General features: G+C 38.8%; 2 protein-coding genes across 8 annotated transcripts; both read right to left on the bottom strand.

The window, feature by feature from the left end:
• Positions 1-3,032: 3,032 nt before the first annotated feature.
• macf1b (microtubule actin crosslinking factor 1b) lies at positions 3,033-12,337 on the bottom strand. The gene is made up of 35 exons (XM_055228082.1): positions 12,066-12,337; positions 11,457-11,623; positions 11,220-11,379; positions 11,047-11,131; positions 10,695-10,939; positions 10,288-10,407; positions 10,106-10,210; positions 9,811-10,029; positions 9,419-9,622; positions 9,106-9,337; positions 8,802-9,028; positions 8,587-8,709; positions 8,410-8,511; positions 8,207-8,308; positions 7,969-8,133; positions 7,735-7,890; positions 7,448-7,639; positions 7,144-7,272; positions 6,894-7,064; positions 6,666-6,821; positions 6,378-6,584; positions 6,184-6,303; positions 5,885-6,054; positions 5,641-5,800; positions 5,351-5,545; positions 5,130-5,255; positions 4,829-4,972; positions 4,558-4,746; positions 4,365-4,482; positions 4,131-4,297; positions 3,891-4,053; positions 3,662-3,816; positions 3,483-3,557; positions 3,289-3,406; positions 3,033-3,217 (listed from the first exon to the last, which is right to left on the bottom strand). Exons 1-35 carry the CDS (start codon positions 12,255-12,257, stop codon positions 3,033-3,035), a joined length of 5,544 nt encoding a protein of 1,847 aa, XP_055084057.1. The 5' UTR covers positions 12,258-12,337.
• A 10,486-nt stretch (positions 12,338-22,823) lies between these two features.
• Positions 22,824-97,223, bottom strand: LOC117384408 (plectin-like). 7 transcript variants are annotated; one of them, XM_055227830.1, is made up of 33 exons: positions 97,001-97,223; positions 51,343-51,404; positions 48,451-48,540; positions 47,472-47,549; positions 47,242-47,346; positions 46,254-46,420; positions 44,144-44,259; positions 43,971-44,074; positions 43,349-43,468; positions 42,729-42,824; positions 42,529-42,656; positions 41,959-42,052; positions 40,805-40,959; positions 40,405-40,711; positions 40,249-40,326; positions 40,012-40,173; positions 39,823-39,927; positions 39,428-39,523; positions 39,228-39,353; positions 38,996-39,148; positions 38,678-38,832; positions 38,454-38,580; positions 37,706-37,889; positions 37,035-37,192; positions 36,595-36,773; positions 36,371-36,509; positions 35,921-36,277; positions 35,765-35,848; positions 35,572-35,679; positions 35,372-35,470; positions 30,722-34,075; positions 23,046-29,853; positions 22,824-22,904 (listed from the first exon to the last, which is right to left on the bottom strand). In XM_055227830.1, exons 1-32 carry the CDS (start codon positions 97,044-97,046, stop codon positions 23,716-23,718), a joined length of 13,470 nt encoding a protein of 4,489 aa, XP_055083805.1. In that variant the 5' UTR covers positions 97,047-97,223; the 3' UTR covers positions 22,824-22,904; positions 23,046-23,715. The 7 variants fall into 7 exon arrangements, with proteins under 7 accessions (XP_055083805.1, XP_055083801.1, XP_055083802.1 ...); XM_055227826.1 differs by lacking the exon at positions 97,001-97,223 and adding an exon at positions 68,139-76,735; XM_055227827.1 differs by lacking the exon at positions 97,001-97,223 and adding an exon at positions 68,139-76,735 and having other exon boundaries at positions 47,254-47,346.
• Positions 97,224-102,385: the final 5,162 nt, after the last annotated feature.

Raw genomic sequence — 102,385 nt, 5'->3', positions numbered from 1 at the left:
ATGAAGTTCAATTAATTACAAAGCAGTCCTCTTCATGTGTTATTTCCCGCTTTGCATTTGTGATTATTGATTTAAACTTAACATTTGTAAAGGTTTGTGTTGACACAGTTATCTAATGTTAAAAACCTATCGTGGTAGCAAAAAATATCTTGCAACATAATGAAAACATTGGCTTATCAAGCTTATAAAGAATAAAGAAATAGGAACGATGGATAGGCCTACCTTGGAATGAAACTCTCTGTCCACACTCACAACTGTCTCACAGCTCTAAACTCTGCCCTGTGGGATGATCTTGCACTCCTAAACTGCTTTGTACTTCACTGCACAGAATGTGTGGATAGCTGACATGTGACTACTGAGGGCTGAGCCAGGGGTCCAGCCTGGGAACCAAAATCCACTGCAGTAGAAGTAGGCGGGGATAGCCAACAAGGACAGAGGTGGTTTGGAAAGAACACAGTGAGAGGTAAAGAAATGATAATATGACCATGGGGAAACTTTATTGAAACATGAGTTGGAACAAAGCAGCCAATGAGAAGCAGCCTCATGGGTTGCTTTCCTGTGCTCAGTGGATGTCAGTGAAGGTCACTCAGGCCTTTGTTCTACTCAGATTCCAGTTCCAGTCTCTGACTTTATACTTTGGCCTTAATCTGCATTTTATTATGCCTATGCAGACCAATATACACAAATTTTGATGTTCTTGTATTTTTAAAAAATGCATTTATTATAACTGTGTTGAGTAATCCAACACAAAAGCTCGAAAAAGAAATGGATAAGTCAGTCTTCATCACACTTGTCAAAATCACAATAGACAGTCAATTTACAGTACAGTCTCCGAAGAGAACCATTTCATGTTTCATGTTATTTTAAAGCAACACTGTCTACGTTTCTGGTGATAGCATATCACTTGCATGATTCCATGGAAATTAAGTCAGTAAACCTACTTTGCAACATTGTCTGTGGAGAAGTGGAGGTTATATGCCATGCTGTGGAATATTATAGGCAAAGGAACAATATTTCCATGGGGACAAGCAGGTGGAGCCTCTTCCAGGTAAATCAGGTTTGAGGAAATACAAGCACAGTAAGAACACATGTTTTGCAATAAAAACACTCCAAATAATAATAAAAAAGTTATGAGGTTGGACCATAGCTTAATGTTTGGATATAACATTGGAATCAGCAGTTATGTTTTGATTGTTGTGCAATAACTAAACAATATAGGATGCAGTGGTCATGTAATGTAAATATGTTACATCAGCAGCAGGCGAAAAAACGTATACACTATAATCATATGTACTTAAAAATGTTTAATTGAGGTGTATATAAACATATTAGTGACATTCAAGTACAATCTCCCTACACAGATATCACGATGAAGGCTGGGGACAGAAACATTTACAGTACACAAAATTTAGAGTGCATAGCAATAGTAAAATCTGAATGGAGGATTTTATAGTTTAAATTAATTGTTGACCTATACAAATGTGTAATGTAAAACTTTTAAAAACAGCACCACTGCATAGAGCAAATGCTTTAAAATATAAGCAAATGTTTATTATACCAAATTATGTAACTCTGGTACAAAATGTCTATGTAATCCCTCAGTCGTCCAGGTATGAGCCATACCAAAAGAAAAAATTAATTCTGTCATCCAAGCAGCTTCTTTAGTTTGAAGCCGCTTTGATGAGCAGCTAAACATTTTCACTTTAAAACCTTTGTCCAGTTGACAGAATTAAATTTTTCTTTTGCTCTGGTACAAAATGACATCCACCCACAACATTTAAAGTTTATATGCATTTACCAGTTCACAATAAGTACAAAAAAGCCTGTGCTGGCTGAGAATTAACAGTAATTGTTCTTTCTGGTATACATTACAAAATTGGAACCATGCATATTATGAAAGGGGTTTACAGTGGAAGAGCCTGACCTAGTAACCTGATCTAATACCTTTAAAATATGTAATTGTCCATGTCTTCTGACTCAGATCTCACTACTCCAGTAGTGAACACAAAAGTGCTTTTTCATAAACATAAAAATTGAAATACAGTGTACATATTAGCTCATACTATTGAATTCACAGTAATGTTCCATAGAAATGCTTACATCAAACTGCAAAATCAATCCTGAGAAAAGAATCTCTACAATTTGACAATGACACAACTGTACGTGCATTGTCCATAAAACAATCTCCAGTGTTTTAATCAATATAAAAGTATATATGTAAGGAGCAACTCATAACATGGTATCACAAAACGTGTGTGGCCCCGCCAACATCGTTATGATGCTTGAAATTCACAAAACAGTTTTGGTACACTTCTTTTTGGAAACTGGTAGGCCCTCAAGAATTAATCCACACAATTACTGTCCAACTTTTCTCATACTTTATCTGACAATGCCAAAAATACGGCATTAGTGATATGTTTGAATAGAAGTACCTCAAAAGGATTTAGTGCCATGCACAATGTAGCATGCAGTCTTTCTGAATTCCAACTTCACTATCCATTTCAACGCTACTGCATCAAGGAACAAAGTCTTTCTTCAAGTTTTGTTTGTTTTCAAAACTGATCAACTAGCACTGGAAACAATGTCAGTGTTCCATAAGTAAATCCCCTTTGGCATGACCTCTGACCTTTAACCTTAGGAGCAGTGAGGAGCTGATAAGCAGCATGAAGCATTTCAAATACCTTACATCTCCTTTATTACTATCTTCAGGGCCCAAAATGTCTCTTGAGTTCACAACTGCAGCATCAAATGTTTGGAGGTAATCCAGTCGACATTTTTTCAGCTTCTTCTAAACATTTAAAAACACATTGGGTTAACTTAGTGACTCCTGCAAATTGATTACAAACTTCATCTAACATACAGACCTGATGGGGAGAGACATGTGTCTTCTGATGGGACAAACTGCAGATCAGAATCTAGAGCAGCAATGGAACTTCGAGGACGGATACAGCGGTCTCCTGAGAAACTTCGCCTGAGAAGTGCCTTCTAAAAACAAAAACACATAAAATGTAGAGATATAAATACTGTATTATTTATTCAGAATATCCATGCTGCAGATTTTCAAAACTCGCCTTGCGCGATGTTGGGCTGGTGGGGGCAGAGGCGCTGCTGTACAGGCTAAGGCTTGAGTTGGACCTGCTGACAGCTAAACCTTTGGCCATGCTGCCTGTCGGAGACAAGTATTTCTCTTTGATCTTTAGGTTAGTCCGGCCTTTCACTGAGAAAATAGACACATTATGTAAACAGGACTGTAATAACATGACAAGGGCATGGAAGAAGTGCACCTACCTCTGCAAGGATCATTCTTGACCAAAAACTCATCTAATGCAGTCCAGCCTCCTCCCACTCTAACCATCAAAGTGCTTCGCAAAATTCTGACCATGCGTAACTGTTGGGAATCTCCGAACTGCAGCACAAATGCCATTTTGTGTTACAAGAATATTTTTTTCTGAATATGAAAAAACTGTAAGTGTTAAACTGACCCTGTATCTGTTGGCACTTATCTGTTCCACATGGAATCTCTTAGGGCAATTACACTGAGACACCTGGCGACTGACCTTATAAAAAGATAATTCAAATATGTTAAAATACATACTTAGACTTAAAAATAATATTCATAACACTCAAGTAGTCAGGTTTGTGTTGAAGAAATTGTTAGTACCTCTTCATTTATTTGATCTGCGTCCAGTGTTTTTCTGTAGGGGTCTCGGCTGGGATGGAGCGCACTCACAAACTCATAGTAGTCAATGAAGCCATCACTGTTCATGTCAAAGATATTTGCTACTGCATTCATTTCTAAGGGATTTGTAGGGAATTCTAGAAGAGAAGTTCAAGCAAGTTAGACTCACTGAATCATTTCAGAAGACTAAAAGGGAGAAGCGATATCTTACTTGATGCAAGAACGTAATCAACAAACTCCTTCCTTGTAATGCGGCCATCCTGATCTCTATCAATGCTACGAAATACATCAAGGATTCGAGACTTCAGATGACTTATCCACTGAATATACCGCTTTCTCCAGATATTAAAATCAAAGTTGGCAAACTCCTCCATCTGTAGAAATATGGTATAAAACAGAGCTTTACATCTGAATCACTTTAAAAATCTGAAGATTGTAAGAGGCCCATTACCTCTTTGAGCATTTGCTGATGTTGTTCTAGACGGTTTTGTCTGGCCACAGACAGCAGCCATAATTTTTGCCACTGGCTGACCAGTTGACAGAGCTGTGGAGTCTGTGGGTCAAGGTGATCTAAGGGGATGGGTGCAGCAGGCTGGGGCTTTAATGTGCTCCTTCTTTCTGCAAAAAGCAAAACATTTGATTATATTCCACAAAATCTGCTTTTCATATCAGGGCTGTAACCTACTTGTGAGAGGCCTCTTGCTTGGTGAAACTGATACTTGTTTAGAGATGATCTTGAGTTTGCAGCACTTAGTGGCCAGTTCAACCTCAGGGAACTTTTTATTCAGTTCTTCCATCAATACCTATGAAATGTGACCATCAACATTATTGTATTATGGTTTACTATAATTTTTCATTTGCACAATAAAATGACTTACCGAGTGCTGGCCAATGAGTTCTTGGTTCTGCTCTGTGGTTTCAGCCAGTGGCTCTTGCTCTCGGAGGTTTAAGGCTTCTTCTGCAGATGAGATCCAGTCCAAAAGTCTCTGGATTTCCTGCCTCTCAGCTTCCAGGGCTAATAAAATAGCGTGGATTTTTTGACCCTGCTGCTGAGCCCAAGTGTGAACCTAAGATTATGAGGAATAGAAAAACAGCTTTTTGATAATTGCAAAATATTTTTGATAAATCAATCAAATGAATCTATACTACCTCCACATATCTGGTGTTGGTGACACTGATCCATGATTTCAGTGTGATTATGGAGTCTGGATGACAAGACGCCAGTATTTCTTCACCCAAACTCTGTATATTTTGTAGCTGCACTGCTAGATTTTCAAAGGCACTCATTGACTCCTAATAAGTGCCAGAGAAAGGATTTATGAAGCTTTGGTGGATGGTATGGAATATTATTCTGGTAAACATCCTTGAGTATGTATAGATTCAATGTGCTAGGCCAGGGGCATTGAGTTTTAAAGAATAACCAAACACAAAACAATTACATTAAACTGACCTTGTGCTGCTCATAGACGGACTGCAAAGCTTCCTCCTCTTCAGGCAGAGAGCCATATTTGAGAGCTCTCTCTGCCTCTGTAAGATGCTCCATGAAAGAGTGGACAAGGCTATCAAACTTTCCAGCCTAGAGAAAGAAAACATTTGAAAAGAATACTATAAGCAGGTTAAAATTATTCAATACAAAAATCTCAATAGGTATCACTAGATGATTACACAGACCTGTTTAAGCGCTGCCTCCAGTCTGTCCTGTTTGCTGACTGACTGTTTGCACACAGCATCCCAGCGGCTCTCCAGCTCGTCCATCTGCTCCTGAAGCCAGTGAGCATCAGCTGTACTGCTCCTCGTCAGGTCACGCACTGAACGCTTTAGGGTCTTTATGCAACCGGCTCGCTTCCCTAACTCCTTTTGGAAAACCTGTTACAGAATCAACATATCACATTATAAACTATACTAAATTTATCTAAATTTATCCTTTGCAAGAATTACATAAACAGACAAGTCAAGTGCACCTTGTGTTTATCAATCAGGTTATTGACAATCTCCTTATCACCACCAACTGGAGCATCTTCAGATAACTGTGGCTCTGTTCTGTACAGCCAGTCATTTAGGGCATGGAGAGCATCGGTGAATCGGCCAGAAAATAGAAGCGCTTCTTCCAACTTGTGCTGCCTGAAACACGCAAGATAAAATAGTTGTGAGAATCATATAGTTTTGTTAAGTCTTTAAAAGTGCAGGGTCAAACAGACATAGTACCTCTCCAGAGATTTGCCGTTGATAGTGTCCCATGTGTCCTTGAGTTCAGCGAGTAGGTTCTCTAGGTGTTGTCTATCATGTTTGCTCTGAGATCTTTCATGAAGACTGCGACCATTTTTTAATGTAGCTTCATACATTGGTCTTTTTGTCCTTAGTAGTTTCTGAAATTCCTGTTATTAAAAAAATATGTATTTACTTGTATATATTTACTTGAGATTTGTAACTGTAGTATTTACTTAAGATTTTTTTGTATAAACTATTACGTTTTTAAGAATAAACAGTACACATTGTTACTGCACCTTCTGTTCAGTCAGCTGTTGTTTGATATCATCATGCGTTCCAGCAATCTCTTTGTGTGTGTCTAAAGTTTGCTCTACATCGGACATCCACTCTATTAGCAATCGCCAAGATTCAATAAACTGAAAAAGAGATATGAGTAAATCAGTTGTATATTACAATAATCAAAGCTTCTAAAAAAAACCCAACTGTTTACCTGCTTTGCACTTTTCTTGGCCTCTTCAAGTATCCTACTTCTTTCTACCAATCGTTGATGTAATTTCTTATAGCGATCATGGACAGTCATGATCAGGTTATGAATGACATCACAGTCCTCCTTTCTGCTCATTTCAGTCAGTCTGCTGCCTATCTTCTCCACAGTAGTTTTCTTTTCACAGTAAACATTTACCTCTTTTACCAAGTCCTGCACACATACAACATACATAATATATACAAATACAATTTGGAATTATTTTGAAAAAGCAAAAAGTCTTAAAAAACATACTTTGTGTTTCTCCAACTGAGTACCAATTGAGTCCAGGACAAAGCTGGGAGGTGAGAGATGCCCAAAAGTGTCCTCACACTTGGTCATTTTGTTGAGGAGCTCTTGAACGTTACTGTGGAAATCCTTTGCCAGACTCAAACCTTCAGTCAGACTAGCCTGAAGGAACAACATCACATTTATATTCATTTCTTGAAGTTATCTTAACTTTTATACTTATGGATAAGTCACCTTTTTCTCCTGAACCTTGTGGTAAACCAATGCCCATTTCTGTTCAAGTATTGACAGGATGTGCTCTATACTTGATCCCCGGACGACATCGCTGCTCTCCAGCATCCTGTGAATGGCATTCTTCACATCAGTGTAGGTGTGTAGCTTTGAGTCCATCTCTGTGCATAACTCCTATAACAGAAATTAATGTTAAAAGTACACAAATTAAATGTTAATAATAAATGCTAAAATATGTTTATGCATATTGTACCAAGTGTGCATTGAGTCTTTCTGCTGCTGAGTCTGGCATTCCCCACATTGCTTTACAAGAAGAAAGCTTGACATCTGTATTCTCCAGCCATTGCAAAAGATCTTGAATCTCCATTGTAACATCTTGTACCTGAGATAAAATAAACATACTGGTGACTTTGCAGGGCTATAAAGTGTATGACCACTAGAGGGAGCCAACCAGCTAATAATATTATAGGACAAGATGAGGGCTTGACTTTGTGATCCTAGAAACTAGTCCATTTCTCTTTTTTTAGACATACTATAGGCAAATATATTTATATCACCTGACTTAGCCTGTTCTCGAGCTCCAGCTGCCGGCGTTCTGTCTCACAGCGCACAAACTCCCAGCTCTCATTGAGTTGTTCCAGTTGAGACTGTAGACCATGTACCCCAGAGCCTGTTTCTGACAGTGCTCTGCCAGCCAGGTTCAGGGATTCCACAGTGCGGACATGGGACATTACATCATTGCGCAAGACCTTTAAAAGAAAAGTGTTAATTAAGTGTTAATTAATTTAATAATTTAATAATAACTGAACAATCTATTTGTTGCCGTTTTATTTTTATTACCAACCTTATGTTTGGCCAGCTCTATCTCACAGGCCTGAAGGTCAATGGTGATGGGCCGACCACTGTGTAACTGTTCAGCTGTTCGGGACAACCAAGTGCGCAGCTCATCCAGGGTGTTTTGGAACTGGCCCAGACCCAATAGGGCAGACTCTAACAGATGCTGTGAAATGTAAAATATAATTTGTCTCCAGTATTCTGACAAAAAGTAATTACAATCAACCTGAGTTGTATTTATCACCTGTCTGCTGACGGTTTCGGACTCAATGGTGTCCCATCTTTGTCTGAAATCACACAGTGGAGACACTGAGCCTTGACGCTCTGATCCTGGAGACAATCGGCACACAAACCGATGGTTCAAGCTTTCTATCTCGATTTTCTTCTGGTAAAGCTCACGTTTAAATGCCTGAAAGGAGAATACATTCAATTCAGATAAATTCTTACATCACTGTGATAAATAACAATATAACATCTCTAACCTTCAAATCACACAACTGGTCTTTGACTGATTCTAGGTCAGTTCCAACCATAAATTCTTCAGTGGACCTCAACTCAGCTGACTTCAACCACTCAAAAAGACCCTGTTATAAAAGAAAATTCACAAATAATCTATGATTTTAAAATGACATCAAAACAAAATAGTTTCACAAAGTGTATGTGTTATACTACATATAACACAGACCTGCATAGTGTCTTGATATTGGAGAGATAATTGTAATGACTCTTCCAGTTTTTTATGACATTCAGTCCAGAGTTTACTCAGGTTGTTCCAGTTACTATATAGCTGTGAAATAGCAAAAATGTAATAGTTAATAAAATGTTAACACGATACCAATGTAAACTTAATTATGCAACTTACCTCATCAAGACTCCTGGTGACATCTGGTCTGTCTGTGTCTCCACACGCGGACATTAAATCCACCCCCACAGCACCAAGAGTGTCTAGATCTCCCTGTATACTATCAATGTCCTCCCTGAGAGTCTAGCCGTGAAAGGGTTATAAAATATGAGCACATTTTGATGATAAAAGTAATTCACGAGGATGTCTTGTCTTGTTATTGCATTTAGACAAACCTGCATAGTTTCGAGGCTTTGGCGAATAGTTTCAGAGTCAGTTTGACTTGCATTCAGATCCATAACTGCCTGTTGAGCTTCACTGAGAGCCACAGTGACATCACTGATATCTCTCCAGAACTTCACAGCGAGGTCTAACACTTTGAGCAGCCATGTTTCCTTTTCCTTTGCCTGAGCATTTGTTTCATCCCATAGATGAGACAAGCCAGAAACCTGATCCTGTATGGCTAGGAAGTTCAGCAGGAAGATTAATAACCATGATGGATTTGTTATCAAAATCTAACATATTCAAAATCTTGTCTACCTGTGCCAATGGATGCATCACCAGCGGCCTGTGTATTGCTCAAAAGCTCACTAGCCTGATTCCTGACAGTGCTAAGGCTTAGCTCCAGTTTTGTCAGCTCAGCGAGAGTGTGATTATTGTCCTGAAGCTGTTCTTGGATTCTTGGGGTGAGAGCCTGAAGTGAAGTGGGGATCTGAATGCGGTTTTTCAATCGGTCAAGATTCTCTCTGATCAAGGTCATTCTCTCATTCAACTACAAAATCAATGCCTGTGGTTAACAATAGTATACTTAAAAGGAGCAGTCATTACCAGATCATTGATTCTCCTCTCTTACTTGTGTGAATCGAGGCAAGGACTCCTCCAGTAGATTAGACGTCTCCCGTACTTTATCTCTTATGGCTCTGTGCCGATCCTCAGCCTCTGTGGCCCTCTGACGGTACTCATTGCCTTGGCAAGGATTGAGTTCTGACAAGCGTTTTGCCAAAGCACAAAGACGGGAAATTAAAGGCTTGTGTTCTGCAATAGACTCCCTCAGATCCTGTTTAGAAAAAAATAATTCTAAATGGATAAAGGTTGTTGGATAAGTAAATGTACTAACAAATTAAATACCACATCACGTTTTAGTGTCAGGAAGTAGGAGTTAATTTGCTGGCAGATTGTATAGTGTAAATGGACTACTTTGTTGGGTTGGACAAAAGGGGATTAAAACTGGTCCTTCTACTTTACCTGTAAAAGGTCCTGTTGTTCTCGAAATGCCTTGTAGCTAATGGTACTGAGTGAGAGCTGGCCAGAAAGAGTCTCAGTTTCCTCTAACCAGGGTGAAACCTCAGAAATGCCTTCTGAGAACTGAAAAAGTAATGAGTGAGCATGCTCGAGCTGCAGGACCACATGGGAATTAGTGGCAGAAGTGCTGTTACACTGCTCCTGTAAGGCCTCCAATGGTGTCTGTACCAAAGAATAAATGATGTAAGTTGTGTTATTAATTGTAAAATCTAAATAATAATGTAATATGGATGCCTACCACAAGGTCTGTATTATCTCCATCACTGTATGTCATCAGGATTTCCGCAATCTTCACCATTTTTTCAATGTTAAATCTATGTTGTAGAATCTCTACTGCTAAAACCTGTCAATAAAACAGTAAATCCAATGCATTATTGTCATGTATTACAAATTACAAAATTATTATTAAGTCATTCAGACCTTTTGTTCATGGAGTTGCTCTGATATCGTTGTTGGGATTAAATCAATGTTTTTCAGTTTCTCCAGACTCAGAGATGTTTCTTTGAACCAGGCCACCTCCTTCACCACCGCCTGTTCAAGCTAACATAAACACAGCAGCACATGTTCATGCACAATTAGCATCAAGTGTGCCCTCTGCTCAAGACAATTGCCAAAGACAAATCCAGACTGAAATATGACAAGACAAGTGCAAACTCCAAACAAGTGCTCAAATTGCTTATTTCTTTAATGTTGTCTTTTGGATACATGGGGATATTAATGTAATGATCATTGATATCATTAAATAAGAGCTGGTTAAGTATATAGAAGAATGTTATAGATGTATTTAAGATCATGTTGTAATGCTTTAATATGTCATCTAGTCTGACCCTTTGTCTTTCTGCAGCACACAGGACCGCGTCCCCAGCATGCGCCTGTGCTCCTGCTGCACCCAGCAGCTCTCTCTCTATGCGGCCCAGCCACAGGTGCAGGTCCTCCTGGCTGGAGGTGCAGCGGCTGGAGGCTTCCAGCGCCTGCTCCAGCCTTTGCAACACATCCAGACTACTCAAACTGAGCACGGAGCAACGGATCCGGAGGGCATCCAACTTCTCATGCACCTGCGCTGCTTCATCCTCTGTGAAAACCGTCCACATGTCAGAGGGTAACTTTTATATAATGTAGGCCAGCCTACTTAAAGACTAGACTGGTTAGACTCAACTACACAATAAATTTGTATCCCACCTGAAACTACTTCTATCAAGCTCTGCCCTGACTCCTGTATTTCTCCAAGTCCAGATGTTTTAACTTGAATTTCCTCTGCAAGAGCCTGATTGTAACAGAGATTACGCATTTGACTACAGCATTTAACCACAGATTTGTAGTCTTAGTTTACAAACATATTATATTTTTGTGACCTTGGCACGATTTGTAGCCTCTGCAAGATGCAACATCAATCTTTCAGCATTACGCAGTTCAGCCAGAGCCTGCTCCACAGAAATGAACCACTGTTGCAGACTGTCCACCCCCTCCTGGAACAACTGTGCCTTTGGTAGAATGAGCTCCAAGTTTGCCCTCCTATCAGGGACAAAATGTTATCGTCTTCAAATATCACGATAATTTCATGTGCCCAGGTCTGCCGCAACTGAGCTTACCTTTGTTCAGCCTCTTGTAGTAATGACTTCCATTTTTCCTCAAGTGAACAGAGCCTAGTGTATGCATCCTCACCCTCTTCTCCTGGGTGAGCCTCCACCAGCCGGGGACCCTCCAGCATCATACTGTCCATACTACGACGGCGGTCTGATAAAAGCCGCTGCAAGAGCTGGGGAAACACCAAAATGCTACTTAAAATATGTGGTAAAAACACATGAAGTTTCTAGTAGCATTTCATTGAGATTCATTTCCATAATATGCTAATAATTATTTTGTCTTGGCCTTTGTACACATAAAGGAAGTCCATTCTCACATGTCAGACTTGCATTGTTAAGAGCAAAGCTGGTTTCACCTCATCCAACAAACAATAGAGACACAGGTGAAAGACATCCCTGTTTGCTCCAACCCTCTGGGAATAGTGACAAAGAGGCTTATTGTGAGCATGGACACCACCCTTTTACCAGTGAATATGGAGTTTAGGGGATGAAAGAAGCAATTGAGCAGGTTCCATGAGTCAGCCCATCTTAAAGGTTTTGCCCTCTCATTTATATCTCCTAGCATTTTAAGGTGCATTTTGGGAGAAATAGAGTATGTAATTGCTGATACCACACCTTTTGTTCCTGGAGCTGTGCCTTCACCACTTTGACCTCTGAAGACGGAGGCTTTTGATTGGCTGTGAGCTCCTCTATTTCACACACCCATTTAAATAATGTTTCCAGGTTTTGGAGGAATGTACTGGAATCTGTAGCTGCATCCTTCAGAGCCAAGGCTGGTCTTGTTCCCTTTAGAATATAACATATCATAACAAAATGAACATGACAGTGAGCTTACTCAGATCATACAACTAATAAATTGTACATACTTTCCATTTATCCACAATTGAATCTTGGTCTGAACTTGACTGTCCATTGCTTTGAAGCTGCAAAGATAGGTGGTTAATTTTTAGCAATAGAAAATACTTACTGATGGTGGCAATGATTCACAGAAAGCAGTATGATAGGATGAAAAAAGAGTTCAGAACATGACAGAAAAAGTAGTGAAGCTAAATTAACAGATTTATCAACCTCAGCAAGTTCTTTTGCAGCCCCATTTAAGACCCTAACAGTTCTAGTGACTATGGGGTCACCTCCTTTAGTTCCAGGTGGATACTCGGTTACTTCCACAATCTCTGTTATTATAGTCTCTGTAACCTCTGTCACTTCTGTTACTTCTCTAGGAGCCACACTCTTCCATGGCCAGGGACTGCCCTCTCGTGAATCTCTTCTTTGAAAGCTTGCCCTCCTCTCAGCTGTACTCTTGTCCATTTGAGCCAGTGGGGACCTAGCATACTCCGGTGGCACTGATCTCCTTGTAAGTGTCCCATTTCTTGATGTTTTTATGGGTGAAGGTGAGCTGTGCCATGCATTCTCCAATGTACTGCTGCTCCTGATTGTAGAGGCCGGGGAACTATGCAGTACTTTATCTGAATTTGGGGTATGACAATCTTGCTGCCTTTTCTCTTCCATTTCCTCTGCTTCCCTCTCCTTGTCCACCTCAACACATTTAATTGCTTCATTCTTGACTTGGTTATTGATTTCTTCTTGTTTAGTGTCTCCATTTTGCTCTGCAGGAGGCCACTCTTTCCGCCGTTGGTAACACTCCTTCAAGAAGTTTTCATTGGACCGCACTTGCTTGGACTTTTGACCCAAGCAGTTGGGCCGACTGATGAGGTTACCCATAGTCCTTCAGCCAAGAGCCAAGCAGGGCAACAGGTGAGGTAAGGCCCTTTGTGAGGCCATGCATGCAGGAGATTCTTCAGCTACCTAAAATCAGACAAGGCTGGGGTTATAAAGTGCAGTACTCATCCATCTTACAGACAACAAAACATCTAGGCCAACATACAAAATATTGACCCAATTTTTAAGCTGCATTTCTGTGCCAACTCTGCCAGATACTTGGCGTGTAAAACCAAAGAACACAACCAAAGCAAACATTTTTTCGCAAATCTGGCGCCCGTTTCTTTGTGCTTCAGTAGACCACATGCAAATACTGGCCCCTCAATCTCACAACACCAGCTTAGAAATTCTGGGCTTGGAAATTAAAGTGACAGGCTTGGTGAGGATCCCACTGTTAGGACTGGCATAGAGGACCAGGGCATGCTGCCAGCATTTCTTCTCACTCACACTGGCCTTATGCTGGCTGACCGTTAAATATCTATTAAAATGTAAAATGTACTGGCATAATCTGGTCCATTCATTAATTAAAGCTCTATTACAGACAGTGTTTGAATATTGATGATTTTTTTTATTTTATGTTATTCTATAATTAGATCAAGATAATATTGCTGTATTTATAGCATCTCTTATAATTATCTATGTCCATGAGAGCTTAGGAAGGTCTACCAGGAGATCTCTATTGAGTAAGAGAACTTCCTTTCACAATCTTAAGGTCACTTAAGGTCATGCCTAGGAACTAAAGATCTGTAGGGGGCTAATATAGGTCAACAACAGGGGAATTGGGTTATTGGGTCGTATAACTATGGGAGACTTGCTTGGGATGAAGAAGAACATTTGAATTTGTGACTTTTAGTGTTACTTTGCAGACAGCAAAAAAATACAGATTTGCTAAGTATGCAACTTTTATCAGGTACATACAAATAAAACATACAGCCTAGAATAATGTGTGCTCATTGTGCTCCTGCCAGAATTACTTGAATGGAATTTAGGTGTGCACAATAACACAAAAAATACATTATTTTCTACATACATCCATTTCATCTAGAAAGATCCCATCAAAACTAGAAAGAAAATTATTACAAAATAATGAATCAAGTGAACTTACTTTTCTTAATAAAATAATTTTACATAGGTCGGCATGGCTATTTTATGCTTTAATTATGTCTGTTACAATTAGCAGTGCATTCATTGTAGTGGATTACTGTAACATGGAAACATATATTTGTGAGGCTGTGCAACCCAAATGTAAATAATAACTAATACACTTTTCTCACAGGGTGTCCTCATACATTAGACCACAGGAAGTAATTACCTTCATGACTCCTACTGCTGAGCATATGATGTAGTCAAGACTTCCGCTGGGAGTACACAGTGAGATTAGAGAGTAGTGCCCTAGACAAAGCCCCTGCCTCCAGATCAATGATTACTTAGTTAGGTCAGATCCGTGCCCAGCCAGTGGTCTCTGGAGGTGGGCCTGAGTGTCTGTGGCTGCTGTGTCCACATGGGTTAACATTTCGAGGGTGAGGGCGTGCCGTGCCTGGTTACTGCCCTGCATGTGTGGTCGCTGACAAAAAAAACATGTCTACTCTTCACTGTGATGTCAACACAGATGCTGATATGCAAACAAGGGTCATTAGCGAACACTTTCAAGCCAATTAAATTTGCAAACAGGCTGCGTACTGTAGAATACAACTCTCCAAAATGGGTCAGGTCCAACATACATTTTTAATAGAATACAGGTTATTTATATGTGTTTATTTAAATAATTCACTTCAATGTTTAACTCCTTCGTGACCTACATTCAGCTTGTTTGGGAATCTGGGGAAGCATGCTACAACGGATGCAACCCTTTGTGTACTAAGAAGGAAAAAAAGCACACTATCTTACTCATATTGTCGATGACCTAACCATCCCATCACTTAACCTACTTTAGAATGGCCTGTAATTCAGAGAACCCCTTCACTGCTCTCAACTCTGATTTATGATGTGAGGGCAGTCCATTAACTGATGAATTTGATCATATTATTGAAAATGATACATTAACTCACTAGTAATAAACATTTGGTAAATATACGCTTTATACACAACACACATATAACACACATTTGGTTGTTCTATCTTCAATAAAATTATTCTCAACTTAATAGTCATTTTCTAGAAGGGTCTAAGGATCATAATATAAATACCCAAAGGTTTGAATGAACACAACAGAAAAGCTGCACCTTGCACTTTCTAGGAGCACCTCACTGATGATAGTGGTCCCTTAATTAAACATGGTAGCTGTGCATTCACACATGAGACTTGTAAAATGTTTACTGTACTGTGCACAAGGTCACCTATTTTAAACATTTTATCTTCAACACCTCAAAATGAAAAAGAAAAAAAAAATCTCAAAAATCCACCTATTTTAAATAATTATATTTTTTCACAAGTAAGAATAGATAATTTAAAAAAGCTACTCCATTGATTGTTCCTCCAAATTTCAAATAAAACTGAATTATGGGTTATTGTCCATTTTGGCAGTGTGGAACTAAATGTGAACAAAACTTACCCCAAACCGGCCCTGATCTCGACCTCATGAGTAGAGGAATCCTTCCAAATCCCATTCAAACAGGCAGAGAAAGACAAAAATCCAGCTTTGTTTGAGCATCCTTTCAACTGCCTCTTAGTCCCAACATCCCAAAATTGTAGGTTCTGTCCACATACTCACACCCTCAGAGCACATACTCCATCTCGTCCAGTCATTCCCACATGTTCACATCGCAAACACACTTTTCTAAACACAACTGCACATGCCCCGATAACTCATGCTTTTCCGTTGCCCACAGTCACAGGCAAACAATGTCCTCCGCCTCCCCTCACAGAACACCCCTCCCCTCTCTCCACTTCTCTTCCCTCCCACCAGCTCTCTCTCGCTCACTCTCTCTGCTCCTCTCCCTTTCTTCTTTGTTGTGTGATAGAGGAATTCCTTCCCTTGTTAACACTACCGATGGGATAGTGTGCCCGAAAAGAGACAATGTATTCCAACGGCTCAGATAAACTCCCACAGCTCTGTAGCCAAAATCAGTTTGTTCTTTTCTTCACATGGAGGTCAGGTTTTTGCCCATACACAAACAAGGCGGTGCCATCTTTCAGCACCAATGCAACCACTGCTCAGGTTGCCCCGCCACCAATCGGCTATAAAGTGCCCCCTGTACCAGCTCTAGGGGCTTTCTCTCTAACTCTCACCCCCTTCTTATTCAACAAAGCCACTCCTTTAAGTCTAACTGTGAATCTGAAAACTCGCTTGAAAAATGGTCCGGGATAGGGGGTAAAAAAAGGGGAGTTTTCAATAGACCCCTGGGTTCTTCTCGAAACATTCACATGTTAAGTGACAGCTGCCTGAGTCGGCTCCCCTCCTTTTCGGGAGTGGAGGAGAGAGAAAGAGGTGCACACTACAAAAGAAGGGACCCACTCCCACCCCATACTAAGCCAGTCTCCCGCACATTCAGACCCCAACCCCCTTTACAGCTCATCTCGTTTCCCCATTCAGAGTCAGAGAAGAAGCAGCAACAAAGACGACTAATTACTGTAAAACATCTCAGATTACCTTTCAACTCACTTCCAGCTATTTCAGCAACAACATTAAACATAAAAAAAAAATATTAAAACACTATAATATCAGTTAAAAATCTGCACTTTTTGTTTAGTAATTTCACTGCACATTGCAATTCACCATGCAGAGCTCTAAGTCAGCATGTTTGAAACATTTTTTCTCATTGTGTTACGGCGTTAATATTGGAAAAATAAACACTGCATATGTCTGCTATGAAGCTATTAGAATTATTGATCATGCTATCTTTTATACAGAAAATCAATAACAACTTCTCTTATATGAAGTCCTTACTATATCTCATGTGAGATAGATTTAGCTTGTACCTGTCTAAATAATGCATATATATAGTGCAAATAGTGCTCAGGGGAATAAATTTTGACATAATTCCAAAGCTAAAATATATTTTAACAGACAATATATTACAAATACCACTATACAGCAGAACTTCTTTTGTGTTACCACATTAATATTAAAAGAATAAACACTGCGTATGTCTGCTATGAAGTTATTAGAATTATTGATCATGCTATCTTTTATACAGAAAATCAATAACAACTTCTCTTGCATGAATTGCGTACTATCTCTTATGTGAGGTAGATTTAGCTTGAACCCGTCTAAATAGTGCATATGTATATATATATATATATATATATATATATATATATATATATATATATATATATATATATATATATATATATATATATATATATATATGTATGGTTGGTAGTGGGACAAAAGCTTTGAACCACCGAACTACCAAACTAGGATTATTTGTAACCCTTGTTTGCATATTATTTAAACCAGATTTGGTGCTCTCTCATCGTTTAGAGCACGGTTGTGACTGTCCTTTACCAAGAAGACACCTGACACCTGATCTCTCCTGTCTTTCCTCTTGTCCCTTCAGTGCTAATTAAAAGCCCCTTCTCCTTGTTGTAGAGATGTTGCATACAGAACACAGATGACTGAAAGAGGACAACAAAAGATGGCAACACACAATACTTCTGGTAAATATATACACACTATAAGTTTGAATTGAAGGAAAGTCATATAAAACAAATTTAAGACACCACTTGCATGTCTGGTAGTAAACATACTTATGTTAAACATCTGTAATTGAATAAATTCAAGACGGCTCAGTTTATAGTCTATACTGTGGAAAATTCCAGGCAAAGCAATTACATCTCCATGGAGACAAGCAGGTGGTTGACTTTCCACCAGAAAAGTTACATATTATAACTTTAAATAAAATATTAATTTTTTTTCCCTCATATTCTTGACATATTTGGCCAAGTGGATCGGTTTCAAGACACGTGCCAAGTTGTAACTATTCATGGGTTTCAACTTTTCAACATTTTGAGGACTTTTCTTCATTCATAAAATAGGAAGTTTTGGGTTACATTTTTAATTACCATGGCAACAGTCCTAGATTTTTATCATTTTAAAACCTATGAATATGCAACAGTACAGCATTACAAATACCTAGCCCATAGTGTATAGTGTAAATCCATAGGGTGGTGGTTAGCAGGACCAGAACAAGATTGTATTATCCTGTTTCCACTCCGATTCCAACCCCTGTGCCATCATCAAATTAAATCAGGCCTCAATGATGTCTCCCCAGAACATGGTAATTAGACCACTTGATGAGAATTAGAAAAGAAGGGGCTCCTCAGAAGGGTCAAAGCCAGAAGCACCATTCAACATGTGCACTGTCATTTATCACAAAAAGGAGGTAGCTTCCAGTGAAAGCACTGTGCTGTCCTGCTGGGTTGCCCAGATTCTGCTGAGCTGCTCGGATACTGGAAATTACAATCAAGGGTCTGTCTAGGGCTTAACTCCATGGAAATAGGGAAGAGTACGGCCACATCATCCGTCTCATTTTTGATGCAGCTGCTCAATGCAAAAGAAGGATTTACAGCTGTAGGTCAGGCTTTTATATGGAGGAAATAGGCACAGAAAACAAAAGGTGGGGCCATTTATCACCACAACCCTAAATTAGTGTGAGCATGAAAAAGTCTGGAGGAATGTATTATTTCAAGCTGAAGAAAATCAATTTGACATGCTGGGGAAAACAATGCATCGGATGTACATGTATTGCATAGACCTTCTGAAAGACACAGATTAGATAAGAAAATCTGGTACTATAGAATTTACTAACCTGTGTGTGTGTTTTACAAAACAGCATTTTCACAACTTTGCACAGTGCTTAATATAGTTTTACTATATCCAGCACTGTGCTGTGAGTAAGAAAACATCAGGTCCTGACAGTAGGCATGTTTGCTGGATGTCAGACACATAGTGGGCAGGAAAATAGTCTTTGGACTTTGACGTTGCTCCAATGAACTGATGAGGCCCGTTTGTATGTTCTGTGTACAAGACTTATTTGAGATGCAGCATCTGCCGCTACCAGCCCCAGAAAACCAGGAACAAGAGATGTAAGACACCGGCTGTCTTTATACACATGTGGGGGTTGGGGCTGCAAAGGAAGTAATGTATCGGAAGTTATGACCTCAATGAAGGGAAAGGACAATTATGACAAGTGAAAAGAAAAGCATGACAAGAATATGTTTGAGGAAGTGAGGAGGTCTCCCATTAGGAATAGGCTGCATGCTAGTTTATAAAAGGTAATTGATAAGCTCTTTCATTAGTTAAACAGAAATATTAACTGTTATCCACACTTAATTTACCTTTGAAGTCCCATTAAGACTAATATAGCATATGTACAGGAATTTCCTACAAAAGAAACATTTCAGTACCCACATACACATTCAAATAGCAGGTAACGCCTTATTTCAACCATGTTTTACCAAAGTGAGTCAGACCAGTGGCTTTTGTCATGGTAATGGTGTTAGTCTGCCACACTCCTGGTTATGGTCTAAGCCTGTGGGACTCGTTAGGAGTTAGGAGCTCAAATGAGGACATCTCTAACCGGCCCCTGTTAAAGGACCCCATGCAATCCACTGGAGAGAGACACACCTGTCACTTTACACAATATATGCACTAGTTAGCACATCTGTGTTTTCCCATGAATACTGAGGCCCTGGCCAATGATGTTGTGGGCATATAATTTGAATGATAATAGCATGAAAAATTGAATACAATATTTAAGTAGTCTATAAAATTGCTTCCAAAAACAAACCAAAAAAACATAACAACAACAAAACTCATTCATATTAATTATATAATTTAATAAAAATAATAGATTTGTTGTCAACTCCTTTGTCACAGACAATGGTGAATGCATCTGGTAGGCAGAATGCAAGGACAGAGCAACTGTAAATGCTTGGACTTAGATTTGAACCCACTGGTTGATGGAAAAAAAAGTAAATAACACTTAACCCATTACACCATTGTCACCCGCTGTGTTTACTTTTTGGTTATTTCTCTAGCCCTTTTGCTTCTTCCTTCCATCTGATTCTAATGTCTTTTCACTGTGTTCGCTCATCTGTGCAGTGGGCCTCTCCAGCAGCAACCCCTTCAGTGAGCTGGCGGTCCCGGGCCAGGCACAAAGAACCCCTCGTTCCCTCTGTAGCCTAACAGAGTCAGCCTGCATGAGTGGAGCAGGACCACCCCAGATCCTAAGTTAGTATGTTCGGTCATGACAAGCTCTTTTTTCATGCAGTGTTCAATGAACCTTTACCGGCTGGCATGACTCATTGGTTTAGTTGACTGTTGTGATGTGAAGTTGGTCTTTTACTGGCAATATCAATACAAGTGGTTATCAATGTGGAGTGGGGACTACAGACAGTATAGTGGCTTCTTGTATTGCTCAAGAGTTGAGGGTCATTATTGGTCAAATAAAGTTAATACCAGTGCTTACTGGGGTGGAAATAACATCAAAATAGTGGCAAGCTAATTGACAAGCACAATTATGATGAAGAAATTCAAACAATCAAATTAAATAATGAGCAACTGGATGGGATGCATGGAAGCAGGGGTAACAGAAGGCAGACAGACACTGACCCTGGGGTCTGAAGCAGGAAGCCTCATCTCCATGTTCTTCAGCCATTGTCTCAGGGCTCTGATTTGACCTCTGAACTCAGACTGCCACTGACTCAGCTCCTCCATGTCAGCACTAAGTTGCATAATATAGGATAATGTTAGCCAACTGCCAGATCTTTGGAAGAAAAACATGGTTTATTGGTTGCTAATCCCTATAACAGAAGCAATTTAACATCACAATAGACTCAAGATCTAGAATTGTCTAATAAAAAGTACAGACATGTTGATAGTGTATATAATAATTTTGCCCACAAAAAAAAATAAATAATAAAATGTAAGTCTCTAGTCTTTAATAATTAAGATTATACCATATGTTTTAACTTGCTGTCCTTATGGTTAGGGATGCAACAATACTCAATCTAATATCCAACTGTTCAATATGACTCATAATAAGATGCCACATGTATGGCTCAGTACTCTGAAGGGGTTAACTGGTTATTGCAGATGCAGGATGAAAACAGCCTTTTTAACTTCCAAAGAAGCTTAACTTTTTTAAATTTACTTTTTAAATATTTTAAATATTTATAAACTGTTTTTGTTGTTCAGTTCAAATTGAACTGTGAGAAACTGTATTGTTGAATCCCTAGTGACAACCTAGTGTGCATGGTTTTAATTATGTAAAAACAATTACCTATATCTATGGTCCTTTGATGGAAATGCCTGCAGTTCAAATTGTACCCCTTCATCCTGCATGTGACAGAGAATAAATACTTTATGCTGCACTTCTCATCATTTCAATCTTTGAGTGTATTAGATTATTATCAATTAATTGGTGATTGGGCTATGGCCAATTACTCAGTTTCTTACCTTCCTTCCTCCAATTGATGGGAGAGTAAAGTAGGGGTCATACTCCAAAGAGCTGATAGAAGAGTTCTGGGAGGTATTGGCAGGTTCTTCTGATGAATCCAGTGGCTATGTTTTACACATAAAGGAAATTGTGATTTTTTTCTACAGATAATTCTCAGATTGATTAGTCTTTACTTATTTACTTATTTTAGACAAACTGGTAACTGAATATTTGTACCATAGATATATTGCTTTTTCTGAAATCAGTAAAACACTGTTTGCCTTGTTTTCTAAACACATCTTTGTATTGAAATAATTCCACAAGTGTTTACAAGATGATGCCATGGACAGGGTCAAGAAACTGTGTTCTGATAAAAATAGGAAACATGCCCTTTCATTTTAGTCAAACAGTGCCCTCAAGTGTCAGGTAAGTGTATAAATGCTAAATTCATATACTTCAGATCTTGGTGAGAACCATAATCAGTTGTTTGAGCTTTTGGTATACAGTTAACATATACTCAAAGAATCCTCAAATATATACCAAAATCCAAGCTTTTGTTCAGCAGGTGATATGAACTCTTGTGTACAAGACTGTATTGTATAGTTTGGATTGTGTTTTTTTCTGTGAATTTGCATTATTTATAAATGACAAGAAAATTCTTTAAAGTATATTTATTTACAAGAGCATTGTTTTAAACTATAATTTCTCAAATATGTATTGTTATTAAAATATTCATAAGAAGCAAACAGATGTATAGTGTAATGCATAAAATGATTAAAACAAAGAGACAAAAAGAAAGTGTTTGAAACACTGCTGATGCAATGTAAAAGCTTACAAATGTTTTCTGAGGACAGCAAAATGACTTGTTTAATATTACACATTCAAACAATGTAGTGAAATAGAGTAAAGTTGTTCTAAGTAACACTTTGGTATTTGCTTTTTTACAACAATATTATCAGCAAGAACAAATACACCCAGTGGACTTTCTACATCCTTGAATTGGAATTTCTTAAAATTAGAAGTAAATCAACAAAACACAATTATTGGCACAGAGGTCCAAGTGATTCTGGGGTTTCCAAGATGATGTCATAATGCTTTATGGATGAATGGACATTCAGTGGCAAATCTAAAAAAAAAAATAAAATAAATAAATAAATAAAATAAAGGACAACAAAACAATGAACACAAATTAAAATTTAAAACTCAAGAACAAGAAAAAATAGATAATGAAATGAAAAGCCAAAGTTAAAATCTGTTCTGTTCTACTTGCCTGGAACAGGACATTGTGATGATGGGGACTATAAGACCTTGCCAGCTGAGTGTCCATCTTCAGGAAATGCATTTTAAAAGTCTGCAAAACACAAGGACAAACAACTTTCACTCAATTAAGTCAACAAAACCTAAATACCTGAAAACTGAGAGGAATAAGTCAACTGTATATGAAAATGGCACTAATCAGTTAAATGAAAAAAAATATATATAAATAACTTACAGAAACTTAAATTACAGGAGGCACATCTGTGTGATGAAGCTGCATGAGGACTGACATCATCTTGGGATTGATCAGGAACACTTGGGCAAAATTGTGAAGCTTCACTAGTGACTAACCATGTTGTGTCAAAATACTATTTACATGTCCACTGATTATAAACATATTAACATAAAAGCAATGTCAACTTTTGAAAGGCAATATGTGTGTTTTTGTTGTAGTGACTGGCTTTATGTGCCAAGAGTAATAGAGCAATAGTTTTTACCAAGAAAATGTTAACATAAGAAATATCATGAACCCATATTCTATACAAACATTCAATGTAAAATTTGCATCAGTAAAATATCAAAACTTAGTTTATATATAGAATATAAAGTTGTTTTAATGTCATAAAAATGTCAAAGAAAGTAATACTATAAATTTCTGTTGAACATCAGCCTGCAAGGCAACCTTTAACAGGTATAGTATGTTATGTCCAAAAATATAAACTATGTTTAAAATTGTACTATTCTAAACTCTACATGCAAAAAAGAAAAACAAAAAACAAAACAATAAATAAATAACTGCTAAGTATCTGTAACTTTTTCTTAGAGTTAGTTAGACTTCAGTTCTACTGTTCTTTTCTATTAGTGGGTTTATGTTTGCTTGTACAAAATTATGCAGAGCTTATGGCTCAGAATCTACGGCCATAGCTGGTTGATGATGATGTATAAGAGGAGGAGGAGAAGTTCATGGTGAAGCCGGCGTCAATACTGCCTCTCCTTGATCCGGTTCTGGAACCAGTCCTTGAGCCAGACCGAGAGCCATAGGCTGAGCCAGTTCCACTCAAATTATAGGGACTATACACTCCTTTGGTGGACTCTGATGATGCTTCAAGAAGCCTCAGCCCAGATCCTTCCTCAACCATGCTTTTGTCCATTGCGTCTTTAAAGGAGATTTTAAGTTTGGTTTTGGGACATGTCAGATATTTTGAATAAGTACCAACATCTCTGAGTTTCTGGGCAGTGCGTGCATCAATAGTTCCCTTCCTAATAGACTCATCCAGTGGCACTCTTCCCTCAACCTCAGGCTCAATGAGTCCACCTGTGAGATACTGGACCTCAAGGAACCGCTGCCCAGCTTCATAATATAACCAGCCCTTTTTCAGAGCTTGGGAGGCCGACATTTTAGACTTTGTTCTAGGATCTTCAAAGCCATTAAATGCTTTTTGGGCAAGGTTAAGACGATCAACCATAATTTTATCCACTAGACCCTTCTCTGTGGCATCACTGACTGAGAATCTTTCTCCACTTGAGGGGTCAATTATTCCTCCTGTGCAAGCTTGGGCTTCTAAAAGTCTTTGACCTGTAATGTTGTCTACAAGGTTTCTGTGCATGGCCTCAGTTATAGAAATCTTTTCCAGAGTGTCTACATCCAGTATGCCAGCGATGGGACAAGTGACTTCACTTGGGTCATTCCATATGACTGCAGGTGCTTTAATAGTTGGTATGGGGCTCATGGGATACGAGGAGGTCGAGCCACTGGTGGATCCGATTGAAGATGTCCGTGAGCGGAACCCTCCCATATTTCCAGAAAGCATATCTGCAAACTCTGTGATGGACACGTTTCCAGACCTGTAGCTTTCAAGTGAGCGTTGGTCAATCAGACCACGGCCAATAGCATCATCAACATCATACTGTCGCCCAGATCTTCGGTCAATGATTAGAGTTTTGACAGTACCATCTGAAGAGGTCATTGTGATCTCTTCCCATTCACACTCCTGCTCTGCAAGCTCCAAATAGGTTTGATGGTCAATCAGTCCCCGCCTATACGCCTCATAGACCGTCATTTCTTTACCGGTTTCAGGGTCAACAATGACAACACGGCGCTTACGAACAGAAGATTTAGAAGATGTTTTTCTTTCACGATGTTTATCTTTCAGCAGCAGAAGCACCAGACCAGAGTCAGGGTCTTTAATGCACCTCTCCATGAGCTGCAAATATGTTAGATTTTCCTCAGTGTTGGGGTCAAAAAAACCTTTGGTGTCATCAGATGGATCTGTCAAAATCTCATTCATTTCTTCATCAAAGAAGCCACGATTGTAGGCAACTTCAACTGGCAGGCGATGACTTTCCTCTGGGTCAATGATTCCTCCTGTAGCAATCTGGGCTTCGAGTAGACGAATGCCATGATCTTTCAATATGAGGCCCTTTTTCATGGCTTGGAAGAGAGATATTGTCTTGCCTGAATATGGATCTCTATATCCTGTGACAGCCCGCTCAGCTGAAAGAAGTTTGTCTTTGAACTCTGGCCCCACAATTCCCATCTTTACAGCTTCATTAACCGTAAGCTTGAGGTTTTTGATGGGATCAATGACATATCCAGTGGCTGCTTGTGCTTCAAGGAGCTCAAATGCTGTGCCTGGTCTAATCATATTTTTCTTCATAGCTTGATAAATGGAGAAACGTTCTTTTGAAGATTCCAGAAATACACCAGCAATACAGCCTGTTCCTTCAAGGTATCGTGATAGCCTATTACTAACTTCTTCCACTGACACTGCACCTTGATTCAGTTGTGTGACAGTTTCTTGGTCAATGATCTGTGACCGTAAAAGCTCCTCAATTGTGATCTGTTTCCTTAGACCCTTAAACATCAACCTCTTGTCTCCCAAAGAAAGAAGACGCAGCCCTCCTTCTAGCTTGCATCTCTTCAGTAACTCTGCATATGAAACTTTCTCTTCTGTTACAGGGTCAATAAAGCCTTTAACATCATCATTTAGTTTCTCATTGGTTTCTTTGTTAATGTAACCTCTTTGCATTGCAACATCTGTCGGGAGGTGGAACTGGAACTCAGGGTCAATAATACCTCCAGTGGCAGTTTGTGCTTCTAACATTTTAAGAGCATAATCTTGGGCAACAAGGTCTTTTTTCATGGCCTGGAAAAGGGAGATAACCTTTCCACTATAGGGATCTTTGTATCCTGTGACTGCTCTTTCTGCTGACAAGAGTTTGTCGTGGATTTCTGGTCCAACCACACCTTTACGGACAGCTTCATCAACAGTAAGGGTTTCATTCTTTATTGGGTCTACAATAAAACCGGTAGCTGCCTGTGCCTCTAGCAGACTAAGGGCTATTTCTGGTGTCAAGAAATCTCTCTTCATTGCTTGGTAGATGCTCATTCTGCATGTGTCAGTTGCGACCCCTGCAACACAACCAGTGCCATAGAGATACTGTTTTACACTGGTCAACTCCATTATGTCACGAATATCTCTTTTTCCTTGTATAAGGAGATTATATGTCTCTAAATCTATGATTTGGGCATTGTACAATTCTTCAATTGTTATCCTTCTTCTTATTGTTGTGCATGATAATGGAGCATCATTTCTGATTATTTCTCTCTGCTCCATGATCTCAATAATGATGATAATCATTCGTTCTTTTGTGATTTTACCAGAGCGGTATTCATCCATGAGTCTCTGTCTTTCTTGTTCAGGAAGCAGATTTGAATTCATAATATCCCAGAGGTTCATTGGTTTGTCAGAGAAACCCTCAATTGGAATGTCAATTTGAGTGTTGCTCAGGTCACTCTGTGTTTGTTCCTCAGTGTAGAGGTAGGTCTTTTCAACAACTGTTGGAGACTGTGGCTTTGAGAGTGGCAGCATGTACAAGCCTGTATCTGGATCTTTTTGGCACTTGTCTTTAAGCTGTTTGTAGGTGACACTTTCATCATTTTCAGGGTTTGAGAAAACTTTGTTTTCATCATATGGTTCAGACAGAATTTTGGCAGTTTGTTGATCAAACATAGTTTTCTGATATGCCACATCAGTGGGGACTCGGTGGCTGTTAACTGGATCAATAATGCCTCCACAAACCATCTGGGCTTCAAGCATTGGCAAAGCTTGCTCCTTTAGTATCAAGTCCTTTTGCATTGCTTCAAAGAGGGATATTTTCTTTCCGGTGAATGGGTCTTTGTAACCTGTGACAGCTTTCTCTGCAGACAGGAGCTTCTCGTGTAACTCAGGTCCAACAATGCCCGACTTAACTGCTTCATCCACTGACATGCACAGATTTCTTAATGGATCCACAATGAACCCAGTGGCTGCCTGGGCCTCTAGAAGAGCTAGCCCTGTATTGTGTCTGAGGAGCTTTTTCTTCATTGCTTGGTAGATGCTCATCTTTTCTTTTGAAGGCTCATTGTAAATACCAGCAATGCAATCTGAGCCCTGGAGATATTTACTGACATTGGGATTCCTACTGACTTCTGCAGGTGTTGTTTTGCCTTGTTGAAGGAGATCGAATGTGGGTTTGTCAATGATTTTAGAGTCATAGAGAGAGCTTGCTGGTACATTTGCTCTGAGTCCCTTGAAAGCAGATTGCTCTTGTTTCTTTGCTTCTTTTTCAGTGATAATAGTAATAATAATCTTGATTAGCTTTTCAATAGTGATCTTTCCAGACATAAACTGTTTAAGGAGGTCATTTCTCTCCTGCTCTGTGAAATATTCAGAATGAATTATTTCCCAGATTGTGACTTTCCTGCCCTTAAATGGACCACAGTCCAGCTCTGTAGTGGCCTGGGTCATTGCTTCTTTGGTCTGAGCCTCTGTGTAAGCTGTCTCTTCTTTACACTTGATTGCTTCATCAGACAGAGGCAGAAGCTGGAGACCTGTTTTCTTGTCAGTGATGCATTTCTCAAAGAGCTGTGCGTAGGTGACATTTTCTTTTGTATTAGGATTGAAGAAGCACTTGGCCTCATTGATGGGAGTAGTTAAGATTTGCTTTGTTTCATCATCAAAATAGTTCCGCTGGCAGGCTACATCATGAGGGATGCGGTGGCTCTTTACTGGATCAATGATACCCCCAGTCGTCAATTGGGCATCAAGCAGCCTTATACCTTGTTCTTTTGGGATCAGATCTTTCTTCATTGCTTGGAATAGAGACACAGTTTTTCCTGAGTATGGGTCTCTATAACCAGTCACAGCCCTCTCAGCAGACAGCAGCTTTTCGTGCAGCTCTGGGCCAACAACACCTGCTTTCACAGCTTCATCGACTGTATGCTTCTGGTTGGTAATGGGGTCAGTAATGTATCCTGTTCCTGCCTGAGCTTCAAGCATACTTAGAGCTAGCCCTGGTCTCATCATGTCCTTCTTCATAGCTTGATAGAAAGACATAGGCTGTTTGGATGATTCTATGTATACACCTGCAATTCCATTTGTACCTTTCAATGCTTTTTTTACAGGCTCCATTTCAGACACTTCTTTAACTGTTAAAGCCCCTTTGTGCAATTTATTATACAAGTCCTTATCAATAACTTTGGATTCTACTAAATCTGCGGCAGGGACAGGGCCTCTAATACCATCAAGTGTGATTTCACTTTTCTTCTCTTTCTCTTCTGCAACAGTAATTACAATCTTAATTATCTTTTCGATTGTAATTTTGCCTGTCCTGTATTGACGTAGAAGGTCTTTCTTCTGGTCTTCGGTGAAGTACTCGGAGTTGATGATTTCCCAAATAGTTACTGTTTTTCCCGTGAACCTACCAAATGGGACCGACACAGTTGTTTTGTTGAAAACATCTTTAGTCTCTTCTTCTGTGTACATGCTTGAGCAATATGCAGCTTGGTCTGTGATGGGTAGGAGCAGGAGCCCTGTGTCTGGGTCAGTTTTGCATCTTGTCATTAGTTCAGTATACGTCAAAGGTTCTTGAGTGCTTGGGTCAAAGTACCCCTTGTTGTCATCTGAGGGTTTCTCCATGATCCTGTTCATTTCTGCATCATACTGACCTTGTTTACAAGCCAACTGAGTGGGAACTCTATGACTGTGAATAGGATCAATAAGGCCCCCGGTTGCTAGTTGAGCTTCAAGAATTCTGATTGCATGATCATGTTCAATGAGACCCTTCTTCATTGCTTCAAAAGTAGATATTTTTCCTCCAGTGTAAGGATCTTTGTAGCCAGCAACTGCTCTCTCAGCTAACACCATTTTGTTGTGCAATTCTGGCCCAATCAAGCCCTCTTTAACCGCTTCATTGACAGAGAATTTCTTGTTGTTAATGGGGTCTATCATAAAGCCTGTAGCAGCCTGGGCCTCAAGAAGAATCATAGCTGTCCCTAGTGTAATCTTTTTTTCTTTGGAGGCTTGATAGATAGACATTTTCTGATTAGTTGGGCTTAATATACCAGCAATGCAGTTTCTTCCTTTAAGAATTTGTTTCAGGTTATCGCTCTCTCCTAGCTCGTGCACAGTGGTTTTGCCATCTTTCAATCTGTCAAACTCTTTCTTAGGTAGAAGGCCAATATCATGCAATCGAATTGCAGGAACTTTTTCACGAATGCCATCAAAAGACAAAGGATCAACAGCATCTGTTATATCTGAAGCATTTTGACCATTGAGGACTTTTCTTGTAGTTTCAACTACTGTTATGGTCTCAATGTTTGTTTGTTCCTTTTGTGCATGCTCCATCTGCTGCAGTTTCTCTCGCAGTTTCTGGTTTTCTTCAGCAAGTTTTCTTTCTTGCTCCAGTCTCATTCTCTCCAGTTCCTGCATTTCTTTTTGTTTGTTCAGCATTTCCAGCTCAGCTTCCTTTTGCTTGGTGAGGGCAGCATCCATGTTGGCCTGAAGTTTCTTCTTCTCCTCCTCCATTTGCTTCTTCTGACGCTCCTGTTCATCTTTAAGAGCTTGGGCCTTTCTGACTTCTTCCTCAAACTGACTCTCGAGTCTCTTTTTCTCATCTTCAATTTGCTTTTCCTTCTTCAAGAGCATCTCCTTTTCTGTTAGGAATGTCTGCTGCAGCATGGTCTTTTCATGCTCTATTTGTTTCTGTTGTGCATCAGCCATCTAAAAAAAGACAAAGAAAAATAAAGTAAATATCAAAATGCAATGGTATGTCAAATGGTATGTTTACCTACACATAATACAGGTGCATCTCAATTTACTAGACTACATTTTTATATTTACCATCACATTTAGATTTAATACACAGAGTGCAATATTTCACATATTTATTTTTCTTGTGATGGTCCTCTTTAAGTAACATCACAATTAAAATAAATGCTTCTTTTGTAAAAAATGTTTGTGTTTACCTTGAATTTTGATAACTGAAATACGATTCATCAATACTGTAAGCATGCACCTGCTTGTTTAACTAGGACCATAATATACAATGCACTTTGCTTATGCATATTCAAATAAATTACACAGTTTTATGCTGATAAACATGATGTTCTGCTTACCAGTATATGCTGGATATTTAGTTAGGTATTTATATATTTATAATAGTAAATTGTATTAATTGAGTAGATTAGTAAAATTGAATTTAGTGTTTTATCAATAATATAAATATCATTACCAAAACTCTAACTTAATTTGTATTTTGTCATGTAAAAGTACAATACTGCACTTAATAAAAATGTGTGTATGTCTTTTTTTTTTTTTTTTTTTCTTTCTTCAATCTACAGCAAAGTTATAATGTTCCTGAAATGGAGAAAAAGCATGTCATGTCATTCCAGGGAATAGGACACATTCCAGATGCAATATGTATGAGCACAGTGCAATGTAAAAACAGAAATAATATTTAAACCATATATATGGATTCGGAGTTAGTGAAGGAAATGGATAGAGAATTTATAAAAGAGGAATTGGTTAGTTTGTAGAGATTATTCTCAATGACATAAGCTGCATGGTTATGTCATTATTAACACAATACCTCTTTTGATTTATTTTGAAGTTCCTCTGCCTCCTTTTTGAGTCTAGCCTTCTCCTTCTCTAGGTCTGCGATTGCTTTGCGTAAATCCTCAGCTTCTCTGCTTGAGTTTAGTCTTTCATTTTCCAATTTTTCCACAACTGTATTTTTTTCTCTTGTAGTTATTTCTGTGTCATGGAGACGGGAAGCAATTGTGTCTGCTTGTTTCTTGAACTTTTTGGCTTCCTCTTCAGCTCTTGCCTGGGCTTCACTGAGCTGAGAAACTTGCAGTTTAAGTTTTTCTGCTTCAGCTAATATCTCCAACTGTCTTCTCCTCTCAGCTTCAAGAGATTTCTGGTACTCCTCAGTCTCATCATTTAGGCGCTGCTGCATAAGCTGTTTATCCTCGAGTAGTTTTTGAGCTTGTTCCTGTGCAAGATCCTTTTGTCTTTGCAGCATTTCGGCTTCAGCCTTAAGTCTAGAAGCTTCCTGAATTGCCAGCATTTTCTCTTTTAACATTTTGTCTGCCAGGGCTCGTTGCTGATTAAGATCTTCCTCTGCAATTTGTCTTAGGCGAGCAGTCTCTTGTGCTTCTATGCTAAGTCTAGCAGCATCTTCAGCCAGCTTCTTCATATTTTCAGCCTCTTCTGCAAGCAACTTTTGAGTGTTGTCTTTGTCTTTCTTAATGAGACGCTGATTCTCCTCTTCAATCCTGAGTTTCAGTTTCATTAGCTCCTCCATTTGAACTTTGACTTTGAAAAGCTCCTCCTCCACCTGAGACCTCTGCTTAACAGCATCATCCACCTCATCCTTTAAACGCTGAAGTTCGTCATCAAGGAGAGATTTCTGTTTATCGGTTTCATCCAGTTTAAGTTTCACCTTTGTAAGCTCTTGCTCAACTTGGAACTTTTGCTTTAATGTTTGTTCAGCCAGTTTCTTGTGCTTGGCCATCTCTGCATCAGCTTGTTGCTTTTGCTTTAGCGCTGAGGCTTCTGCTTGTGCCCATTTAGCAGCTTCAAACTCCGCCTCTTTCCTCAGTTTCTCTGCATTCTCCTGTGCTTTGGCCTGGTTTGCAGCTTCTTGTTCAGCAGCAGCTTTCTGCCTCTCTGCCTCCTCAGCTTGCTGGCGAAACAGGGCTGCCTCCCTTTCTGCCTTTTCTTTAGCTTCCGCAGCTTCTTTTGCTAGAACTCTTGCTTTTTCATATTCCTCCTTCAGTTTTTTCTGCATGGCACCATCTTCTTTCTGCTGAGCGAGAACAGTCTGGACTTGGTGCTCGGCTGCGGTACATTTAAGTGCTGCCTGCTGTGCTGCAACAAGCTGCCTTTCAGCTTCTTGGTCAGCTTCATCTTTCTGCTTTCTGGCTTCTTCAGCTTTCTTCCTGAGCCGTTCCAGTTCTTCCAAGGCTGCCTTTCTCTGCCTGGCTGCCTCCTCCTCTGCAGCTGCAATTTTCTTCACTCTTTCCTCAGCTTCTCTTCTACGCATTTCTTCCTCTAAAGCAAGCTTTCTCAGTTTTTCTGCCTCCTCTTCAGCCCTGAGTTTGCTCTGTTGAGTTTCGTCAGCAATGTTTTTTAGTTTGTTAAGTTCGAGTTCTAGATCAAGTTTGCCAGAGGAAGCTTTTTCAAAGTTGAGCTTGAGAATTCTAATTTCTTCTTCAACAATTCGCTTTTGTTTGAGGGTATCATCCACAAGTGTCTTTTGCCGTTCCATTTCAGCATCTGACGACTTTTTGAGAAGGACGATCTTTTCTTCAATCTCCTGCTTGTGCAGATTAGCCTGATCTTCCAGAGCTTTCCTCTGGTATGCCTCGTCTTCAGCTTGGCGACGTAGTCTTTCATTTTCTGCTTCCTTTTCTTTTAGGGCGATTTCAGCTTCTGTTTTGAGGCGGGTGGCTTCACTAATTGTGGCCAACTTTTCTTTGAGGATCCTCTCTGCTTCAGACCTTTGACGAGCTGCTTCCTCTTCAGCTATCTGTCTTTGCTGCTTGGCTTCTTCAGCGATAGCTCTGAGCCGACTTGCCTCATCTGCTAGATCTCTCATCTTGGCAGCTTTGTCCTCCAGAAGCTGTTTGCTCCTCTCTGTATTGGACATGCTCTCCTGTTCTGCTTTGAACTTCATCTGAATAAGTACATCCATTTCACTCCTCACTTTAGCTAACTCATCTTCTAGTTGTTTTCTTTGTTGCTCGGCCCGGATTACTTCATTCTTTAAACGGTATAGTTCATCTTCCAGAAGGGACCTTTGTTGCTCAGCGTTGTCATAGTCTGCCCTGAGACGGATCAGCTCCTGTTCGGCATTGAGTTTCTGTTGAGCAGTGCTATCAGCAAACTTTCTCTGCCTCTCCAGCTCCTTCTCTGCCATATCCTTTTGCTTTAGAGCAGACTCTTCGGCTTTAGCTCTCTTCTTAGCCTCACGTTCAGCATCCTCCTTCTGTTTCTCAGCATCTTCCTGTGCAATGGTCTTTTTGTGGGCTTCTTCCTCAGCTTGAAGCCTTAGTCGCAGAGCCTCGTTTGCTTTTTGACGCCATTTCTCAAGCTCCCTTTCAGCCTCTTCTCTGGCATTTTCTGCATCAGCCTGTTGTTTTTGAAGACGTGCTGCTTCCTGTTGTAGTTGAAGTACCGCGCCATGCTCTTGTTTCAGGGATTCTTCCAACTTGGATGTTTTCTCCACAAAGGACAGGTGTTTACTCTGGAGCTCAGCAGCAGCACTTTTCTGGGCAGCTGCATGTGCCACCTGTATTTGTCTGTTCTTTTCTATCTCAGCCTGTTTAACTCTTCTCTCAGCCTCCTCTGCCTGCATTCGGAGGTTTTCAAGGTCTTCCAGAGCTTTTTGCTTGTGGCGTGCAGCCTCTTTCTCTGCATCAGATTTGCGCTTGAGCTCTTCTTCTGCTAACCGTTTCTTTTGGGTTTCTTCATTGACCTGTCTCCGAAGTTTCTCTGCCTCATCTTGAGCAGCTTTTCGGAGTTTTTCAGCTTCATCAGCTTTGTCACGAAGTTGCTTAAGCTCAGACTCTGCAATCATTTTTTGTGTAACTGTAGTTTCTAGTTGGATTCTTATTAGGTGTATTTCCTCCTCAATCTTTGCCCGGCTTTGAAGAGCTTCTTCTACCTGTTGGGCTTTGTCATTGATCTGTTGCTCGGAAAGATTTTTCAGCTCATGAAGTTCCAGTTGGATGTTGGACTTTTGTCTTTGTGCATCTACGGCTGCGATTTCTCTTTTGCTCACTTCTTCCTGCATTCTAAGTTTCAGCTCATTAGCCTCTTTTTCTGCTTTGGCAATGGCTTTTGCTTGAGCATCAGCTAACTGTTTCTGTTTGTCTAGTTCAGCCTGCATCTCGGCCATTTTTTTCTTTTCTTCCGCTTTGAGTTTCTCTGCAGCTTTCTGCATTAGTGGAAGCAAATTATAGAGAAAGGATTATAATCAAGCATGATATGTTACAGGTAATACTTTACTTTAAATAACTATACTACATAGGACAGTTGTGCTTATGGGAACAAGCACAAGCTGGTCCCACTGGAGAATAAGCCATTTAATGTAATGTATTACCAGTAAGTGTTATTGTTAAAGTTAGCTTAGATCACGTCAAAGAACATAATGCGAATTAGAAAAAATATTAATTTAAGTGATGTTACATTCCCAGTGCAAGTTCAATTATGACTGTAAAATGTTGATGGAGTTTTTCCAATTAATGTATGGATCCAAAATGATCTAACATCACAGCAAAGAAATTAAATGGCATGCAACTGCAGCTGTAGATTTAAAAAAAAATGTATTTTAAATTTGTATTTATTTTTTATTTTTGCATAAACTAATGAATTTGCTAAATTCATTTGGGCCATTCTAACTATTTTTACATTTCCTTTATAAGTTGCCCATGTATACCAATGGTTATTGTTCACATCATTCACTAAAACCAAACCATTCCATGCGCATGGGGTTCTTTTAATCACTTTTTGCCAAAAGGAATTCAGGCTATTTTACAAAAGCATAGTGTTACATAATGAAGGCTTAGCAACAAAGCAAGGGAAAACAGGGCCAGGAGGAGTAGGAGTAGGAAGAACTTTATGCAGCTAAAATGCATGAGGCAGATAAACAGAAGAGTGAGAGAAAAGAATATGATGAAATAGATAGACATGGAAGGATTTATCAATTACCTTTTTAATGCCCAAACAAGTCAAGCATTCATCGTGGTAAAGCACTGGCAAGCAGTTAAGAAAGGTACAGAAGCAAAAGAGGAGGGTTAGAAAATAGGTTGAAAGTTAATTTCATTTGGGGACAGGCTCATGTGATCCTTTAAAAAATTAAGCAGAATATTGTTTAAAAAAATAAGCAAAGTGAAAAAGAACCCCTTTTCTCAGTGGATAATGTACTGATTTATAAATATAATTCATATTAAATTGTTTAATGTTTAAAATCCACTCAACAGTTGTTACTTGTTGATGTTTTAGTCAGCTTAGCCACAGAAACCATACTGATATTTCATGCCTTTTCACAACAAATTGTAACCCATACAATAATTGAATGTGTAAATGTTTTAATTTGTGACAAAGAAAGCATGCATACATGCTCTCGGTGGTCGGCGAATCATTTGAATTGCATTTTTGCATTTGGATTATTTAAATAGTTAGTAAGATTAATGTTAGAACAGAGAGGAAACCTCAGCCAGTTGTCACGTACCTCTTCATCCTCAAGGCGGCGCTCTGTGTCATTCAGGAACTTGATGTACTGACTAGTCAGTGTCATCAGTTCACTGTATCGAGTCCTCAATGTTACATACTAATGAAGAGGGAAAATTAAAAAAAAAATAAAAAAATTTTTTAGTTTAGTTATGAAGTATAAGATACTAATTGTATACTAGTTGTTCTATAAAATCCTACCTCTTGAATAATGTTATCTGAGGCTGAATCTAGCTTGGTTTTCTTCAAGGGTGAAGAGGTAAGAGGCTCCACTTGTGCTTTGTAAGCAACTAACTGTAGTTCATAATCCTGAAGGAATAAAACAATACATTTTACCACTGAATATTTATCTTGTTATCCAAGTTGCATTAAGCTGTCTGTGTTTTACACTTACTTTAATTGTATCAATGTATGATTTGGCATATTTCTGACATTCATCCACTTTGTCTTTGTTGTTCTCGATTTCCTCAAGTAGCTTCTACAATGGAAAAAGCATTAATAAACAATTTGAATGTTATGATAAATAGAATTATTTAAAAACAACACAAACCTTCTCCTGAGCAAGTTGATCTCTCAGGGTTTTTGTATCAGTGATAGGTATAGCTTGTATTCTCTCTTGTCTTTGCTTGGCTTCATTGATCCAGCGGATGAGCCAGTCATAGTTCTCCCTGTAGTAGCCGAGCTGCCGGCCCAGCTGCTCCAGGTCCCTCTGTCGAAGGTCGATCTGGGTGAAGACAGCCTTCCAGCGTTCTTGCAGGGTGGACAAGAGCTGACGGTAGTGGTCTAGCTCAACATCTCGCTCACTGTGCACACGGGACATCTTGTCACTGACAACTGAGGCTTTCTTTAACTCCTCATCCAGGGAGTCAAACACTGGTTGTTCAGCCTCTGCTTCTGCTCGCATTTTCTATCAAAATAAAAATGAATGAAAAATACATTTAACAAGAATATTTTAATGTATTTAGCTTGTACTGTACAAAAATAAACATTACACTACAACCTTGAGCTTAGCTCTATAAGACTCCACTTCTTTGACGTCACTGGGAACAGTGTGAACCTCGCGAAGGCAGTCCTCATATTGCTTGAGAATGCCCTCTGCACCCTGAGTGTTACGGATCACCATTTCCACCGTCTTCAGCCTGAAGCGATTTAGTGTGTTAAGTACTTTACATTCAGATTAATTACAAAGTCAAAATCATTGTTAAATCTGAATGTTCCACTCACTTCTCAAGGTAGACAGAAGAGAGCATGTGGGCATGGTCCATCTTCTGAACTGTGAGGTCCAGCTCTGAGCGGAGCACTGGAGCTGAGGCTGAGGGCTGAGGTGAGTTCAGGACTTGCTGCGTCTTCACAGAGACTTTATCCAAGTCCTTCTTCAGACCATCCAGCTCCACCTGCACTTTCTGCAATTAGATAAAATATAGAGTAGAGTGTAAACACAACAGCTTTTAATCTTAAATGTATTGATTTACACCAAGGACAACACAGGACACTTTGCAGCTGCATCCCATTTCAATTTCACCCCCTGCTCCCATCTATAGTAACTAGTGTTTAGAGCTCAACACAACACAGACCATAGAACGGGTCTGTGGTGTAAACAGCATAATTAAAATATCACTTTGTTGAGATTCATTATGCATAATAAACACATGTAAAGGCTTTACCTTCTGCTCTGTTGTTTTCTGGAGACAATCCTTCAGAGGCTCTGACTCCACTGGTTTTCGGATACGAGCCACAGTGCTGTTCTCGCAGTCCTCGATGTGCATACGCAGGTCCTTCAGCTCAGAGATGTAGTTCTTGCACATTGTCTCATCCTGTTGACCTAAATACAACATGGAGATGATTATTAAGCTAGATAATGTCTGTAGTGTTGTACAATTCAAATTCTGAAAAAAGGAAACTGCTTAAAAACTAACCATAAAAAGCCAAAAGCCAACAACACTGTACTTTTTGATACGCAATCAGCATTTATTTACACCAACCATGTTAAATTTAAGCTTTTAATGTATTTCGTGTATCTTGTGCAACAATGTGACTATAGCAAACCATGCAACAACAATACTATGTGGTTTTATTTGGTCAAAACATAAAAAGGATAATAGTGAAACAATAAAATAAGCTGAGCAACATGCAGTCACTCGCTTATAAGCATGTTTACAGCCTATAGCTTAAGCATTGTTGTGCCTTCACACCACTCACCTTTGGTCTTAAAAGACATTATTTCTGAAAGACGAATTAGAAAAATAAATCCTCTAAATTTCTGTACAGTAAAATGTTTATCTGATCTGCATTTCTACTTTAGATGAGTTAATTTTATTTCAGGTTTCTATATTACCTTTCTCCATAGAGCGAATGAGGTTCTCAAAATGTTGTGTCGTCTTGGCATAGTCCTGCTCCACTTGCATGCGGTCATCGGGTCTAAACATCTGAGAGTCCTGGCTGTCTCTCATAAAGTCCTGGTAATGCAGCTCCAGGTTCCTCATCACCAGTCTGTACTCTTCTGGCTTCATGGACTTGAGCTTTACAATATAGAAAATAGAGTAAGGTTACAAGACAAATAGGATGCCAGGCACTAGGGGGTCCACATAGAATGATGTCTGTGTAATCCCTCAGTTGTCCAGGTATGATCCAAAAATCCAAATCTTTAGGCTTCACTCCTACAACTTTTTGTCCAGTTGACAGATTTGAATTTTTCTTTTACTATCCACAGAGAATGGTAAACTAACAGTGCAATGCAATTTACCAAATTTCAATAATAGCGTTTTGATTGGTCTAATGGTCTAATTTAATGACAATCTCCCATCTTGTTCAACACCAAAGTCATGTAATTGGTTTTAAAAATCCAATCTGTTGTTCTGCACATAATACGCTTTCCTGTACAAACTGACCTAAATCTGTGCATTCAAAGGCAAACCAAACTATCTCAAATCACATGAGTATTGTGCACAATCAAGAGTTGTGCAGAATACTTGCTCAGATATTGTTGCAAATAAGTCATAAAACTTAAAATACAACAGCAGTATTGCACGGGTTAATATATTAGTCTATCTAGTATCTAGTACATAATTTAGCTATAAACTCACCATAGTAATGTTCCAGGAATTAATCTGTGTAAAGTCTTTCATCAGGTATTGCCATGACAACAGACTCTTCATGTCTATGTAGTATTTCTGCCACATCAACACCATCTGTTGCTGCCCTCCATCCAGACTAAACCATAGAAGAACACATGGTCAGTAAAGCACATAATGTCATTAATTAGAGTCAAAAATTACAAACATTTTCTTCAATTGTGCCTTGGGCTGACCTGGCTACACTGTCCAGTGCTTCCTTGTTGATAGGAGGCACCATGAAGCAGACAGAGGGGACCACAGACTCATTACCAGTCCGGTTCAGCACCTTCCACTTGAATGGCTGCGAATTGTTAAGAAGTGCACACTCATCTCCTTTATGGACAGTGATCTAAATAGAAGAAATACAACATAACTTTATCACAATATTCACAATAATCACATATAGTTTATTTAGATGGAATAAACAAAATTATTTATTATTATCTTATATCGTATTTACTGAGAAATCACGAAATTGGCTTGGACATTACACAAAATAATTTCTCATTTACCTCCTGTTGCTTGAAGTCACACACTGCCTGAATGGGCAGTTTTCCTTTGATAGGGGTGGTGGGGTTACGTGGCTTCAGCTGGATGATGGTCTTTGCTCTCTTGTTAAGGCCAGTTACCATAGTCTTTAGTTCATTCAGCTGCTCTCTCTCTTCCTGTTAACAGATATTTATTCATACATATTAATAAAACTATACTATAATATTTATTTTAGCTACTGGATAAGATGCCCACCACAGCATCCTGCAGCAGATCCTCCAGGCGTGTGGCTGTCGTATTGCGATCACAGCTGTACTTCTTTTTCATGTTTTCTTGTGTTTTTGTCATCTTGTCTTGAGCCTCCTTCACATCAGCAAAGAACTGTAAAAAAGACAGGTGTCATTGCTCTGGGCACTAAAAAGTGCTGAATTTTCCAGTAATGGTTGGTGAAGTACCTGATAGTAGGCTGTGTTTTCCTTTAGGTGAGCCTCAATGCAGCAGCACAGTTGAAGGAGCCAGCTCCACTGAGTCTGCAGAGCAGCTGTGAAAGCCTAGATCAAAGATTCCAATAATAAATTAATAATAATAACGTAAGTGGGATATAAATTCAAAAGTATTTTATTTTCTCTGAAGTTAAAGTGTTAAAAGCAGGAAAAAATGGGAAAATGTGTTTTGTTTGTTTTTTTACTTGAGGAGTTTGTGGTAGTTCTGAGCCATCACTGGGTTTGAAAGACTGATACCAAAATAAATTATAAACTAATCTTTATGAAGGTGTATTAAGGAAGTACAATTATAAAATCATAATGTTATTCTGTCTTTTTGGCTGATATAGTATAGGAGTCACAGTCACCTCGACGGTCTTTTTGCCAGGATGGTTATCACGAACAAGTTTGTCACCCATGGCCTGGATGTCATTGACCTTCTTCTCCCGATGTTCAAGTTCTCGCATAAGACCCTAAAATAAAAAATAAAAAAAGGTTATCCATTTGAAAAAAAAAAAAAAGTCAACATAACATAGATTGTACATGGTGAAACATACAGAGTAGTTATCTTTCTTAGCTGTCATATTTGTGTTCCTATCGCTCCAGTCATAGTTGACCTCCTCCTCCTCTTTGTCATTAAGCCACATGAGTTCTTTTGTAGCAGCACTGACAAATGCATGAAGTGAATCCAAGTTTCTCAGGCGGGACTTTGAAGAGTTCTATAAAATAAATGCAAATTATAATTAACTATAGGCTTCCTAATATATTTTATTTTAAATAATTGATGTATTTACCAGTAGTTTTCCATACTGTAGGTCCAGTTTACCCAGGTAGTCTTTATATGTGCCTTTGCTCATTGGCGATAGTTGATTCTGAAGATAATATTGAAATGAGTGATCTATTGATTAGAAATGATTTGTTATTTTGCACATATTTATATTGTGGATTACCTCATCTGTCTTGGCTCGCTCAATCTTAGCCTTAAAATCTTCCACAGTTTGATGCAGTCCACGATGGCTGCCCAGCTGGGACTCCACAGAGGGCTGGTCTGAGCCCCACTCTGCCTCATCGATGCGCCTCTGGTTGTCCTCGACCCAGGCCAATAGGTCCTGTACGTAACGCAGTGTAACATCATCCAGTTCTGGGCGCGCCTTCGTTGTAACCGACTGGACTGTCTGCACCACTGGTGGTGTAGCCTTTAGTCGGAGATTGTAGTCACTGCGCAAATTCACCAGCCTCTCATGTATCCGGTATACTCTGTAGAATTTGGGTCATTTTTAAAAAGATCAGTTTTCAATATATGGAGTATCTATTCCATTTGTCTTGTGTATTTGTCTTTTGCACACCCACCTACGATACATCTGTTCAGCCTGAGGGTGGCGCCCATCTTTAAGAAACTGCACATCATTGAAGAGCAGGCGGATCATGTTGTCTGCCTTGTCCAGCTCTCTCTCCACTTCTGCTGTGTGTTGGGCTGGCTTCCCTGCATTCAGCAGGTGAATGTCCTAAAACCAATAAGTTACATGATCAGTAAAAGTAATTACTTCATCAAACACACACAAAATGGTCATTACATGTTATATTATTTCACAATATATGGGGACACCATAAGGCAGGGGTGTCCAAACTTTTTGCGAAGAGGGCCAAATTTGGTGTGGTGAAAATGTGTGGGGGTCGACCATTGGCCTGATCATTCTTTAAACCATTAATATTAAATGCAAATGAACTATTTAATTATTATTATTTTAACTTTTTATTGCAAATGGCGGTCACCTTTCACAACCAAAATGAATGATACAGAGATTATAAATATGAAAAGCGAACATTTAAACTGTGGTTTTGATAATCACAATAAAATAAATTCATTGAGATTTTAGAATTTATTCACCTCAGAAGTCTAACAAGTAACTGGCCTGCACTAATGTGAAGGGTGAAACTGAGATCTGGACTGTAGTAAAGGGTGAGAGTCAGTTAGTCTTGTCCTCGCACGTTCCTTATTAAAGTTCATAACCAAAAATGTCTTCTCACATAAATATGTCAAACCAAACAAACTCAGCACTTACGTAGCAAAGGTTTGAATTTCTTTAAACCTGTCTTTATCCAGTTGGTGATAAAAGTCAGTGAGAGCACGCCTCGGATTTTGCCATCTTCTGGTAAAATATAATATTGCTTGTACATTTGTATTTTAACACTGGTCAACAGTGCAAGGGGCCACACATAATTATTTTTATTCCAGAGGCTAGGGGCCAGTGGAAATTTGTACACGGGCCGCAAATGGCCCCCGGGCCGGACTTTGGGTATGCCTGCCATAAGGATTCAAAAATATAAGCATACAATTTCAGTCTTTTTAATCACACTCAAGACCAAAACTGTACCTGGGGCTTAGTAAACCTGTTTTACCTTGATCAAGGCCTTGGTTTTAAAATGTAGTATTAATTTAGTATTAATTCCAAATGCCTACACTAAATACTGTTTGTAAATGAACAGATATAACAGTGACTTACCTTCTGCAGGAGGGCCTCCAAATGAGTGAGCTGATCATCACAAACACCAGACTCCATTTGGACTTTGGTGAAAATCCTTTGCAGTCTTTCAAGTCTGTGTGAAAAACACAAAAAGATTATGACACTTGTAGAACAGATACAATGCAGGCTTCAGAACATTCTTGTGGTATTCAGTCATTAGTCATTTATATTACAGCTTACATCCATCTATGCTTCAGCAAGTATTCCAATCTATGAGTGTCTATTAGAAATGCCATGCTAAAGGTCCTATTCAAAAGAGCTCGTCTACTTTGCAGCACAGACAGAGCAACTGTCTGTCTTCTGTCCATTCGGTCATTCCTTTTCTCAGACGGTAAACAAGACTCCAACATGAGCAAGTATCCCGTGACATCCCTTTTTCCACACACAATAATATTATACTTGTAAAACCATTTCTAATTTAAATAAAATCTCATGACCACTTCAAAAACCTTCTTGTTTTTATTGCCAACATTGTCACAAGATGAAATGTTCAAAGATGGGGTTCCCAGACCAGTGTCACTATATACCATAATGCATGACTCTGATTACCTTTCAAACTCTATTCTGAGCAGACGCTCTCTCTCGAGAATGGCCACGTGCAGCCGTCCCCATTCCTTCTCCACATCAATGGGATGGTAGCCTGGTGGGACTTTCACCTGACCAGCATGTACTGCACTCTGTGGCGAAAAGATAATCATATGTAATTTGATAGTTCATAACAACTTATTTGACTGTAATAGAACTCATACCTCAAATGTCTGGTAGATTTGTTTTGAGTGGTTCTTGTCAGTCTCTTTCACTGGCAGCTCTGTCTCCTTGAACTTGAGGAACTGGCGCCACAAAAGCTGAAATGAAATATTCAATTATAGTCATAGTTGTATATTTTAACAAAATGATTTTTAACTTTATTGTACTTATAATTTGTATTGTTATTGTTGCATGGTTATTTACTTATCTCTTGGTTAGGAAAACTGCATAGTTTTTGAATTTTGAATAGTATTACTTTATACTGCATACAGAAACACATAACCATTGAATTATCAAAGAAAAACACAGACTTTTATTCTACAGCCAACAGGGCGGGGTCGAGAGGAGACTCACATTGTGTGCCTTTTGGCTGCATTATCTCATCACTGACACTGCCCCACCTACAGTATAATAAAGTGTTTGGACAATGGACATGTGGTTTCTGTCCACAGCTGTTCTCTGCCACGGAAATGTCCCTTAAGCTATCAAATAACTCCTCTAGTGAACGAAATGGATTGCACAGTTTGATAAAGATTAAGATTTGTGACCATGGCAAATTCATACATAAATAAATGTTTGACCATATCTAATCTAACTATGCATAAAAAAGAAGCTAACTTACCTCTATCTCCTCATAGCTGGTGGGAAACTTCTTCTCTTCAAAGATGACAACATGGTGCCGAATCCACTGCAGTAGAAGTGTCACTAGCTCGTAGTACTCCTGCCAGCGCAGCTCCAAGTCCTGCAGTGAGAATGAGACAGTCGTGAGTCCACCAGAGACAGCACAGGTCTTTTTCTCTCATGTCTGGACACTCTAACTCTCACACAGCACCTAAACTCAATTTGGACTCAACAATCCAGGTCTTGTGAAAGTGGGTAAGTAAAAACAGAGTAAACACACAGTTGATACAGCTTCTGTTTTATTCATAAGAATTCTGGAGTGTTTTTGGCCAAAGATCTTTAAATACACAAGTGCCAGGCAGGATCAATACAGTAACAGACAAAATAACAAAAAATGTGATAAGATGATGACTAACAATCATTATTCCATTGGTCTATGTTGCAAAAACATCACAGGTTGGCAATTATAATAACTATACTTGGTTTCACAAGACCTCTATTTCACTTTGAAATACTGCAATGATACCAGGAAACAATATATCTAATTGAATTAGGCTCAGTTTTATTTTTCCACCAAGTAAAAAGATCTGAAGAATAACTGTTATAATTGAGCTCATGCTTACATTAGATCTGACTCCGTCAGTTACATCAATGCGGGGCATGACGTCATACAGAGATGAGACGTATGTGATGATGGATTTCTCATCAGGGTGAGGCACGTCAACATCTAAAAAATAATGTATTTAATGATCCAATATATGTATAAAAATAAGAAGTGAGAATTCTGAGGTCTTACCCTCTGGATCCAAAAGGCGGGTGACTCCCAGGTCTCGCTCTGCCACTCCAAAAGCTTGCTCCAGGTTTTCCAGGTTGCTTTGTCTGTACACTTTGCCCATATCAATGAGTCTTGGACTGTTGAAACGCAAACATAGATGGGAGTTAAAAGGAGTTTAAAAGATTAAAATAACAATATAAACCACGCAGTTTATCTAATATATCATGCACAATGCCCATTATATCATTAGACTTAGCTGTGCTGTCAAAATTATAAGATTTTGTTGTGAGAAGCACTTAAATAATCCATTCAGAAATTACAAACATGTTTAAGCCATTCATGTGATTTACAGTGAATTATGTAACTCCTGCCAGCGGCTAAAAGTTGAAGCACCACCTGCTCATGTTCAGCACCTGCATTTTAAACTAAACCTGGGGCCATGTGATTGTTGGAGCTAAACTTCAAATTAAATAATGTAATTTACAGTACAGAGCTGCTAGAAGATCATCATCAAGACACAACTTAGTATGCACATGCTTCTACAGTCTTACACTCTAGTAGTCCGGTCCACGTACAGTGCCCGGACAGGATTTGACCCCACTGGCCTTACTTCCCGAACCGAGTACTGCTTCATTGGTCTAGAGGAGCTACTTATGCCTGCAGATCGGGTAGTGCCATGGAAGCTATGAGACTTCCACCCCTGTCCCAGTTCGTCACCACTGAAGCGTGCTCTGGAGCTATTTGAACCCTGCCCCGAGTCCAATGACGACACCTCCGACGGGATGTCCTCACATAACATGACCACCCTGTCCACACCATTGCTAGAAGATCTGCTGCTAAATCCAAGACTTCTTTTTCGCGATTTGGATTTTCTTTTCAAACTTAGCATCTTGTCAAAATGGTCTTAAATGACATCAGTACAAGCCACTCATGTAAGCGTCGGATATCCCCAATGCAGTTTTAAGGTCCAAAGAAATTTCCAGTACGTCCAAAATTTAAATCATCCATCTTGTACAATCTTGCACCTCTTTCTACATGTTTGATCAAAATCAAAATGGTGTCTCTCCTATTTTCTCTCCAAAAGATGAACACACTTCCTGCAACTCAATGCCCTGTTTTGTGTCCAGACTCGAAGTAACTAGGGTTTTCAGGCTGCAGCCATACAATGTTACAGTAACGCCCATACACCACACCCCTACCCTTTATAACATTCAAATACAGAATCATGTGTCTCCGAAATGGGAAAAGAAGTAGGCAAGTCAAATCAAAGGAAACCTGCCCCTACAGGTACATTTTATTCCACATCATAATACCTATAAATACTAGGACTTATCTCAGCTTTTGAATAATTGGAAAGTTAGAAATCCCTCATACACAAACATTGTATTTACAGTCAACATTGACATTGCATGGTGCTTTGTGTAGCTGGGACTTTTACTTATTATAATAACTTGTATGGAAAGAAGATGGATTAAGTTACCAAGGTATAGTAAAATTTAATAGAAGTGCTTTCTGCAACCCTTTTATATATGTAATTAAGCAAGTTGTGACATTTGCCAAAGTTTAACAGTCAATTTGACAATAAGTAAACAAAAAGAGGATTTATATCATTTGAAGTGTAAGAGTGTATGGATTGAAACGCTAATCAAATGTATTTCTTTGGTTATGTTTTTACATCATCTAAAAGTCTTGACATTTTTTCCAGTTACGGAGCAGGTTGAAGCGGGCATGTTGGAGAGTGGTTTGACATTCCTGAATCTTATGCTACACTGATCTTGATCAGAAAAAAATAAAATAAATAATGAATGAACAGTGAGAGTTGTCATAACAAGTCTATTAATTCCTGTGGGCTGCGTTTAAATAATATTAATTACTTAACTACTCATTTCGCAACAAATGAATAATATATTAAAAATACCTAAATCTATCATTTCCACATGCAGCTTATTGGTGATAACAATCGTGCTGTAGTTTATAACAACTTCTTTGCAGCCTCACACACAGCCTCTGTTCCTTGTGTCATTTTGGATAGAGACCAGCTGCACCCCTAAATCTGACCTAGTTGTATGACAGTAACACCGTAGCTACACCATAGACTGTCTGCTGCCAAAATATAAAAGTCTTTACTTACTAGTGCTTGTGAATGACAGCATTGAACAGTTTCCCGTCTCTCCAGCTGGTGGTGAAGTTGTCACAGCGGATGCCCTGGTATCCATCTGTCATCTTCTGGGACCAGAGGAGTAGCTTTTCTTTGGCCGACATGTCTTCTGACTGACCGTTCACCTGAATATCTGAGATCTAACATATCATAAATGGATTTTATGTTAAAATCTGACAATTTTAAATGTATTTTCATTTTACAGGAATATAGGAAATAAATTAGTTATTAATGGAAACCAAATGGTATAACTAAAACCAACTTGATGAATCCCAAGAGTTACCCAAGAGAGTGGTATTGTATGAGTAAAGTACACACAGATTAATTCAATGCATACTGTTCAAGGTTGGACACTTATTTACTGTGATGTTGTCTGCCCATACAATAACACTTCATAAAAATTACTTTTAAAATCACTCAGATTTACCCCACTGTCTCATGCCACCATTTGTGATTATGACACCATCACACCAACCATGTCACCATGTCACACCAAAACTATGAAATTTGACTTAGTGCTTAATCTACTTGTGAATAAAGAAGTGAAATTTCATATCTCTAGGGCTTTCACCAGATCTTTTCTCCAAACCACACCTCTTTTGTGTCTTCATACCTTGGGCTCATGGGAAACCTGAAGAGTGAAGCTTAAGGGCACGGCGAATGTTTGGAGCCATAACAGGCCTAATCATGGGAGGATACAGTATCAAAAAGCACTGCAGGCATGAGAGCACACCTACAGAGAGTGACTCATACTATAAGCCAATGGTGTGCAGTGTGCTACAAACTACACATTAGTAAACTATGTTAGCCTATGTTGGCAGGAATTACTGTGACAATGGAAGGAATTGTGAAGACCAGGATCCGTTCGGCGTGATTCCAGGAGATGGGAAATGGCAGCTGATAGTTGCAGATCCCAGAGACAGAGGAATAGAGTGATAATAAAATAAAATACAACACTGACAGATGAGGAGACCTGGAAGTGAAGGATGATGGTCCATATTAACCCCAGAGTGAGTTTGGGGTTTCCGTCAGCGATGTCATCATTTCGGATGTTGACAAGCTTCACCTGCACAAACACATCATTACAGTGAATAGTAAAGTCAGCTTGTAACTGTGGGTGTCCCTATTCCCAGCAACAACATGCAAGGTATATCTTTACCGTTTTCATAAATACTCATTTTTTTTATGTACCTGTCTGTGTCGGAGGAAGTCAAGTGCTATTTGTACATTCTGCAGTTTGTGGAATCGCATGCGGCCTTTCTCTCTGGGCTGTGAAGCACACAATAAACAAAACATAATTAACCACCAGGGGTCATAGATGTGGAGGAACACAGAGAGACACAAAGTAATATTGGGAGTTATACACAAGTTGCTTACACAAAACCACACTGGCTACCAGTTACATGATAGTATTCAAGTATATATATTTCTTTCTTTTAGGCTGCCTAAAAGATAAAAAATACATATTGTAATTGAAGACAAGATGAAAGTTACCAAAGGTAATAGCATTTTGTGATCACAGTCTGATAGATATACAACAAAAAAAGTCTAAATGAAATAAGACATTTCTGATGAGAATAACAGCCATGGCCATGGTTATGACTGCATGAGTAAAGACTAGTCTGTAGACGAACAATAACAGTGGATGTCTTGTCAATGATACAGCCAAGTCTGGAGCCCAGAGTAATTAGACTCACCAAACGAACGCTCCTGACCATATCTCTCTCCCGCGGCTAGCAAGAGGAGTGCAAAGAGAGGAAAACAAGCCACACAACAGACATCAGCTCTCACAAGCAAAGGTTATAGAAAGGCAAAGACCAGAGGGGAAGAAGAGTAGTGTAAAATGCAGTGATCACACCAAGCAGCCAATGTGGAGGCAATGTGATTATTGTTTTTGAAAGATAAGCAGAGTTGAAGCTGCAATAGAGAAAAATTGAGTCCTCAAGGCATCAACAAGTAACATAAGAAAGCAAGGAATTAACAGCGCAGCTCAAATGTTTATGAGAATTTGAGATGAATCTCATACTGGACCATTGTTTAGTGAGGCTCTGTAATGTAAGTCCTAGTAAAAAGTCCTATTTTAAATAGTTACTGCACAGCAATGCAACCTGCCAATTATTAATAAAGTACAATAAGGACTCGAACATCACATTCTTCATCTTGGACTCACCAGGGTTTCCCCAGAGAGGACCTCCAGCAGGGAGATCAGGTTATGTCCATCCCGAAGGTCTTCGTAGAGATCTGTCACATGACGATGTGCCTGCAGAAGAAACAGATAAATGAATACATATTTTTATAACCAAAAGCAACATACAACACTCATTTTAAGTGGTCAATTGTCAAGATATGCACACATATCTAGGTATTCAAACTGTTCTTCCAAATCAGACATTTTCATAACAACCTATTTTAAAGTCTTGTGACTCCTACCGCATGACATCAAAAGTGGAAAATTTAATTTTGTAAAAATATATAGCATTAAAGTAATAGTCTGTTGAAACCTGTAGATAAGAACTCGCGCTGGTGAATCTAATTACAACAGTGTCCAAATCTTTTTGAAGTTGGATACATGCAATCACACCGATGATGTGTAATACAGTGGGCACACTCATGCTGAAAGGCCTGAAGGACCTACCTCTGGCTTCTAGGATGCAGAAAGAGAATAAGGTTGGAGGAAGTGATGAAAAGAGAGGGGAGAAAAGGAAGGGAAAATGACAAAGATGAGACATTAAATAAACACTGAATCATATCCATAGCACATGATATGATTACATAATTAGAAACAGATGTTATTGTTATTTTATTGTTTTTTATATATGACTACTTAAAATCTGGTGAAGATAGGTATGTAAAAAAAATAAAAACTTAAATTCCCCAACAAGTTAAAACATAAGCTTGGTATGATTTAAACTGACTCATCTTTTAGCTCCACCCAGCCAATGGAGCTGTCTAAACCTGCACAAACCAGTAGGGGTCACTATCACCATGCGGCTAAACAGAATACAACCCCATAAAGTCAAACTATCATGTTCCTTAACCTGGGCACTTGTCATTCTTATTTGAATAATGTGGATTACTAAAACACCTGGATTCAGTGTCTGTTGATGTTGTTTATACAAAGGACACATCTTTCAGCACATCCCATTTGCCTTGTAAAGAACCTGCCACCCTGTCGCTGCTGAAAGGTGGGCGTTACTCTTACAAATTGCTCTCTTTAAAAGCACTTCTTTGTGACCTGCTCTTAAGTGAAAATCATTAGCACACATGGCCAACTGTTATCCCCTGGTGTGTCTGTGATCTGTTGTCTGGAAGCAAGACACTTAACATGCCTAAACTTTTACATCAGGAGTGTTGTGCAATTTCTCTCAACTACAGCAATTGGTGAGACATGGCTTTTCTTCTTGCTTTCCCTGTTCAGTCTCCCACACTAAAACATGATTTAGCGAGTCCATGTAAACCACCTTTTTATAGCTTTCCACAGTTGCACCCAACTTAAAGGCTACTTGTGTCACGCCATTAAATCATGTTCGGCTCTGCAAGAGAGGCAAAAAGTCCTCAACACTATTCCGTACATTCTGCTCTATATGATGCATTTTACTGTCAATTCAAGTCTTTGTAGTTGCACTATATTTTGTTTTACTTTTCCCATTCCCACTCCCCCTTTTCAGAATAGTTTGAAGTACCATGTGTATACTTTTTTTCTACAAGCTTTGAAAAGTACTAAAATGACCTTGCACTTTACAATAGCTGTCAGTATCTCTTTTGTAATCCAGATTTGTGGTACTATGCCTTCCTCTATATCGTGTTGTGTAGTATTAATGAAAGGTTTGTCGCTTCTTACAGCACAAACTCCCGACCCTACTACCATGTGCTACCGTTAACCCTGGCCACTAAGAGCCGCCTTTTCAAAGCGAGATAAGTGTGTCCAGATGTGTATGAGTCACTCCACAAAACTGACGGGGAACACTTAGGATTAATACGTCAGTTCCCCTCCGCTGGTAGCACAGGCCGCTGCATATGCATGGAAAGGAAAACACCACCTTCAGGCTTATTTTAACCCTCTTGTTCCATTCATGAAGAAAAAACATGAATAGGGCAATGTCTGTAGAGCATGACAATGTAACATTCTCTATATAGGAAGCCAACAGAAAGTATAGGCTAGATTTAGATGTGATAAACGTTGTGTGAGCTATTCTGAGTAAGATATTAGGTTACACTGTTCCTGTTTTATAGACTAAATAAAGCAGTAAATAATTATAATGGTAAGTATAATGAGAAATCTATGTTGGCGGTAGATAAAATACACATATCCATGAAAGACCACAGATGACATATTCGGCATTGCCAATGGTGGTTTCCTGGGCAGGGATATAACTACTCTCTTTGTTTAGGCAGCACATTTTTCACTCTTAATGAGAAAGTCTAGAGTGAGTGCTTCCTTGTTTGCCCTTTGAAACACTGAAAGACTCGTGGCGTTAGTTTAGAAATGCATAGATGAGGTAGGTGAGAGAAGACAAATGTACATCTAGTGTTTGAATAGTCTCTTTAGTGGTGATAGAGCTGGTAGGTTTCTCCATTTCAGTGGCCACATGTTTTAAACAAAGGCTAAAGTGAGGTGAGGAAGTTATTGTCATTTGTCCGGTTATAAATCCCTTGTTCAACTATTGAGATGAGTAAAAGAAAATATGGCTGTAAAGTGCATTCAGGATAAGATGTTTCTGATGTTGTTAAAAGATTTATCAGCAATTATAAGTCATTGTGTGCATAAGGTACAGTTAGGCTTGAGCGGTAATAAAAGCTTGTTGTAAAACACTGAGATAAGTTACTGAAGGTGGTTTAAAATATGAATCAGAGCGACAATTAACTAACCTAATTAAGCAAACTGATATGGTTTTAACAGTGCTTTTTAACTTTGGCCAGTCATGCTGTTATGTAAGAGTAGGATGACCAGGTCCAAAGAGTCTATTGAAAGCTTGTGGTAGTTAGTTTCTTTGTAGTTTGTCATGTCATCTTTTATTTGTCTTGTCTTCCGCAAAAAGAGAGGACAAGGAGGGAGGCTTACATTTATCAAGTGCTTGTTCACCCATTTTGTGAAGGTCTTCTTTTGTACACGGTCCCGTTCATCTGCAAACAGAAAGGACAGAATGTTCAAACTATCAGAAAGTAGGGCCGCAAAATACATAACATATATTCATGAGCCACATTTTCAGACTGTGAATGACAAAATCATTGCATAAGGATTTTATAGCTTTCTGGGTGGTTTAGACCTGGTTTAGTTCTGAATCAAGCCTAGTTTTGATTGCAAGTTCATAAAATTACATCCCTAAACTACTGTGTCTGCTAATCTAATTCATCACACCATTAAATTGATAGCTTAAAGGACTGAATACTGACAAATAAACCTTTGGATCAAAAATAATAAAACTAATAAATCTCCTGCCGTGTGGAAAGGGGTGTCACACCTGCATGTGACTCAGACCATATTACAGTGCATCATCAGATGAGCCATCATTGTCTCAGCCTGACAGGAGTTGCCTACAGAATACAACAACTCACAACATGACCCGCTCCATCATGAAAACACCTTCATTTAGAGTGAAGAAGACATGGCTTAATTATTAGAGACAGTATAATTTGCCGACAAGAAACAGCAGGATCTCTGCATGTAACACGCCCCTTGATATAATAAGCCCTTAATGCTCACATTGTTCCAAGAAAACCACGAGGTGTGTCAGTGATATCCATACACAAGCTTTGGATAAAGTTGTTTGATCTGGGTAATGTGGTCGACTTAATTTCTTATGTCTGCTGCCATCTTTAGTAGTAATAGCTTTAGAAACTTTTATAGTCACAAAATCTCATCAGTTTAGATTAAATAATTGATTCAATATAAACTCCCTGTTATGTGCAACATTCTGAGGACCTTAACACATTCAAAAGTTATAAGAGCTAGTTTTAAATTTGTTAACCACTTTGGCAACTGATCCAAATTTTCATCATTCTGAAACCCATGATAGTGTTTTCTCCATGGGGAGGGGTTACTAGCTAACTTCTGCTTAATGTGTTATTGACGTTTCTATGGAAACATAAGTATACCTTTGGCCTCTCCATGTGTCACTAGGGATTGCGTATATTATACTGCCCATAAGGTCACATTGCATATACGTAATGACCTTATGGACAGTATGATGCAATACTGCACATTAAGGCCTACTATCAAATCTTTAACCAGTATGTCAAAAAGGGTGTTGGTTGAGTGAAAAAAGGAAGGACTTAGTGATACCCTTACATGGATGATCACCAGTAAGAACGTAATGGTATTTTGCAAACTTGTGTAAATGGACGCATCATCTCAAATGTCAGCAGATACAAACAGGTTTCACAGAGGTGTGAAGTTTACAGAACAAAACACAAGTGGAGTCCCAGTGTCGCCCTTTAGGGAATTGCAAGAACATATATATATATAACATCAGTCATTAAAATAAACATACTCAATTACAGCAAATATTAAGTCTGGCAATTGGTATTACAGAGAAAATATATCAACTTCTATCAACAAAGTAATCCAAAGATTCAATGGAATTGTGTAATTTTGGCTACTGTGTACTCTGTAACCACATAAGTATGACTCACTTTGTCCAAAACACATCTGTGTGATGCAGCCAAAATTATGAATGGCCTTAACTGGCCAATACAATGTTAGGAGGATGCTGATGTATTAAGGAAGAGGTGTTTCCCTGTTTAGGAACAACCCAAGATCAAGCCATCATTATATAATTACACAATGAGATGAATTGGAGAATATACCAGAACAGCCAAACCTAAGTGAGATCATTATTTTATATTTTTATTAGAATTTTTAAAAGATAAAATATGTAGGCATTTTTTGTAATACTAAACCTCTCAGTTATTCTTTCATCCCAAAGAATAAAAAGGTCAAACTATATCAATTCCTTATATAAAATATAAAAGCCAGCATTACCTTTCCTGCCATCCGTTGACTTTAGCATCCCCTGGTAAAAACTGTCATCTGAAGGCATCCTGTCTCTGCCAAAGCTATCAGTGGAGAAATTCCTATACCTCTGGTGTTGAGAGGTCATTGTTGTAATATATTCTTCCAATTAATAAAACAAAGTATAAAAAAGTATGTCCAGTAGTTCACTTCTTGCTCCTGAGTATCCCTTCTTCTGTGCTATGATCCAAAGCTCTTCACAGACCAATGATTGCTCTCCTCACTGATTGGGTTGCCTCTGCCCTTCCTTTTCTCTTTCACTTTATTCCTCTGCACTGAATGGTGCCTGTGGGCTATAAAGTCTGGGCCTGTCCCGTTGTGTGATGTTGAGTGTGTATTTAGTGGTGTGGTTTGGGACATGATTGTGGGTAGGGCTTTTGGGCACGCCCCTTCTCCTTTTCTATGTTTTGCCTGGACATGGAGGATGCAAGAGCACTAAAGGATGAGGTGTGGTAACCCGCACGCACTATGGGGTAATCACATTATTTGTTTGAAGACTATGTAAGGGAAAAAGTGTCATCTTTTTTATTGGCAAGTTCATAGATGTAACTTTAACACTATTTAGCATTGCAACACATGGCTGGAGGTTAATCATTACTTATTTACAGCTACAGTTGTTAGACGTTTGACACCAGCTTACTCACAGTGACACTAGAGCTGGGAGGGGAGAGAGAGGAGGGGAAAGGATGAGACACTTGGAGGAAGGGCTTGAAACGATTCCAGACAGTGATGCACCACAACCACGCCCTGGGCAACATAGATTTGTCCAAAAACTAACATATAGTCATAGGTGAAAACAGAGGCTGTATGGTTTATCAGGAAATCATGCCAAATATACCTGATGATGTTTAATAGTGATGCATTGGTTAAGTTCTAAATATAATTATTTCTATTTACCATAGGGCAAAAAAATAAAAGGAACTGTCAGTATGTTTTTCACTGTACTAACAGTAGTAAACCTACCCGCCGTGCTTTGAAACTGAGACGCTTAAAGGATAATAGCTGTATCACATGGAGAGATGACATATTACTTGATGTTATTTTAATTTGCTTTTGATTTAAATTGCTAAAATCAAATGAAAGATTGTGAAGTCACACGTGTTCCTTACTGGGCTTCAGACCATCTCATTGCTATTTTACTTTAGTATAAGTTTATATGGTTCTTAAATTTTCGGTCACTTTAATAAGCCATGTCTGCACTGTTGTTCTGATGCTGCTGTTGCATATATTTTCTACTAACTATTTTCTAAGTATTTTAATTTATTTTTAAGCATATCTTTTTTTTTAACTCTGTGCATGCCCTTATTTGTATTTGTATCTATTCAGTGTGTTTTTATGATGCACTTTGTCACAAGTTCCTAGTTTGTGAATTTCTGCCTTTGTTTGTTTCACAGACAAAGGCAATAAAAGTCTTCTGATTCTGATTTTATTCCTTCTTCTTTATAATAACTGATTGCAGAAAAAGTATGTTACTTTTTAACTTCCATATGTTTGCAAGGTCCATAATCCATAATCCATAAGGAATAAGTAGAAAGTGAACAGAAATAAATTGGCAATTTATCTTCAAAATGAATAGTCATCCCCTACCAGTGCAGGTGAAGCAATATTAATATATAGGTTTGAAATGCACCTACACTTAGGCAGGGTGTGTCTACTTAATCCACCCCTATAGCCAGAACTGCACATATCCCACCTCCTCAGACTGACATCACCTTTATCAAGACACTAAACCCACTTTTTCTTCAGAGGAGAAAAAGACAAGAGACCTGTACTGACATGAAGGGTACTTAATGGGTTAGTATAAGTGTGTTGACTCATTTTCAGCCACGTTTGCAGATTTGCAGACACACCTTTGTAGTTCCACAATGCCTAGGCAAGTAAAGGAATTAGGGAGTGGTAAGAACTGAACATTAGGACTCCAAAAAGCCACTGCAATCTTACATTTTCATTAAGGAAATAGGAATATCGCTAGCTGTCATTCATGATTATTCAGGTAATGTGAGATCTCGATGCAACATTAGCCAGTAACAGAGCTGGCAGCAAAGCAAGTGCCAGCATCGACCTCCCAAACCTCAGGGGAAACATTAGGAGGAAACCCACATGGGAACTGCACAGGATGCAAACTCGCTGGAACATCTTAGTCATGAGCGCTTTGTTTAAAAACAGACACATATGATTAAGGTCTCGACATGCTTATTACCCAGCGCCTTCATCTGGTCTCATCAAAACCAGACGGAGAACTCTGGCTTTTTATAAGTGGAGAGAGCACAAACGTGAAGAAAAGTACAGTGTTTTCTTAGGTAAATGACAGGTTAAGCGCTCATCAGTTTGTCTAAGTTAAGTGGACGGGATGTGTGCCACTGATTATGCATTACCCAGCGGTCACTCCAACACAATGGCTAAATCCTTTAAGCTTGAACAATTTTTAACTTCTTTGTTTTCGAGAGACATGTTGGATTATAGTTTTGTATAATTGTATCCTAAACACAAGACAACCACAGACACAGCGTGGATTTATGGGTTGTGGTTTTTGAGAACTGCATTACCCACAAGTCCTTGTTCGCATTTCATCATCACGTTGTGTGGCATAGCGGTCTTTATGTCGATCTGATGAGCAGAATTCACATAGCCTTTTGCCAATCCAAGCAACGATAGGTGTTAGATATCGAGGAATTATTTGAGGGGTAACTGATAGAAGATAACCATTCATTCGGGAGACTCAGCCAAGCCAGGAGTGCTATTTAAATACTCCGCTACAATGCCCACCATTCAAAATAAATATATAAACAGAGTATGTCTTTTCAAAAAATATAGACAAATATGGACAGCTCTTTGTTTTTGTGACCCTTTGCTCAATGTCAATGCAGGTGAAAGAGGAAATGTTTTATTGCGATATGTATTCATCACCACACCCGTCAGAGAAAGGAATGCTGATAAAAGTACAGAACACACCCTGAGTTATCACCTTAATGCCTCTGTAAAAAAAGTTAGAAAGATAGCAGTTCTAGGAGAAGATACACAGAGACACTCATAGAGACAGATATATGGATGTTGCGCCATATGTTTATAGCTTAACTGTCTAAATATGCTGCTTAGGTGTAAACGGTGCATAACAAGAGGGTGATATATTGTTTTAAAGTGTTTTATTAAGGAATTAGTGCGATAGGCCAGAAATGATGAATTTAGAAAGAGCAGCAATTGACAGAAATTAGAATTGTGAAAATTTAGAGTACCGCTTTGTAATAACTACACTAGACAACAAGACTTACTAAGCCTGAATCATTCTTTGTTCATTATGATTTAAGTCTTTTTTCAAGGCTAATTAAAGCATAGTTATTATAAAGTGTTGCCTAATTTAGATTATCTGTGACTTTCGTGAAAACTTCAGTGTTTGTAAAGCCCCGTATGTCAAAGTTGGATTTATGTAGTTCATGGGCAATTTGTCTCAATGCTGTCCTGAGTCACTGTCCTGTTAATGGCCCCTGCCTCACAGTGGCTTTAAACAATGTTGTCAAATTAGATCCCGCAATGAAGATGCAATCGTCAGTTTAACCCAGACAGGACTGCTCCCAACAGCTGACTTTTAAAATAGGTCCAATGTTGATCTTTACAAGCCTCCGTAGAAAGCTTCACAAGTGGGACTTAACCTGTGTGTCAAATGATAATATTTCATTTAGTGCAGTCACATGTTACACACACAGCATAGGGATGATACATGCAAGGGGCTGATGGAAAACATACACTGCCCTCTAGTGGATAGAAGCTAAAAGTAGAAAAGTTGCCAGGAATGTCAGTAACAATGAGAAAGATTTTACAAGTATATTTATTTTTGTGCCATGGTTGTGTGGTGTTACAGCAGTTTATTTTAGTCATGGAGTCAAAAGTAGTGGGCTTGCAGAAGTAAGAATAGTAGTAGTAGAAGCAGTAGGCCTATACTGTTATGCCTATAGCTCAAATCCTAATATTAGTTGTCAAATACAATGAAAGCCTTGTACATGTACTTGTTTCCATAGTCTTAAAAACATTAAACTCAGGGTATTTCCCAGCTTCTATATAGTTTTTGACACTTCACAAAAGCCCAAAAGAGGAAACCTGAGACATGTTTCCACGACAACATCTAGAACACAGAAGTGTGAGTAACAGATGGTCTGGCTCATGGGGATATTTTTGGATGCCAAGTCTTCCAGAAAGTAAATGTGGGAATTGGGAAAACACCTACTTCAAACACTACCAGGAACTGCGTATGTTCCAGTGAGCACTAGAGGGAGCTAAAGCCCAAAAGTCTCAAGTCTCACTCAAGGCAATCCCCAATTGTTTAACAGTACAGAAAAATCACAAGATTTGACTCAAACCCAGATTTTTTTTTTTTTTTTTTTTTGCAGAGATTAGTATGGATTATGAATCAGAGCAGTAGACATATTTATCCTATAGACTTTGGGTCAAATGTCAAATTAATGAAACCTGTCAGTGTTAACAAAGATACAGATTGGTGACAAGAGCTGGTGACAAGGTGATAACACTTGACCTGTTAACAGATAAGCAGAACAAAGCAGACCCCTCCACACATAAAGAAGTCACATATTTACAATGGTCCACGTGAATCCCAGTTCTCAGCACATGCACTCAACTTGTTCTCACACATTTAATGTCTATATTTCTGACTACAATTATTAAACCTCACCACAATGACTGCTAAAATATGGCTGGCATGAAAATTGTTTTACTAGTGTTATTTTTATTGCAGCAGGACAGGTAGAGACAAGTGTCACTAAATGTTTCAAGGATCTTGCTGTTACAGTAGTCACACATTGTTTCTAGTGTCTTTTATAGTAAAATATCAGAGCATACAGTGAGTACTTATTAGAAACTCAAGTACTCAAAATGCATTAAACATAAATTAGGATATGTCTTATGTTAGTGACACTACAGAGAAATTAAGACTACTAAAACAAAGTTAAGGGAGCTCTTAATGGGACGTCCTAAGCAAGTAAACAGTGTGAAAGCATGTTGACTTGGCAGAGTGTAAGCAAACCTTAATTTTACAGTCCATGTCATTACCATTCATCACTCACCAAAACAGCCTGCACCGGTAATTACTCCTCTCACCATAGACTCCATACAGAAATATCTTATGATGATAAATCACGCTATCACAGTCAAAGATTTCTGTGATTTCTGCTATCGTGTCCCTGTCAAGAGACCCTCACACGAGAGCATCCTGAAGGCTTCCCCCGGGCAAAAGTGGACCAACTGGTGACAGGTGGCTTAAAAGAGCAGCTTTTTAACATAAGAATGCTGAATGTCCTGTCCTGTCCCTTTTACTAAAGCTGAAATTTAAAGATAACAAACATATAATCCAACAGAAATGACGCGTAATCCCATCTTCTTATTAATGAAACAGGACATTCACTACAGCAGTTGTGCACCCCCGTCATGAGGTTATTTGCTTCATTTCAAATAGTAACAGTGTTTTGTGAAAATAAATTCCTGAAGTGTATATACATATTTCATAATGTTGTGTAGTGAATATTGTGAACATTAAAGATAACATGCAAGGTTGACCTGATTTTTTTACTGCATTTTTTCCTATTTTTAATCATAATAAAGAAGCACACACACAAAGGTTGTTGTGCTACCATCAATATCAACACATATTTTTCCAACCAACTGAAAGGACTACCAATGGCCCCATGTCTAGCCATCGGGACGACGAGCTAGCGCCACACACCTAACCTCTCCAGTGAAATGATTTAAATGCGCCACGTTCTCCGTTTACAGGACACTGCCCTCTGACCTGAAACTTAGAGGAAATCGTGCTCAAATGCTGAAGTCTGATCAATCACACTCGAAGAAATTTTAAGAGGGGTCACCTGGGTATAAATAAACGCCTCACATGACATCGGAAGTGTCTCCATGGCCCCTGCGCAACTCATAAATAAAGAAATGACCCAAAAGTGCTACCACAGGACCTGGAAAAAAAACCCTTCCAAACCGACATTGTATTTCGATATATTCACAGTATGAGTCAGATTAAAAATGACTCATCTCTACTGGTTTGAAGAGTGCTGTATTGTGGGTAACTGTTCTACATACAATTCCCTGTCCTAGAGCATATGTGTGTGCCAGCATAGGCTTTACTGAAGAAAGAGTGAAAGGAGTATGGGAATTTCCACAGGCCAAACCAAAAACTGAATTCAAAAGTCTGACACAAAGTTTACCAGTATACTATTATTGTTAAATACAAGCACATTTTCAATACATTGCTGTAGTAATTTTATACTGGGTTGGGAAATGCAGGTTCATACAGGTTAACTTATAGGAATATATACAATCCTTTATTATAAATATTTTGTGATTCACCTATTACAAGCTAAAGTAGATGAGACAGAAAGAGTGCCCTTATCATACAGAACTTTTTTTAATTGATGTGAGCAGTAATTGTAAAATGTGATTATAGCATATTCCTACTCTATAATTATTATTTTGGTTTGTAATTGTTCCATTTGTTTTGTTTTTAATTTTTTTTGTTGCTGCAAACTGTGTGATCCACTGCATAAACTGAGTATGTGCAGTGATTTTTTTTACTAAACAATCTAAAAATCATTATCTTATCTTGGACTAATGACCAGTTGTTTGACCAGTTATTCCAAAGCCCTACTACAGTGAAAATTCCTCACTTGCTAATTATCTCCAATTAAATCTCCTTAAGTGTGGGAAAGGCCTGTCATTCAGAACAGTCTCGTATGCAACCTCAGTGCCATCTGTTACACTATATAGTGCTAGGCCCCACTGGTTGACACACAACGTATGGCAGCACGAGGAAGAGAAAACAAACAAAGTGCAAAGGTTAAAGTTCACGGGGAGAATGCCAACTGATGTGCCTTGTGAGGGGTGTTTACAGTGTCATACAGGCCATGGCCTCTTAAGGCTGATCATACCTTTTTTCCAAATCACTGTAATAAAGTAGATTTGAGGGTAACTGCAACAGAGAGTGGATTGTAATGCCTATAATTGTATATAAGATTAATGATCATTTAAATTAAGCTATTTAGTTAAATTTGTTATCATTGTTTTTGTCTTTTTATTTATCTTATCTTTATGTATCTTAATCTCTATATTATAATGAATTGCAGGCTGTGTTGTTACAAGTCTCAGTCTGAGTGAGAGGAGAAGAGAGCTGTACCCACAAAACAGGAGCCAGCAATAAGGGACAGCTAAGACCAGAAAGCCCCCTGACAGGCCCACGCCATAGAAGATCATCAGCTGCATTTATAACTCTGTATCAGGGAATAGAGAGAGAGGTCGAGGTCAGATAAAAGGAGGGACAGTGGAAATATGCCCTATGACATTTTCACTTGTATCTCAGTGGTTCACCTGATAGAGTCACCTTCCCCTTTTGGCACAATAGGCCTTCTATTGTGCCAAAACTGTGGCACTGGTGGGTTACTTACTATTACCATTTTCTCTATACTTCTTCCCACTTAAAAACAACTTTGTAACAAATACTTTTAACACAAATCTCCACTTGGGCTGTGATATTAATAAAATGTATAATTCTGATTTCAATTATTAGTCTATTCAAATACAAAAATGTTGTAAAATGTAATTAGATACCTTCTGTTTAGAATATGTGCTCATTCTGCCATTCAAAACCTGGAGCAGAGACACTTGGCGAATTAGATATACTTTCTCTACAGGTTAATTTTGAAATTGGAGAAGTAATTGTGATTTCAATAACAAATAATTGTGAATATAATTTTTTCCATAATCGAGTAGTCCAAACAGCTGCAAAATGTATCTCAATAGTAGTTGAATACGTAGGTACATTTGTAATCTGGAATTTGTATTGCGTTTATGAATACAATCAGTAAAAGCAATACACATTACGGATGTTGATTTATCATTTCAGTCACTCTCAGTGGGAAAACTTACATTTGAAATATTATACTCAAATATAATATAATAAAGAAGAAACCTGCAGAGGCTTCAAATCAATGCAACAACTACAAAAGCACAAACTGTCAGCAGCAGCTTTCTGGTATTCACAGCTCTTCTCATCACAGTGGAACAGGTTTGGGTGCAGCCTGGGTACACAGTACACATAGCTGCCCTGCCACATAACTTATTATTTCCCTTGTGGATGAATAATGTTTATATAAGTCTATGTCCAACTAATCAGCATTTCAGAAATTCACAACTCTGAGTGGGTGAGACTTGAATGTTTTGCTTCTTGTTTGACATGTGTCACTACACCATCTTGTAATGGACCTACTTCCTTTTCAACACATCCATCCCCAAAGAATATGACGGCAGTGTAAAGTTATAGCACGGCGAAAGCGCAGAGTGACTTTCGAGTGACCACATCCCTACGGAGAATGGCGACACGCTTTCAAGGTTACACCAGACTTTGACAAATGCAATGGATAAGCATGCCACATAAATCCTTAGTAAAGCCATTGTATTAAAACAATGTCTATCTCAGTCAAAGCCTAAAATAACACATACGCAGAACTAAAATTACGACACGAAGCCCAAATTCTATAAGGCCAAATACTTCTCTCCATCTTACCTTCCTTGTTGGGTTTTCTAAATCGCCAAAACAAGATGAGAGTGACTACGTGACCTAAAATCACCAATGCGGGGAAACTGGGTCCAACTGAGTTATCATCATGCATTGTTAGGAATATAGAGGAGCAATAAGGTAGAATAAAGCAGAGGACAGTGAGTGACAGGTGGTCCCAGCCTAGTGAAAGTGGAGAGTGGGATGGTGCTCAGTGGGCGTGGCATCAACCATAAAAAAAGAGTTGGAATTTCTAATGTTTTGCCTTCCCATGAGTTGAAATTCTCTGCGCTCGGCCTGATTGTTCAGCTGTTTAGGGCATTTGTGACTGCAGGCTTTACTGTATACTGAATCTGATTAGGTGTGAGAGGATAAACAGCCACTTGTGTTTGCTTTGGATGATGGAAAAGTATTTATATTGTGATATAATGATTATAATTTTCCACAATTTGCCACAATACGTGTGTTATCAGCTGTTAGGAGCTTGCTATGAAATTATGGCAATCAGAAAATGTGATATTTGCTGAAAAATAAAAATATAAAAACAATTCTACAGTATATTTAATTAAGTAATTCATCAAGCGAATAATTAAAAGTCTATAAATAATTTTAAATATCCCACATTTATGACTGTATATGTAAATGGCAATAATGACTCAGCACTCAAGCTTAACAACACACTTCAATACTTTTCCTTAATACTTGCTTCATAGCATAATGGCTGAATAAATATAGCGTAGTTATCAGTAAATGTCTAAACCAGCACAATAGGTAAAGTACACAAAAAGAAGTACTTCTTACGATAATCTAACTCCACTGTATTCTCTCTGCGACACTCTATAACTGACTGAAGCAGATATCCGCAGCCATCAAGAGCAGAAGGCATTGTTCACCTTTCACATCGCCGCCTGTCCATCCACATACCAACAAAACTCGGAAAATTGAAAAGTGTCAGCCAAGATTACGCTGGTCACATTGCTTCCAGGGGTTTAAAAATGGAAACAATCTGTACTGCGGTAAGTGTTCCTTAAATGTGAACACCTGTGTGACATTTGTACAGGCCAGAAACACAAGACTTCACGCACTGCATTTGCCAAGTTACCAGACAACAAGACTGACAACCAGACAAGCCAGACAGCCAGACACCGGACAAGGTTAAGAGTTAAAGATACAGGTCGATACACTTGAACCTACCAGGTATGATCTTCATCTAAGGGAGGAAAAGGAGGCCTGAGGAGAAGAGAGCTGGACAATTGCGGGACCCGGCACGACTGGGAAGAAGCTACTGTGTGCTGGCTTCCCCTCTTTCTCTTTTGCTGTGGTTAACTTTGACAGACTGTGCCTTCTGTTTTAGAATGCTCACCAAGGGCCAAGTGAGAGAGGGGTGGTGGTGTTGGGTGGGGTGGGCAGAGTGGGGGGCACACATGCAGGGCTAAGAGAGGGGGGCGTGGGCTGGGTGGTCAGGGGAATGGTTATAAATATCCACGCAGAGCCAGATGATCGCACTGTGTCGCACTTAGAAAATGATGGCAGCGCTGTGGAGGGACACTTGGCTACATTCGCCCCCTAGAGATGGCCCTCGCATATAGCAAACACAAACAGGGTGCCCCGCTAGCATGTAGCTTTGATGGCAGTGGTGTCAAGTTTTATATCCGGAGTCATTCTGTGCTCACTGCAGATACTGAAACAACTTATCATCAGAGGGGTTGAGGTAACTACAATTTGAACTGAATTGTTTTGTTTTTTTTGCACTTTCATCCAAGGACATTTTATTTTAAAGGGCCCATATTACCCTATTTTCTTATCTATGATACAATGTTGTTTCTTCATCAAAAACATATCTTGTGTTTGTTTCATTCACACACGTTTAACACAATAATGCTGTATGCTTAGGCTGTGCTTCTCTCATATGGAAAACACTCTGTTCCCCCTTGTGATGTCATGTGGTAATACAGAAAGTGCTCCACTGTGTTTTTAAACTCCATACACTGTGACTCACTAGAATCATTTGGATGATGTCCACCCTGGAGTTTCCAATCTCGACTAAACAAAACATAAAAGGTAGCTGTTAACTTGAAAACTACCGCTCCGTGACATCACAAAGTGAAACAGAGCATTTTGAGCTTTGGAGATGTGGACAGACTAATAATAAAAGGTTGCTCAAACGTAAGTGAACAAAACAAAACACAATTCCAGGTATGTTTCTGATGAGCTTACAATGTGCTAACATGGCTAAAAGTTGACAAGAGTCAATTTTGCATAGTATAGGACCTTTAAAAGGCTGTAACAAAATGGCATGCATCTTTTGGGTCTCTGTGGTATGGGCCTAAATCACTCAGCTGTCTGTCACCTTTATTGCTAATCCTTTTTAGTACCATGGGAATGTCTGTTTATTTTACTGCATCCCTTTGGTGCTACAGTTGTGTCTATGCATTCACATTAAGCCTGCCATTTGATCATTAAGGCAGGAAAGCACTTAAATTACCATTGGCTTAAGTGATGAAAAGCAATATGCACAGGAAAAATAATTGCATGCACGTTGAGTTAGTTTAGTGATGGACTTTGAGGGGTGGTACTATAAGTGGAGCTTCTGACCCTTTGGTGCTCATTGTCCATTGCTTTTGGGAACATAGCAATGTATAACACTATCTAAAAATAGCAAGTTTTAATATACATAGATTAGGGTGCTGACATGTGGTATCATTTGGCTGTAATGTTGAAAGCCTTTCCACTCAATGTCTAGAGAGATGAGCTTGGATTTTCCTCCCATGTGAACTTTGGGCCCTCTAGATGGATGTGAGAAACCAAGGCCCCCTGTACTGTGAGACTGTGGGGAGACTTTCTACAAGATTGCAGGGAATTCCTTCATGGACATTCCCCTGTGCCTTGACAAAATTCTGACCTAAACATTCATGTTATGACGCATACCTGAAAGGTATTTATGGCTGGTGTCTACTGGGAAAAACATCTCTTATTTATCAGGCAAAGATGGAATGTACTGTATATTTAAAGGTGCACTGTGTAACCTTACTGGTGGGAGGGTCCACCACCCACTTCTGTATGAGATGTTATTGCTTTGCCTGGAATGTTCTACAATAAGGCATTTAATGTATCCATTTACCAGATCCCCATGGTGATTCATGTGTTTAATGCTATACATCCCAAGCAAAATAAATAACATCTCCATGGTGACAAGTAGCAGACCCTCCCTTAGAAAATATAATCAGGGCTTGGAACAATTGCAAAAAGTATACTGGTTTCTGGACTTGAGTTGTATTTGCACAATATATTTTGACTACTTTTTCTGTATGACTGAAAGAAGGAAAAACAAAAACAGAAAAACAATTTGATGTGAAAACAAGACACTCCCATACACCCTTATTTATCTTTCGTCAAGTCCTGAGTTTGTTGCTTTACACAGGCTTTGTAATAAGACCTTTCTCACACCAAGGGAAATGACTAATATCACAACTATCCCAGACAAGCCCTCAATATATTCCACATGTTATTGATCTGGGAAGTGGGGATGTAGTGTGTGATGGTCAGTCCACAAATTGTTTTCCTATCATAAGACGTTGATCATGTACCATCTTTAATAGCGAGAGCCTCCTATTAAACTTGATCCTAACATTGAGCTTGCCAAAATGTTATTTGATGGAGGTCACTAAGTGTATCTGACAAGGCTTGTAGACACTCTTCACGACTCTTTAAATTTAAACATCAACTGCTAATGGTGCTATCCAGTGTCACTTTGTTGATGAGAAGGGAAATGTTTTTCATTTCTCAGGTTAAAAAATAAACTGTTTATCACGCCAACACATGGCTTATCGACTGTAACTTGTGATGAATATTGCTTAAGACTGGGCACAGGATCAATTGGGCTTGAGTAATAGTGTGGGGAAGCTGAATCATCTGTCACAAGTTGTTAATTTAGGACAAACGTTTTGTATAATAAAAATAGAATAATGTTAACTTAGGACTATTGTGTGTGCTATCTTTGAGCCTTTGAAAGGAATTGTCTGCATTGGGAGGAAATAACATAATACTGATTCATTCTTCACACTTTTTCATACTAATTTGTAATAACAAGTATAAAAGTTAATCCATCTCTGAAAATCAAATACTCTAGGGTGTGTCTTTGTTGCATAGTTCCAAAAATGTGAGCCATTATATTGTAACAGTCAAGATAAGCCCATTCCCTACCACAAATGATTTCCCCAAAAGATTCAGCAATAAAAACAGGGCATGGCTGCACAGGTTATTTATTATATTATGAGACATATTATGAGGCAGATACCCATCTAAATTTGGCAAGTACTGACAATGTTCATTCATAAACTGACATTTTCGAGAACAACTGGATGGAAATGTTCAAACTCGCAATTCTTTCTGATTTGTATGGTTTGTGTGAGTCACTGTATCAGAATTATACGCCACTATAATGAGAGGCACCAGTCTACTGCAGCAGCCCATTTAACAGTCACAGAGGAATGCAATGGGCATCATTTTGGTGATGAAAACAGAGGAGGTCGCTGGTATGTCTGCAAAGTCATTGAGGCTAAGTGCCGCTGGTGCCGTGTGTGGGCAGTGGTTAGATTTTTTTTCCCCCCCAAAATGACTGCTATGGCTAACCAGGTACTTTATCCATACAAAAAAATCTAAAGACTGGAATGTCCTTTTCCCTATTCAAAGTGCAACCTCAAAAAGCCACACCTATAAACATCAAAGTATATCAACCAATGTAGATAAGGATAGGTCAGACAGGATTATAATGTAACTTATGTGGTAGCTCTTTTGAAGGCAACTGCAAATACAAAGGGCATCAGTGGACAGCAGATGTCAGCAGTGGGTCAGCAAACACTGGCCAACAATGATGGACAAACCTTAAAAGAAACAATACTTTACCATGTTTGTGTCAATGAGAAGTGAATATAACTGAATAGAATACATACCACACACATTTTACCATAATAACCTCCATATGTTGACTGTTATGCATGTGATTTATGAATGTCAGAGGATTTCTTCATGATCAGAACAGATTAAACAGAGGACTTGGGCAGTTAATTGAATCCAGATCTGGTGTCACGTGCGAGTCCAAACAAACATATCCTACAAGAGTCATGAGCAATGTCTCTCTCTGTCTTTTAAGCAGACCCACCACTGACAACGCCCTGGGATTTTCTTATCAATTCTAAAAGCCGTATAATTTATAATAGCATAGATTTTATTATGCACTATGCAAAGCTAGCATACTCATTTAAAAATTTCATGGACTGTCAGTTCAAATCTTTGAAACATCTGCAGAATTTGGTCATATGAATGTGAGTCAGCGATGAACTTTTCCAAGCATGGTTTCACTTCAGCAGGACATGCCACAACACATGATGCATTTTTCTTCCTCCTACAATTCTTTCAACTCATTTAACAGGTTACCTCACAAAACTGTTATCAGATGGACTCAAGAGCACCTTTCTAAAATGACATGCCACTACACAAAGGAATGCAGTCTATGCCTATCTCATGTGCTCGGCAGATGAGGGGAGAGGCACCAGTATTAAGAACATTCTGATAGAGTAAAGGAGGAGAGAGACTCCCAAATGCACCACGCCCCCTCTGAGTCAGTCTGGCTTTAACCATGTCTGCAGGGAGCAGGCGAGGCTGGATCTCTGAGAACTGCCCCACCTTTTTGGAAGAGCGACAGGTCTGCACATTCTTGCATTACAAACACTCCACGAGTTATTGATTTTACAAAAAAACAGCATGCACTATGACAGAGATTGATTAACACTTGGAACTCTGTACAAAATAAACACAGAGTAACTTGGAGCATATTTGATTAACAGCAAACCGGCTCACGTTGTAAAAGAGGAAGATATGCTTTCATTTTAAATAAAAAGAGGAATCGCTGCCATGGTGCCCGTGAGACAACTGTCTTGAACACTCCACAGACAGTGATAACATCTACACACACGTAATTAAATAACAGCCACATCTCAAGACTTATCACTGTCTGAGGAAAAGTAATCCTTCCAGAGACTAGCACCCACATGACAACCTAGACGGTATGTGTCAACTATTATCAAATGGCACCATGCACAAAGGAATTACAACAAACACAGACTGCAGCATATATTATAATTATCACAGAGCCAGTGTTGTGTAGAATTCACAATAGACCTATAGTCAAATATTCCCCCACACATCCAACACAAAGACGGTCCATCACATGCACATGCAAAGTGGAACAGCTCTAAAGTAGTAAATTGAAAAGACGTGAACAAACCTTCCACGAAGTTAAAAGTCTTGTCTTCTGGGTCCACAAGCGAGTGGTCCCAGTCCCCTTCAGCAGCTCCTGGGAAAGAGGGCGGAGGTCCTCCCTGTAAAAGTGACCTCTCTATGGCAATCTCCTCCAAAACATCCAAGTCCAATTCATCTTCTTCGTCCTCCTCACATGCCACAGGTGGTGGAGGTGACTGCCCGCCTACTGCAGCATCAGGACTAACTAGCCGCTTCACCTCCACTATCTCCTCCACTACAACTATTTTCCTCCTCATGTTGGATTCGTCAGTTTCACAAAATATGGAGTAAGTGGGCTCCCCCAGCTGAATCTGTGAGACGGCAGGTGTAGTGGTGGCAGAGGGTGTGTCCTTTACCAACTTCTTCTTCGTCTCTTGAATGTGCGGCAGTGACTTTGAACTGGCGTGGCTTTCCTCTGTGCTGCGCTCTGCTGCCTGAGTGCTCCACTGCTGTTGTGCAACTATGGGAGGCTCCGAGTGCGGGTGGAGGGGGCTGTCCCGTGCCTGACTTGCAGCTGCCTGTGCTGTTGTTAGCGCTGTTGCCTCTGACGCTAACTCTCTGCTCTCTCCCTTCTCTGTGGAGGATGTTTTTGCCTTTGGAGCTCTCTGCATACGTTTTTCAGCACGGGGCAGAGCAGGCTCCACCTCTCTTTTGTCTGCCGGGGCCTCAGGGAGCACAGCTGCTGCCTGGACAGTTTCCTCACTATGCATTCTTTCAGCAGTCATTTTTGGACCAGCATTGCTTTCTGTCACTTCTGAGGTCACTACAGGGTCGTCCCTCACAGTAACCTTGGTCGGGTCAGTGCCCTGTGTAGATGCCAGGGGTTCTGCTTCCGGCAACAGTCCAGGCTCAGTGTTTATGGTTTCTGATAACTGGGCTGCTGCAGGCTTTTTCCCTTTACCTTTCCTCTTAGATTTGCCCAGCTCGAGAGTAGTTTTAACAGGGCTTATGGGGGATTTAGGCTCAATAGCAGGCTCTTGGGTTTGTTCTGTGATCTCAATGTGTGTTTTTTTATGCATTGTCACAGTTTCACTTTCAGACAGGGTCTTTTTTACTTCTTCTGGCCTAGAAGATTTTTCTATCTCAGTTTTTTGTGCAAGATTAGCAAGCTCCTTTGGTTTTATTGCAGGCCCTTGTGCAACAGACTCTCCCAGTGCAACTATAGATATTTCCTTGACTGGTTTATCACTAGTCTCTTTTGAAATCTCAATTATTTGCCCTTTGTCATGGCTGGGTTTACTCTCAGGTGACCTTTTGTCTGCAGGGCCGCCACTTGTTTGGATAATATTTTTGTCCTGAGAGGGGATTCCTGTAATGTTTTCTTTCCTAATATCTGGTGGGTGCTCTGTAGTTGGGGATTTCTTCTTCTTTCTTTTGGATTTTGAGCTGGGTCCGGTCATGTCTTGTTCAGTCTCAGTAATAAGCTCTTCTGGACCCTCCAGTGATTTTTCATCCTTTTTGACAGGGGCAGCCAGCTTTAAAGTTTGAGTGGGGTCCGGGGTGGGCTTTCCGACTTGTGTAGTTTCTGGCAGTGTGACTGAACATTCTTGGGGGATTTCGGTTTTAGTTGGTTGAATATTTGTTATCTCTTCAACAGTGTCTTGAGTGTCTTTCAGATTTTTGTCTTTCATATCTGCTATGGCCTCTGTGCTACATTGTTTATGAACTGGAGACTTATTTTTTGATTTTGACTTAAAGCTACTGTCAGGAGCTTGTGTTTTAATTTCAACTTGAGATTTTTCATGTTTACTGTCAGAAGCCTGCTCTTTGTCTGTCATTTCCACTACTGATTCAACCTTAATTGTTTTTTCCGATCGTGTAATAGAAACTATTTTCTCTACCACAACATTTTCAAAATTATCTTTAGGACTGGCTGGCTCCTTATCAGTTTTGCTTGCATTAATATTTTGTGCATCTTGTACAGGCTCCACTGGAGGTGCTGTTGAGCTAGGACAAACTGACTCACTCTTTGTCATCATTTCTGTTTTTGGCTCTCCTGCAGTTGGAGGTGAGAGAGGAGCAGCAGTTGAGGTAATAGTTTTCCCCTCAGTGTGGGTCTCTTCTTCTGTTGTGGGTTTAATTTCCAGGCCTCTGTCTCCAGGCAACTCACTCACAGATTTCTTCTTCTTCCTTTTAGATTTTGTTTCTCTTGTAGGAATGATGACCTCTTCTGTCTGTTTTGTAACGGATGTCTCTACTGTAGATGCATCTGTAACTGGCCCCTGAGTGTCTTGCTGTAAATCAGGGGTTTCTTGTATAAATTCAACTTTTGTAATTTTCTGAACTGTCACTGTTTTTAATTGAGTCTTCTTTAGCTCAATTTGTGCTACTTCTGTGTTAGTAACTGTCTTCTTACTGGGGCTGGTTGGTTCCAGTGTAGTTTTGCTGACAGTAGTTTCCTCTGTTATATTTGTAGTGACTAAAGACTCCACTTGGGGTGCTGCTGAGATTTTAGGAGCAGTCTCATTCTGTTTAATGATTCCTTTAACTGGCTTATCATCACTTTCTGTCATGTCCAGTGTTTCAGATTGATTGACTTGCTTCTTATCAGTGTCAGGCATGGTAGATAAAACCGCATTGGCAGTTTTCCCATCAGTTATCTTTTGGGCAAGTTCATGCTTGGCCTCTGCTTTATTTTCTGGACTGCTGTCTTTCGGCATCTCACTCTCAGATTTATTTTTCTTTCTCCGAGATTTAGAGCTTATCGGTGCCTCCTGGTGAGATTCACTTGCAACTGCAGGGCTGGATTCATGTACTGTCCCTTTAAGAGTCTCTGGATGCATTTCTTTGACTGGAGGAATTACTTTATCAGCTTGTGCTCCCTCAGTATTTGGCAAACTCCTTATTCCATGTATTTCTTGTTTGATTTCAACTTGAGTTATTTTCTGAACTGGCTCTCTTTTCTCTTCCCCTGTCTTTTTTGATGTGACTGACTCCAGGCTGGTTTTGTAGGGCAAAGATGAGCTGGGACAAATTGAATGTGTATTTTCTATCACATCTATCATTTCTGTTGACATTTCAGGTGCAGTTGGTGTTGTTTCTTTGCTGGTTTTAGTCTCATCTCTTTCTGCAGGTTTGATTTCGGGGCTAGTGTCTTTGGGTGACTCACTCTTTTCTTCTTTCTTCTTCTTTCTTTTTGATTTTGTTTCTTTGACATTTATATTTACTTCATCTGTTATTGTTGTCTGTATCACATCTGTTACTGTTTGTTTAGTGTATAGTTGACCATCAGAACTTTTTAATTCAGGCATCAGGCCTTCGTGTATAATTTCAACTTTAGCTATTTTTTGAACAGTCTCAGATTTCAGCTCAGCTACAGAGGTCTCAGGCTGTTCATGTTTAATTTTACTAACAGCTTTCTCTTTGGGGCTGGTTGGCTCCAGGCTGGTTATATTCTCTACCACAGATGTAGTGTCTTTATATTCTATTTGAGGCAGGGCTGAGCTCCCAAAAGCAGTCTCATTTTCTTTGGATATGTCTTTGATTGGTTTCGCATTACTGTCTATGGTCTTAATTGTTTCAGATAGTTTTATTCCCTCATTGTTGGAGTCAGCTGGAGCAGATTTAACTGAAATGACAATATTCTCATGATCCATTTCTGAGAAAGTTTGTTGATTTATCTTTTCTTTATTTTCTGAACTGTCTTGAGGTGTCTCACTCTCAGATTTCTTCTTTTTTCTTTTGGGTTTAGAGCTCATGGGGCCCTCCAGTTGAGATTCACTTGCAGCTACAGGCCCGTGTTCTTGTGCTGTCGCTTTAAGAGCCTCTGGTGTAATTTCTTTGATGACAGGAGGAATTACCTTCTCAGGCTGTTGTGCAATAGGAATCTTTGCTGTAGACTGAATAGAAACTTGTTCTTGATTATTTGGCAAGCTCTTCAACAAGTCAGGCGTGTTTTGATCAATATTAGTGGTTTTCTGAAGTGTCACTGTTTTGTCTAGAGTAACTTCTGTTGTTTTAATTTCACTGGGCTCCTGATTGGTTTTGCTAATAGCAACAGCAGAGATGTCAGTTTGCTTAATGTCAATCTCTGCATTTTGCTTATTTTCTGGACTAGTGTCTTTTGATGTCCTACTAGCAGATTTCTTCTTCTTTCTCTTTGATTTGGAGCTTGATTCAAACACTTTTTCATTTTCATCTACTTCATTTATTTCCTGCGCAGTTACTTCCATATTATCTGGAACTTTTTCATCTGTAGAAATCACCTTTTCATCATTTCTAGTTTTTTCTCCTGTCGTCCCATCTCGACCTTGTTCCCATGTTTCTAGTGGAGAAACGAATGGTCTGTCCTTAGCTGATAATTGGTCTTGTGCAACTTCAACGATTTTCTGAAGTGTTACTATTTCAGTCGTGTGCACTCCCTCTTCTTTGGCACTGCTTGGTCCCTGGCTGGTTGTGCTGACTGTAATTTTGTTCTCAACAGGTGCAGTGTCAGAATCTCCTGGTTGTGCTGTAGAGCTCCCTGCTGTAGTCACGTTTCCATCACTAACATCAGAAATAGTCTTTATTTCCTCTTTGAATGTTACATGCTTCACTGGATGTTTGACTTTATCTACTGGCAGCGATGTGGGGACAGGCTGGTTTATATTTGCACCCTCAGTTTCAGCCTCTTTAATAACTTCCTCTGATGATTTTTCATCTTTAGAGTCCAGTGGAATCATATCAGTTGTTTGTACATGTAATGAGTTTTCCACGAAGGGCTTGTGCTCAGGTAGTTCTTCAGGACAGGTTGTCACAGGAAATTTATCTCCTGGTTTTCTGGTTTCTTCTGTAATTTCAACATTTACTTCTTCAGAAACGGTTGTATTTTCAGGCTCTTTGACAGTGATTTGGCTCTCTGCCATTTCCTTTGCTGCATGTGTGTCAAGTGGAGGCTCAGCTTGAGGTTTGGTAGTGGTCGAAGACGCAATTTCTGTAGTCTTATTTGTGACAATTTTAATTTGTGCATTTCCCATTTCATCTTTTTCATCAGGTTTTATCAGGTCATCCATACTGTCCTTTTTAGACATGTCCTTTTCATCATTAGTGATAGTAGATGGAACATCAATGTGGACCTCAAGTGTTTTTTTCACTGATATGTCATCTTTAACCAGCTCCTGAGTTTTGGTCTTTACAAATTCTTGTTTGTGTTCACTTTCTTGCATAGACTCCTCTTGTTTTTCATAACTTTCTTTCCCGTCATGAACCACATCAGTATCTATCTTCTCAGTTGCTGTTACATCAGAGGTTGGAGAAATTGCTCCTTGGGGGCAGCTTGATATTTGTGTAAAAGCTGTCTGGATTTGCTCCTGATCCATCTCATCGGATGGTGAATACAGAATTATTTTTCGTTCATTTCTTCTGTCTTTTCTTGGGTGTTTTCTCTTTCCAGCTTTAACAACATCTAAATTGAATGTTTCCATAGTGATGTTTTCTGTAGAAGGGAGCTCTTCATTTGGTATTTCAGTTACTTCACTTTGTTGTATGAGTTTAACTTGAGTTATTATCTTCTCTGTAATTGTTTTCTCAACTATTTCAGGTTTCTCTGGCTCCATATCATCATTTTTAGAAACTGTCTTTTCTTTGGGAGCCACATTGATGGTTTTGCTAACTGTAGTCTTTTCTGTTACAATTACATTTTCACTGGTGTTTGCTTCTTGCTCTTTTGAATTTTCTTGTTTTGTATCAATCTTAATTTCTGGACTTGTATCTTTTGACGATTTCTTTCTTTTTGATTTAGAGCTCCCTGCTGTCTCCTGTTGAGAATCACTTTGAGGAGTGGGGTCATGTGCTGTCACTTTCAGAGCCTCTGGTGTTTGTTCTTTGATGACAGGAGGAATTACCTTTTCAGTTTCAGCCTGTTGTGTAACAGATGTCTCCATAGGCTTAATTGAAACTGGTTCCTGGGTTTCTGGTAGTGCAATAGTTCGCTCCTCATGCACTTTAGTTACTTTCTGAACTGTTACTAATTTGCCTTGTTTCATCTGTGTTACACTTGTCATCCCTTTAGACTCCACTGGTGGCACTGCTGAGCTCTCAGAGGCAAACCCAGTCTTCATAATCACCTCTTGAATAATTTTGTTACTAGTTTCTTTTATTTTGAATGCTTCAGCTTGATCTACCTCTCCCTTATCAGATGTATCTTTATTTTCATACTTGGGTGCAGATAAAACAGGAATATCAGCTTGTTTTGTCTCTGCTTTATTTTCTGAATTGGTTGGTAATTCATTCATAGCTTTCTTCTTCTTTCTTTTAGCTTTAGAGCTCACTGCAGACTCCTGGTTGGCTTGACCATCGCTTGAACTCATTTCATCGTGTACTTGAGCCGCTGGTGTTTGATCAATAATAGTTTTGGTTTCAGTTTGATTTGAGATTGTTTGTTCATCTAGTACTGTAGTATGCAGTTCCTGGATTACAGGTGGTGGTGCAGTGTGGGTTTTTTGATTCAAACTTCCTTGTACATCACATGTTATTTTCTGCACAGTTTCCTCTTTGTTGACATGCAGTTTAAGTTCAGGATCAGTTGGGCTCATTTTTGCATCTTTAATTGTTGCAGAGATATGAGGAACTATTTCTTTGGTTTCATCTCTGGTTGACTTTCCACTAGATTTGCCAGAAACACTCTTTATTTGCTCTTTATCAGAGTCACTTCTAACTCCATGTTGTTGATTCAATGGCTTGATGCCAGTTGACAATTGTGTAATATTTTTTTCTTCAGTGGGTCCCTCTTTATTGATTTTCTTTTTTGGAACATTCAAATTCATATCATGGAGGCTTTCAGAAGTTGGACTTGTGGATTTCTCATTTTTCTTTTTCTTATTTGACTTAGAGCTTGTCTCAGCTACTGGTTTGGCTGTTATAGCATAATATTCCTGTTCAGTGGGTTTAACAATCATCCCTGGGGATTTCTCATTTGCTCGTACTGAATGTTCTACTGATTCCTCTTTGGTCAGTTCTGTGATCACTCCATCTCCCTGAACTGGTTTGGACATTTTAGCAGGGGCATTGGTGGCTAAATTACTATTAACTGTTGGAACAGCAAATGTTGCAGAGTCAGCTACTGTACCAGTTTGTTCTGCTTCAGCACCTTTGGCCTTTTGAGGTATTTGAACTCCATCAGTACACATAACAGGTTTGCTTGTATCACTGCCAGTCACTTGGTCTGGCATCTGTGTGGTCCTTTGAGTTATTTTGGATTCAATAATTGTTTTATTTGCAGCAGGTTTTGTCCAAAGGCTAGTAGTTTCAGTTGTTATGCCAGCCTCTCTAATGCCACGTTTGGTGATGGCCTTTTGACCAGGTGCTTTACCCATGACTGTATTTGTTGAAGATTGTGCAGGAGCCTTAGCCTCTATGGACATATTTTGCTCCACACTAACTTCATTTCTTTGCTCCTTTTGGACTTGTATCTCAAAACTTCTTGTACCCTGCTCATTAATTTTCCTCCATGCCTTCTCTTCAGTGGTCTTCATTGGCTTATCCGTATTTGTTTTGGGAGGGGAGGCTTCAACTAGAACCTTTAATGCTACAGCACCTGAAGTTGCAGCTGCAGTTAATGGTAGGGCGCTAACTGATGGCACACCAGACTTGGATACATCTTGTGATGCAATGCTGTTGTTAAACTGGGCAGAACTTGTAGCTTTCTCAATCTGAACAATCATTTGCTCACGTGGCCTGTCTCCGCTTGCACTTGGCTGCTGCTGGAAGACTTTTGCAAACCTGCTTGTCTCAGTGTTGAAACCATTTGTGAACAAAGACTGACTATTGTCTTCTATTTCTAGTGATGGTTTGGCATCAGCACCAATTGGGCGTCCTCTGAATCTTGGCGTCTTATCAAAGTAGGCATGGCTTTCTCCTGATTCCATCACTCTTCTGCGATAGACTTGACGTTCAGCTAGAGCATCTTTGCTTTCTGCATCTACCCTGCGTCCAGGTTTAGGAACATATGACGTTGGACCTTCTACAGTTTGGACCCGTGCAGCTCTTTGGGCAAAAGCGAAAGTTGAGGTTGGCTTTCGAACTCTTTGAAGGGAAGCTGGGACAATTTCAGAGGGAAGTTTAAGAAAATCACGCAGGTAAACAATGCCCTCATTTGTTAAATACCAATAGAAATGACGCCATGCAAATGTTTCCTTCACAAAGCCTCTGGATTTGAGAGAACCCATCGCACGGATGACTTGGAGATTACTCACATCTTGAATCTCTGGATGCTTTACCTGAGGTCGCTTGTCTTTCTTTGCAACCATGACGCCATCACGAAACAAGATCTCATAAATGGCCCTCAGGTCCCTTAAGGGCATTAACATTCCAGCAACCATGATTGTTAATTCAGTTGTTCACCCTAATGCTAAAATGTGCAGCATCAAAAGGAAGAAACAGAATAGACAACCTCACTTGTGATCCAGTGGAATCCAGTGGCAAAACCGGCTGTCACGTGTCTCCCAATCTAATTAAAGAAAGAATACTCCAAGTTGTGCTGTTGTTCTACTCTTCTCCCTTAGAAGCCGACACAAAAAAAGTATATCCCTTATTCTAAAAAGTTAGAATGCGTGCTGCCCTACTACATTGAGTAAGACAGAATTAACAGTCTGTGTACTGCCGAATGGCAATGACAGAATGGAAGAGAGGGAGGGTGAGTGTGCGAGGAGGAGAGAGAGTGAGACACACTCAACTGGCTCCTCCCCCTGCCATTGCTTAGGAAAGGACTGGCATGGAAAATAAGACTATACTTCTAAATAGTAACATGAACAAGAAAACAAACAATGAAGAAACCTTTATCCTACAATAAACTAAAGCAAAGCAATTATGAGAAAACAAAACTTAAAATGTGTTGGAGCACATGTTCAGTCCTCTGTGACTTTGAAGGAAACACCCACAAGAGCACACACCTCCAATGTAATGTACACACAGCCTGAACTATAACACACCCTTGATCCACATACACAAAAGAGACAAATGAATGAGCACGACTTTATAAGTTTGTTACAAACATGAAAACTTATAAAGAGAGAGGGATAACCTACATGGGGACCAAGTGGCCATCAAGTCCCAGTTGTCTAGTTTTACACATTTCCTGATCAGATATCACTGGGGAGCCCTCTCTCTACACACAGGGAGTGGTCAGATCACATGACAGTGGATTGTCTATAATAATGACAAGTGAGACTGCAAATAACAAAATCGCTTCATACATATAGGGACTTTCTGAGATTAGGACATGACTATTTCTTTTTTAATTGCCTATATAAAGGTCTGCTGTATTCTTATGCATGTTTGTTTTGTAGGGTTACCAAGCAAAAATACCTTCAGTTAGTTTGTAACTGATGCAACAGGTTGTAAGACAGTCTAAAGTTGTACAGTGCAGTTGTAGGTCACCTGATTTAGCTGACAATCTCTTTTGCACAAACTATATAAAGAACTGTGCATTATATAGCTAACCTTTTCAGCAGCACTCTCTGAAACGTGATATCAGATTTCTATCCCTAGATCGCTTCTCTTCTGTACATCTGTTTCTCCGTGTCAATGAGGGTGGACAACTCAAACCACTGTCCAGCAGGATCAGAAACTACTACTACAGTACGCCACCAAAGACAGCTTTTTTGAAAATTTCAAAATACTTTATTGACAAAAAACACGCTGTTTGAAAATCATGACATTAAAAATATGATTTTTGTACAATGCCAGGCTGCCATAAAATGGAAAACAATATAGCTTCAAAATTACAGTAATGAATGGGCAGTGCTGCTGTAAGTGACGCTTCTCAGCTGCTGCAGTTTCAAACCACATGGCTGCACATCCAAACGCCAGCGCAGAACTGTTTATACTTTATTTACTATGGCAACAGGCAAATGAAGTGAGTCAGAGGAGAGAGAGCAAGAGCTCATATCCGTTTACAGAGCTCTGGTGGAGCAGCATAAATCACAGTCTGGGCAGCTGGACCACAGTGTGAGAAAAGTTATGGAGATTATGCTTTTGTACACAGGGGAAGTAGTAGTTAGTATTAGTAGTATTAGTAGTAGTAGTAGTAGTAGTAGTAGTAGTAGTAGTAGTAGTAGTAGTAGTAGTAGTAGTAGTAGTAGTAGTAGTAGTAGTAGTAGTAGTAGTAGTAGTAGTAGTAGTAGTAGTAGTAGTAGTAGTAGTAGTAGTAGTAGTAGTAGTAGTAGTAGTAGTAGAAGTAGTAATAGAGTGATTGGATTAATAGTTTAGTCCATGTTTATGTCTGATTCCTAGTCTAGTTTGAATTTAGTCCTGATTTTGACGTTTCATCCAGTCAAAATGTGATCATAGTTCAGCCCTTGTTATGCCCAGATTTAGTCAAGATTTAGTCCTGATCTACATCAGTGAGTTGTTTTACTGTTTTAATTACTACTTAATTAATATTGCCACATATTTTTTTGAGGAGATCAGAGGAGGAGATACTTAATATTAATAATCTGAACACTGATGGTTTATATCAGAATAGGAAATAATTAACAAACCATTTTTCACACAACAGTTAACCACCATCCTGTTTGACTAATAGATGCCTGCAAGCTACATCACCTGCCTAATCCCCAAATAAACTAGAATCTCAACTTTTTCACGCAAGTTATGTCTAAATGTATATTTAAAAAAAATACTATAAGAGGAGGGGAGATGGCCAAGATCCAACTTAATTCTGTATGTTGAAATGATTATTATTTCTCAATGAATACAAAGGCAATTCAAAGAAGACAGGTCCAGGCATGACATCGTCTAAGAATTTACGTTAGTTGTCAACCAACTCTGAACAGTTAACCCATCACCAAAATGTTTGCTCCAGGGGCAAACCATTAGTGTGATTTCATGCATTGTAACATGTGAACTTCAAACTTCACACAGTGCCCTCTGCTTTGGCCCTAAGCCAAGACAGAAACTTCAGCTGCTGACCTACAGTCAAATATGCCCATTCCAATATGTAGCATCCAGGCTATGGCCGAATTGATATTGCCACGCTCCTGTTTATTATACTCTGGGGTATCAATCGATAAACTTTACATCTAAAATGGGAATTGAAATCTGTAGAATGAGTGTTAATGGTTCTCCAATTTACAACCCTGTATTTTCAAGAAATATATTAGACGATATACTGTGAATTGATATACTCTGCAGCTCACCTCAAAAGGAAGCCCCATCTGATTGACTGAAGCAGATAAAGGGCAGAAAAGGTGTCTATATTGGTCTTATGAATAGATGTCCACTTCTGCTCCAAGCTTTGAAACCTCTACCATTCTAAGAATAGACTTGTCACCACCAACTCATCCAGACTGGCACCAGGCCACTCTAAAGACCTGGTTCTTTATTGCTGGGGGACTGTTGGACTCACACATGTGTGCACCATTCAGATATCAAGTTCAAGCCACTTCAAGTACTTTCAGCCAAGGCAAGGGTCAAGATGTGAGCAGTGGACTGGCTATATTGAACTACAAGATAGTCTATTGTACCAGTATATTACATAACACTTAATAATAATAAAAATCTCTCTGCACAGTTTGTTTTGTGTTAATCCCGACAAGATTATGATGTGCTGTAGCCTCCTCTAAACTCTATTCATAAATGGCAATGAACCTCACTTTATATGATGTAATTGCTAAATATTTGTCACTCCCAAAAAGTCTTGCATTGAATGACTTACTATGAATGTAATGTCATAAAAATAAGACATGAGGATCTTTTACAAAGAGAGCTTATCATCTCTGGGTACAATGAGGATAGTGACCTCTCTGTCTGGGACAGCTGTTGAATAGAGAGGACACCTGGGCTAAACTTAGAGCCTCAAAGGTCATCACTCTCTGTGTTATGATCTTTAGCCAATCACTGATAATAGAGCAATACATGTTTTATAACTCCACAGCACTTGAGTATAAAACAACAACAGTGTAAACATTGACGACAGTACTGGGCGGCATGTAGCTATGATGAATGACTCATTTAATTCTATTGCAAAATATGTCTTAATGTTTTCAAAAGGTATATTTTTATGGAAAACTTTGATTTAAATGAGGAGAATTACTAGCTACATATGACACAACCTTGACTTATATTAGTTCACATCAATACAATAGGCAGAGAAAGTCATCTGTGACTTCACTGATTGTCTGGACATACAATCCGATTATATAACCAGATTTGCAACTTCAATGATCCAGGTTAATTGTATTGACAGGATAGACTGTGGTAGTAAAATTCAGGTGGGAAGAGTAGAGAATTCATATGGCCTTAACACAAAACCTATAGTGAATGGGCCTTTACAAAGAGGCTCTGTGTGATGAAAGCTTTAACAGGCTGAACGAAAGTATAAGGTATGTCCCAAGAATTCTGCATACAACTGTCAAAATAAACACCAAGCTCCTTTTCAATATATCAGTCTGACTTAAACAGGAAATGCAAAACAATCATCAAGAGAACAAGACTAAATTACCCATCTTACTTCCCCATTTTATTCCTATAATGATAAGATGTCATAAGGCGAGTCAAACAGTAGATTAGTCAATTGTCATTATGCTTAAGAACAATCCACAAGTCAAGCTCTTAGGGGCACTTTCATTGTACTCATTGTATCAGACATAATAATAATAATAATAATAATAATAATAATAATAATAATAATAATAATAATAATAATAATAATAATAATAATAATAATAATAATATCATTATTATTACAAAGATAACAGCACACAGATAATTAGATATGTCAAAACCTGAACATTTTAGGATAGAGGATGGGTGGCAAATATATTGTACAGTATTCTGAGATAAAAAAAAAACAAACAAACAAAAAAAAAAAAAAAACTACAAAACTTCTAAATACATCTTGCCTGCGCACCTTGTTGAAAACACAGAGCTGAAACAATAAACACTCAAATACCAAAAGCTAAAGGTTATGTAAGGTAGGTGTGTATATAAAAAGCTCTTAATTGACATGGCAGAATGGACTACTGTGTGGTGAGAGGAAAAATGCCAGCTCTGGGCTTTTGTCAGGCTTATTTACGCACAAACTCATGGAAACTCTGTAAAGCCCTGTTGGACAGAGTTGAGAAATGACAGGTCCTGCTTCACGACTCAAAGATTTCTCCTTTTCCAGAGTGGAAACTGATGAAGTCACTATATGCCCAGGTTAGGTTTCTGCTCTGACCAACAACAAATAGGGATGGCCAACAGGATCATCAAGTCCCTTTTGTTCAACATTTACTTTTAGTTCGTTAAGAAGAAGAGTCTATCAGGATATAGAGGCGTTGTCCGACCACAAGTGCCTCTTATTGGCTAACACTATTGAACAAGTTCCCACCCATAGAGGAAGAATAATGTTAAAGATCTACCAAGAAACAGCTATGAAAACTTTGACAAACATTTGGTGAGAGAAGAAATCTTACTGCATACTTTACAAGGCAAACTTAGTTTCCTTTCACAATAAATTGAGAGTCAAAGATTGCTCAACAAGGACTACAAAAGTGTTTTGTGTTGCAAACTAGTTCCAGAAGTGAAATCTGGACAGCAAATTCAAACCAGCACTCTTTTCTTCTTATTCTTTCCCCATGTGCACACTGCATGCCAGCTCAGCTAAAACAGCAGCCAGGGAGTGCAATCAACATTCAAAGTGTATTACAAGGCTTAAAATTTTGCATTTTAATCCATGTAAAAGTTAGTCATAACTTTTCTCATGGGGGGGTCTATCATGTGCTTGGCTGCATGGAAAAGTTGCTGTTTTGTCTGCAATTTTTCACAAAATTACTTTAAACATCTCGATAAATTGTATTAATTATTGGAGTTTTGATTGCTCAATAATACTCCGTGTCTCCATTGAGATTGGTTGAATGCCATACTTTGGAAAACTGCACCCAAAATTGTGCAGCTGTGATATAATCTAAACTGCCTTAAACTGAGGAGGAGAATATGTGCTCATTACCATAAAAGACTCAAAAATGTTACTCGAGTAAATGTGTAAACAGGTATTTGTTTGGCTCTAAAGTATATTTACTGCTACTTGCATGCTGAAATTAATAGAAGACTACAAGGAATATCCCTAACTATTTGTACTTACAGGAATGAACATATCTATACTCATTTACATAACATTTTCCAGTCCTAAAATGCATACTTACTAACAGGCTTCTCAAGGAAATAAACACTGTGAACAACTGCAATATATGACATAACTGTTGCTCAAGTCTGCATAAATTATTTGTTATGCATGATGATCAAAGCATGATTACAGCAATGACCACACCTCTTCAGGAAATTAATATTCATGTGTCCAACAAACTTGGCAGGTGTTCTTGCTTCTTACCTTTCTTAGGACTGAGCCAAAACCGATCTCCTAGCACATCCCCTGTGTCCATGGCGCTGTGATACGAGCAAAAATGCAAGCTTTCACCTTCTTCCCTTATTCTCACTCCTCCACTTCTCGCCCTATTGAGATCCATGACTTGTCCAGCAGTGGCAGGCAACATTGGGCTAGCTGCAAGAGCACTGAATGAGGGGCAGTCTGGGTTAGGGAGGCTGTTTTTGCGGATACAAGAACAAGGGAATCTTTTCAACTTGGGGCATAAATTCAGAGGAACATCTATAAATCGGACGGGTTGCCAGATTGGAAATAATTCTCTGTGCTGCCTTGGATACCAGGGTCAGCATCCCATACATCTGCAAGTGCCCACACAGCTTCACCAAGCACAGAGGCCTCTCTTGTTCCAGAAATTATGGTCTGAATGATTGCGGGGCACAAAAGAAAGAGAACTGGCAACACAGACTGGCACTATCAACAAATCCAAAACAACGGTGTCTTTGTACCTTTCGTATTATATCCCAGTTTATCAGCAGTCATAAAGTTTTTGTGCAATATGGTGGAGAGGTGATTACATCTTAAGGGTTGACATCAAAACCGCCGGTACAAATTATTCTTCTATTAAGCAAAAGCTGTCAAAACCACAAAGACCACAGTTAACAAGTAATAAAGGTGTCATGGCTTTGGCTCACAACTTATTTGGGAGCCTGGAGTGAAGTAAAGTGTAAACACTCTAATAAACGTGAATTAAACAAATGAAGATAGAGTAGAGTGGAGATAAGATAACTATAAGCAAATTTATATAACAGTTAAGGTTAATGTTTTTACAGGAGGAGGGTCATCTAGTAAAAAATATTGCATATAGCTAGTAAACAATCTGCATATAAGAAAATGTATAGATTTTGACCTGATTATAAAAGCAAAGATAAAACAGTTTTTATTGAAATGAACATGCAATATTGCTTTGTTTTTTTCTGTGGTTTATTATTTAACTTTTTTATAGTGTCTTTTAACTTAACTAATAGCCTATAATGAAGTTGTAATGATGATGACTGTCATTACATGAGAACACAATTAAATATTGCCGACTAGACTCCATGTAGTAACAAAATGGATGCCGTGTCAGTGAATAAAATGGCAGGAGGAAGTGCCAGGTTTGCCAGTACCATGTGGGCAAAGAGGAATTCACCCCTCCTGCTACATAGTTTTGGTAAATTATCTGCAAAAGTTTAAACCATTATATGTCATGTTGGGTGTAAAGAGTCACATATCTTAATGCCAAGACAAGAAAATCATAAATATTTCCAGGATGAGTCAGTAGGGGTGTGGCTATATCATTGGTCTAGTTCCCATAGTAACAACCCACAGGTTCGGCAAATACCCTGTGCTGCTGTCCACGGCAGAGGTCCCAAAGAGAAAGAAGAAACATGTGGGCCTGCAGCTGCTGTTGCCGTGAGCAACCAACCAACAGCCAAAACAGGCTGATGACACAAGATTTGTCCGGTCTCCCCTCATCCTGACTAACTGATCAAGTGCAAATGTGAATGTTAACTGAGGAGCTGAACTTTAGTAGTAGTAGTAGTAGTAATAGTAGTAGTAGTAGGTGGTAGTAGTAGTAGGTAGTAGTAGTAGGTAGTAGTAGTAGGTAGTAGTAGTAGGTAGTAGTAGTAGGTAGTAGTAGTAGGTAGTAGTAGTAGTAGTAGTAGTAATTGTGAAAGTAGTGGCAAACTGGCATCTAGATATTTAACATAATAAAGGTGCTCCAACTCTCACACAGAAAGTATATAAAGACATACAAGCATGATTTACTGTCTACACTCCTCTAAAAGCCCATGCATCTGGAACAAATGAGTGTGTTGCATTCTTTCTTGCTTTGGCCAAAGCAAAGTACACAGGCAGCTCCTTTCACAAAAGAGAAGCTTGCAGTAAACCAGTGTTGTGGCCGAACAAAGGAAAGGTCTATTCTCCCACAGTTTAGTGTCCGGTTACAGACAGTGGTGACTCACGCTTGTCCCTCTGCTGTCTGCTCAAAAACTGAGCCAGGGACTTGTGGGGCAGTAGTAGACTAGACCTGTTAGACATGTTATTATTATGTTAGTTATTAAAAGATGAAAGATGAAATATGAAATGATGAAAAGATTAAATAAATATTCAAGACTAGGTATAAGATGTCAGTGATTAATAATTAACCTTTAATGTATAAACATGTAAACATGTAAAAACGTATTATTTTTTTAACTTATGATTATTGTAAAAGTAAAATATACCATAACTGCTAAAGTAATTTTTTGGTCAAATTTAGTTTTCTCTGGGCCCTGCTGCATCTTTGGTCAAACAGAAAGATTTTTACAGCCAAAAGTATCCAGTAGTCTTATTGACTTATTTTTGTATTTTCCCGAAAACTTTGAAAAATTACTCCGGCACATTTGCTATGAGGTAAACGCTAACTACTTCTATAAACTTAATCCTATAAACTTCTATAACATAAGTAGTAAAATCTAGGGTTGTTGAGTTACACAATGGGATCAAGAGACTATTTAATGTATATAGTAAAAGGAGTAGACTGTAAGTATAATTTACTTGCTTTACTGAAATCCATCATTCCAGCATTGGCACCACCCCAGAGGCAAACAGGCACAAGTGCATGAATCTATAAATCATCTCATTTCACTTGACAAGTACATGACAGTTTCCACATTTCTTTTATGCTCCCTATAGGGATTTTAGACATGCTAAAACTGTCATTGAAAAATAAAAACCTTTACGTCACATGTCTCTTCATGTCGCAATATAGTTAGACACAACTTAGAACTTGGCACATCTTGAAAGACTTCAGGCCATTGGCTATGATGACATTACTGGGTAATTTATGAAACAACTTTATTAATAGCCTATCAATGCTTTTCGTAACCGCTGGAGAAGCCATGCCCATAGGTGTCTTGTTTTCCAGAGTACATTGTGTGTGAGATACTGGCAGGCGTTCAATATAAACAGCGACAAAACAAAGCCACACCCTGCCCTGTCCTAAGGTTGGATTCATAAAATAGCAGGTGTACATTGTTTCACAGGACACAGGCAGGAAAATATAACGGAAGTTGGACTCACCACAACAGCAAACTGTGCTACTGCTCCACTAAACTAATTTTCCACTCAATCTGATAAAAACTCCACAACTATATCTGCTTATCTACTAAGTGCCAAATCAAGAGTATCAATGAAACTGCCTTTAAAAGGCATACAAATGGCTGCACAATGCATCAGTATTTATTCAGTCCAGTAAAGTACTCTAAATCTTTATCTGACTTTGGTGACATTAATATAGTAATATAACATGAGTTAATGTTTAAATATAAGTTACTACTTTTGTTACTGACTCATGTCAAATAAACAAAAAGATAATAATTGAAATAAGTTTAATTAAATCAAAAGTTCAAATAAAAGTTACTTTCAATCCCTGTTAATGTCTGCTGGGTCTGGTAAACAACCTTAAGACTCTAAACAATAGGGCAGCTTTCCTTCCTCCAGTGTAATACACCTCTGCCTTCAGGAAGCTCTACAATAGCACACATACTTACAGAAAAGTCAACATACAGCGTTCATAGGAGTTGTGGAGGGAGTAGAGTGTATATCTATGTTCACAGTTTGTGTTAAAAGGGTGTGGGAGGCCCCAGAAGGGACAAGGCAGCTACAGCTAACACCAGATCCAGTTTCCCCTTTGACACAAGTGAGCACAGATTTTCCAGATTATGTCATAGATAGAGTCAGGTCCACAAAAATACTAATGATTTAATGAACAGCAAAATGGCAGCATTGTAACACAAGCGCTCCAAGAATAAAAGAGTATCAGATTAATCACATCGTAGCTTTCAAAAGTAATATGCCATTCAGTAACAGATGTCTATCATGTTGTATGTAATGAATGATCTTACTCTTAGAGAGCAGACACCTTGAAATAGGACTCTGCTCAGGACTAGAGTTTAAAGGTTCACTGTTTATTGTTTCTTGTGGAGGGTATGCTACCTACTTGTATTCATGCAGATGTTATTGGTTTGCTTGAAGTGCGCCACATGCATTTCTGTCTAGCATTTATTTCAGGTGTTTTTATTGTTCAAACATACATTCTTTCTATGAGTGGGGCTTAAACTCCACAGAGATGACATGTAACTTGACCTGGTGGTGTCAGCTGTTTCTCTCCATAAAGACAGACAAACTTAAAGCATTCTAAAAATTCTAAGCAAAGCCATAACAAGTCTGTAGAGACAAGCAAGAGGTGTATCCTCTGTCAGAAAAAGTTACGCAATGCATCTTTAACTAAATCCGAAGTCAAAGTCTAAAATTATTGCAATGTATTACTGCAACACACAATCCTACTATATTATTATGTAAGAAATTGGTAAGTTGTAATTATGGGCACTTGCTGTCAGATAATAGCAGGGCCTGAGAGTAGTGCTACTTTTTATGGGCCATTAACGCTCCATTAGTCCTGCAGATTGGACAATTGTGTATAGCGTCTACGTCTAACAGTAAAATTATGATGATATACATTTCACATCAACAATATGAATAACTGTGCAATACTGTATTCGCTGACAATATTTATGTGACTACAAATGCTTCTCACATAGAGTACCATAACATTCACTTCAGCGTGTGCATACTTGTGAGTTTTACTGCCAAACTGCCCCTATTATGTAACCTCTTCTGGAAGATTTCACTACATTCACAGAGGCCAACCACACTCAGACATTCTTGCTTTGTGAGTAAAGTTCATAGTAACTATGCAGCTTTGTTCATCCCACTTTGTGACAACCCCCATAATACTTGGCATCCATCACTACCTTATCTGTCTGTTTACACTTCATTGGAAAGAAGAGATAATTGGATGCCTAAATATTAACTTGTTGCAACACCTATGCGGGATTTCAGTATTTTTACAAGTAGACATAAAATGTAATCATCCCAAGTGAGAATGCATTCAGTACATCTATGGAAACATACAAATATAACATCAACAAGTGTAAATACAAAAAAAAATAAAATAAAAAATATGTACAATGCCATTTCCAAATCATCTCAATCTCTACTAAGTCATAACAATGATGCAATTATACAGAGCATGAAATAGATTTAACTTTTCATATTCAACCCACTTCTAGACACACCTAAAGAGCAGAGAACTGACCTATTTGGAGATAAGGGCCAAACCTCACCCAGGTGTTGTGACCTCTCCATGGGTGTCATCATACCAAGTATAAAGCATTCCAGATGTAGGAAAATTATGACCTGACAGGGCAGGCTTTGACCCATACCTCCATGTTTTATGACAGGTCTGAGTCAAGACGTTGTAAAATTTGCCCTAGGCAGCGTAAAACTACCTCCAACCAAAAGACGAGCAACCATCTTTAAAATGCAGGTATGAGAATTTAGGCAAATGCCAACATCTGACCTAGATGTGAAGTGGCTCGTAATAAGGATAAGTGATGAATGTGTATACTTAGATTTGAAGGTCCCGGTGTCTCAGGGGGAACAAAGATGGAGGTACTCACCTGCAAAAGAAGAGACACAAAGAGTCAGAGAAGTATTTGCAAATATGTAAAATCCCACTCCCTATAGACGGGCCATATGCAAAGTACCAAATGGCAAACTAAAATGGATGCACATTGCACAGCAGAAGATGATGTACTTTCACATAGATATGTAAAGTGCCTAAAGAAACTTAATTTTCAATAACTGATGCATGCCTATAATGTTACCAAAAATGCAAGTTGCGCTTACTTTGTATAAATAATTATTTAACTTTTTTAACTTTTATTTACTAATGCAAGAAACTAATTTTCTTAAATATGTAAAATAAAAAATAAAGCTAGAAATAAACCCTCAGAAAACTCTCAAATACACTCGTTCTGATAACCATACACAAACTGGTTCAACATCACCATCTCCTGGCAACTAAGAAGTAATGCACAAATCTCACTGTACCCATCTATAAATACACAAAAACCCATTGTGATTTTGGAGTACAAAAATAATAAATAAAGAATGAATGAATATATAACTTTTTTAGATCAAAGTCTATGTGTATATGTTTATACGTTTATATGTTTACAGCTGCCCCTGCTTTGGGGTCAGTCCCTGGTGGTCTTCAGGTCTTACCACCCACAGAGGTACTACTGTCAGCCCATAACCACGACTCAGATCCCCATATTCTCTTCACAAGTGTCACCTCCCACCAACAGCCTGCTAATGTTCCTTACGTGAAAGCAGTGCAGTGTTAAATCATCACCTTGTGACTTTGGTCAACCAGAAAATGGGCTGCACTTAAAATAGGGCCTGTGTGTGGTTTAGGGTGGTTTTCAGCTGTTGCAAGTGTTAATAAGGAATGTGAATTGTAAATATCTAGCGTTAAAATAGTAACTGTGTTTTGCTAGTAGTTTGCTAGAATGTGTATGTTTTTTAATGTATTAGCATTATTTCTCTGTTAATATGCCTATATTCAGAAGAAGACGACCCAAAGCTGCCGCTAAGTACAGATGTCCGAAAATGCTTTGGTCCTTTCTTACAATATAGTCAAGGTATAGAAGCTAAAAAGGGCAGACTTCAGTTCAATCTCACATATCACAAAAAGTAAAAGAAATCCTAAAAACACAGATAAATAATTTTCCTTTGTAAGACTGAAAAAAAGGGTGAAGAGCTATTTCAACTCAGCCAAAAAACACAACATATCTCAATGGTAAATAATCATGTTAGGGACATAGTGGATTTTAATAGGTTCTTTAGTAAACAATTTCAAATTCTTGTACTGTTTCTAGGCAGAATAACTGTCTTTTCAAATGCACAGTCCCTAGTGGTAACTAATGTGTGATAGCAACTGCTGCCATAATCACACGCCCTATTTTAGCCCCTGTGAAGTCATCAAGGCCAAATGTAAGGCAGTCCGGGAGGCTGTGAATGAACTTCAGCTCTGTCACGCTGTCCTGCCCTGACTCCTGCCATGTCGGAAACACCAGTCACTGCCAAGAAAACAGAGACACAACACTAAACGCCTTCTTCTAAATCACTATGGGTGGTCTTTGAATCACACTGCCCCCTGCTGGACACTGAGAATGACTTCAGCAATAATCTCTCACAGAAAAAGGTTTTCATTGTGGAGGACCCCTCAGTCAGCAGCAATGCAAGATTGTAATATAGTGCACAGCTGCTGAAATGGGGCAGAAAGAAGCAAATTAGAAGACAGTAAATCTGAGATGACATAGACACTGTCAGCATCTATTAAATGCATTACTGCTCAGGTTTAGGTCAGATTTACTGCAGTGTTAATGGATCATACGTTGATCCAGTATTTCAATGGCTTTACATCATATTTACTGGTGTTCACACGGTCAACAAGGCAATATCTGGTGATTTGTGGGCCTTTAATAGGAAATACAAGTGATTGAAATAATCCCTAAATGGTTAAAAAGATTAGCTTTGAGCACTTGACAATGCATTAAGTAAATCAACATAATCACCACTAATTACACTCAAGTGGAGGACTACAGTAGTGCTATTTATTACTTGGCTGATGTGTATAGAAAGGGTGTCCTACAAATTAGAATTACAATTAGAAGTATTTGTATCATTTCACAGGTCATTATCGTTGTTATACTTATGTACAAAACATTACAATAGCTATGATCGACTTTTATTACCAGTGAAATATGAGACTTCATGAAATTGAAATCATAATTGCCATCATATAACTGCACTGGCAATACTTAAAAGCAAACATTGGTAATAAAAACAGCATTCTATTGTAACCTGTTGTAATAATGTTCTTCTTTTTGAGTTTAATGTTGATTTTTACATTAAATACAAGGTTGCCCATGAATTCAACACTTTTCTGTATTTATTTATTTATTTTTCATTTCTTTGTATGCCCATTGAGCGTTTGAAGCTCAACTTTTAAAGCTCTATGCAAGTACAGAAATATGCACCACACGTATAATAACATGTTTAGAGTCAGTGTAAGGATGGTATGAGAACAATACTGCTGTTGTCCTTGAGTACAGTCATTACTGCACGCTGCCTCTCAAACATGTGCTATCTGTAGTAAAGGCGAGAGAAAAACAAATTAAAACTACAGTGATCCAGGTACACAATTCACCTCTGTTGGCTTACTTCAGTCCCTTTTTACTCATCAGATGGATACTTTACATGCCTTAAGGACACTAACACTCAGCACTCAGTACAATTGCATCATGTCATTGCTTTTATTCGACAGATGGAATTGACACTTGCAGTACTATACAATTCAGAAAAAATATGTAAATGCAATATCAGTTATGTTTCTGATTATACTTGCATTAGAAGTTGACCGTGCAAACTCCTTCACAGCATATTAACTCCTAACTAACACAATGAACCACTCCACTGCTTGACATTCAACCCAAAACTACAGATTCCACTCAGTTCACTGTTGAGAAACACGTAGTTGTTCATAAGATGCATAGGTTACATACATGCTTCCACATATGTGCTCCCATAGTCCCACCCACAAGCTCTCCCCGTCTGCTCTGCACCTGTATCACTTTACCTAAACGTTCCCATTCTTTTTATGTCCACTTTCGCAGCTTACCTTTAGTTGCACAGTACAAGGCGTCCATCTTGAAAAAAGTCCAAAGTTCATCAAACCTTACACCGCCCTTCACACAGCTAACGTCCCTGCCAGTGTACAGGTACTTTTGTACATTTCCTGTCACTATCTCTGTAGTTTTTTTTTACTTGGAACATGTCACGCTACAACAAAAAGGGAGTCCCCTGCGCCTCCACCTCTCCTGACTCGTCATCACAGGTCAGAACCGCCCTTCGTAATAATAGCTTTTGTGTGTGCAGATACCGTGATGAAGTGGGTGAAAAAGATAACATTTCACTCTCGGCCACAAAAGACAAAACTCAACAAAGAAGAAAATGGAGCATTAATTTGACCTCTTTCTTCACCATTTAGTATGGCTCTATATATGTATAATGGTCAGTGGAAACAAATAAACCACAGGTTAGTTCATGGTTACAAATGACAGCCCGAGGGTATATACCAAAACAACATATGTCTTGTGTTCACGGCACTGTGCCAAGATCTTGCAGTTTCGTGTGACCGTAAAGTACTTTCAAATATGAACTATAAGGTTACTGCAAATAGAAGGTGTACTGAGGACAAATATGAGAGAAGTTCTTATGGTAAATAATGACTTTGTAACTGTAATGTATGAAGTGTGCAAAGTACATTGGATTACATTAGGAGCATGCAGGTGTTGAGTTGTGTCTGTAAGTGCAAATGTTAATGATTAACAGTTACTTAAAGTACATTGCAGAACATAAACTCCACCCAAGCATAGGCAATAATCTTAAAGATGTGTGTGTATGTGTATATATATATATATATATATATATATATATATATATGTGTGGGGGTGTGTATGTGTGTGGGTGTGGGGGTGTGTATGTGGGGGTGTGTGTGTGTGTGTGAGAGACAGCAGACCTGTTATCTTAAAGCAGAACTATTATGCAAAAATAGGTCTTTCAGAGCTTTTAACCATGTTATAGCTGTTTCTTCTCACCATTAACTTACTCGGTCAATCTCCGTTTTCACCATCACCGGCACATGCTCACTGCTCCCTACTTACTACTTAATTTCTTAATTGGTGATACGCGTAGGATTCAGCAACATCACGTAGGTATTTTGGCACAAATGAAAAAAAAATCTGCTACTCGCTAGCGTGACCTACAGCTATCCATCAGAGGTGCGACTGATGAGGTGACAGTTATGGCAACGTCAGCTACCATTGGACGCCACAGTTTTCTAACATGGAAATTTCACTTTTGTTTCTTTTATTAAGTAATTTTAGATGAATATTGCGATTTAAAATGTGCAAATTAATAACATAATGATCCATGGGTCCCAAAGATTATAACTATATAGCAGACACAAGCACAATATGTCTTCTTTAAGTATTTTCCTGACATGAAAATGGACATTATGTAACTCACATTTACAATGGCACTGGTCTCTTGTGAGTCGTTACTATAAACAGTTTCGTATGTGAAGTACATTCAGTTATCGAATGCTGGCATTGTACCAATCATTCACTTTCTAAGTCCACTAATAGCTCAACTGTTTGAGCTTTTGAATACTCACACCTGTAAAAGTAAACAGTGGAGTAGACGTTTAGTGAGAGGGGGACACCAGTTGAAATTCCAGACCTAAGCTATTGTGAGGTGTTTCCCTTGGGTTTTTCTTTATTCAAAATAGCGTCACACACAACAGAGACAGGAAGCTACCCATGATGCATTTCCTTGCATGGCTAGTAGCAATGTTACAAGAATCCAATTGTGCACAGATTTCTCTGAGCTTTGGAGACATGCAACAGTTGTTTGATATGCAATGTGGTATACAGCCACCTAATGGAGAACAACACAAGGTAGAAAGGTAAGATCATATTTAGGCCTATTAATATATGAGCTAGAGAAGACCACAGCTGTAAAATGTTAAACTCCCTTTACTCCCATGTGAGCAATTAAAAAGGAGGGATGTGGAATCAGTAACATGAAGCTTATCTATTGTTAAGCCCACACAGAGAATGAGAGGAGGCAAAACAAATGGAAATTTGTTGAGTTGTAGAACAATAATACAAAGCAAAACACATAGTTCTAAAGTAGAAATAAATGTTTCTTACAATAATATAAAAAATATATGCCAGGTACTTTAACAGACACCAAAGTCATACATAATGCCAAAATTCCTTGTCTTCCTCTGGCTCATTTGTTGAATTTATCCTTAATCTAAACAAACCAATGAGTCACAGTCTGGAAGTAAAATTGTTTTAATCTTGGTTCCAAATGTGGATCGTCATTAGTTCAGATTCCCAAATGACAGCGCTGCTCTCTAATCCCTCCTTTCATCTTTTGCCAAAGTGCCCATAATCCCCTTCTTCAGCTAAATTACCAAAAATAACTACTACTTGCAATGAATTAAAACAACTTGGATCTGGACAGGATGTGTGTCTATTTGTAGGAGTTTGCACAGTAGCACAGCAGTAGCTCAAGAGTTCTGTTATATCAGCAGTCTCAAAAAGAACCTACAACTTCCTGATCCTTTATACCCTTTTGGTTTTCCTTCCTCTCTTTGTGTGTAGTATAGTAAACACATGAAGCAAAATACTTCAATACAGTAGAAGACAGCAGACGTCAAAGTTGATAAAGTATCTCATATGTCAGATAAAGAGGTTGCAGTCTGAAATGTGAAGAATTTTACCCTTGCGTCACAGACCTTATGGTGGCAATATCAACCTTCAAGACACAAGACATGGTTGGAGTGAACATAATTTGACTTCATTGAGGTAAGGCTGCTTCCACAGAGTAAAGGCAGTGAGTAGATTGTCTCCCTTCCTCTGTGCTTTGGTGGGAATTGCTCTGCTGCTGAAGAAAAGATTTTAGACAGAGTGGTCAAATAAAATATGATCAATGGGTGCTTTCTATTGTTTGTGAAAATCAATGTCTATAATCTAGATTGACAGTGCTTACATAGAGGAATACACAAGTGGATCACACATTTCAATGCCATGATTATCCCACACATGATCTGCAGTGTGTCATGCTTTTCTCAGGCCAATGAGAGCGAGCTCAAACCTGTCAGATCCATCTATAATGAGGCATTAAAGCCACTCGATAAAAAAACACTGTTATCGCCACTGTCATATCCTCAGTAAATACAAAATGCTCAGTTTGGACAGTTAAAATCTGTAATCAGACCTAAGAAACCTATTCAAAATGATTAATAATGCGGCTCCACCACTTTTGAAAAAATCTATTTAACTATGCGCCGATCTACTCAGTCCCATGAGAACTGAAATGGCATCGGCCTTTGAACAGTCGGCCTTTCCTTTTCAAAGCATCAGAGAGTAGAATCAGCTTCCACACAGTCTGAAATTGTCTGTAAAGATGAATCATTTTAATAGAAAAGGCACATTTTACATAATCAAGTGTGTCCACATCCGTCTAGTTAATCTGTACTGTTCTGTATTTACTGTAAAAACTTGCACATAATGATTTTTTTTATATTTGTATAGACTGTAGGAAAAACAATCTTTTGAACATGGGGATATTTTATTGTATTTTTACTGCTAATGAACTGTTAGTTTTAGAATGTAATTGTAATGAGGGTACCAACAACTTAATCAATTATACAGACATCTTAGCAAATAATTACATTTTCATCAGTGATTCAATGATGTCCAATTATGACAATGCTTGGGTCTTTGATTTGAGTAACTGAGTGGTTCACAGCCAAACCTCTGTCAGTAAAAGCAAGTGGTTTAGTGTTGAATGGCAGTTACTAAAAGTCTGTATTGTTTATGTTCATTTTTTTTTTCTTATAAGACAAAATCAGTGATTCATTTTTTGTCATCACCCAGCCCTATGACAACTCTCAACAATGTGTGAACTAAACTACTAAAATACCTCCCTATGAGTACCCTGTTTGGTATGACATCTTGTGTACTCCTGTCTAATGTTCCAAAGACATCACACACAAACTTCAAAGTAGTCTTACCTCAGAAACACATCAGACCAGACATCCTTATCATTACACCTTATCATTATGGAGAAATAACATGACAAATGATAAACCACTGCTTTGTGTCTACATACCTTTGAAACATGTTTAAGCTATAGCCCTGGGATACTCATTTTTGCCGAAAGCAGCTACAACACAAACAATAGCATCTTTCCTGTTGTTTGTCCATGTGTTAGGGTCAGGAGCAGAATGTCACCACGGACATAATGTCAGGACCAGGAAGCAGAGAACAGACAGAGGAAACTACAAGTCCACTATAAATCGGTGACACACAGCCCATTAATATTGTTGGAATAGTTTGTTCCATTACGAAGGAGCAGTGGAGAGGAGACAGGAAGTGGCACCCATCTGCGTGAGAAGGAATTCCCACTTATGTGAAAAGGTCAGGGAAATCCCTCTAGTGCTAATTAGTGGAACATACTGAAACACAACACTACCCTCCCTTCTGTCTGTGGAGACTGAGCATCGTACATTTCAGACTGGAGGACAGGCCTCATGATATAGTTTTCACCAATCTTCATGTCAGCACTCATCGCTTTTCTAAATGTTGAACTGACCAGCTATTTAAAGTTACTTATGAATGGAAAATCTAAAAAGAATAATTTTGTCTTCATGCTGGAATGCAATAACAGCACATAAAATCCCATTTCCTGAATAATAGAGTCACTTCCTTACAGACAATAACTGGGGGCATGTTTCATGGACAACAATATTTTACCCTCCGTTTTATTCAACTTTTGTGTCAGAGTTTCAAACACAGATATAATTCAAATAAGTAAGCAAATCTGAAAATTCTTATCTTACAGATTACCATTCAGGTAAGCCTATATAATATTTGATTACCAAAAAAAAAAAAAGACAAAAAAACATTTTACATTGCACATAAGTGAACAAGCACACACCTTAAATATTCTAAAAATAAAATATGCCCTTGTTCCCCTTTTGCACAGCACTGAGATGCAATACATGGTTGTCTATTAGAGTCACTTTGTGAAAGTCCACACTGTGACTATGGAGAGAAGTGAGGCAGTGGAAGATGACTGAGTATGAGTTCATCACTAATTGTGAATTACAGTGCAATTGCTGATCAGCCGTAGAGTATGTAACAGAGCAGCACAAGTGTCTGGCACTCCATGCTGAAAAAGCCATAGATAACCATTCCCAGCACAAATGACATTAAAGTAACAATATGACATGATGTTGAGTGCTATTTGGCTTACTTCTAATTACCTATACAGTTACTAATTGTATATGTGAGTAAAGACTCAGCATCCTGAGTCTTACACTACAAAGGAGTAGTAATTATTTGCATTTTCTTGTGAAAGACATGCTGGTGTTATCTGAGTAACAACAGAAACTGGAGTGGCACGTGTGCATGACCCAAAGAAGTAAAACCTGATATGTCACATAAAAGTCAGCTGAAAACAACAACACAAAAAGGAATGTGATAAAGAAACGAAAAGGTAATTGGCGACAAGGAGAACACAGCAATAAAGGGTCAATAGGGCAGCAACCCTTTTCAGGTCAAAGAAAGAAGCTGTCGCCCTGAGTCTTTGCAAAAGTTTGCATGTCAAATGTGAGGTGTGAGTGCTCATCATTCTACAGCATGTGTTCCTCCTGCCTCTCTGAGTCTGCACTGCTCAAACCGGGCTCCACTCAAATACTTTATGTCAACAGCATCCTCCTAGTGGGCAAAGGGAAAGAAATAGGGAAAAGAAAGACTAACTCAAATAATAAAGTAGGGATGTTTGACAATTTGACTCTATACCGGATATTGTGGGCAATCATGGACAACAACACTATTTTGTTCCAACAATGCACATCTTGCACACTCCACCCAGCGTCTTCCTACTCAGACACAATAAACAAGATTCTCTGTTACAACTGTAGCTTGAATTGAAATTACAGTTACACATTTTGGCAAAACTAAGAAAAAATAAAGAATAAAATAAAGACCTACCTTTAAGAGTGGAAATTTCATTTTGGATTGACCTGATACTGTTCATTTTTACTTCTCTGCCACAATTATTAATCGTCTTCTCAGTAAGGAATTTCTTGAAATGTATGACCAGTCCAGATTTCTCAGTTTTTGGGTCCCTTGCTCTCTTTCAACTTGCTGTTTTGGTTCTTGTGAAGTCCCATGTGCACATTCACATGCAGTCGTACATATTCACACTGTGTACAAGAATTTGCACCGAGCTCCACCCACCTGTCCCTCTCCTCCTTCACTTCCTCCTCTACCTCCTCCTTCACGTAGTAGTTGTTTATTCATTCAATTACTCAAATAGCAGTCCCTGTCAATGCGTACTTTGAAAGCAGCCAATAGGAATGTAGACTGACACTAATCGATCTTTGTGTAAGACGATGTGTCCATAGAGATCAATGTATATGCAAACTCTCATCGCCACACCCACAACCCTGCTCCCAGACTGAGGAGGAGAGAGTACACAATACAGACAACCACAAACACAACAGGACAAACAACACTCTTTCAGAGGCAATAGGTGCAGCTCAAACAAAAGTCAAAGCATGTATTGTGTTCAAATATGTAAGGATGCTTCACCACTGTGCACTCCATAATAATACCATCATAAAGGGTCACACAGCATTTATAATATCATGACTTATTGCTGCTACTATATCAGTTATGGAATGGAATGCTATACGATCTTAAAATCTCTGTAAATATGACAAACAGGCAAACTTACAATTATGTCTTACAATTGCTCCCCCCCACAATTACGTTTTAAACCATTACTTGAGTAATTTCTTGAACCACAACTTTGTAACCAAACATTTGCACCAGTGAACCAAATCTGAAAGTATAAATGGGGGGAAATCAAGCCTAGCATTCATAATCACTTACAGTCTGGACTGCCAACTACAGACAAAGCCATTCTTTCACTCTGCTCTTGAAGTTGTACAGCATGTTTCACATAATAAAAGATGTCTGGGGGAAATGACTGACGCATACTTGGCAACCGGGGAATAAAAGTCTAGCCTTTTTGTCCTGTCAAGTACTTGAAGAGTACACTGCTTTTCAACCCTAGAGGGCCTACTGATTTTGATGAATTTTGAATTGATGTAATAGTGACACATAATAATACACAGATGGATATGCTAAGTAATAAGTCTACACATGTTCTGCTTGCATTGGCTGACTCCAGAAGCCCTATGGACAAAGGGCCATTTCACTTTCTTTTGCAGTAACACTGACATGTTTCATCAGGGGCAGCACAAAGAATATTTATCCAGTGTTAGATCTCAACAATGGGCTGGGAAAATGATCTGTCCGTGTATGATTTACTGTGCCTGGGGAGTGAAAGGTTCAAAAACACATCATATGTCTTAAAGTTATGTCTTTGGAAAACATAGTTGGCAATATCTCATGGCAACATTTAAACATTTAAACAAAATATTTTTAAATACAAAAGTGGCAAAGATCTCTCAAAGTAGAGTCTGTATGGCTTTACTATCAGGAAATAAAGAATATGAAATCTGCCAACATTTTCTTCATTTAGCAGTAATAGCCTTTTTGAGGACTGGTTTAAACAAGTAAAAACTAAGAAAAAATATTATTTATGCTTGTTTTACCACTGCTAAGGTTCTATCATTTTCTGGGATGAAATCAAAGTACTTTCAGTTCTTTGTAAGAATACCACCTTCACTGATTTATGTCTTTTATAGCCTTGCAAAATTTTCCCAGACCACAGTCCTTAAACACACATTGTGCATGAAGCACTGGTGTACAGATGGTGAAAGCACAGATCGAACAGTATTTTACAGTGAGGCCATCTATCTCAAGCACTGACACAAGGACTCTGGATAAATAACTTTGAATGAGACTTTTGACCTTGCTGCGTTACAGAGTTTCAGCTCCCTCTGTTCAGACTACATCAGACCAGTAGCCATGCTGTGGACATCCAGACAAACATTCCTTTAGCCTGAGGTCACCACACCACCCAAATCTCCTGCCCCGTGTGGAGGCTTACGCCCTGGGCAGCAGTCAGCAGAAGAGCAGCCTCCCCACAATCAACTACAGAGAGGTTAAGTCATCAAAACAAGAGTGGACAATTTGCTTTGTTAAATAAGACAAATTAGGTTTAATTGTATGAAATTGAAAAAGGAAAAAAAACAAAAAAAACAAAAAAAACACACACACACACACAACACAAATTTGACTTTAGTAATGTCTAAACATGTTCATAACATTGTTATGACATAGTTATAATCTTACATTGTCTTTGTTAGTCAGTTTTGTACTATGTTTAAACCTCTGTTGTTTTTACCCAAACAATTTAAAATACATGTCCACAGAACATTTGGGACTCATACCACCGTTTGCAAAACACTAAACTATTCTGTAATAAAACAACCTCCCACTCTGTGACCAAACAAAATCCCAGGGGGGCAGTATTAAAATCCCAAAAGAGAAAGGCATTCCAAGATCCTTAAACAACAAATTATAAGAGTCTAAACAGCATTATGGTTGAAGGGAGTATCATGGATATCAGCAGTGTACAGGGTCCCACCCACATACAAACTCAGACTTATTGACTAAGGATTTGGAGATGAACCAAGAAGGTCACAGGAGAGATGCTGTCATCTCAGTTTAAATTAGCTACAGCTACTGGAAATGAAGTCTTACCCACGCCCCCATTAAAAAACTATCTCAGAAATCCCCATGCTGCAATCACAAGACATCACAGTAAGGAAAACCAGACAACCACACTGTATATATAAAGATTATTTTGACAAATTTCCTGCTATGATCAAAGTTCTCCACTAGGGGCTGTGCTTTCCTTGAAGTCTGTGAGTAGACATTTGGAGTAGTGTAATGTTTGCATTAATGGCCATGATAAATATTCTAGCAGTTTGATGCTTACTGCTGAAAGCCACCAATATTAGATAATGCACTTAGTAAGGAGCAGTAAACAGAAGACAATAGACATAGTTGTAAATATGTGGGTTGATGATGTTCTTCACCTACCTAGGCCTACCACGATAACACATTTTAAAGATATATAAACAATAATATTGAAACTATTTTATACCACTGATATAATAAGAATAAAGGAGGATTATCCCAGTAAACAGATGTTTAAATGGACAGAATCACTTAAAGGAATGGGCTCCAACAGATAAATAGCAGAATGAATTAACATTTAGCCACAGTCGTTACTTTTTTCAACCATCTACAGTTGCCCCTTACTCAATATTCTTATATGTGAACCATTCTGTCTAATGTTTGCATATAGGCTAGATAAAGTACACATATCAATTATTGCAGCTTTTATTGAATTGAAAACATGCTTTTGGGTACCATGGTATTTCACAAATATTATAAGTTAAAATAATGTCTATGTTTGGAAAAGACATTTAGAGAGTGAATTTACTTTACAATAGTGAAGGGAATACCCTAGACGGGGTATCAGAAAGCATACTCACCTAACTTCCATATGCAAAATGATACATACAAGGGGAACAGGGTCACTGTAGTGTTCATAACAGGTGTGCCTGCATACATGCTGTGCTTTCAGTGAGGGAAATGCAATGCAGACATGAGACCTGACTATGGAAACATTTCTTTGCCAATGATGCCTCCCCTGAGCATTTAAGAAGATGACATTGTCCATGCCTTAGCCGCAATGTCAAAACTCCAGAGACTGTCAGCATGAGGATTTTACTGCCGCTTCATGAGCTGGCGTTTACCATAGAAGCACAATGACATTCTTTTTATGATGTAAGCTTCCTAAACAACTGTTACTGCCTGTTAAATAGCAAAGTATACAAGCTGTAGTGCAGCCTGACAAGACTCAAGTTTTAACATCATTTTTTTTCTTAGTTATATGGTTAAATCTGGTTCTAATCACATCCAAACCAGGGGTAAATCCAGACAATTACAGAATCACAGTTAAAGATGGGAAAATGTGTGTCACTATCTGGAGAAAACCAGGACTAAACCATGTCTAAAGCAGTCACAAAACGATAAGAACTAGAACTAAACAGCAATGAACAATAAATCTAAAACAAAAGTAAAAAAGGACAGGAATGACTATTTGACAAAATATGAAATGAATGCATTCAAAGCATTTAAAACCAATCAGTCCCAGTGCTTCCTGTTGTGTGTATTTCCCACATGGTGCAGAGTCTATCATCTTTCTCCGTCCCGTGCCTGACAGGGGGCAGCAGCTCAGGCGCCACTCTGGCTCCTGTTCTTTTAGCCATGCTCCCCGGACCAATGCTGCCTGGGACCTGCCCCGTTTGTCTGACAGATTTATATCGATCCTCCCAGAGACCTTTCCACCGATCTAATATTGACACTGGAGTCTGACTCAAAGCCTCTCGGGATCCTTGTAATCTACTGCCTCCTACAGCTAATATGTGGAAAAACTCTCACTTTAACAGCTTTTCACTATTGGGTTTTGGTTCTTTCCCCCTGCTTCCTCATTGAGAGATAAAACACAGTTCTTCAAATTAATAAGGTGATTATTAGAATTAAAGAATTAGTAGATTATATACGTTCCAAAACCTCATTTATTTTCAGTTGATATGCTTTACGAATGAAAACCACAACATTTTAAACAAATCACTCTTCCTTATTAATGCTATATCAGAATTAGTCAGAATTAGAACGTATGTGTACTGAAAGTTACAAGCTTAAATTTAAAACTGTCTCCTTCACTCGGACTACTATGAGCTACAGAAATTGCCTCACAACAATGTTAAATATAGGAACATCTGTTAAAAGTAAACATATTGTTAGGCTCCACATACCAACTCAAACCCAAATAAATGTTCCTTTTTTATTTATTACCTTCAGCTGTGAATTTGTGGCATGAACCTAATGACCAATGATGAATGATGTAGGTATAACAAAGGCCATGGCATGCGTTCACGGATCTGCTCCACATCAAATCAAGTTGTCTGTAAGAAAGCAAGCACCTGGGACAAGCATGGAAAGAAAGATAAATAATAGACACAGTTATCTTTGTGACAGTTAATGAAGACTTTTTAAACACTTTGCACAAGTTAAGCTAAACTACAAGGGAAAGAATCACATCACATACATCCATTCATTTAGCCCTGTGAAAAGATATATACTTTTCACCTCTACTTCAATTCAATTTTATTTATATAGCACATTTAAAAACAACTTCAGCTGCCCAAAGTGTGGCATATAAAACATCAACAAAACAAAATCAAACATAGCCAAAGAATAATAAAATGCCAAGATATCCTGTTTAGCTAATATTCAGTAATGTCAATTTATGATGATTTGTGATAATAATCTAGGCAATGTAAGGCAAGTTTATTTGTATAGCACAATTCGTACCCAAAGTAA

The sequence above is a fragment of the Periophthalmus magnuspinnatus genome, chromosome 16 (assembly GCF_009829125.3).
Source record: "Periophthalmus magnuspinnatus isolate fPerMag1 chromosome 16, fPerMag1.2.pri, whole genome shotgun sequence".
NCBI lineage: Eukaryota > Metazoa > Chordata > Actinopteri > Gobiiformes > Gobiidae > Periophthalmus > Periophthalmus magnuspinnatus.
Note: the sequence above shows the minus strand (reverse complement) of the source record. Positions and strands in the feature narration are given on the sequence as shown.

Bases quoted from the DNA above. Each gene is read 5' to 3' on its own strand.
- LOC117384408 (XM_055227826.1), bottom strand. From the start codon at position 76,449: ATGGTTGCTGGAATGTTAATGCCCTTAAGGGACCTGAGGGCCATTTAT. The intron at 43,469-43,970 runs GTAAGCATGAGC...TTCTCACTGCAG, and splicing joins CTGACGGAGTCAGATCTAAT to GACTTGGAGCTGCGCTGGCA. The intron at 38,833-38,995 runs GTAAATGAGAAA...TCTTCTATTTAG, and splicing joins GTGACTTCAAGCAACAGGAG to ATCACTGTCCATAAAGGAGA.
- macf1b (XM_055228082.1), bottom strand. From the start codon at position 12,257: ATGATATGTTATATTCTAAAGGGAACAAGACCAGCCTTGGCTCTGAAG. The intron at 8,309-8,409 runs GTCTGTGTTATA...CTTTTATAACAG, and splicing joins AATATCAAGACACTATGCAG to GGTCTTTTTGAGTGGTTGAA. The intron at 5,256-5,350 runs GTCTGTGTAATC...TTCTTTCTCTAG, and splicing joins TGGAGGCAGCGCTTAAACAG to GCTGGAAAGTTTGATAGCCT.